We start from the raw sequence: 144179 nt of genomic DNA, 5'->3' as shown, positions 1-144179 counted from the left end.
AGGGAAGTCTTAAAGAAGTAATGTTCAGTGGCATCCTGGTAAATATTTAACAATTGGCCTTCAGGTGGGGCAAGACGTAAGTCCTATGTAGCATTTACTGATTTCTGTAGCATAAATATTCCCAACATTATTCATTTCAGGCTACTGAATATGGAGTTGAAAGAGATGAAAGTAGTGCACCATTATGTAGTATTTCCATGATACAGGTACACAGATGTAAGTAAACACAACAGTAGGAAGAATATTAAAATGCAGTAAAAAAATTAGAACGTTTTGTATATTAGATGAGTTAGAGGAATTTTGTGTATTCACCTTTTATAAGTCTTTAGAAGGAGGGTCAACAATACTAATCATGTCTGAGTGGAATATTTATGAATCACGTTTATTTCATTTTTTAGATTTTTATATGTCATTTCAATATTTTATAGTAATATTATCTTTATAATCAGAAAAATCAAGGTTTTTTTTTCCTTTTTTATTCGCTAGAAACTAGGAAAGAAAAAAAATCAGGAATATTACTTTTAAAAACAAGTCTCACTAGAATAAAACCCTTCCCTGAAAGGAGTATGATTTCATTAGGGTGTAATGAAGGGTACGGAGAGCAATGTTCTAAACAACGAAACCACAATGTTAATCAATAGACCACTTTGTTAAGTCATGGTATAAGGAAATGGGCACTTAGTATTTCTAAGGTATTTCAAAACATAACTATGTATCCACAGAATTCAAAGGAATTTGAGACCCAGACGGTCTGACACTCTCCCACTACAAATGAGGAAACTTAGTTCCAAGCAGAGTTGAGGTTTTCCCAAAGTAAGCACTACAAGGCTGGGTATAAAGTAGCTCAGCTCCTCCCCGTTTATAAATGATCTCTACAGCTTGTGAATAAAAGTATACCGTCCTTACTTATGGTTATTTAATGAGAAGAGATGACCTCACTTTGGGGTTAGTAGTCATTCAATTGGTTAATTTCTGAAGCCCTGACTCTCCTATTTTTGTTTAGATAATAGCAACTTACACTCACCTAGAATTGTGTATTTCTCAAAACACTTCCCCATAGATTATTTCCGCTGACCCTCATAAGAGCCCTGTGAGACAGGTAGAGTAGGAAGGACCACTCCTATTGGACAGATTTGGAAACAGGGTAAAGCAGCAAGTGACTAGCCCAAGGCCAGTGAGAGCCAGGCCTCTGGTCCACCTGCAGCACTGGCTAGGAATCAGTCTGCTCTTTGAGGCTATGAGGCAGTCATCCGGGTAAACCTGCTCTGATGGTTACTTTCTCCCCTTTTCTTCCTTGTCCTTCGAAGAAATTCTTTCTTCTCTTGACTCCTGTCTCGTTTTGCACTTAAGAATATTACTTTCATATCACCTAGAGTTGCTTTTTAGTTCTTCTTTCTTCTATGCTAGAATGGAAGACAGTCCAGGCATCTTTAGGCCTGGGAATATTCCTGTTCTTCATCTGACATAAGGGCTAAACCCTAGAATGTTGTTTTTTCTTGAAATTTGAAGTCATTTCTACCATTGGAGGAGTGTCTTCTGCAAAGATCCAAACAGTGTGTATTATAAAACAAGAAACTACAAACACTTTGATGTGACACATTTCTAGACAATTTTTTTGGCTTTCTAAGAGGGATTAAAATTCAAGTCAGAGGAGACAGACTTATTCAGGAAATACAAGTCTATAAATTATATATACCAAAACAGATCCTGGGGAATCTAAGATCAGATGTTCTCCTAAGCTTTGTTATCTTAAAGGAGGAAGTGTGCTCTGTTAAGAGTACAATGTCCTGGGTAAGAACTGAAAAAGATATCACTGGGCTATGTTTAGGTCCAGAGACAAAAGGGGTGCCCACTTAATTAATGTGGTGCCTCAGCTCCTGGACTTATTGGCTGATGCCACCTTAGACAAGTAAATTCTCAGTGCATCAATTTCTTCATGTTTAATGTGGGAATCATAGCATGTGTCTCACAAAGGGTAGTAAAAACCAAATTAGTGAGTGGCCAGGAAAATACTTGGTCAATTAAAACGCGCTATAAAAATATGCGGCATATCTTAAAGATACCTTGATAGTTTTTGTGAGATCTTCCCATTCACAACACCATGGATGGACCTAGAAGGTATTATGCTAAGTGAAGTCAGACGAAGACAAATACAATATGATTTCACTCATATGTGAAATCTAAAAAATAAAATAAAACAAACGAACAAAAACAGGCTCATAAACACAGAGAACAAACCAGTGGTTGCCAGAGGGGAGGGCACTGAGGGAATGGGCAAAACAGATGAAGAGGACAAAGCAGTGCAACCTTCCAGTTATAAAAGCAAAAAGTTACAAGGATGAAAAGCACAGCATAGGGAATATAGTCACTAATACTGTAATCACGTTGTCTGGTGACAGATGGTAACCACACTTACTGTGGTGAGCATTTCATAAAGTAGAGAATTGTCAAATCACTATACTGTACACCTGAAACTAACATGACATTGTATGTCAATTGTACTCCATCAAAACCAAATAAATTAAAAGAGATCTTCCGAATTTTGGAAGTTTACAGCTCTGGGGAGGGGGGCATGGGGAATGGAGTCGTGAGTTACAAAGGGACAGAGTCAGACACAGCAACAGGCAGGTGGCCAGGTTTCTCCAAGCAGAACAAGATGGAGAGCTCAAGACTGCATACTAATGGCCTCACCTCCTCCGAGACCGCTGGCCAAACGACTCCTGGCCAGAAAACACAGAGCCCCTTTTCCTTACCAAAGGCCCTCTCCGAGCTGGGCTTGCAGCTGCACCCAGCATGGAGTGGACAGCCTGACGCACTGGGCGTTGCGTTGTGAAGACGAACCCAACAAAATCGCCATGCGCTGCAGTGCGTGGGTTAGAGAGGGACTGTCGTTTCCCCAGCACCAGGAATGTCTGCTAGCAAGTGGATGACTCTTCATGACTATTGAGTGGCAAATTGTCAAAGAGCAGAAATGAGTGTATGAGAAAAGAGTGGGTGTGTTTCCATCTGAGGATGTGAGGGAGGAGCCCCTGCTCTCTGGAGAAGAGCATTCCAGATGAGGGTCAAATTTTCAACTTAATATAGAGACTAATAGAACATTGACTCTCCAAAGAAAACACTTTGGAGAAATAAGGACGATAGCCAACATAGCATTAGAAACTCCTTTCTAGTGATGTTTGCGTGGGGCCTAAAGATAATTGCCATTTGGCAGTCCAATCTCAAAGAAGTAAGGAGATGGTTAAGAAGTCCATTTGGGTGCCTTTTATTCCCTTATAATTTTTTGAGCTTTGATAGCAGAAGGGATCTATTCTTGAAGGTCCAAAAAATGTTGTTGCTATAGGAACAGGTAAGCAGATTAAACTTGAAAGACCAGTTCAGGAACAAAGAATTTAATAGTCAGGGCTAAAGCAATTAACCAAGAAAAAATTTAAATAAATATCTTTTGGGTTTGTTATTTCTATATTAATTCCAGGAAGATAAAATGCTATTACAGAACGGGAGTATCGCATTTTAATTACACCATTACCGGCATAAAAGACCATACTTACACAATTAGCAAAAAGGCCTTATTAACCAAAAGTACACATTTCTAACTCTCTCTTGATTACATTGTAATTCAGAAATACAGCTTTAAATTCAGCAAGAACATAAGACTCATCTCTGATTTTCCTGTAGTTCCCCAGAGGAGAGCACATCTGAAACAAAAGAGACAGTGAACTACAGAAAGTTGTCTGTAACCAATCTCCATAACTAGAAACCTACAAGCACAATTTGAGATGTAAACAGAAAAGTGTGTAGGCTGATAATTGTTAATATTTTGTTTTCCCCGTCCAACATTCTTTGTGCACACAGAAATGTGAGAAGAGAAGACAATCAGAGACTCAGCTGCACTCCTACCTCACCGTGGCGATTCGTCTTCTTCCTATCAAGGAATACACTGCTCCCAACATTAGGGGTGAGCTGAAATTATTAAAGTTCTGAACAGAACTTACGAGCCTCGTGAGGCTCAAAAATGCATCCAAAAGTGGCATTGTGCTTCTCTCCCTTCTTGACAAAATGAATACAATGTTTTCATTGTAGAAAATTTCTGCTGTCAGAGATTACATTTATGGGACAGAGAGATTTCTTGGACACTATCTTTTCTCACATAATACCAGAGTCAAATTGCAGAGAAGCATGTGAGTGTATCTGAGAGCGTGCTTGTGCATGCGCGTGTGCCTCACATAATACCAGAGTCAAATTGCAGAGAAGCATGTGAGTGTATCTGAGAGCGTGCTTGTGCATGCGCGTGTGCGTGTGTGTGTGTGTGTGTGTGTGTGTGGCAGGGGGACAGTACTGGAGGCTGGGGAATGGGAATGGGAAGAGGGGAATGTGGCTAGAATCTTACCATCTCATTCTCTTCTCCTTCATTGAGCAGAGTGTGCTGGCCCTTCTCAAAGTGGTCCCCCATGAAAAAGTGATTCCACGCCTCCTCCCTGGCCTTCCTGAGCCGGAGTCTCCGGGACCAACTTGCCGAGCCACCGCAGCTCACCAGCTGACGGAAAGAGTTAATGATCCTCCAGGTTAAGACTCCTTCTGGAGCACACACCTACTCTCAGCAAATGACAATACTTAGCAAACCGAACTCCTCCCACGAGTCACCCTCTGCTCCGAGGAATTTCTGCCTTGCTTACTGCATTGTCTCAGAGCAGCTGTCCCCAAACAGGCTGCTCCCATGCCGGTCTTTTTGTGCCCAACTTCCAGGGAAAGAACTCATCGCCTGCCCAGTGCCTGCCAGCATAAGACATCTGACTGCAAGTCCAACAGGACAATGCAGAGCCGGCAGGGCCTTTCCAAGGAGTGGGGGAGCGGGCTCAAGAACTCCCAGGTCACTGCTTTATTCACAGAGGCTAAGGAATTGGGGGTGGGGAGGGCTAACAGAGCTGCAGATTTTATTTGATTAATGAAAGCCCCAATCCACCAGCTTTTAATAGTATCCTCATTCATTTTGCTTACAAAAGGTACAAGTTACTGACTAATCCTCTTCCAAAGTTATTTGTGACCACATTTCTTTGCGTATGCAAGAAGCATTCTACTTAATGTGTATGTGGAATTAAGTTTACTTTTACAAAAAACAGAGAGAGAGAACAAAGATGTGATCACACTATTTTATGGGGTCTCCTTTCACTAAAGTGTTGGTGGTTAAACTCTTAAGGAGGTCTGGAAACCAAATATTCAAGGGACTTCATGGCAAGACTCATTTTTTAATTTATCCACACATCCATACAATATGCATTATCTGAGCAAAGGGACTACACATGTAAATCAAGTCATATCTCTACCCTCAGACTGATGTAGGCATTCCAACATGCAAATAAATACAATAGAAGGCATTTTGTTATTATGAAAGCTGGAACAGAAGTCTAAGATAACTGTCAGAAGACAATTATCATACGGTTTCACTCGAATGTGGAACATAAGCGTAGAGGACCACAGGGGAAGGAAGGGAAAATTGCATGGGAGGAAATCAGAGAGGGAGACAAACCATGAGAGACTCTAGACTCCAGGAAACGAACTGAGGGTTTCAGGGGGGTGGGGGGGGCGGGAAGATGGGCAGCCAAGTGATGGGTATTAAGGAGGGCACGTGTTGTGATGAGCACTGGGTGTTACACACAGCTAATGAATCACTGAACACTACATCAAAAACTAATGATGTACTATATGCTGGCTAACTGAACATAATAAAAAATAACAATAAATAAATAAAGGTGTTTAGAACCTATATTCTGTTAAAAATAAATATAATATACCTATTCTCTCAATACAGACTTCCATCTTTCTAAATAAAGTCCTAATCAAACCCCCCCCCCAAAAAAAGAAGAAGTCTCCACATGGTGTAGGGGAACACACATCCATGTGGACTCTGGAGAGAACCCGGGATTCCGGCTGCTTGTCCACGTTAGCTGAGCTGTGTGATTATTCCGCCTCCAGGAGCTGTCTCTTCTCCAGCAATCCAGCAGTGCACGAGGACTTGTGCAAGCATACTGCACGGTGCTGGTCAAGAGCTGTTGGTGTAACTACACTAGGTGTCCAGGTAAGAGCAAGCAGGAGAGCACAGTAGTTAAGGGTGTGTGTTGTGCATTTGGAGAGCCTGGGTTTGAATGTGCGCTGTGAACCAAGGTGGGCTAGTTCTGCCATCTTAGGATCGTTACGTTTCGTAAACTTTCTTAGCCTCCATTTGCCCACGGAAGTGAGGAATCGTATGTGGGAAGCAATATGTATTCAACAAAAGAGAGTTATTTTTACCTACATTGTGTCCACTCACTCCTTCAAGCTAGACTCTTGGCACTAATATCCCCAACCTGGCCCTCGTAGCCCTAACAAGACCAAGGTTAAAGTGTGTGTGTGTGTGTGTGTGTGTGTGTGTGTGTGTGTGTGTCTGCACGCGGACGCACATGTAAAACCTTGATCGAATGCTAAAGTATAAGCAAGATAAACATAAAAAATACTAAGCTGTTATACTCTTTTTTTTTTTTAAACTGGTAATAGTTTTTTTTTTAATTTTAATAATGATTTTTTATTATATTATGTTAGTCACCATTAAGCTGTTATACTCTTAATTACATTATGTGTACATATGTTCACTGAATTTCCAAACATTATTAGCACAATTTAATCAAATAAATAAGTGAAATTAGCATTTGATCACAAGATCAAAATACAAGGGATATGGGATTTTTTTTTTTAGGGGGGTAAAAACATTCTGGAAGCAGATAGTGGTTGTGGCTGCACAACTTAGTGACTATACTAAAATTCACTGAATTGTATACATTTAAAGAGTGAATTTTATGAATGTGAGTTATGTCTCAATAAAATATTATACGTCCAAAAGGGTAAGTGAACACGTTAGAACTCCAGCAGGCAGTCATTCCAATATGAAGCAGAGAAAGAAGCAAAACAAGAAGATTTCAAACTTTATCTCAACTGACGGGGGCTGAGGAGTGTTAGTATGTGACCTGGTGAGGCCATACCCGCACTGGTGTGTCGTTAAGAGGGTTCCATTCTAGTGTCCATAATCGGTAACCCCTGCACTGTGGCCTCCCGGCTGGGTTCCTGGATACATCTGGCAACTCAGGCACCGTTGTGGGTGAAGATGAGTGTGTTAACTGATGAAGAGGTAAAGGAAAACCCTCGCACAAACGCACTTCCCTCAAGGAATCTGGTTATGGAAGAACAATATTTAAGCCACCCTCGAACAGCAAAATCAGTCCCTAAGAAAAACTTCGGTGAAAACCAGGAAAATCTGTAAAAAATCATGTCCAACAACACGACCCAGCAAGACTGAGGACTTTGAAATGGTGACATTTTCTTCCCGTTCCTCGGGGAGTTCTGTTAGTAACACATCCCAGTGCCTCTCTGGCAGCACGACCTACGGGCGGTGCTCTTCCAGATTGTATGCATGTTTATTCAGCTTCTCGGAAGTGTTCTGCAAGGGCTGTTGCCTTTATTTGGCTAGGAAAGCCTTTGTGTGGAGGAAGCATCTGAGAAGGGCCTTGAAAACAGACAGGGAAGGCCGAGCTGCTAGAGCCCAGACGGGGAGTGGGACCACGGATAAAAGTATTTGAAGCCGGGAAGCCATCGGAAGGAGAAACAGGTTTGTCCAGAGGGCGCCCATCACCTTTGCTGTAGCCAGGGTGTGCGTGTGACGGAAGCAGAAGGGAGTGAGATTTGGCAGAAAATACAGATCAAGGGCATTCCAGGGAGGTCTGGACTTAGTGCAATGAGTAATGACACCCCAGTGAGGACAAAGTGATGCCATAAATACTCACATTTTTGGTGATCAGCCTGTGTGTAAATATTATAGGAATCATTGCATAAGCAGGTTCTAAAGTGACTCAGTCTTTCTCGATAGTATATGCCTTTGGAGAGTTCCCTTGAACACTGTCAGTTACATCTTCCGTTTCCCTGTTGGAAAGTGTATTCTTTGCCTTAAAAAAAAAATTAGTAGGCTAGTTTTAGAGCAGTCTTAGGCTCACACCAAAACTGAGCAGAAGATTCCCATATACTTCCTGCCTAGACACATCCTCCCCCACTATCAGCAACCCCCACCAGAATGATACATTTGTTACCGCTGATGGACCAACCTCGACTCATCATTTTCACCCGAAGTCCATAGCTGAGGTTAGGGTTTACTCTTGGCGTTGCATATCCTATGCGTTTTGACAGATGTATAATGACATATATACCCACCATCACAGTATCATACAGAGTAGTTCCACTCTCCTCAAAATTCCCTCTGTTCCCTTTACTCATCCCTATGCCTCTCCTAACCCCTGGAAACCACTGATTCTTTTACTATTCCCCCTGCTTGGCTTTTTCTAGAATGTGATACAGCTGGAATCTCACAGTATGTTTCCTTCTCTGAGTGTCATATGCATGTAAGTTACCTCCATGTCTCATTCCCTTTTAGAGGTGAATGATATTTCATTTCCTGGATGGACCACAGTTTATTTATCCATTCACTTCCCAAAGACCCTCTTGGTTGCTTCCAGGTTTTGGCAATTACAGATACAGCTGCGTACATCCGTGTGCAGACTTTTGTGTGGACAGATGTTTTCAACGCATTTGATAATGTTATCAGGGAAATGCAAATTAAAACTACAATGAGATACCACTGCACACCTATTAAAATGGCCAAAATTGAAAACACTGGCACCACCAAATGCTGACAAGGGTGTGGAGCAGCAAGAACTCTCCTTATTCATTGCTGCTGGGAATGCAAAAGGGTACAGTCACGTTGGAAGACAGTTTGGAGGGTTCTTACAAAATTAGACATCTTATCGTATGATCCAGCAGTCGTGTTCCTTGGTATTTACCCAAAGGGGTTAAAAGGTTCAATCAGTCTGTCTCTCCCCAATTTGCCTGTTCCATATCTCTACTCTATGCTACATGTGCCCCCCAGATACGGCGCTGCGTGGTGAGAATAGCAGATATGGATTTGGTGTGGTCTGAATTCGAATGTTGACATTTTGTTGACAGATTCCATTTATTCATTTATTGAATGCTTATTTGACTAACTTCAGTATGCCAGGACCTGTACTAGGTAAAACATAGAGATGACTAGAATATGCCCTTGAAGAGTTAAGTCTACTGGAAAGCAACACCAACATCAAAAAAAAAAACATTCCAAGACATGTGCTAACTATAAAGGAGTGGCAGGGGGAGTTCAGGTAGACAGTGAGGCCAGGAAGGTTCCATGGAGGTAGGGAGCTCTATGCCGGCCTAGGTACATGGAGATGGGTAGGGGAAAGCATTATTGAAAAAGGAGACAGAAGGCAAAGGCCCAGAGGAGGATTTGCCCATGAGCTCATTCAGAGACAGTGAATCAGATGCTGGTGACTTAGAATCGAAAGGAATGTCTGAAGAAAAGTTGTTTCAGCCATTCCCTGATTCTCCCTCTGCGCTCGTTGCCTCTTAAACATTCCATCTCAAATAGGAATGAAAAAGGGGGGGGAAAAAAGAAGAAAATAAATAATTAGCTACCTCTTTGTTGACCTGGTATCTCAGCTTGCTTTCATGTCTCCTAGGAGCAAGCCTGCTGCTCTGAGCAATTCTCAACCTCTTTGGGTGTATGCAATAGATGTTAAGTGCAAATAATGGCAGTACTAGTCTCTGCCAGGACTGTGGGGATGCTGATACTTCACTAGCCTAACCCATTTAGATGGTGTGAAGATAAGTGGTAATAATGTTTCGTCATATATTAATTTCCACCTTTCATCTGAGAACTCCACAGCATATTACAAACACTACTCCTTGCAACATCTCTGTGAAGTACAGAGGTGAGTAATATTATTGCCCCCACTTGAGAGCCGTAGGAACTGAGTCACAAAGGGGTCACAAAGAACTGTTCAAGGTCATGTGTCCTCGGAATGGAGGGGAACCTGAAACGTGTGTAACGTTGCTGCCTTGTCATCATTGGCAATGAGCCGCCTCAAGCTTCCTCTTCCGCCCTCATTACCCAGATCTGCTCTTTGTAGAGTACTTGAGATCTTTAGTTATAGAACGTATCTAAACTCAAGGTTTTACTGTTATTGTTCGTTATCCTAATCTGCACTAATGCATAATGTGTGGATGATTCTGGAACAAGCAGATGTCCCAAAGAGGAATTACCTACCTCAAGGTGGTGAGGTGAAGTTTAATTGAATTAATTAATGTTTGTAAAACATTTAGCAACCCTTAGATTAAAGGGTCTAATACAAAGATACAGGGCTTCCCCATTAATTACAGAAGAAAAGAGCGGGTTAATGGCTGTTTCTGCTTCTCAGAGGCATTGCTCCTGATTCTCCCTGGTCAGCACTGGGGTCTGACCTTCTTTAAGGTGGCTTGTGGTGGCCCATGCAGCCACACTCAGAAAAGCCCATCCCCTTGCATTCTGTTCTTTCCAAAAATAAAATAAAAGACTCCTCTCTAGACGCAAGGCGGTTTCCCTTCTGTGAAGCTTACCTCACTTGGCAACTAATATGGCAATTCCAGGTCCTGAAGGACAGTCTATTAAAAAAATAATAATAATAAAATCCCAAAGAGTAAATCCCCAGGCAGAAACTTCATGCCAGTGTACTTAATTTTGAGAACGTTTAAGGTAGAAATTTGAATATACGAAATAAGACATTAGAGAGCAGCTATTAAGAATCACAGGGGCGCCTAGGTAGTTCAGTCGGTTAAGCGCTTAAGCGCCTGACTCTTGGATCCGCCTCAGGTCGTGAACCCAGGGTCCTGGGATGGAGCCCCGCATAGGGCTCTGTGCTCAGTGCAGAGTCTGCTTGAGGACTCTCTTTCTCCCTCTCCCTCTGCCCCCACCCCTCTCTCTCTCAAATAAATAAGTTAATAAATTAAAGAAGCAGACTGTTACAACTCAGCCTTCGAAATTAATAAATGACCTCATTGTTTCTCAGGTAAAGAAAAAGTTCCAGGAAGACTGTACAATGATTTGCCCAAGGTTACAATCTGGAAGAGATGGGACTCAAATCAGGGACTCAAGTGTTCACAGAGCACCACCATATTGCTGCCTACCTTTTGTAAAAGAATCAGAGTAAGATATTTGAAACATTCCCTCTAGAATATTTAAAAGAGAATTTCGTTTGAAAAGTTTGATTTAAATAAAAAATTCCCAGAACGCACCCATTGTGTAAGACTATGGCCATATCACAGAACTGTAGGGTGTATCCAACTATTTGAGTGGGATAGAGAGGGTTTGGGACTTCGCATTGGACACACCCACCAGGGTAAAAAAATTGGCACTTGGGGAACTGATGAAATTGCAGGGACTGACAGAGAAAATTTAATCTAGCCAGCAACTGAATCTTACGGCAATATTTGCTTATAGCTCAAGAGAGCAGTTGGCCAAGGGGTTTGGGGGAGGGACATAAAACAGAAGTGGAATATTCCCAACAAGCAGTTAGAGGCCAGCCATGGGGTAGGTGATACCTGGAAATCCAGACAGGAAGCTGGCTCCAGGAGTCTGTCCTCTAGTGACCAATCCCAATCACAGCCTTCGGGCCTGCGGCAAGTTTCCAATTCCGGGTCAGAGCCTGGCAAGAGAAAGATCAGTCCTTCGTTCTAGGAAGGATCGGGGCTCAATGTGGGCCTCCAGACAGCAATGTGGGACCAAGACTTGGAAATGAAGCAGGAGCCCAATGAGAAGAATCAGGGCACCACCTCCGGGCAGACTGGCAGGGACTGTGACATCTCTGAGCAACAGAGAGCCAGGCTGGGCTGGCTTCAGGACCTCCACCGTAGGCCCAGAATGACCCAGGCATTGGGCTGAGCCGCCTGGTGGGAATCAAGAACAGATCCCTGCTGGAAATGGAAAGAGAGAGGCACAGTGGGACGGCTACTGGACCTCTCTGTTTACCTCCTTCCTGGTGTCCACTTAATGCTAGTTATTTCTTCCATCACCAAGAAAGCCACACCGAAGGTAGGAGACTTCCAAGGGGATCAACCGATGATATTTTGGGAGAAGACTGAAATGAACAACTAATGAAGTTCAGAGCTTTTATTTGTCCATAGTATACATACCTTTCAAGGCCCTAAGCAAATGGGCAATGGAATATGTTATTTCCTGTTGGAAAAAAGAATGGGAGTGACACTAACGCACTCCTAGTACTCAGACCCTCCCCCAGATCGTGTGGCAGAGGCGGCTCTCTGAGGTTTTTTAGCTCTCCCCCCAAGCCTCCATTAACTCTGCCAAAGCACCTCAAATTAACAAGTAAACACAGTGCTTCCCATGCAAATGCAACTTTAAAGTAATCCTCCAGCCTTCAGCCTAGTTTCTGTTCTTCCAGAGGGCTCTGGGGGCTGTCATGGTCTTGGCACTTCCGTCCTTTACAAGTGCCTATGAAACCCACACCTTTCTTCCTGTGCCTGCCACAGGAGTATTACTGTGCTTCTTCCCCCACTGGGATTTGAGTCTAGTCTTCTCCCCATTCCTGTCTGTCTTTCTCTGGCTCGAAAGCCCTTGTAGTTAGCTAATTATTACTCCGTTTATTTCTCCTTCACTCTGCAGGAGGCGGCACTGAACGGCCGAGTTGTTTACCCGTGGTGACTGTCAGTCACCTGAAGAGCTCTCTACTCCGCAGGCTCTGGTCCGAACCCAGAACTACCACATCAGAGTCCCTGGGAGAGGAAACACAAGATCTACATTTTTTGGCAAGTATACATAACCTTGTTACGCTTGCGTTACTTTAAAAAAAAATGGTAAATAGGGGCGCCAGGGTGGCTCAGTCGGTTAAGCGTCTGCCTTTGGCTCAGGTCATGAGCTCAGGGTCCTGGATCGGGCCCCATATGGGGCTCCCTGCCCAGCGAGGAGTCTGCTTCTCTTTCTCCCTCTGCTCTCCCTGCCCCCAGTTCGTGCTCTCTCTCTCTTTCTCTCTCTCTCAAATAAATACATAAAATCTTTTTTTTTAAAAGGTAAATAAAAGAATTAGGAAGGTCTATGGCCATGGCAAGTTATGATACAGACCTGCAAAGTGAAGTCACAGAACACTGTAGAATATAATCCCATTTTGTAACAGCAGGAAATGTATGTGGGGGGGTGATGTGGTATATTTGAGGGTATTTAATCAGAGGAGTCCTTGAACTTCAGATTTTAGTCACTGATCCCTGTGTTCCTCTGCCGTCCACCTCCCAAACCCTCGATGCGCTCAAACCAGATGCAGCCTCAGAGGAAACACTGTAAACTACGGCTCTACCGTTTAATAGCAGTGGAAAATTTGCCAGGTCGCTTAATTACCGGAAGCTTCAGTTTTTCACCTGTGACAGGGCCTCCTACTACTCTATTCTATGGGATGTAGTGAGGGTATATAAGATAATGTATGCCTGCCCAGCCTAGTGTCAGAAAACATATAAGAATGTTTTTAAAGATATTAAACATAAATACTTTAAATATATATATTTAGTTGCAGAAGTGGAAGATAAGCTGTACATGAAAATTTTGTCTTCCATAAATATATTAAACATGGGGGAACAGACGATTCAAATGTTTTTATTTATATGTGTGTTTATTTTAGAAAGATAAATAACAAATGGATCGCCTACTTGAAGGGTGTCAGTCTGTTTGCATGAGAGTATTCAGAACAGGACCTGCTAACCTGGAGACCCCCCAACCCTGGTCTTCCTGCCTACCTGGGCTTTGCCGTGGGCATCATTGGCTGCCACCTGCAGGCCTGGTCCCAGCCTACGGGCTTCATGGCAAATGCTTAGATGGCTTTTGACACATTGGAGAATCATCCAAATATCCAATTACCTGGGCAAAATCCCTATAGGAAGGTCAACAAGCTGGTAGGAGAAACTCAGCTGTGTAGTCTGAAATGAACTTACAAAAGCTTATGAAGGTGCTTGTCTCGAGGAATGGGAGATCTAGAAAGCACAAGTTGATCATCTTCAAATATCTGACTTCTCATCACGTAGGACGCGGTTGATACTGCAGGTGGAAGCCGCTGCCTACTGGTTAAGAGCAAGGGCGTCAGTCCTCTTGATTGCGGAGATGGCTTCACAGGGGTGCACCTGACATATTTAGCACTTTGTGTATGTCCAGTTTATTGTAATTCAACTATACTTCAATAAAGTAGAAAAGGGTATTAGCCTTAATGTCAGAGAGCTTGGGCTCCAATGATGGCCTTGCCACTTCCGGTCAGTGGGATCGAGAACATGTTCCTTGACCTCTAATCTCCTGGCGTTGGCAAGAAGCTCAGGAGAGAAGAGGCACATGAAGGGCTTAGCGCCGAGTCAGTGTGCGACAACCACTGCTGTTGCTATTGTGTGCTCTGACTTCTGCAAAGCTCTTAATATTGGAAGGGGTGGTTTAATATAAGGCAGGGCAGTTTTGGGGTCCTGAATTTCTGGGGAGGGGGGTCTTGGAAAGGCTATCAGAGAACACAGAAAAGGGCAAGAATCATAGCCGACCTCTGCCAGTCTCACTGTCTAATGAGGGCAACCCCAGCCCTTTAAATGAGAGAAATTCAGAGCCAGATTATCTTGGCATGGGAAGGAGTGTGAGAGGTTGGCTGTCTAAGCCCCACTCCAAAGTTCCACTCTGTCGTGAGGAGTCCTGGCCTTCTTCTTCTCCTCCTGCTGTGTCCCCCCACCAGCACCACACAGGGCACCATCCCCAGCTGGCACTCTGCTGGCATCCGGGCCAGGAGCTTGCACACCAAACACTATGAAATAGTCACTTATTGTAGAATGGGAGGTGGGAAACACATCCACTTCCTGTCTCTTGTTCTTCCGTCATGTGCCCTTAACAAGTCTCTTCATGGCTCTGAGCCTCAGTTTCCTCATCTGTACAGTAGAACTGACACTATTTGCCCCATCCTTGTGACACTGTAAAGAACTTAGTACCACCCAGTACAGACTTAAGGGCTCCATGAGTGGCAGGTCACGAGGCCATCCTCACTGAGCACCTGTGGCGTAAGGGAGGTGAGGGCAACATAGGAGGGAACGCTTGTGTCCTCAAATCACAACCCTGTGCAGCTGCTGACAGGAAGAAGTCAAGTGCTTTCTTCCCCTCCAGGTAATACAGATGCGTTTTAGACCATGGTGCTCTGGAAACTGCCTTTTCTTTCTCTCTTTCTTTCTCTCTCTTTCTTTCTTTTTTCTTTTTTCTTTCTTTCTTTCTTAAGATTTTATTGATTTATTTGAGAGAGAGAAGAGTGAGCACACTAGCAAGGGGGAGGCCCAGAGGGAGGAGGGGGAGCAGACTCTGCACTGAGCAGAGCCCAATGAAGGGCTTGATCCCAGGACGCTGGGATCACGCCCTGAGCCGAAGGCAGAGGCTTAACGACTGAGCCACCCCGGCGCCCCTGTCTTTTGTTTCTTAACCTACTCTTCTTGCCACTGCCTTAAATTCCAGTTTCATTTATTAGAATTTACTACCTCGGCGATTATCTTTAGTTCTGAATCTCCAGGGTTTCTTTCCTTTGATCTTTATAAGTCCTATGATAGAACAGATGGTCTCCAGCTTATGCATTCTCCACAACTGAACATTCCATGTATCTAGACAGCAGCTGGCCTGCCTCCTTCCTCAAAGCACTGGTGACCCCACTTAGCTTGTATTCTGCCTTCAAGAATCTGTGACTGCTCCGGGGTAAACAACCCAAAACTGATGTCACAATGTCACATACACACATACACACACATGCATGCACACACATGTATGTACACACCCAGTATCCCAGCATACACCTTGGTTACACTCCCATTAGAACCATGACAATGGATCTCACCACACTCCTTTCCAGGATTTTTCTCACCCCTTCACTCTTTGGGAGGTCTACTCTTAATTTCTTCAATTCCTTTGGCCAAGACCCCGTCTCTTATCCCAGATGGCATTCACAAAGCCTACTGTAACAGTTCACAATAGTTTCAGTTACTATTAAAGTATCTGGTAACATGCTCATATTAAGAATGAAAAGGAGTTTTCTGGAAGACTATTTGCTAGTATTTATCAAGCGGAATATATGTGCAATAATCAATCCCCACATTCATTGAATGCTTGCCTGTACCAAACACTGATGTGAGCTAACTCATGTCACCTCATTTTTCTAGCCATCAACTCTATGAGGTAGACTCTTTTATTATCATACACTTCATTCCACTTCTAGAAATTGTTCTGCAGGGAATAATTTTGGCTATAATTGAAATGAATATATATAAAAATTTATCACAACATAGTTCAAACTGAATATATTCAATTTGATGGAGTATTATGCATCTATCAGGTACCAAATTTTTAGGAATATTTAGTAATGTGGAAAAGGTAATTAGATATTAAGCAAAGAGCAAGATGTAAAGTTTTGTATGCAACACAAGCCCAATATTATCCATGGATGCATAGACAAGAAAAAAACAAAACAAAAAAGGGAAAAGAAGAAATAGAGCAAAGCCCTAACAGTAAATATCTCTGAGTGGGATAATTCTTCACTTTATTCATTTGTCTGTATCATCTATTATTCCATAATAAATATACTTTAATGTCATAATCAGAAAAAAATGTTATTAAGCATGTTTTTGTTATACCATCCTTTCTTTAAGTTCTTTTCACCTCTACTACAAGCCCAAGTTTCTTGCTTGCCCCCATTGGGAGCTTCAGAAGGTCATTCTCTTCGAAGGCAACCATGAACTAGAAGTTAATAATATTCCCAAGAATGTGGAGTTGGAAATGTAATGCAAGTTCATCCCAATTGCACAGGAAATACCGAAATAAAGAAGTTGTGCACTGTACTTGGTGGCAGGAGATGAATCCTCGTTAAGGATACACCAAACTTCCGGAACTGCCCAAGAAATAGAGATTTAGCTCCCTTGCAAAAGGCCTTCTTTCCCCCCGAGAATGTTTACTTCTTCCAGAAATTTTCATTTCCATAGTGTCCCTTGTTTCTTTTCTCCCCTCCAGTCCCTGCCTCTCCCAAACCCGATTGGCCCTGGTCCTGTTCATAGCTTGCCCAGAGTCCTCTAGACAGACTCCCCTTCCTCTGCTTGCATGAGCCTGGGCAAGGCAGCCTGCCTGAGAGCCGTGCTCCACAGGGGTGCCTTCTGTAAAATGGGAGCACCGGAAGCACCACCACTTGCCTTTGACTACCAGAGAGCTTTGGCAAACAATTGATTCTATGACAAAAGCTGCTTCATTCTCTGAAGGGGGGCGGGGAAGTAAAAGATTAAAGGTAAAATCATTCATCCAGTTGCATAATACATGCAATATGCATCCGCTGCATACAAACGCAGTCAATAATGGACACTCCTCTTCACGTTAGCCATTATTTCTGGGCATACTGAAAGGAACATGGGGTTGGTAGTCACCCCCAGTCCAGAGGTGAGGCCAGACTCTATAACTAAATGGGGGACCCCATGCAAGGCGGCCAAATTGCTCACCTATAAAATAGGACGAATAACTTTACAGTGCTGTCAGGAGAAGAAAAGGGTACCAAATGTGTACATGAGAGAACATATACCTAGCACTCAGATCTTTGTTTCTAATACCATGATCCAATAAAAATTGGAAAAATGGCAGATTCCAGGTCTAGAGCAACAAATATGCAAGATGAGCCTTGGAGCCTCTTATAGCCTCTTATAGTGCCAGAAAGTAAGGACGTGCTTAAAAACAACACAAAACAGTGAGGATCTATCAGGAAGATACCGGAGCAGCTAAGGAGCTCCCAGTGACCAAAGCTAAAACAATCCGAGCAACAAAATTTGAACACTGGAGTTGGATTATAACCCAAAGTATAAAATAGCTATCCATGAGTCCACACTGATGTAAATAAAGGATAGAGTACATAAATAAATCGAGGGAGAAGAGATCAATTTCCTTCGCAGAAGAATCCAAATAATTTATGTAGATCCCACGCCACCCTGGGAGGTTAACATAGCTCTCCACTCAAGTGTGGGCTTCACACAGCGACTTCCTTCCCAAAGAGCACAGTATAGAAAAGGGGGAAAGAAGGGTAACTTTGTGGTGACAAGGTCCACCTCAGCCAAGGGATGGAGCTCAACATGGCCAATGATAAATCATGGTGGTGGTATGTGCCCTTCCCAAAATGAGATGAGAATGGCACTTTGCCTCTGCTCTGTCCCCCTACCCTGAAAATTCACAATTCTGGTCTAATAATGAGAAAAACATTTGATCAACCGCAGTAGAGGGACATTCCACAAAACACCTGCCCAGTCAAGTTTTCTGTTTCAAAAACAAGGAAAGTTTGATAAAGTGTCACAGCCAAGAGGAGCCTAAAGAGCCATGACAACTAAATGTAATGTGGTTTTCTGGAACAAATAAAGAACATTACGTTAAGACTAAGAACATCTGAATAAATTATAGACTTTACTTAATAGCAATATGTTACTCTTGGTCCGTTAATTGTGATAAATGTAAAATACTAAAGCAAGATGTTAACCATAGGGGAAACCAGGTTTGGAGCACATGGGAAGTCTGTACTATTTTCACAATTTTTCTGTAAATCGAAAACTATTCTAATATTAAAAGTTCCGTCTTTTAAAAGCAGAGTGAATGCAATGTGTTTATTACAGTATTTGGGAGCTGCCTGGTTTAAATTTATAGCATCGCTGCCTTTGGTTATCACCTGTTACAATAATTGAAGCCACCTTGATGGCAATGTCAGGAGTTTGATCTGGATTGATGTTACAAACTGGCTTGGGCTTCACAAAAAAAACAAAACAAAACAAAAAAAAAAAAACAAAAAAACAGAGAGAAACCCTTGGTTTCGTGAAATAACCCTGCCCTCTAGTGGCTTAATATTTTACATACATTTAGTGGCAAAGAACAGTCCGTCACTTTTGATGTTTCCAAGTCCAGACAAGAGCCACAATATTCTTGAGGATCTTTCCTCTGCTGGAATGGTACCACTCTGTTCACTTGCACAGAACTTTACCTTCCTGAATGGTGCGGTGTACAAGGCGCAGTTAGGCTGGGGGGCAGTTTGACAGGGTGAATGGAAACCCTTAAAAATGGTTATGCGTCTTCACCCAGTAATTTGACTTTGGAAATTGCTCCCTAGGAAATAATGCAAGTTACAGAAAAAGATTTAAAGTATTAAAAAAAGTTACATATATCAATGAAAAATATGAAACAAAGTAAGTGTTTAACAATCAGGGAATTGGGGAGGAAAGGAAAGAAAGAAGGAAGGAGAAAGAAGGAAAATTGTATCTATATCCTGGACTATTGTGCAGTTGATAAAGGCATTCCTAGGAATATTTAATGACATGGTTAAACTGTTCATGACAATGTTTAGTAAAACTCTATCAACAGTGTGATCAAAACTTTAGGGAATAATATAGATGACCATATATACACATACACCAATAAACAATGACACGTAGTTCTCAGGTCACAGTGTGCAGAAAATGTAACTTTTTTTTTTATAACTCAACTTGATTTTGTTTTAATCCCTCATTTTGCCTGATGGCAGAAAAAAACTTAGTCACCAAGGGGTATTCCTCAGCACTCTGTGTTTAAATAATCATTGAAGGATTTACCCCTTCCCTCCTCCTTCCATTAGATTGGTACCTATGTTCACTGGATTTTGTCACAGAGTGAGGAAAGGCTGGTCCTTCCCCATCCTCAGTCCTCCGTCGGCATAAGTCGAGCCATCACTTGTCTTTATCTGGTCATTTGCCTGTGCTGTGACACTTGTGGCTTCATCATGAGTTTTATCTCTGCCTTCTCTATCCCTTTGGAGTAAAGGAAACTCTAGGGCACTTTCCCAAGCCTCCTGGGCCACAGGCAATGTGGGGTGTGGTCTCCCCATAGACTTGCCTGGTTTTGCGCATTTCTGCTCCACTCCTGCTGCGACATGTGAGCAGGAAGGACTTCTGTGCCATCGTCACTACCCCCTCAGATTTCCCCAGGCATCCGGGTACAGTTCTCTGCTTAGGTCTCAGCCCCATCCCTCTAGGACTTCTATCATTCCACTAAGTATGGGAGTGTCCCTGAGACCAACACTAGCACCTCCCGCATCTCTCCTTCCTCAGCTGTGACATTTCTATCAAATTCATGGCAGGAAAATTGGCTCTTATTCAGTCATGCTTCCACAGCCCATTATTTACAAAACTAAAATTAAGTTTTTGTCCCCCAAGGCAAACTTGGAGATTAGGAAATCCTTTTTCTCTGAGTAATGTCTCTTCCAGGAATTTCAAGTCTATTTAGAAAACGTAAATGCTGATAATTGTCGCCTTCTTTTCTCTTCGCATTCCTGTTGCAACCTTACTCGGAGTGCACACAGGAAAGTTTTGCTGGTGATTGAAAAATCAGAGGAAAGATGGGAGTAAAAAGGCATGAATACATACACACATGCTCATATATACGTGCGTATGTAAGTATACATGTTCATATAGAGAAATCAATTCAATGAATGGCTTCAGTGGTTATCTATGCATTATATTTTCTTTTTTATAATTTTCCATATTTTCTGAATTTCTAGAAGAAACATATTCTACACCGTCAGAAAAAGAAAATTATATATAAGAAGGAAAATAAACAAGGTCTCTGGCTTCCAGCATTTCCACCACAGTGAAGGAGGGGGGAATAGAAGACCTAAGCCTTCCATTGGCCACAGCCAAAGCGCTCCTCTCCTCAGTCTCTGGGTTACTCGATCTTTAACCCCACCGACCACTCTCCTTGAGATCCAGTTGTTCCTTGGTTTTCAGAGCACCAAGCTCTCTTAGCTCTTTTTTCTAGTTCTCTGATGCATCAAAAACCCAGACCTCTGGGCACCTGGGTGGCTCAGTTGGTTAAGCGTCTGCCTTCAGCTCAGGTCATGATCCCAGGGTCCTGGGATCGAGTCCCCATTGGACTCGCTGCTCAGGGGAGAGTGCTTCTCCCTCTGTCCCTCCCCTCCCCACTCCTGCTCTTTCTCTCTCTCTCTCACTCGCAAAAATAAACAAAACTTAAAAAAAAAAACAAACCTAGACCTCAAGTCTGAGTCTGATACTATAATGGAATGAAACTTTTGGGGGTCCTGGAAGGGGAAGAGGGTAATTTGCATGAGGGAGTAATGTCAAAATTTGTGCCCAGAGGGTGTACTCTGGTAAAATAAAGATACCATACATTGACTTGAATCTCACAGGCTTGGGACGACTTTCACCCATACGGCAAAAGTGACATTGAAGGCTCAAGACTTATGAGACTGGTGTGGCTCTCTCTTCCTGTCACATAAAACCTTTCCTCTAGAAGCCCTGAGCCACCATGTAAAAAATGAACTAGTCCAAGAGTATCCTGCTGGAGGAGCCCAAGCTAATCATCTGGAGACGATGTAATGGTTGTTGTTTTAAGCCACAATGTTTTGGTCAGTTGTTATGCTGCAACAGATAATTAGAACATCTTTCTTCCTAGAAAAGGGGGTTAATACTACTGCAGCTACACAAAGGGAGCTACTGTAGTGAGAATTGCAACAAGATTCTATTTTAATTATCTCCATAATGAGTTCCAGAATTACTATGGGAGAAGGGCCTTTTTTCTTTAGAAAAATACGTTGATTTGCCAATTAGGAACGGAAGGTAAGACCCGAAGGGGATGAGCTGACACAGAGAAGTAAAACAATATAGCTAAGCCACTCTGAATTGAAAATAGACAGAAATTTGGAAGCAGGGAAGAACAGAGAATAGAGAAGGTAAAGAGAGATAAGGGAAGAGAAACCAAGGAGGGACAAGCAACATGGCCAGAGGCTAGAGCCCAAGTTGAAAAAATGACCAAGAGAAGTTTTTAAGAACATGAGCATCTAACAAATTTGATTTGGTTGAATATTTATGATGAACATCTCTGAATTTCTCCAGAACTTCCAACAAATTTGCTACAAGTATAGATACCTTTCGTGACTTAAAAAAAAAAAAAAAGGTTAAGAAATTAAGAAAAATGCTTGAGTATCACACCTATGTTGACTTGGTGACAACAGGGATAACAGGTGCCAATTCCTACACTGAACTAATTTAGGATAGTGGTTCCCAACTAGGAGTGATTTTGCTCCCCAGGCAATGTTTAGAAATGTCTGGAGACACTTTGGATTGTCATAACTGAGACAGGGCAGCCACTAGCATCAACTGGGCAGAAGCCAGGAATACTGCCAAAATTCCTCCAAAGTGCAAGACAGCCACCCACAATAAAGAATTGTCCAGCCTAAAATGTCCAGGTTGAGAAATTCTGATTTAGAGGAAGCAAAAGATCTAAGACAGATGTGTCCATGAGAACCTAAATCTCTGGCAGAATTTGTAGAAATCTTGGAGAAGACACTGGACTTTCTACAATCCATTGACAGTAGTTTGAATCAATCTTATCTAAATCATCAGGGCAGGGGGGTTCTAGTTAACATCTGGGTTATGGCATCAAATTTAACGAATGAACCAGTAATGGTTCTTATTTGGAAGTAACAGAAACGGGCTCCGGGAAAACAGAGCAAAAAAGGAGTGTATTAAGTAATAGTGAGCAGCTCAGAGAATTGTTAGAAGGGCTGGAGAAAGGGGCCTGGAGACCACACAGAAAACAAAGACTCATAGAAGCAAACTCCAGAACAGGTCCATGAAGTTGTCAGTGTTCCCACAGCTGGCCAGGACACTGCTAGAATGAAGGAAGGCTATAATAGCCATCAGATAGAATGGATATTTGAAAAGAGGAAAGGAGAGAAGCTTCCAGGGTGGCGAACACGTGGAGATGTGGGGAGAGTGTCGGACTGGAGAAGACATGGAAGCTTGCACCCTTCCTCCACACCTCGCCTTATCCATCTCTTCATCTGGCTGTTGATTCAAATCTTTTATCATATCCTTTGACACACTGGGAAATGTGTGTTAGTCGATCAAGACGCCCTGGTGGGGGCTCTTCAGACCTTAAAGGTGAGTAAGGTGGCAGCACTGAATGTGGTGCAGCCAGGGCTCCTGCCCCGAGATCATTCTTTGTTGAAGACCACCACCCGGACGCCCCACCCTGGAAGTGCTACTCATCAAGCCAGGTGACAGGTGATGGAAAGTTTGGTTGAAAGCATCCTGGCTCCTCCCAATGGCCTTCTCATTCCTAAAGAAGTGCTACTGAAATGATCTTATGCAGGCTGACGATTCAGTGGGATGAAACATGGCAGATTAAATAGGGGAAAAAATCTTTTTAAAAAAATAAGAGGAAAAGAAAAAGAAACATGACATCAAAAAAGTTCATTTTACAAGCATATAAATGTCTTCCAGCCTTAACATAGAAAATCTAAATTCAGCCACTTACGCTTAAAAGTTAATTGCTATTTTTGACCCCTTAACAATAATCCAGATCGGACCACATTGGGATAATTATGATATCCTCCTAACTAGGCTCTTTGCTTGTAGCTTTCCACCTTTAACCAATCCTCCCCCCACTGGTAGATTAACCTCCATGGAATACCATTTAAATCATGGTGCTTCCTTGCAAAGAAGCTGCACATAGGTCCTTTTGCCAAAAGAAAAATATCCAAACATAATTGGACATCTTCAAACCACTTTATGATCTGTTCTCAACCTACTTTCCAGTTTTCTTTGCCATAACTCTTCCAGGGAAATGATTTGCATTTTGAGCCCTAAATATACCAAACACAACCAAATAATGTGTGAACTTGAGGAAATTAATATATTTCTCTGAACTCATAAAAATACAAAATGGAAATCCTATTGTCTGCACTGCTCTTTGGCTTAACTGGTAGCCTTAAACCCTGAGTCCTGATGAAACTGAAGGGTAAGCACTAGAGCACGGTCTTTCTTGTGCCTTTTTGCTGATACAGTTGGACTACCAAGTCCAACCCTTTCTCAATCAGATCTCTAAGGTGCAGCCTAAGATATGGAAGGCTGTAGCTCACAATAGCCTTTTCTTCCAGTGTTCTTAAAGCAGCCAGCCCTTATTAACAGGCCCATGGAATGGTCGTGAAAGTTGAGAATACTTCAATGTCTTTCAATCTCTCTGTGTAGAATGTATATTTTAATGGGGTAGGAATCAGGCTCAGACTGCAAACTCAGGTGTGCAATAAATATTGCATTTCTTTACATCAACTGAATTTTAACTCTGAGCCCTTGTTCAGTTGGATTCTAGGAAATTCAATGGCTGTCAATATAGTGGTTCTCCTGATATGGAGAGTCAAGTAAAATTAGGTTACTCTCCCATTATGGAGAATAAAAGTAGTTATCATGGTGTTTTAGACATTGATGGACATAGGTTACAAAGTAATCTAAAACTCTAAGTTCAGGGACATCTGGGTGGCTGTTGGTTAAGCTTCTGCCTTCGGCTCAGGTCATGATCCTGGGGTCCTGGGATCCGTCTGCCGGTTCTGTCTGCAGCTCCCCCTGCTTGTGCTCTCTCTCTGACAAATAAATCAATAAAACCTTTTTAAAGATAAAAAAAAATTAAAAAAATAAAACTCTAAGGAAAACTCAATGGAAATATAGATGGCAAACATAACCAGAAGACAATATTCCATTCTTGGAGTATAATAGCACTATAATTGGAGAATAATGTGATTATTATTACTGATGGTTGCGGTGGTAAAGCTGATGCTCATAATGGCAGAGCTTGACAGTCTGCACAGGTCTCACGTGCTCCTCTGTAGTTCCCAGCCTTTCCTGTGGTTAAGTTGGCCATATGACTAGGTTCTAACCAATAAAAGGTAGGCAGAAGTGATCTTTGACCTACTGACCATTTGCAGAGTGGTCATTTCCAAGTTATTTCTCTTCTAGTACTTAACAATCAGCCCAGACAACCCTCTGGGCTCTCCAAAGTGACCTTGAAGACAGATGTTTCAGCTGGTGTAAGCTCAAGGAAGCTCAGGAAACAACCAGCAGGTCTGAGCCTCCAGCCTTCAAGAAAACCCCCCGTTGTACATCAGACTGTCACTTGAGAAGGAGGTAGCTCTGTTTGTGTTTAAGTCCTTGAGATTTGAAAGTATATTTTGTAGAGCAACATAACCCATCCTACCTGAATTAATACAACTAGTAAGTGCTTACTATACACCAGGCACAGCTCTACATGCCTCACGTCTATTAGCTTTTTTCTAATGAGACAGACACATTAGCACGTAGTATAATGTCATGGTAACAGAATGATGCAGAAGTACAAACCTAAAATAGTCACTGAAACCCAAATTCACCGCACACATCCTACAGTATTTCTTCCCCGCTTCCTTTCCACTTTTCTAAATCTCACCCATCCCCTAGGAAGAAACAAGACGGCAAACAAAGGAAACAAAGGAAGAAGGAGTTCTAATTTGTGATTGTTTTATGTAAATGTGTGAATCCAATCCTGTCTGTTAAGAACTCCTTGGCTCCTGTGCACTCCTATCATCTCTCCTACTGGAATAAACAGGTAAATGAATCACTTTGCCTTCTCTAAATGCTGGCACCATTGCTGTGTATGTGGGTCTCTAGACCAAGAGATGGTAGATCTCATTTTCTGATGGTGTTCATGAGCTGTATTAGGATTATAGCACTTGTAACAAGCTACTGCCTCAACTGCTCATCTTGGCCCTTCCTACTGCAAAGGAAACTCAAGACCACCAAAGGATGAGAAACTAAGGAGGCTGTCAACAGCTCTCAACAATGAGCAGCAAGGATGTGGGAGTCTGTCCCTTTGCAAGGCACATAGTCCAATCTACTCTCACCGAGGAAGACACTAGCGAGCTGGAAAGGAGTTTGTATAGGTAATCCTAGAATAGACTGCCATGCAGAATTACTTAAGGACTAATACGTAAGTTATTTCTTGCACAGGCCAAGTTTGGGAACATGGTGGAAGTAGAGGATATATTTTTAGTCTAAAAAGGAAGCAAAAATCAAATGTTCCAAAGTGTGAGCAAAAATACCTCCAAGCAGGAGGAAGAAAGCCTCAGAACCTGGAGAGTGGAAGAAAGGAATACTTCTGCCGGCTTTGGTCATGGCATTGACTCATAAAAAATAAGACAGCATATAAGTGGTCAGAAGTATAGGAAAGTTCAAAACAAATTAAGAACTAAATGGCAAAAGGTTTCCATCATGGAAAACTGACAGTCTGCACAGGTATGCTGCTAAATGTTTAGCAACCAGCTCTACAAAACAAATTACGCATATATATATATATATATATATATATATATATATATATATATATTTATTACACATTTTACTAGGAATAAATGCTTAATTATTTTGATTGCTATCTATTCAGCAAAGAAGTTGCTCACATCATTGACTATGAGTTTAAATCTGACATGAATATTGGTTGCTATTTGCCTATACGTTAGCAAATAAGAAGAAAGTGAAACAAAGACATGTGAGAGCTTAAATAATTCATGAAAACGTGCATGACTTCTTTACTGAATCAGATAAAAGGTTTTAAATACTGGAAGAATATTTCCTTAGTTTTCCATGCTCTTCACAATGAAATAGCCACAGACACAACACACTTTAAAATTTAACCCATAGTATTACTGTTTTTCCATGACTTTCTTAAGACTAAACACTCAACAGAATAATAAATTGGGCCCCAATTGGTAGAGTGTGCTTACTTCTATGGTGTAAATACTGCCATAATAACTAATTTCAAGCTACCAACAAGATGTCAGCGGAGTTGGAAAGAGATACACAGTAGCATGCTATTTATATAATTATTTTCACCCCAAAGATTTACGGGATATAGATAACCATGGGCATAGAAAATAGTTCTTTTTATAATTAGTGGTCATAGGTAACCGCTACTGTCCCCCAAATTCCTAGTCCTCACGATCCTTTGGAATCTGATGGATTGAATCTGCTGGATTGAATCCGATCAATGCTTAGGTGGAATCTTTTGGGGGGCTGAGAACCACGAGAGGTCTTGATCTCTTCCAAGCACGGGAATGGTAGTTAGGGGAGAACATTCTTCTCTTTCTGGCCTCTAGGAATCTACCCTCCAACTTTTGCTTCTCCAAGGCCCTCTCTCTACTCCCAGGCTCCTAGCAAAATCTCAGCACAGACTTAAGCTTTCTTAGAGAGCTTTCCCCAAAAGAGCCTTTGAATTCCCCACACTTCCTTCCTGCTAACATTCCTGAGGCAAAGAAATTACCAAAACTGCCTACCATTTCAATGGGGGAAGGAAAAGAGAAGTCTGGAGAAATTACATAAATTCAATTCAAAAGTTTACCTCAACTCAGTAGTGTGTACAGCTGAATCAAGTCTTCAGTGTGAGTACCCACATGGAGCCACGTTTTCCCAGCCCATAAGGTTTTTGACTAGCAGCGCTTGGTGCAGTTCTTTTTCCTAATTAATTACTAAAATACCTGTGAAAACTCAACAAAAATATGAACATTTATAACCATCGCAGAGGAATAACCACGAAGGATAAGACCGATGCAGCAGAATAAAGGATTATAGTCATTGGTCAATATATCTTTTGCTGCATAAAACAAAGTAAACCCTCTGGTCTTACAAGAAAAAGAAAGGGGAAAAAAGATGAAGCCTCTGAAAAAATATTGTAGGAAAGAATGGAAGGAGATATAATACATAAAGTGTAACATAGCGCCTAGCACATTAAATGGGTGTCCACTGGTAGTAGTAATTACAATAGTCATTATAATAAAAATATCCAGAGGAAGATCATATCAGTGAATTTATTATCTATGAGTTTATTCACTAGAGGGACAAGGAAAAATTTTACACAACAATTTTGCATCTTTAATATAACAAAAAAAACCTTGACCTCTAAGATACAGGTTCAGAAAGCAATAAAGATAAGTAAAGGAAATATTCAAGATTTACAATGCAAAAGTAACTTTAAGAAACTGCTTAGAAGGCAAAAGTGCCACTGTAGAAAATAAAATTTGTGACATGGAATGCGGACTTGAGATTTCTTCTTAGATTGCAAGAAAAGAAGACAAAGGTATGAAAGTCATTAAAACTAAGAAAATGATAAATATAAAGGAATAAAGATTAGAAGTACAATTTTAAAACTACAGCTATTTCTGAGTGTGGCTGAGCTGCATAAACTTGCTACTTCAAACACACACACATTCTCTCTCTCTCCTTAGTATCAGAGAGAGGTCATTGAAACGAATTTAAATGGAGCTGTGAGGTAGGCAGAATAATGCCATCCACAAAGAAGTCTGCATCTTAATCCCTGGAACCTGTGAATATGGCAAAAGAGAATTAAGGATGCGGATGGAATTAAGGTTACTAACCAGCTGGCTTTAAAATAGGAAGATTATCCTAGATTATCTGGATGGGTCCAATGAAACCACGAGGGTCCCTAAACGTGGGAGAGGGAAGCAGGAGAGTCAGTGTCAAAGACATATGATGTTCCAAAGATTCAACTAGTCATTGCTAGCTTTGAAGAAGGAAATGAGCAAGAAGCAAGGAATGTGGGCAGCTTCCAAAAGCTGTAAAAGGCAAAAAACCAGCTTCTTCCTGAGAGGCCCCAAAAGGAAGCAGCACTGTACCCATTTTGTTTTTAGCCCAGTGAAACGCATTTCTTACCTCTGACCCCTAGAACAGTAAGATAATAAGTTTGTTTTGTTTTAAGCCATTACAGTTGGGGTAATTTGTTACAGCCCAATAGGAAACAAATACAGCTGGAATAAATTCTACATAGTACACAGGCTGTGCCTTTCATACTCATCCTCTACTCCTCCTTTTTACACTCACAAGATTGTCTTTCCGTCACATTCATTTTCTTTTTCTTTCTGCATCATTTTTACAAGAAGTATGTGATAAATCTTGAAGCCATTATGATGAAAACTTTCCAATACATACAAAGTGAACAGAAAAGTATAAGGAGCCCTCTTGTACCTACCACCCAGCTTCCATAATTATCAACATTTTGTCACTCTTGTTCCATCCAATCTCCACCCACTTCAACCCTCCCCACTCAAGCAATTTATAGATGCATATAGAATGTGCATACACGTATCTGAAACTTGGAATGTACAGTTCTTAGCTGCACATTATGATAAACAGATACATCCAAGTAACTCAGACCCCTAACATTTCTATCTTCCTAGAAAGTTCCCCAATGTTCCTTTCTCACTCCCAACACCCATTTTCCCATAAGTGGAACGTCCCCTTTTGATTTCAGCATGTCTGTTAGACCGATTCACGTTGTTACATGTCCAATAGTTCTTTCCTGCTTGGCATTGAATAGTATTTCCTTGCATAAATTCATTTTTCCATTTTCTTGTTGACGCACATTTGGTTTGGTTCCATTTTTTGGCTACTGTGAATAAAGCTGCTATGAACATTTTTGTACAAGCCTTTTTGTGCACGATATATTTTTATTTCTCTTAGATAAATCTGTATGACTGGAATTGCTAGACCAAAGGGGAGGTGTATGTTTAACTTTATAAGAAACTGCCAAATATTTTTCCAAAGTGGTCATACTATGTACATTTCTATCAGTAGTGCCTGGGAGTTCTGGTTGCCTCACATGATTGCCAAACTTGGTTTTGTCAGTCTTTTTAAGGCTTGCAGTTTTAGTGAAGATACAGTGTTATCTCATTGTGGTTTTAATTTGCATTCCCTTGATGACTAATAACATTGAGCACTGTATGTGTTCTTTGGCTATATATATATATATATATATCTCCTTTGTGTAGTGTTTGTTTGAATTTTTAACTGAATTGTGTCTTAGTCCATTTGGCCTGCTATAACAAACTACCATAAATTGTGTAGCTTATAAAGACAGAAATTTCTCACAGTTCTGGAGGCTGGGAAGTCCAAGATCAAGGTGCCAGCATGGTCTTGTTCTGGTCAGTGCGAGTCTGCTTTCTGGCTCATAAATGGCTGTCTTTTTTTGCTGTAACTTCACAGTGTGGAAAAGTTAGGGAGCTATGTGAGGTCTCCTTTATAAGAGGCTAATCCCATTCATGAGGGCTCCCCCCCATGATTTAGGCCCCCCAAGTCCCTTAATTCCAACAAAATGGCCCTTAGTACATTCAAACGAAACAGGTTGTTTATCTTATTACTGAGTTGTAAGAATTTCTTAGCTATTCTGGACATGTAAACATTGCCAGATAAATATTCTAAAAATATCTTCTCCAAATTTGATGTCTGTATATTAAATTTTCTCAGTGTTATTTCATGAGCAGAAGTATTTTAGTTTGATAAAGTCCAATTTATCAATTTTAATTTTGTGGTATTATGTTCTGCAACCTAAGAAATCTTTGTCTACTCCCAAGTTGCAAAGATATTCTATATTTTCTTCAAGATATTTATAGGTTTTATTGTTACTTTTAGGGCTATGTCCCAGCTTATATAATTTTTGTTTATGTATACTAATTTTTGTATATAAGTTTATATTAAATTTTATGTATAACATGTTTGGGGTATATTTTCCCATATAAATATTCAATTGTTCTCATGTCGTTTATTAAAAAGACTTCTATATTGCTTTGGTGCTTTTGTCAAAAACCAGTTGACTGCACAAATGGAGATCTATTTCTGAACCCTCTAATTTGGTCCCTTGATTTATTTGTTCTTATCCCAATACTATACTGTCTTGATTATATTGTTAAGTCTTCAAGTCAGGTGGTTATAAAAACCCTAGTTTTGTTCTTTGTTTTGGATATTCTAGGCACTTTGCATTTCTATATACATTTTAGAATATTTTGTTAATTTCTACAATATGTACCTGCTGAAATTATGTTGGGAATGGGTTGAATATATAGACCAGCTTGGTTCTAATACCTTGGCAGCCTACTAAGCAAACCAAAATTTAAGCCTATAAATGCATTAAGATTAAGGAAGCAATTATGATGAATTACTGAACTCTACATCTGAAATAAATGATGTACTATATGTTGGCTAATTGTATTTAAATTTAAAAAAACAAAGCAATGCCTAAGGCAGCCAATCACAGTCAACTAGACTTTCCCAAATAAGGCAAGCACGTAAGATACAGCCAATCAAATAATATCCTTTCATTGCTTCCCTGTCTTCTCTATAAAGTCTTGTCCCTGGGTCCTGTTGATAGAGCACTAGTAACCAATTCTGGCTTGGCACTGCTTAATTCAAATCAATTTTTGATCAAATAAATGCTTACAATTTTTATTATGCTTCAGTTTATCTTTTAACGATGTTGATTCCAATCTTTCACTATTTCATACAATGCAAAAATAAATATCATGCATTTGTCTTTGCACATGTAGGAATGGTTCAGTAGGCTAAATGCCTAGAAGTAGAATTAAAAAAAAAAAAAAAAAAAAAAAAAAGGGCTTTGTGAAATGTAAAGGTAACCCATATATGAAAGGAGTTACCATTGTTTGGTTTCCCTTATTTTTTTCTAAAACAACTGGGAAGTAACAGTAACAAAGGAATTTTTGCACAACTCTGCAATCTCGGAAAAAGCTACGGTTTGCACAGGTCAGTATAGCAAGTTCCTATCTGGACCTGCCATTAAAACAGTAACCACAATAAATATAATAAAGAAAATCCCCAGAGTCCTGCATTTGGGGAGTTTACTACCAATGGCTGGGTCTAATACTGGGCTCTGTTGTCAAGCATATGGGTACTGATTTAGGATTCTGATGATTAAGGGAAAAGGAATTGGGGGGGATGCCCTTGCAGTGAAGAGGGGCGTACAGGGCCCTTTGATTTTGGTCCTGATTAAGCCACTAGTCTTCATTACCTTTCACAGGCCACACCCCTTTTATGGGCCCTACACAAGAGTTTTAAGGGAAAACTGTATTTAAAGTCATAGAACTGGTTCATATTAGGTAGGGAGAGAATGAAGACAGAGAAGGAAAGGGGCCCAGGATCTCTGAGATCTGGAACCTTCCTACGCTGAGAATTTCGGGAGAGGAAGAAGCAGCAAAGGAGAATGGGGAGCAGCAGCTTCTGGAAAAAAGGAGAACGTTATGTCCCCAAAACCCAGAGAGGGAAGCCAACTAAAAAGGAGAGTGCTGAGCACCCAACATTCTACGCTGAATGTTGATAATATGGAATTGTTGGAGGCTTTGACACGAGCCATTTCAACAAATTAGTGGGATTACAAGCCAAATGAAAGCCATTTAAAAAGTGAAGAAACAAAAAAAAAAATCATTTTTGATGCCTTTATAAAGCGCACAAACTTATTCCAAACCCACGGCTGATCTAATTGATCTGAGCCCTTCTCGGATGTGACCTTCAGAAGATTCTAAAGCACTTAACCGATCCATGACTCCTCTTGCTTCCCAAGATTGTTCTTAAAGTGCTTTGTAAACAAGGGCACCGAACAAAAGAGTGGGGCAACCATTGGTTTTTATTATTCTATTACACTATTACCATATTCATTTGGTACTACATAGGCTCCTCCATGCTCCCTCAATATCTAAACTTTCTTAAATCGGTAGCCACCCAGTGAGAATTTATCAATCCGCTTTCCTCGCCTTACACTTTGCCAGTCCCTGCTCAACTCTCAACTCCTCACGTCTCCAAATCTCTGACCTGGGAAACTGAAATTTCGCTAATTCCAACCCGGAAACAAAGAGGAAGGGAAAGGGTGAGGGAAAGCGGAAAGTGTTTGTTTCCTCTGGAGGCTCTGAGCACGGGCACCACTCCTCTCCGGACCGTTTGTGCTGCTCTCCTAGGAAGGGTGGAGGGTGCTTGTTTTTCTGACGGACGGAGTACGGGTGCCGGGCGGGATCTCGCGGAAGTCCATGCGCCATTGGGAGGGCCGCAGTGGCTGCTCTGTGCCCTTGTTGCCGAGGGCTTCTTCCTGGGTCATTCCTGGAGCAAGGGCCGGACGGGGGCTGACACCAGGGCTCCCGCGTGGCCCTGTCGGCGCCTGTGTGACCTCCTCGCCGGCGGGATGTGGCGACTACGCCGGGCCGCCGTGGCCTGGTAAGTGTGGGCTCCGAGCTGGCCCCGTTATTTCTGGGGCCTCCGAAAAACCGAGTTATTTCATCACTACCTCCAGAATGTGCACATAAGTTACAGGCCAGGCGGAGGGCGGTTCGAGGATTCCGGGGTATTTTTGAGGAGCCGCAGTTACAGGAGCCCTGACCGGGCTTACCTGAAGTGCCGGCTGCAGTACTGGCCCTTGTTCCTGTTCCTGTGCCACTCGAAGATTCTGGGCCCCTTTCAGTCTTGGCCTGTCTCTGTTGTCCTTTTGTCCCTGCTCCTTTCACCTTTCTGTCCTTGCTGTTATCGCTGTCTCTGGTTGCTTCTTGTTTCTGCCCTCTACCTCCCGGCCTCTGGCTTTATTCATGTGTCACCCTCTCCGCCTCTCTCTTAACTCTTTTTCTTCTACCTCCGCGCCAGGTGTACATTGCTCTTGCGGGTACTCGTTTTTCTCCCAGAATGAAGAGGACTCTGTCTCTTGTTCTAATCCGCTGAGTAGACTTGCTTTGGAGTCAGATCTGGGCAGTGACGCAAATGGTGTCAGAGATGGTGATTAGAGATGCCCTCTTAATAGCAGCTTTTCAGTGTTTAGGGAGGAAGACTTACTTTGGATGCAAAGTGGTGAATATAGCACCAACTTTCTAATCACACCGTTATTGCTGCCCTGACCTGGTTTAATCCCAAGTAAAAAAGCTTAGAATCTTCTCATTTCTGTGGGTTACTATATACATTTTAATAAGATTTAAATTTGACTTTATCTTCACACGTATTTGTGTTCTAATATCCTTAGATGTTTTCAACCTTAACTCATTGTTGCAGGTTTTTGGTAAGAAGTAATATGCATCAAATAAGGTTGGAAAAACTTGGTTTTCCCAAATTAGCCTCTAAACACTCATCTTGAATTTTTTCCAGAACGTTGTTTAAAGTGTGTAGGTAATTTATAGTTTTTATAAGGAATGGAATCCAAATTTTTATGAAAGTTGAGTCTAAATTTAGAACTGGGTGACATTCAATAGTTATAGTCAGTTAGAATAATTGAATAGTTATTTCTAATTTTATGGAATTTGAGTTTCTGAGTAAATCCACAGCCCTTGATACTGCAGTAAATTATTTACTACCTTTTTATTTCTACTCCTGACTGTTCCCTGAAGAAACATATCTACTTTTATTTAAATAAAAAGGAAAAAAAATTGAGCTTAACAACAGACTAATAACTGATACTTCTTTGTTCAGGTGGATGCTGTTGTGCTAAATTGTTTCTTAAGTTACTATGGACTCCATAGAGTCATGGCTTAAAAGTGTTTATGTTGATAGCACAGTTTAGCTCCCCTGCAGAAGAAGAGATTTGGAAGGTCAGAAGCCTCAAGCTGTGGAATTTGTCTTCTGCTGTATTTCTTCTGCATGTTTGTTATGAAGGAGTACATTTAAATTCCCATTCTTAAACAGATAGGAACATAAACATTTTTTGATAGAACATATCTAAATACATACTAACATTTAAGATCAGTGACCAGCATTTATTTAGGTGCAATAAATGGTTGTGTAAATTTGTTGAAAAATAAAATTCGTATTAGGAGATGGTATATAGGTTAAAAGAGATGGTAGTTGAGAGAGAATACATGATTTGGGGAGTCATGATGGGGGGGTTTGTTTTACAACACATTGATTTTTAGTTTGGCCAAATATAGAAATCTACATTCAAAATACTTTTCCTTCAGAACGGTAAAGGCATTGCTACGTTTTTTTCTAGCATCCTTTGTTAATAATACAGACTCTCAAGGCAGTCTGATTTTTGTGTCTTTGTAGGTATCCTGTTCTTCTCTTCACGGAAGCTTTCAGGATCTTGGCCTTATCTTTAATTTCTCAAGGCTTTTCTTTGACAAAGGTGTGGGTCCCCCCACCTCAGCCTCTACCCCAAATCTGGCTTGGTACTAATGGGCCTTTCTGTTAAAAAGATTCTTCAGTTCTGGGAAGTTTTTCTTCTTTCTTTATTTTCTTCCTTTCATTTTTCCTCTTCTTTTTGTTTTTAGACTCCTGTTAGATAACTTGGTCTTCTTCGATTGATTCTGTATGTCCATGATGTGCAAAATATGATCTGTGCTTCTCATGCGTTTGAAAAAAAAAAATATGCCACAATATGTGTATATACACACTTATTTTTAAGTTATATATATATATATCTGTACTAATTAATTATTTACATTATAATTCTGCCCTAACATAATCTTGAAGGATGATATACAAAAAAATAATGTATCTGGAAGCTTTGGTACTTTCTTCCTGAAACCCAGTGAGTCATTTTGTGTATTCTATGGAACGCGTTCCATACACATTCCAACTTTGAATACCACTTCTTTGAGTCACTTAACTTTTTTCTCATGGTTTCCACCTTTTTTCTTTATGTTGTAAGTTCCCAAGAATTTCCTTAATACATTTTCTGGTGTTGCTATTCATTTTTTTTTATTGGCTATTACATCTTTAATTTCCATGAATTCCTTTCAAACATTTATTAAACTCTTAAAGACATGTTTAATTCAATTAACTTTGTAGTAACATTTTAGCAATAGGACTGCTTGGGTCTGGAGTTTATCTGTTTGGATATATATTTGGATTAACTCCTTGCTTGAAAAAAGGAAACAGCTTTTGAGGGATAGAGGACTACTCATTGATACATTAGCAGAGGTTAGTGCAGTTAATGTTGAAATGACATTTATTGAGCATTTACTCTGTGGTCATTGCTAGGTTCTTCCACCTTTTGTTTTGTTTTGGCTATTCTCCCAATAACGTATGTTCACCCAGCAAATTTATCAAGCATCTACTACTTGGAAGCACCGGGCTAGGCTTTAGAAATACGATGATAAGCAAAACAGGACCTCCCTGGCCTTATGAAGATTGCAGTTTACTGGTAGAGACAAATATTAATCCAATAATTCCACTATTGTGTAATACTAATTTTATGTGCACTGAGGAAAAAGTACAGGGAGCTAAGAACTGTCGCAAGGGACTCGAATTAGAATGTAGGTTCCGGGAGAGGAGGGAATGCTGTGGTGAAACCATTTGTGACCAGAGTTAACAGAAGTAATGGGAGGTAAGTAGGTAGAAGAGTTTGTCCAAGCACAGTGGGTATCAGGGCCCTGAGATGGAAGGACTATGGCACAATGGAGGAGCTAGATGAAAACTGGTCTGGGTGGAGCTTGGAGGTGAGAGGGAGAGAGGAAGGATTAGACCATGGAGGGCTTTACAGACCAGGAATTTGGGTTTTATTCTGAATGTAGGAGGAGACATTGGGGAGATTTATGCAGGTGAGTGACAGTTATCAGATTTACATTTCAGAAGAGTGCTCTGGTTGTGCTGTGGAGAATACCTCAGTTGAGACTGTTACAGCAGCCCAGGTAAGGAATGGTGGTAGTGGAGATGGGAGAAATAGAAGATTCAAGATCTATGTCGGAAGTAGAATTAACAGAACTTGAGGATGAGGAAGGTATCAAGAATAAGCCCCAAATTTGTGGCTTATGGGACTGGACAGGTATTTGCCCTTTCCTGAGATAGGAACTACTAGAGTGTGGTCAGGGTTTGGAGGGACGGAGGAAAGATAACACGGATTTGGATATTTGAGGTACTTTTTGATATCTAAGGGGTGATGTGCAGTGGGCAGTTGGACACAAGGGTCGGAAGCTTAACTATTTGTATTAGACATATAAGTTTTGAGAAACATGAGTATGTATATGGTAATTGAGGAAGTGGGTGTGGATAAGATTGCCTAGGAAGAGTAAATAGAATGAGAAGAGAAGTGACTTTATGTCTAAGTCCCATGAACTCCCAACATTTGAAAGGTAGCTGTGGTGGGGTGCATGGGTGGCTCAGTTGGTTGAGTATCTGATTCTTGATTTTGGCTGGGATGGTGATCTCCAGGTCCTGGGATCAAGCCCGTGTTGGGCTGCGATTCTCTCTCCTTCTGCCCCACCCCCCACGCTCACAAGCTCTCTCTGTCTCTCTCTCTCTCTCTAAAATTAAAAAATAAAAAATAAATTAAAAAAGGGTAGTTGGGGAGGAGGTGCCTGAAAAAGAGTGGCCAGTGAGTAGCAGTAAAGCTACTGACTGTCGGTGTAAAGGGAGTTCCAACAAGGAGGGGGTGTTAACACTGTCAGATATTGCTGAGAGAGAGAAAATGAGAATTGATAAAACAAATGCCAATTGGAAGGTGTCAGGACACTCAGTAAGGGCTGTTTTGCTGAAGTGATACCGATGGAAGTCAAGTTGGTTTGGCTTGTAACAAAATAGAGCAGGAAACCGGCTTCTTTTTTTTCTCTCTTCTTTAAATTGAGAGAGACTTGACTAGTGATTCCTGAAAAGGCAGAAAGAATTCAGAGGAAATGGAGGGATTTGCCTTCGAAGGGAAGAGGAGTACTTACTGTAATCTCACAGGGCTTAGGGCTTGTGCAGAGAGGGGCAGCTAGAGGGGGGTGGGTGTAGATGCAGTAGGAAGCAACGGCATGTCTCTTGATGGCTTCCATTTTCTCCAGAAAATTGCAGGAAGTATGGGGAGAATGTGGGAGGGTAGAAGAGGGTGGGGAACATCTGAAATAGTCCTAGGAGAGTGTGGAAGAATGAATTGGTAAAGAAAGTAAGATTCTCAGGCGTTCTTAGAGGCCTACGTGAGATGTCTGTCCAGTGGGTTCAGTTTTCTTCAGTAGTGCTTCATTCCCTTGGTACAGGCTTAAAGTGATAATAAGGTGCATCTAGGGTTTGTATTTTGCCAGACAAGTGTAACCAAAAGCCAGAGGGCAATTGAGTTTAGAGTATTTGCAAAAGAGTCCTTGAAACTATGAACTATGAACTATTTATAAGGTGGGTAAGTAGGTAAATAGATAAGGTGAAGACTAATACGTTAAGAAGAAGAAAGAAGGATCCATGACTTGGTTGTTCCAGTAGGATCAAAGATGGTTGTAGTGAAGGGGATTATGGTCTGGGAAGAAGATACTTGAATTGGTGATTATTGACAATAACTCTGATGTAGCTATTATCCCATTTTAACAAATTTTAAAAAACTGAGTCTTCGGTAAGTTCATAATTTGCCCTTGATTGCACACAAGTAAGCAGTGAAACTGCAGATGGAACCAGAGTTTACCTGGCTCAAAACACTAAGTGGCTCCAAGGATGGAGTTGAAAGAAGTTTGAGCTAAATGTTATGGAATTGTGGGCTCTTCCCCCCAAGTTGGTTTGGCTCTTGATTTTTTTTTTTTATCTGTAATTGGTAGTATTAGTCTCCCAGCGAAAACGTCAGATTACTATTTACTCTTTTCCCTTGTCTCCCATGTCCAGTCTGTCATTCTGGTCTCTACCTATCCCTTTCCTTTGTCAGTGCTGCCACCTCACCTCACTCTAGTGTCTTCTCTTATATCTGCACAACTGATATACAATCACCGTATGACTCCCCAAATTACCAAAAGCTGGGTGGCTTCAACAGTAGACATTCATTTCCCACAGTTCTGGAGGCTGAGAGCTCCAAGATTAAGGTGCCAGCATATTTGGTGTATGGTGAGGACTTGCTTCCTGGTTCATAGATGGGCATCTTTTTTCTGTGTCCTCACGTGACAGAGAGTGAGCGAGAGAGAGAGATGTGTGCTCTTCATCTCCTTATAAGGGCCCCGGTCCCAACACAGGGGCTCCATGTCTGGGACCACATATAAAGCAGATTACTTCCCAAAGGCCTCACCTCCAAATACTTCATGTTGAGAATTAGGCTCCATATATAAATTTGGGGGGGACACAAATATTCAGATTATTGCACATTGCCTTTAGTATCATCTTTTATTACTCTTTAATCTTATTCTTCTCAGAAACTTTCAGTCAGGTGCCTTATATATAGTTAATGATTTTTCCTTAATTTCTGTCCCTGGGCTATCTCAGGATCCTGAGACCTAGAGGAGAAGCCAAAGAATAGCTGTTCTAAGCTGTTGGAATTTTTGTGCTTAAAAGCAGGTTTTTGTTCATTTTGTTTCCAATTTCCCTGACAGCGAACAGCAGTTAATAAAATAAGTGAATGAGAGGGCAGGCTCTGGAGTCCCACTGCCTGGGTTTGAATCCTTCTATCTGTGTGGACTTGGGCAAGTTATTCATGTGTGTGCCACCTTTTCCTCGTTGGTAGAACGGAGGTAATACTGGTATTTTCGCCATAGGATTGTTAGCAGGATTACAGGAGGTAGCACATGCTGCAGCAGTGCCTGGCACGTAGTGAATGGCTAGGAGATACGAGGTACAGTATGACGCAGTGTGAGTGGCCCCGTGCGCGCGTGTGTGTTTTCTCTTGGGTATGTTGCTCTTTTTATATCCTTTCCTTTGCATTGTTACCCAGTCTGATCTTTGTCCCATGCTGATTTTTTTTTAGTGAGGTCTGCCAGTCCTTAGTGAAGCATAGCTCTGGAATCAAAGGAGGCTTGCCGCTACAAAAACTGCATCTGGTTTCACGAAGTACTTATCATTCACATCATCCTACCTTAAAGCTTCAAAGACCCCAATTCAGGACGTCATTTCATCAGTTCTCCTCTTTAACTAACCTTCCCTTACGTAAATTGAAACTTTCTCCAATTAAATATGGCTACCAGCCATGCAGGAATTTTTGGCCAGCGAGATTAGCTGCAAGACTCTTAAAACTTCGATATCTCATACTAGGATCTGCTGTTGGGGGTGGCTATACAGCCAAAAAGGTGAGTCTAATTTCCACTGCTTTTTCACTTATTTTTAGCATGACTATTTGAAGGTTTTATAGCGCAAATCATTTTTCTTTAGTCCAATAGAATATAGATATTTAAAAATCTAAATACAATTAGATCTTTATTGTGTGTCTCTATCATGTGCTAAATTGTTTTAATGGTGCTAATAGAAAAATGCTCTTTGAATCCTATACTTACAAGAGATGAGAATGGCCTAGTGGAAGGAGCACTGGGCTGGGGTGAGGTCACCTAGGTTTGATTTTCAGCTTGCCAATTTAGAACTCAGGAGAGTAGGTGGCATGCTAGCACAACCACTTTTTGGCAGCTTTGGGAGCAGAGGCAAGGTGTCCTGACCCCTCGTTTTGTCTTGTGTTCCACAGTATTGCTTAAAGCCAAATCATGGAACCTGTTTGAAATAAGACTGTCTTTTGAAGTTTTACATTTTCCATATTTTGTAAAGGAACATTTACATATTTTGTATGCTTGCCAGCTAATTTGTTTTTAGAAGAGCTGAGGCTACTTTGTTTCTAAAATATTTAAACATAATACATCATTTGTAGTAGATGAGCATGTTTTAATTAGATAAATTAAGGTAGTTTTTCTTTATTTTTGTATGACATTCAGAGCATTCAGTTGGCATACTTTCTTTTCTTTTAGACTTTCGATCAGTGGAAAGATATGATACCTGACCTTAGTGACTATAAATGGATTGTGCCTGACATCGTGTGGGAGATTGATGAGTATATCGATTTAGGTTTGTATTCAACGTTAAACTGTTTCTTGGTAGTATCTTTGGGAAAGAGAAATAGTGGTATTGAGATAGTTTCTTCACTCATGAGCTTACTGTGTAGCAGTTTTATTTGAATGATAAAAGTAATAGAATATCAAAGAAAAAATTGATAGGAAAAAAATAACGCCTCACCCATCACTCTCACATAGCCACCGCTATCCTTATGGACATTTTCTTTTAATTGTAGGTAGTCTGTGTGTGTGGTTAATATTTTAGATCATACACTTTGGTTTCTTAATCTTTTGCTGCCTAATAAATTTGTCAGCTAAGCAGCCTTCCTAGACTTCACTTTCAGTGTTGTGTATTGTTACCCAGAACAGATGCACCATGACCCACCTAACTAGTTAATTTTGACTGGATCCCTTGGTTATCTCTACTTTTTGTAACCAGGTCCCTAAAAGTGTGCTAGTGTCCATAGTAATTTCTCCCCATACTCAGCCACTGTTCCCCTTTTTCTGTAACAGGTAGATGAGAAAAAAGTATGTTTAATAGTTCTGATTGCCAAAATTAAGTTACAGTAATTAAAAAAAAATTTTTTTTTGAATGAAATTCTTTTCCTCAGCCTCTTTTTTTAGACTTTGTCTAATTTCTTAGCCTAGGTGTGTATGGGGGTGGAATTAATCTCTTTATGTACTTATTCACACGGCATTTTCTTAAAGATAAAACTGTGCTGCACCGACAGAGGAACCTGCAGGAATTTGAAGCATTCTTTCAGTATTTTCCTAATATTCACGTGGAGAGTTTTCTACTTTGATGTATTTGCCAGCACCACAGCGTGGGGCTGAGGGTCTGGATTCTGAAGCTGGCCTGGCTAGGCTTGAAGCCCGACTCCCCACTTCTTTGTTGTGTGGGCAGGTCCAGCTATTGAACCTCAGTGCCTCAGTTCCTCACCTGTAAAGTGGAGTTGATGATAACTATTATGTAGGGTTGCTATGAAGATTAAACAGGTGAATGCTTGTATAGCAATAGAACAATATCTGACATATATTCTTACTTTGAGAATATTTATGTGTTTTGGTCTTCTGCAGAGAAAATTAAGAAAAGCCCGTCCTAATTCAGAAGATACTGTAAAGTTGTACCAAACTTCGACAAAATTGTTGAGTGTTTATAAACAAAAATAAATACTCTGACCATTTTATAAATAAAACTAGCAAAAATAAAACCAAAGCTTGCCTTGGGCTCTTAAACAGTTATTTCCAAATGGTAACAAGTGTGAATTTTCTGAAGGTTTGTGAAAGGACAGAGACAAGTAATGGAATTCTGTTTCTGAATTTGAACTGAGATTTCATTACTTTTTTTGAGTTTGGACCAGGTGTTACAGGAGGCGTTTTTCTCTTTTTTCTTTGATTCTTGGCCTCTTCGCTGTGACTTTCTCCTTAAAAGTACTTCTGATTCCAATACAGTGTTAACATTGTTAATATAGTGCTTCTGTTTCAAGGCATTTAACTTATAGATCAAGGTGTCCCTCTAAGCCAGACATCTGGTGAGTCTTTTTAAACAAATTTCATGGCTTATGAAATTATCCTCAGAATTACACGTTGTTTCAGATACATGTAGCAGCTGTGGTTGTAATAGGGGAAAAAATGGAAAAATATTTAAATTTATGTATGATGATATTTATATATGATGTTATTTAAATATTATCAGTGTTTTAATAGTGAAATTCTGATTTTGAAAATTTTTTTTCGTCTTCTAACAGAGAAAATTAGAAAAGCGCTTCCTAATTCAGAGGACCTTGCAAAATTGGCACCTGACTTTGATAAGATTGTCGAAAGCCTCAGCTTATTAAAGGACTTTTTCACCACAGGTAAGGAAGGACCTGTTTGATCTCACTTAAAATGCCAGAAACCCCAGAGGAAAAATACCAAGATGTATTCATTTGTTGATTCCTGTCTTTTAAATGAAAACATGTAGTACAAATGAAAGACAGATTTTTGAAAAAAAGACTGTACACAAAGTTTTGGTGCTCAGTGGTTTTAAATTTTGGTTAGTGCAACGAAATGAAAATTTTTAAGAGCTTAAACATGCGTGGCTTTAGTCAATGAGGGAAAAAAATATCTCTTGTTCCTGACAAGTAGATGAGACTTCCTATGTGCTTGCTTTTCATAATTGGTTAGAACCAATTTGGTGATTTTAGAACAAATTTAATTATGATGGACCATAATGAGTAGAATTTACTGAGGTTAATCCTGGTATATTTGCCCAATTTATGCCCTATCATGATATAACTCTGAAATCTCAGACATATTTGTTTGCTCATTCCTGTCAAATTTTACATTTCTATTTCCCCTTTTGCTGGTTTTTCACAGGTCACAAATTGGTTAGTGAAGTCATAGGAGCTTCTGACCTACTTCTCTTGTTAGGTGTGTAAACAGACATTTTTGCTGACCTTAACATGCCTTTTAAATGCTTCTAATGAACTAGTTGCAAATAAAATTGCAGACCAAATTTATGCTGCTTATGCTGAATTTTAAAACTCCAGAACTATATTGGGCAAATTCCTTATTTTACAGGTGAAAATAATAAAATAATTATTTTGCAGTAAGACTAAAATTCCTAAATATGTATCTGTAAGATTAAAACTATTAGAAAGTTTGCTTAACCAAAATATTTTCTTGAGAGTGATACAATTGTTTCTGATAATTGAAATGAAAAGTAATTTTAGTTTGTCTCATCTGTCCTGTCACAGTTGACATTTTAAATTTATTTTGTTACTATATGTGGTTTGTAATGGCAGTGGTAAATAGCTGAACTGTAAGTACTCTCATGGAAAATTATCCTTATCAAAGATTGTCTTTTTTTGATTGTAATTTTCAGTGATACTTTAAACATGTCCTATAATACTTAAAAAGCGTTTTTTGTTTTGTTTTGGTTTGGTTTTTTTGCATAGGTTACCAGTATGTTCCTTAAAATAAGAATAGCTTTTAATTTTCGGAAAAGTGATTTTTGCTCTAAAAATGTATTTGCCTTTAAAATAAATTGGAATTTGGGCTACTGACCACAATGGAGAATTTGAAGGACTGCGTATTTATCTTTAAGGTTCACCTGGAGAAACAGCGTTTAGAGCAACAGATCATGGATCTGAAAGTGACAAGCACTATAGAAAGGTAAGTATAAAGGAGAATTCTCCTTTATACTGAAAGCGATAAACTTTCTACCCACCTGGAGGATTTGAAAACAGTAACGTCTGAGGAGCAAATATAAAAGCATCTAAGGAGAGGTGTTTTTAATCTTGGTACAGAGTGCAGGTACTATGTGACAGCTCTGGAAATATTATTGGAGAAGCCCATTTCCTTCAAATATGCTCTGTGTAGTTAGTTACAAGGATCGTTTTTAACAAAGGGCTTTATTGTTAAATATGTATAGGAAAAGCTGATTAAGTAAAACAAGCAGGCTTTTCTTTTCCCTAGGACTTCTCAGACCTTAATATACTTGTGTGCATTGTGAATCGCAAGAGAAGTCGAAGTGTGCAGAGTTGTCCAGATTTATTTAGCAACAGAACCCTTTTTCCATGAAATATATTCTAGGGACTAATGTTTCATGGCATATATACTTAGGGGAAATATTAAGGGAATAGGAAATGGGTTATTAGGGGATAAATTGATTTGTTACCTTAATAGTCAACAATTGTGTATAGAGTTATTTCGGTTATGTTAATTTCAATACTTGTGTTAAAATCCATATGAAAGTTTTGGGAGAATTGCTAATGTAAAATAACATATGCATTGTTCTTTATTTATATTCATATGTTAACCTGACATTCTCTTAGTCTTCATTTTTTTCATCTTTTGAAATTGGTAAGATAACTGATTCCTTGAAAGTTTTTCTCAAAAAATCAATATTTAGATAAATAGATACCTGAAAAAGTATTCATTGAACTTTTTAAAGTTAAATATGGAGTATGTAACTTTTATACTGAAGGTTATTATGGTTTTTATAAATTGAAGGGAAATAATTTTATGTTTATTTGGAAAGAAAATAATTCCTATGTGTAGGTTTCCATCTCTCTCCTTGTCCTTTAACTGAACTTTTTATGTGATATTCCAGGTTTAAATTCTAGTATTTCGAAAGACTTTTCTCTTGCCTTTTAACTAGATCTTTTGGAAGAAACGTTTTAAGATGTGCATGCATATATGTGTGTGTGTATAAGTGTATTTGCCTTTTAACTTGATCTTGTTTGATACCTTTTCCATTGGCATTTTAGCTAAAGGGACATCCTTGACTATTCATGCTACTGGGGAGAAAAATTTGAATAGCAATTAGCCTATCATGCAAAGCTTATTTTGAGCCAGCGCTTGGCCCTTAATGCAGGTAGACTTAATGTGCAAAGAAGAGCTAATGTAATGAGGGAGAAGGAACCTCTCTTATAGGATTAGTGGTGTGGTTTTCGAGTGACGAGGTTTTTTTTGCTTAGATCAGTTAGGGGAGGGCAACATCTTTGCTGTTCTCACGTATGGCCAAGGATTGCTTTGGTGAATGAAAAACCTGTTTCAGGGTCTAACTCAAATAATCTCCTTAAAATCCTGTTCAGATGCTTAATGAATAACTGTTAAGTGATCAGGAGCTTTGCAGTACAGAAGAAGTGAGAGAATGGATCCCTGGGAATATAATTATATTCTCAGATTTTTTTTTTTAAGATTTTATTTATTTATTTGACAGAAAGAGACAGCCAGCGAGAGAGGGAACACAAGCAGGGGGAGTGGGAGAGGAAGAAGCAGGCTCCCAGCAGAGGAGCCTGATGTGGGGCTTGATCCCAGAACTCTGGGATCCCTGAGCCGAAGGCAGACGCCTAACTACTGAGCCACCCAGGCACCCCTCTCAGATGTTATTTTACACAATAGACATAAAAGTAAATTTACTGCTTTATTTTATAACGTACTTTGCTTAAAGGTAAATGTCCTCATTTACTATTTCCTTTTAAATTTTTCATAATTTATGGTGATTATCTTTCCCATTAAAAACTCAGCAATTAATATTATTAAGTCTAGAGTTGTAATTAAGCTGCTTTCATTACAGTTTAAATTAAATTGTAGCAAATACTAGTATAAGAATTTACTATACAAGGAAAGTTTTTCCAGCCTCAACTAGTGGTTTTAAATTTTGTTAATATGCAACATTATGTGTTTCACAGCGTGGCTCTTACCTATCGTACTCTTACCTATGAGAGCCCCAGATTGAAAATGGTATTCAGAGTTTGAAGCAGTCACCTTAGGTTAATGGTTGTCTGGGTTGTACCAAAATTTCTGGCCAGACTTAAACTAGAAGTGTAAAAGTAAATGTGAATCCAATTTTCTTTAAAGTAGTAATAAAAACATTTCTACAGCTAGGACTAGAGAAATTTGTCCTTGCTAATAGAAGAACACAGGGGCACCTGGGTGGCTCAGTCCATTACCGTCTGACTCTTGGTTTCGGCTGGGGTTGGGATTTCCCCATCCAGAGATGGGGCCCAGTGTTGGGCTCCCCACTTAGTGCGGAGTCCACTTCCCCTCTGCCCCTCCCCCTACTCATGCTGTCTCTCTCTCTCCCTCTAAAATAAATAAGTAAATTAAAAAGAAAAAAAAACACATGTGGAGAAGTGCTGGCAGGTAGAGGAACAGTTAGGACCTTTCAGAGTCAACTGAAGTGAAAATGATGGAGCTGAAAGAATACAGATGTCAGATTGTTTGACTTGAGTCAGACAGAATGACTAACACAATGAACTGATTACCTGTAGCTCCCAGTCTGTGTCAGTAGACTTTTAGGTACTCTGGAAAGTTGTAATTGAGTTCTACCAAAAGTCTACAAAAAGTGAAAAGCACATATTTCTGCACGATGCTACACAGGCTAACTAAACATCAAGTTTCTTTGACTTCGCCTGCATTTATATTATATCTGTTGAGTTTACGGACAGTAGTTATTCACATCTTGTTGACCAGAAGTTCTGATACTTATTACCAGATTTAAAAAATGGAAAAATATCAAAACCACTTTTCAGTAAATGCTGTTAATCAGAAATTTTAAAATTTGTATCCACTGAAGAAACATTAGGGCCCTTGACGTCAATTGAATAATATCCTTGAGACCTGGAGACCTTCAGAACCACCTGAGGGCAAATTGAGAGTTGAAGTGGTGAGCCTATTTTAGTAACTAATTTGCAAATCTGCATATTTCTGTGTATCAATCATAACAGATAAGTGACAAGACCACTTAGTGAATCTTCTTTTTTAGATTCAGTAAGATTGTCTGTTCTAGTGAAAACTAACTTGCTAAATGAGACATGTTATTATCTGTGCTTTTGTTTGATCATGTTTCTGATTGATCATAAGCATCTCACAGAAGTAACTAATATGGTCATTCTGAGGGTTACAAGCACATTTATAATTTATAGAAAACATTTGAAGAACCTCTTAAAAGTCTAAATCATGAAGAGTGGTATTACCATTTTAAGTATAATTATTAGATAGTAATTAATGCTCTTCCTTTTCACATGTTACTGTAATTCTTATTTTTGTGGCTTTACTTATCTTGTACTTCCCAGCTGAGATCTCTCTTCCCTTTTCTGCCAGATTTTTTTCTCATCCTTAAAGCCTCCTTAAAGCCTTGCTCTTTTGTCCTCTTCATGAAATCTTCTATAACTATTTTAGTGTCCTTAACTATACTCTTAACACTGAAAACAGTTGCCAGCTGAAACATTATTTACTTTGGCTTGCATTCTTTCTATCATAAGATCTCTGTCCTTAGAACACCTAGGATAATACTGAGCTTCTAGCAAAATTGAGTGATTTATTTAACACAGTAAAAGAGATGCTAATTGAGGTAAATAAATTTCATTAATGCCAACAAGTAGGCCACAAAATTTTATTTAATATGTCTTCACTCTGATCACATGTGAATGTCTTTTGGTCTTTGATCTTTGGCATCTACTGTGGAGCGTAAGAATGTGAAAGTAGTGCCTGTGCCTAGTAACTGTAATGAAGCAGCATTGCTTAAGTAGGATTTATGTTTCTGGGATTCCTCAGTCAACAAATAATGTAGTAACTGTGGCAAAATGAAATTCCCACAACCAACACCATCAAGCAACCACAGATCAGTAAACTAGTTCCTGAGGAGCTAACTGGTTAGAATCGTAGCCAGGAAGCCAACCCACTTGTGCACTGGAGTGTAGTATTTGGGAAGCAGAGGGATCAGAGAAAGAAAAGCAGGGAAGATCTGCATGAAGAAAAGTGGAATGGCAAAACAGGAATCCTGTTTTATTCCTTCATAACCACACTGTCCTTTTATGTCATTTAAGAAACATTAAGTGCATACCGTGTACATAATACTGTTTTTTGGTAACAATTTAGAACAAAGGGGATTTGCTAGAAATTGTAAGATTGATGAAACTATCCTTAATAGACTGATTTGTTCATCTCTTAAGATTATCAGTTGTAGAAATTGTCCAAGTATTAAGATAGGAAATGATATTTCTGAATACAAGCAGGTTAAATAATCCAAATGGAAAGACATATTTCCTTCAGATATCTATTAATAAACATTTTCCCACTGACCATAAATACCTTGAGCAGAGCTATGTATTACTGGGAGGGGAGGAAATAGTTATTTTTAGCAAATCAAATAGAATTATTCAAATTTTGGAAAGTAGTTAATGTCTACCAGTATTTTTTGAATGGAAGGGGAAAGAAGTCTTCACTTTCATAAAGTTCTTTTCTGGACCCAAGTTACTTTTAAAACTAATAAAGCAGGAGTTGGCATACTTTCCCTTAAAGGGCTGGGTATTGAATATTTTAGGTTTGTAGGCCCTAAGGTCTCTGTGAACTACTCACCCAGCCCATCTTCTTAGTAATTCAAATATGCCTTCTGATGTATTGTAGTATTACCATTTTTTTCTTTTAATGTGGAACCAGCTGGAGTCAGGGCCACTTTGTAAATAGACCATCATGCCAATAAGACAGTATCAGGTACAGACTTCGTAGTCACACTGCCTGCATTCAGATCCTACCCGTTCTGCTTTCTGAGCTATGTGATCTGGGTTGGATAAGATCAAATTCTAAGTTGCTGGTTTCCTCTGCTGTAAAAGGGGGAACCCCTGCTTGATAGGGTTGTTTTATGGATAGCCCTTTCGCACAAAATCTTCACATAATAAAACTAAACAAATACTGGCTATCAGGGTGATGATGATGATGATGATGATGATTACTTTACCTTTTTAATTACTGCATGAGTTAATTGCCTGCTAACAGTATTTGATTAATTTCCTTCCCTTTTCTTAATTTCTGTGGTGTGTTCTGGCGTTTATGAAAAATGGGAAAAATAGATTATAAGGCTGATGTATAGCTTATTTACAGAATACACATTTTTTTGAAAACCCAATTTGGATTTTATGCGAAACTTCATGTGCATTATTAGGTAAAAGGAGGTCATAATATGATTCATTGAAGGAATAAACATGTGCCAAGCCTTTCTTTAGGTGTCAGCTATAACATATGTCAAGTGTCAGGTCTTATTCTAGGTGGTAGGTATACAAACAGGATAAGGGCCTAGTTCTGCTATGAATTTTTAAAATGCTGTTATAAATACAGTATTTTAAGTGTCTTCACATATGAATGACTTATAACTTTAAGATTATTTAAAATCTTTCCTGTCTGACTTTCAGGTTTTTGCAGCATTTTTGGCTTGATATTTTGGTTTCTGGAGTTATCACTGATTTTCTTGATCTAATGTTATAATTTTTTAAAAATCTGACAATAGTGTAGAAATAGGAGACTGAGAAAAAAAAAAAGAAATAGGAGACTGAGTTGCAGCGTCAAATTGACAATAACTAGGAGATGTTTAGAGAGTATGTCATCTGTAGTTGTTTACAATAACTATTATTTGCAACAATTATGTTTATATATAACGTATATGATTTTAACATAGTTACGTGCTGTTTCTTGAGGGAAAAATATCTGAGCTTGGGAAAATATTTATTGAACAAAATGTATTTTGTCCATTTAAGGAATGTGTCTTACACAGTAGTCACATTTCTTTTCCTGCCTTATTCCATGTGGTCTTAGCTCAGAAGCCGTATTTAGGGTGAGATTTGATGCCCAGAATTGGATAAAGGTAACCTCCTTTAGTCATGTAGCATAGTGTAAATAGTTTTTTCTGTGTCTAATTCTTGTTTTCTTCCTGCTTTTTTCAGGAGGTAACAATTAATTTCAACTATCTTCACATAACAGTGCTTCAGTAACAGACTTGGAAGGAAAGTGAGGTGTCACTAGAAAGAGGGTGTTTGCTTGTGATGTAGTAGATATTAAGTATTAACCGTAAAATTTGCATATAGATACAAGCAAAGGATGAGGGAGGGGTATTTAAGCTATAAGTAAAAACGAATCATGTGCCCGATAGACTAGCGCAGTTAAGAAACGTGGAGTAGTAGTGGCTCACTGTTTTGACATTATGTGAGTTAGGATACCGGGGGTGTGTTCATGCAAGCACAGGTACACTACTGTGTAAGCCAACACAGGAAACCTTTGAAAGGGTATTGTTTTGAGACATCTAAACATTTGGATGATGAGAAGTGATTATAGTGAATGACAATAAAAATAAGTTGATTACTCTTCTTTCTGCTTTATGAAAAACAATCATACAAAAAATGAAAAAATGACAGATGGGGAATGATGAGGACAGTGAGAGTAGTCAGTTGGCATTGTCTTTCTTTGATAGATATATCCATGACCATAAAAGTATTCATTTGAAAGATTTATCTTTAAAGATAACCACAGGTTTTTATAAATATATTTTGTATTGTTGAATTTAGAAACAGATGTTGACAGTTCAGTTATGTCACCTGCCATTTTGATGTTCTCTCACTTGTCACACAGAAATTTCAACTAGTTTCATCCTTTGATTTATAGCAGGTCAACCAGTTTCATTACTGTTGGCATAGCCTAATGTAGTCAATCTGAGAATCAGACAAAAATCTCCCAAATTATATGCTAATACTTTCCCTTAATTTAAAATGCTTTACTATAATGCTAGCTTTCCTGTTTGTATTTATTTCTTTTCCGGAAAACTTTTATTTATAGTAGAAGTCTTTGGGTTATACAAAGTAAGTTATTAAGCCTCTGGATGACTCTACTAATTAAATTTTGAATGTAATGTTAACCAGCATTTTGGGAAACTTTCTAGTTGTATTATATAAAATATAATATTTTGGACAATTATTTTAAAAAGCTCTGAAGCTATTTGAAACTGCCAAGTTAGATTATTTTAATGAGTTTAGCTTTCCTAGCTCTTTTTATTTTTATAATGTGGTAAAACTTGAGCCCATTGTTCTTCCAGAACACTGTTCTTTTGCAAATTAAATAGTGACCTCATTCATTGAAACTTTACCTTTTTTAGGGTATCTAATTGAAAACTGTTAAGCTTGTGACATTGTCAATACTTAGTTGTCTTTTCTCCCACGTCTCTTGAGGTCTCTTAGCTAATAGGCCAGCAATTAAAAATGCTGTACAGAAAATGACATGTATTGAGTACCAATACACATGTAAATACATTGTGATAAAAATTGCATCAGTTAACATGTCATGATTATTAATTGGAATGAGTTTTAAACATAGGAATTGTGATTGTGTTGTACATAGGTAACTGGGTTTTGTTTCATTTTGAATTTTCATAATAACTATATTATCTCCAAATCTCAGTTATTTTCTTTTACAGTACTTTTGCTTTAGTAATTGATAAATTCTTACTTATGTTCCTAGAGGCTGTTTTTACTCAATGTCAAAGCAGCTCATAAAAAGTGAAAAATCAGTCATACTACTTACTTTATATGTATAAAAATAAAACAGTGCTTCAAACATTACTTTTTAATTTGCAGAAAGAGAATCCTAAATTGTAGTCAGATAAGCTTGTGTGCATAGGCGTGTAGAATATATGAATTAATGTAAAACTGTGGTTAACTTGTTGCTTGGAAACTCAAATTAATAGTTTTGAGGGACTGTAATCTTTAACTGAAGTCCTTAGATATCAAGGAAAAAATACTTAAGAATAATAATGTAATAATTAAATGAACTATTATGTATATTCCATTCAGTCTTGTGAGAATTATGGTTGAGAATTAAAAGATTTTTTTCCCCTTTTGTATCAAGTCAGGAGAATACACTAGTTCATATTGGCAATCCAAAAATAAGGGTTGAAGTAATAAGTTGTTAACTACAATGCCACTTTCCTTCAGCATTCCAGTTAGTTTAGGTTTTACTGTATATTAATATTATATATCTGGCTCATTTTATTCAGCAGACAGTCTCATTGCTTTTCACTTTTTAAACTCTGCTGTTTTGTATTTCTGAGACATCTAATTTACTGAGGGGGAAAATGGAAATGTGGTATAGAGCCCTATTAGATAGTGGCTCTAAAGGTACAGAAATGCATTTCCATTTTTGTTATAAGCTATCCATTCTTCCCTAACTTACACCTGTTCCTTGCTTGTGCCCTTTGGTTTAACATTGTTCTCCTCCCCAATTTTCCTCTTCTCCTCATTGTAAACTCATGGCAGGGTCTGCTTGGTGAGCTCATTCTCTTACAACAGCAAATTCAAGAGCATGAAGAGGAAGCACGCAGAGCCGCTGGCCATTATAGCACGAGCTATGCCCAACAGAAGCGCAAGGTGATGGATGATTTAAGGGGGCTACTGATGTGTTCACACTAATCAGCCATTTCTACCAAGATCATGTCACCTTAATCCATTCATGGACTCCAGTGATGGGAAATTATTTTTAACAAAGTAAAAATATGAAAGATACATAATGCAAATATGTAACTTTCCTGGAGTGGATGAATAAACCCAAAATATTAAACATAGGAATTTGTTTTCTGAAACTGAGATTCTCTGTGAGGGTCCATGGATTTGTATTTAGAGAAGAATTATAAATTGTGATTTGCTTGGTCCAGTTATTATATCGAGTCACCCTCAGTTTGTAGCCAGCTTGTCTATGGTTCTCCCAAGTTTTCATTCTAAAGTATAAAGGATTACTGTGGACAACCACTATTTAAATTATTTAAAGAACGAAATTTACTTGTTTTAGTAAACTGGGTCAGCAGAAAACATGGTTATTTCTTGTAGAAGAAAACTATTTTGGTATAAATTTTGGGTAAAATTATTCGTATACACCCTGATAAGCTCATTGATTAGTTTTTCCACAATCATCAGTGAAGTCAGCACAAATAAATTTTCACCTTGGACTACTGAAAGATTGAACATTGGAAATTTGATATGATTCAGGTCGCTGAAGAACAGATTCTAATAAAAGTCGGCATAAGTCTGTACAAATGTTTGGTTATAGGTATAATAAAAAAATCCTTAAAAGGATGCTTTTGGCTGATAGATGATCCCATTTTGTAGACCCCAAGATTCTGAAGAGTTCTGAAGAGACTTGAGTCAAAATGAAATGAATGTCATGACTTTAAAGTTACATTCTGAGATCTTGACATCAGCGTAATTAAGTTACATATATCAGATGAAGAAAGTTTTAAAAGTCGTATACAAATTTTACTCAGGAAAAGAGATTCAGCCTCTTAGTTAGCTTCCTGTAGGTTCTGAAGTCAACCAATATTATAGATAATGATTTAATGTAGTAATTTTGCTTGCTAACCTTACCTGTTTGGTGATGGGTGATACTTGCGAGTACTCCTCACAATTTCATTTATCTTTTCAGTGTCGCTTCCTGGCTTTTCTCAATTCCATGGCTGTGGAATCAGCTTCTGTATATTTAGCGCTCAGTGAACAAACAACATAGGTGGACGTGAAAATAAGTTATTTTCCTGTTTGGTTAAGTTAAAGTAGGTGTGTTAAACCAAGAAAGGGCTTATTTTAAATGGTGCTTTAGCATTCTCTGCTCTGTATGTCGTTGAAGTGCCATTTAAATATTCTAACAAATTGGATGCTTAAGCTGAGCCATCTGTTCCTTAGGTTTGTTACAGAAAGAAGGGGAAGAAGCTGCTGTGTTCTGGTATGTTAGTTAGAAATATTAATAGCTCTAGTTACAAGTTCTTGTTTTTTCATAACGGTAAAATAATTTGAAATGAGTCCCACAGATCTGCCATTCTAAAATATGGTTCAAGATTATTGATATACTTTTGAATCCGATGATTTAAGGGATATTAGTAGTGAATAATGTTCATTTTCTTCATTGCCCAAGGTTAGTGTTCATTTGAGGCCTACTTTACTGAGCTGTTTTCAGGTTTAGAGACCTCATTTCCGTTTCTGATGTCATCAGATTGTCCACGTAACCTTTCATTCCGCGTTTTCCCCACTTGTGAAATAGCCGCTGACAGGATGGCCCCTCTGTGTGGGTAGTTTACCGAGGCGTGCTTCGCAGCGCACCGGACAGTCCGGCCCACTCTGGAGCTCCCTGGGCGAGGGTAAATGGAACTGCAGAAACAGTTCATGCTCTTCTGTAATGGCATCATTCTCCTGGCCTTCACGGTCATTTCCTTACTGCATCTCCCCCTGTTTCTCTCGGTCGTGGGTACACAGGTGCCTTTCCAACCTTTCACTGTCCTCATGATCCGAATCCTAATTCATGAGATTTGTGTCATTCCTCCAGGCCTTTGAGGTTTTCTTGAGGTGCACAACCACAGCTTTTTGTTACTTCTTAATCATTCTTTTTCCCTTACCTACTTGAAAATGTAAGTAGGCCTTCATTTTTTTATATCTTATTAGTAGCAGCTAATAAACTGTCCCTGTAGCTCATGGAGACAGTAGATTCAAATTGCCTTGGGTAGTTTTTCCTCCTACGAATACATACACATACGTGGAAATGTTTACGAGTCCTCTGCCTCTGTATTTCGGTACTTCAGAATGGCCACAGTGGCTTAGTAGGAAGAAATACCTAAAATACAACACTCAGGCTTGGTTTTGTGAGGGGCTAGTAAAGGTTTTTCTTTTTCAGCTTTAGCTTGTTTCTGCGGAGGATTCCGCTCTATCTCCATCAGTTTCACAGCCCTGGAATTGTAGAAAAGCTCTGGTTTCAAGACCATTGATACCCATTTCTGTCAGGGTGAGTTTTAAATTAATTTCATAATGCAAACTGAATATATTGAACGACGGGACAAGAAGTTAACTCTTGTTGTAAGTAACAGAACTTTACCAGTGAAGTGCATCAACATTAAATATACCGGATTGCTAGTTAAGATACTGAATAAGTGGCAGGTGAAAAATCCTATGTGCTGTTCCCTTAAGAAAATATGGAAATGTGTCTTCTCATTATCTTTAATATTTACTTTGTAAACCTAAAAGTTTTCATCTTATTTCCTAGAAAATATTGGGTCTGATTCTTGACTCCACCATAACGCCTGTCTTTTAATATAATGTTAATTTTGATGTTCCATTAAACTGAGTAGATAGGAAGCATAGTGATAAAACTATGCATGAGTCATGCCTAACCCTTGTTCCAGAAGGGCAAATGATAAATCTAAAACTCCGAAAAATACAAATTTATAAAAACCTTAACACTTAATCATTACTAAATACTAATATTAGCATAAAGATTTGTAATAGTCTAATAACCTTGTATCATTTTAACTTTTTATATACCCTTTTTATTTTACCAAATTACCAAGTTAACCATCTATAGAGCTTGGTTTACAGTAAACATTCTAACTTTTTTGTGTAATTGTATTAGTACTTAATTATTGTCCCAGATGTAGAGTACTAGTTGATTTTCTATGATAATTTAGGATATATTGCATGAAGTCATTAAATAATCACATTCAGAACTAAAACAGTTTATACTAATACTGCTTATACATTTCATACTAATTTAGCTGCAGTCAGATGAGTATTTTAATGGAACACAGTTACCTTTTAAAATGAATTGGGAAATTAATCTACATAGCAAAATTTTTATGACCACATTATTACAGTATGATGGCATGCCATATGAAAACAACATGGGATTCTTTATTTCTTCATCAGTCTTCAAGATTTTGTTCTTCAGGTTGTTGGTGCCTTCCCAACTTGCTTGTTTCCTCACATTTTAGGAGACTATTAATAATTCTTGTCCATTTTACACAGTCAAATGAAAAAGCTGCTCTCCATAAGTCTGCTTGCTATACAAAAATGAGAAAACCATAATAAAAATTTTGTTTTTTGTTATCTTTTCTTCTAATTACTGAATCATATTTGGAGATTTTTAGGCATAGACTTTTAAGGAAAAAATAGTATGTTCATAGCAAGTATTGTCATCTTTATTTAAAAGAAGTTTGGGGAATATTTTGAGAAACTCTTTGGAAAGAGGAATTAAAACCTCAGAATAACTTTTTATTGTATGGATAAGAGTTATTAATATCTACCTCAATAAATAAATCATTTAAAATTTTTTATATGTAGTTACTACCATAATGTCTTGATTGCTTAAAGAGCCATTGAATGAAAGTGAATAAGGATTTACATGAATTTTACCTTAAGTTTTGTCTCCTATGAAATAAATTCATGTTTATGAATTTTGATTATCAGAAATTAGACAATTATATTGAAAGACTGAGTATGACAACTTCTGCACCTCACCCAGGAGTGAAAGCACAGTTATATGGATTTGTCATAAATGACATCATTTTAATAAAATCAATCATTGTGTTTTATATTTTGAATTATACTGTGACTAGAGCCTGTTAATGCAATAAAGTTCTTTGTTGTTTTGGATATTTTGTCTTAGAACTATTAGCATTAGTAACAATTGGAAGTAGTTTCCACAATAGCTATAGATTTTATTCTACTTCTGTTTTATGTTTAAATCAATTTTAGTTCCCTTACTCAACGTTATTGCTCCTGCATTCACTCTGTTATCGGTTAGCAGATCTTGCACTGAAACTGAATTTAAAAACAAGCATCTGGCTCCACTTAAAGCTCTGAAAATACAAGTTGTTCTTTGCATTTAGTAAATACTTCCCTACTTACAGAATAGAAATGGGTAATAGATGCTTAACATATACACTGTGATTAGTGAATTTTTTCAGTAGCTATAAATGATAACATGCATCTAAGTTCCCAAAACACATTTCTGAAGGTGTCAATGCTCTTTTTCTACAAGCTTCCAAATACCTGGGGTTGAGTATAAAACAACCTGTGAAAACCATAGTAACCATGTGTGTTGATCTCTTATTTTTCTAACGAGCCATTCATCAGGAATGACTAGAATAGCATCTAGAAAAGGATTGCTTTTTAAGGCTTTTACGTATTAATACAATTATAAAATTTTGATAAGCAATTTTAGTGTTTACTACAGATGTTTTTTACTTTATTAAATCATTTGATTTAAATTTTGCTTTGAAAAAATATGCATATAAAGTCAATAGTTTTTGTTTTTTAAAAATACTTTTCAAAACATTTAACTTACTGTACATTTTAGGTAAATCTATTTCTACTGAAATAAAATTAATTTATTTTAAATATTTAGGTGACAGACAAAGAGAAAATTGACCAGCTTCAAGAAGAACTTCTGCATACTCAGGTAATTCTGATGAGTAGAAAGAACTAGGGACTTGAGGGGCACCTGGGTGGCTCAGTCAGTTAAGCGTCTGCCTACATCTCAGGTCATGATCCCTGGATCCTGGGATCGAGCTCCATATTGGGCTCCCTGCTCAGTGGAGCCTGCTTCTCCCTCTGCGTGCCACTCCCCCCTGCTTGTGCGCTCATGCGCTCTCTCTCTGTGTCAAATAAATAAATAAAATCTGTTAAAAAAAAAAGAAAGAAAGAAAGAAAAAGAAGAAAAAGAACCAGGGACTTTAATATACTTAAGTTTGATGATGTGGGAATTTTTTTAAGAGAGCAAAATTTGGAGTGATTTGATGATACGACCTTATTATCAATAGATGTTAAAAAAATGCAAAAGTAAATTGAGAAATAAGGAATAAAAAAGACATTTGGTAAGTGTGGCTAACTCCTTTATGTGTAGAAACCTATTTTTGAGTGAATCTTGTACTTCTAATTTTGAAGAAAAACTGCTATGGAAAAAAAAGTGGGGAAAAGTGACTTGTTCTTACCAAGACCTATGCTTGCATTTTTACATTGCTAGGCTAATTAAGTCATATAGTAAGTTGATTTGAGTCTCCTATAGTTCTGGTCAGCCCTCGGTATCTTTTTCCTTTACTTCTCCAAATCCCACAACTAATCAGACAATGGCTTTTCTAAATGTATTTCTGGCACTAATTTGAAAAGCTCTTCTCCTATAGTTGGCTATAAAACTTTCATTATTTTAAAGACATGTTGTTCTGTACAATCTGATGAGTAGGTAAATTATAGTGCAAAATTGCCATATCACCCATTCCATCATTAGTTAATATATTGTTATGATTATTACTATATTCTGATGTAATATAAATACAACTGTAATATATAATCTAGTTATGTTAATTTACATGGTTAACAATGATGTGCAATAATTAAGTTTTTGTCTTTTAAGAAAACTTTTTTTAAGGGGGTCTCTTTTTAGGGGAAAAAAGTACAAGGGACAACCTAGATGAAATTAAACAGTATATTTTTAAAGGCTTCCTGGCCATGCATTTCCAATCTTCAGTTCAGCCAGAGGTTAGGAGTCATTGGTCTCAAAGTGTGATCTCTGGAGCAGATGCATCAGTACCCTTCCAGGAGCTTGATAGAAATGCAAATTATTGACCCCTTCCTAAACCTCCTGAATCAGAAACTCTAGAAGTAAAACCCAGCAATCTTTCTTTTTAAAAGCCCTCAAATTATTGTGATGGATCCTTAAGTTTGAGAACTACTGGTCTCGATCTTTGGAGGACAGCTTAGTAACACATCTCTGCAGAATGGCTAAAGATTGGCACCTATACCAAAGAATGGTTCCGTCCCCAGAAAATGTAGACCCTGTAGTTGATTCCCTATTTACAAAGACATGAGCCAGTGGAAATCCTACCACCCTTGTATATCCATCGATATCAACTCCTTGATTTGTGCAATTTGTAATGTCAGCCAGTGGGCATTGACACAAACACTGTATGAAAAATTCCTGATATAATAAGCCCTGGGGCTATCTGTATCAGTGATTTGCCATAGAAATACAATGCAAGCCACATGTGTAATTTAAAATTTTTACATTCCAAAAAGGTAAAAAGGAATAGGTAGAACAGATTTTAATATATTTTATTTAACCCAGTAAATTCCAAATTAGTATCATTTAAACATGTAATTAGTATAAAAACAGTAATGAGGTATTTTATTTATTCATTTTTTTTAATTGAATTGTTAAAGCGTGGTGTGTATTTTACACTTAACAGTACATCTCAGTTCAGACCAACTGTATTTCAGAGTGCTCAGCAGCTCCAGTGGCTAGTGGCTACCATATTACACAGCAAAGATCTATGTTTTTCAGAATTTTGTTGTATATATTACATATACAACGTATAAATGAACACGTGTTGTTAAAAAATGTTTATAGTAGGATCTAGCTTTTAGTTCTGCCTGTCTCATATTACGGAGTTCTGCAGAATATGCTTTTTTAAAATTTGACTTAAGTTAGACATTCTCTGAGGATAGACGCCTGATTTCCTATTATTTACTTTGTTCTTGAAAGATTACAACAACCTAAAAATTGTCCTAGGAATGATCTTCCATTTTGAAAGGCATGATATTATAAGTTGGACATAAACATTCTGCTGGTAGGAAGTAGTAGTTCTTAAGAGTGTCTGAACATTATTCATGTTTAGAGAAGAAACAATAGTATACAAACTGAGATGACCAAGTAGAAAAGGATCACATTTATTTGAGAAGAAAAGTGTGTAGCTAAGCATCTACTTTGACAAAACAAACCGTCTACATGTATTAGTCTTCTTTAAGTCTGTTTTTATGTCAGTATTTAAAAAATTAATGTGTAATCTCTGGCCTTGGAAACTTAACCAAAATTTGGAGAGTTGGAGCTCTTTGACATATATTTAAAATGCTGTGACCTTGGATAGGCTACCAAGGGTCCCTAACCCCAGGTCCCTAATCTAGGTAACCTTAGCTTCATGTAAAGACTTAAGGAAGCTAATGCCGGCAGAAACACTCAGTATTGGGCCTGTCACATAATATATGCTCAGATGCTATTAGCTGTTGTTATTTTATATCATTTTAATATACAACATAAAGTAATATGAGGAATGGAAAGAATTTGAATTTTTGTCAAATGTCCCTATAGTAAAGACTTAAGTTTTTGAAGTAATAGGAAATACTTTTTCAATAGAGTGTACTTAAGAACTTGCTTCTTTAAATTGTTACATTTTAGTATTTTTAAATAATTCAGCTGCTTCAATATAAAGAGCAAAGAGTTTTCCAAATAAAATGCCAAATTATAATAGAAAAATGAATTCAACTGTTTGTATGAGATAATTTTCATGATTTATTTTATTCTCTCAACATTTTCGAAGAAGCTTTTTAATTGAAATAAATCATTTTAAATATTCAGGAGCTATGACTTCAGGATTTTGGAAGATTTTAATTTAGACTTAATTAAATTATTAACTCATCTTTTTCTTATGTAGTTATGGTGTTATTTTGTTACAGTTAAAGTACCAGAGGATCTTGGAACGGTTAGAAAAAGAGAACAAGGAATTAAGAAAATTAGTATTGCAGAAAGATGACAAAGGAATCCATCACAGAAAACTTAAGGTATTTTCAGTTTACCTTAATTTTACTAGTTCCAGAACTTTGCCATTTCACATTGTGCATTCATCAATACCAGTTTTTAAAGCCGTAATGTGTTCTGTCCTTTTCTTTCTAACCTGATATCCTTGGGAGATAGGGAAGTCTTTTCCTATATTAAGACACTTCATAAATTATAGTCTCCAGACATTTGTTTCATACAAGACCCATAAAATCTTCATCCTTTTAACAGTCATTTCTTGTGAATCAATGTATTTTTCTAAAAAACCCCAGTTGTCTTTAGGCTTATTTAATTTCTACAGCTATAAAATCAGAATTGTGAGTTGAGGGACATTTAGATATGACTTAGCATCATAACTTACTTGTATTTTCAGTAAATGATTAGTCTCCTTTCTTCAGTTTTATAAGACTTAACATATTCTTCTGGAAGGTTTCTTTGGCATTCTAAAGCATATTTGTAAAAAGCATATGCTGATATTTTTATCCTCAGCACATTGGTAATTACCATTCTCAGTAAGTTAAATCTCATTATTGCCCTCTAAACCAAGCTGTATGTGCTGAATTAAGTTGAAGTAATATTTTTAACTTCTATCTCATATAAGTAAACAGAATTTATGTGTAGCATACCTACAATAAATCATGGCATATGTATTCTGAAGCCAAGGTCCAAAGATACGTAGTTGTAGTTTAACCAACATGTATTAGTAGTTCTGATTCTAAGTCATGACTGCATACAACAGATAATATCATGGCTTTATTCATAAGTTACCCATGGCAGTTGAGAAAAGTCATATCCAAGTATTAATGTATTTTGAGAGTTCACCTCAGAAATGGCATTTTCTCTCATAAAATGACATGTTAATGAAAATTTCAAGAATTTCTTGTTTATATTTTGGTGGAAGGGATAGCAGTTGCTTTTCATTTAATTACTTCTGGGTGTTAAGAGATGAAAGAAAACGTAGGCCCTCGTTTTGTTCCTACCTTGCATTGAAACTTGTCTTTAATTATTAAATGCTTGGCATACTAGTCCTTTTTGTCCTCACTTGTTATTTATTTGTTCATTCATTCTTTAGATACTTTCTTGAAGTTTATTATTTACCAGGTACCATGTTCTGTCCTGGTTCTAGAGAGAAAAACAATGCAGGGTGTCTGCCCAAGTGTCACAGTACACTTACTCATTCTTACTGATTTAACAGTCTTCTTGGTGATTTCTTTTCTACTTTTATCCTTTCATCAGTTTCTCTATCTCTCTCCCTCCCTCTGATACACGTACCAAAGTTGATAGGGGATGATTTCCTTGTAGTTGGTCACCTGACTTCTTGTTTGGCCTTTATGGTGTTAATGGTCTTCCTTTGTTGAGCATTTAATATTAGCTCTTCAATATTAAACAGTAACTTCCCTCTTTTAACATTTAGTTGGCAGGTTAAGAAATCCTCAGTTAATGTTCCGTATTAAATCAGAATATTTCTGAATAAAACAAATTGAATGAGAAAAAATGGAATTTTATACTGTTTTACTATGAAAGTGTATTTATGTAAAACATTTTGGATTTATCAGCTTTTTTTTCTCTTGACACATCTGATTTTCTTTAATTTGTTCATTGTTTAATATTAATTTTTAATATTTTACAGAAATCTTTGATTGACATGTATTCTGAAGTTCTTGATGTTCTGTCTGATTATGATGCCAGTTATAATACACAAGATCATCTGCCAAGGGTACGTGAAAAATTAATACCTAGGGAACTTGATCTTTAGCAGAAGAACACTTTAGGTTTTAAAAAAGTTACACACATACACACACACACACATATATATATATATACATACGCACGTATACACACACACACAGTATAGCCATATGCATACAGACACACCACACAGACATAAACAGAGACATGTTTTTTTACCTATATAATATTATTCATGCACTCTAGATGATGTCTTAAGCATTGAATGAATGTTGTTTGACTATTTTGGTCCATTGGCTTACATATATTTATATGTAATGAAGCAAGGTTATCAGGTATTTGGCAGTATGTATTTGTAATATCCATGAAACTAAAATACTGGAACAGTGGATTAAATGAGTCAGTGAGTGAAATTTAACACCATGGAATTGAAAATATCTTTATAAAGAGTAAACTAGCTGTGGAAAAGATTTGTAGAACATGAATGATCTGGTTTTAGACGTAGTGGTTTAAATAGCACAACTTTTTATTAAAAATTTGGTTATAAATAATGGATCCAATTAATATTTTGCTGTTTATATTTTCAATATGCATAGAGATAACAACCATCTTTGTTTTTATGGATGGGATTTTTAAAGTTATTTAACTCTACTTTAAAAGACTCAAAAATCTCCACGGTATTTCAAGTCTATTTAAATATAAGTTTGTATTTAAAAATCCGAATTAATGTTATTTGTTCTATGGTAAGGTTGTTGTGGTTGGAGACCAGAGTGCTGGAAAAACTAGTGTGTTGGAAATGATTGCTCAAGCGCGGATATTCCCTCGAGGATCTGGGGAGATGATGACACGCTCGCCGGTTAAGGTAGGACAGTAGGCCAACTGGCTGAAGCTCCTCAGGAAGGTAGCTGCTTCAGTGAAGGTTGTTCATTACGTCGAAATGAAGAATTGTAACTAAAAAGAATTGATACATAGCACTGGGAATTAGTCCTGTTGTGGAAAGCAGTGGAGGCACAACCTGGAGACCACTGTGACAGGAGCGGAGTGGGTAATGGAAGAGAGGTGAGAGAGGAGGGCAGAGGCGTGGTGGGGCCGGGCTGCACTGAGCCATTGTTAGGACTCTGGATTTTATTTGGAGTGAGGTCAGTGAAAAGCTGAGTCAGAAAATGAGAGTATTGGAAGTGGAGTCAGTAAATGTAGATAATTTTCCAGTTTTACTATAAGAGGCGTAGAGCAATGGGGCAGTAGTAGTTGAAGTATGTTGGATCAAGGGAAAGCTATTTACATACTGATCGTAATGATCTAGTTTGAGAGGTAAAAATGATGATATAAGAGAGAGGGAACAATTGATTGCAATAGTAGAGTCTTTGAGGTAAAAGGCTGGGACTCAGCATGCAATATATAGAAGTTCTAATAGTTCATCTGTAGTCACAAGAAGAAAGTCTATGGCTTCAGTCTTCATTCAACAAATATTTATTGAGTGCTTAATATGTTCTGGCACTATTGTAGGCAGTGTGTTGGTTAAGCAAAACAAAGATCTTTGCCATAATGGAGAATATGTTCTGGTAGGGGAAGCAGGCAATAAATAATAAGCAAAATAAATGACTAAATTACATAGTATGTTAGAAGGTGGTAAGTGTTGTGCCACCAAAAACAAACAAACAAAAAAAAAACGTGGAGCCAGGTAAGGGTAGGGTGCTGGGGAGACTGCATTGAGAAGGTAACATTTGAACCGAGGCATGTGGATATCTAGTTTAAGAGTGTTCCATGCAGAGAAAAAGTTAGTGCAAAGTCCCTGAGATGGCTAGGTGGCTGTTTTGTTCAAGGCCAGTGTGGCTAGAGCAGAGTGAAGAGTAGCAGATGACAAGATCAGAGGAATAATGGGAGGCAGGAGAAAGCAGATCATTAGGGCCTTGTTGGTCATTGCACAGACTTCAGTTTTTATTTTGAATAGAATAGGGAGCCAGTGCAGGGTACTGAACAGAGTAATATTACTTTTTTTTTTTTTTTTTTTTTTGGAGAGAGAGTGCTAATGTGCATATAGTCGGGGTGGCAGGGGTGGTGCAGAGGGGGAGGGAGAGAATCCCAAGCAGACTCCGTGCTAAGTGCAGAGCCTGACACAGGGCTCGATCCCAGGACCCCAAGATCACGACCTGAGCTGAAATCAAGAGTTGGATGCTTAACCAACCGAGTTACCCAGGCACCCTATAATATACTACTTTTTAAAAGGCTCACTGTGGCTGCTGTGTTGAAAATAGGCATAAATAAGGTAGGTAGAACTAATGAGCCCAGATGGGAAGGCATTGGAGTGTTCAAGTGATTCTCGGACAGGGAACTAGCCACAAAGGTGGTAAGAGATGGTTGGATTATGAATTATTCTTAAAGCAAAATCAGTAGAATTTCTTGATATACTTGATATGGAGAGAGAGTAAGCCAGTTGTCAAGATGATGCCAGTGCTTTTGTCCTGAATAAATTACAGCATGTAATTGACTCTGGAGTAGAGTGAATTAGCTCCGGAGAGAAGATTGGGAATTTTGGACTTGCAAGGGATATTAACAAATAAATAAGCAGTTGGAAATACAAGTTTGGAGACCTGGGCTAGAGACATAAATTTAGAAGTCATAATCAAATATCTAAAGGTGGTATTTAAAGCCATGATCTTACTGGATAAGATCACCGAGGGAGTGAGAAAAGGGAAGACACAGGATGAAGGATTGTGCCCTGGGCATGCCCAAGATTAAGAGGTTGAGGGTGGAGCAGACAACAAAGGAGCTTCTCAAGGAGCCACCAGTGCAATAGGGGGAACCAGAGCAGTGCAGTGCACTGGACGTCAGGTCAAGAAAACAGCCAGGAGGAGGCGGTGATCAGCGAGATCAAGGAGGATGAAGACTGATAATTGGCCACTTCACCAGTGGAGGCAATGAAGTAGAATATGTGCAAGTTTCCTTCACTTGCTTCTACTTGCTTAGTGAGAAGAGAGAGTACATTATCAGCTGTGAAGCAGAGAGAGGGGAGAAGGCATTAAAGATTGAGCTAAGAAGTCTTTCTAGGCTAGTGGTGACTCCAGAAGTGAGTTGATGAGAGAAGGCAAGGTATAATAGGATTCCTGAGCCATACTAAGTCTCCATTAAGATCTGTGGATACAGGGATGCCTGGGTGGTTCAGTCAGTCGAGTGTCTGACTCTCTATATTGGCTCAGGTCATAATCTCAGGGTCATGAGATCGAGCCCCGTGTTGGGCTCTGCTGGGTGTGGGGCCTACTTAAGATTCTCTCTCTCCCTCTGCCCCTCCTTCCATCCCCCTCCCCCTACTTGCACATGCACGCTTTCTCTCAAAAAAAAAAAAAAAACAAAAAAAAAACTGTGGAATAAACTTGAGGGAAAGCTGAATGGTTGTGGTTTTTTTTTTTTCTCTTTTACTTTAGCTGGTGGTGTAGAGTAATTGGAGAATTTAAAAATTGACATCACCAAGAATGAAGGCTAGAATAGACAATAAGGCTGATGGCTAAAATCCTCCAGAAATGAAGTCTCTTCGTAACTGCAACAAGCAGTCTAGTGTGATTCATATGCAGTGCACTGTTTTGGGTCTGGGCGTGAATTCAACTATGTTACGTAAAACTAGTTTCTTTTCCATTGCTCTGTGCTTTTGTGTGAATGCACCAAACTTTATAGATCCATTTTACTATTGATGGGCACTTGGGATATTTCCTGTGGGGGGAAAATCTGACTGTACCTTACGTGTCGCTCTATAATCATCTCTAAAAACATTGTAAACCTACCTTCTACATTGCTACCAGCACTCTAATTGTAGCGGCTGTTACATGAATAACATGATGAATGATGTTATAGTAAAATAACGTTATGAATGATGTTATTAGGAAGGAATTAATTTTCTTCTGACAGGCGAGTAAATCATAGACAGATTTCCTTGAAACAGTCAAGGCTGGTTTCTTTCCAGCTCACCATTATACCTCTAGAATTTACCAGGACTTCTCCTCCTTGATGGACTCTAAACTCCAGATTTTTGTCTCTCCTAAACAGATTGCCAGAATCTTGACTTAGCGTTTTAGCCTCTTTAACAGATTTTTTCTGCTCTGTTAACTGATGTGCAAACACCTTATGGGGAAATTGTGCACAAAGGGTAGGGCTTGGTTTTTAGAGATTCATTTCTACTGTCTATTTTTTTCTGGGGCTTTAGCACCTTAACCCAGGGCTGCTTGATACCCTGATCTCTGATCCTATCTCCTCAGCCCAGTAAGACTGCTTAGAGTTTTAACCTTTTCTCTTATGCTGCCCTGTGCTACAAATCTGCAAGCATCCTGAAGGAAAACAGCCATAGGAGTGTGCCCCTAAAATCCTCTGGGGTCTTGGACTGAGTCCAGGCTGCCATGGTTCCTCTCCGATGCCTTCAAACAGCTGAGTTTTGTTGGTTATCTAGCCTGCTTAGCTAGTCTCAATAGAAGGAATTGTATTTTAAGAGTGAAATCGGATCATTATAAAGAACCTTGAAAAGTTACAATTGAAAAGTAAAGGAATGGGAACTTTAGAAGTTCTCATGAAAGCCCTGACTGTTGATATAAAAAGTTGTTAGAAAATTCCTTAATGCAAATGTCACTCACTTCTTGGGTGAAGGCTGCCTTAGCTCCCCTATGGTCACTCTTGTGTGCACCTAGGTTTTGCTACACTGTCCTGTTAGCTCTGTGTATATTTCTCCCAGGAGGTAGTGAGCTCTGAACTGGGGACAGTGGGTTCTTTGTTTCCCCTCCTGCAACACTTGACACAGTTAGCCCTCAATAGATAGAAATTGAATAAATGAATCATCCTTTACCTGTGATGTTAAATCCACGATTTTGTTTTGTTTTTCAGGGTTTAGGTTGATGGTTTTGTACTTAGTAGTCTTATAGCATTGACCGGGAAAGGAGGGGGCATCAGCATTTTATTTTAGGTCATGAAAGATAAAGAGTAGCCAGCAGTCTTGTTGGGAAATTATAGCACATGCAACAGATGTATGAACAATACAGATAAAAAATTCTGTAGTCTCTGCACTGCTATGTTGACAGCCCCCAGGGATGTTCCTGATGTGTACTGTGAGGGGATGCCGGGGTTTATGCAATGCAGTGGGCCTCTCTAGACCAGGTTAGTCCTGTGGGATCAGTCTGATTTGTAAATGCATTACTACATCTCAATTTTCCATTAATTTCAGGTTACTCTGAGTGAAGGTCCTCACCACGTAGCCTTGTTTAAAGATAGTTCTCGGGAGTTTGATCTTACGAAAGAGGAGGATGTAAGTAGAATTTACGTGAGGTTCATGTGTGTAACTTTGTAACTCATATAAGCTTATGAAAGACACTAACTGGAATATTTGTTAGCTGAAGATTTTCATAGGATTTTGTTGTTTTCCATTAATAGCTTGCAGCATTAAGACATGAAATAGAACTCCGAATGAGGAAAAATGTGAAAGAAGGCTGTACTGTTAGTCCTGAGGTAAGTGTTGTAATTCATTTTAACAATGTTCTATGGAAATTCAAAGTCGATGATTTGAGATAAATCATGATACTGGCACTCATGTTTAGATTGAAGCTATTCTAAGATATGTAGATTTTGTTTTAATATTCCAAATAATGTATCATTTTGTGGGTAATTTTCTAGAATAATTAACTAAAAGGATCAGAAAATGAGTAACTTTTTTCTGAATGGATGAGATACAGAATTTTCAGAATATATATCACCAATAAAACTGCCCCCCACAATGAACTTTGTTTTGTTTTGTTTTTTTCCCTGAGTAGACCATATCTTTAAATGTGAAAGGCCCTGGACTGCAGAGGATGGTGCTTGTTGACTTACCAGGTGTGATTAATGTAAGTATATACAAAATGTGTATTTTGTCTTGTTCCTATTGTGGAAAATATGTATAATGACATTTAAAACCTTTTCTTCAAGACCGTGACATCAGGCATGGCTCCTGACACAAAGGAAACTATTTTCAGTATCAGCAAAGCTTATATGCAGAATCCTAATGCCATCATACTATGTATTCAAGGTAAATCTTATCAAAAGGTTTTATTGCACTGATATACTTCCTTTTTTAGCAATCTAAGCTTTGTTCTAAATCTGCACATTACATAAATATACAGATAAATGTCTTGCCCTCCCTAAGTCATTTTATTAATAAATGGAATTGAAATTGGGAATATTTTGATAAATTTCATTGTGGGCATCACATATTTTTATTGGCAAGAATTTCTTTTCATAACTAAGATAAATGTATTGAAATTTTTCTTACTATAATATAGATATAAGGGTATAGCATATAGAAATTTTAAAATCTACTTTGCAGTTGTTATAGTGTTGTTTTTCAAATTTTTTTCAGATGGATCTGTGGATGCTGAACGCAGCATTGTTACAGACTTGGTCAGTCAAATGGATCCTCATGGAAGGAGGACGATATTTGTTTTGACCAAAGTAGACCTGGCAGAAAAAAACGTGGCTAGCCCAAGCAGGGTGAGGGCAAGTTCTTCATTGTGAGAGAACAGATTCTTTGTACAAGCTTCAGCTATGATAGGGACGAGTGATGAAAACGGAAACAAACAAGCAGACAAAAACTCCTTGTGAAATACTTTAGTGGGATTTTTCTTCTCATAAAAAACAAAGCATTAAAAAGTTACAGTAAATTACTTAAGTACAATTTTGAGGTATAAATAAAATTCCATAATTTCAGTTTTTTCGCTTCAGAAATTCTTAGAAAACTGTTAATGTTGCTTACTCTAAATAGTCTTGTATGCTGACAGTCATTAACCACTTGTTAATTAACCACAAATTAATAATGATTATGGTGGCCTAGTGACACTATAGGTTCCTTTTGGACATTGTGTATACTTTTTTTTTTTTTTTTGCAAACAAACATTACCTTTCCTAACTGATCAAAGACTATGAAGCAGATTTTTATAATAGGGAAGGTACTTGGTTGGTGTCAGGCCTCAGCATTTTTTTTTTTTTTTTTAAGATTTTATTTATTTATTTGACAGAGATAGAGACAGCCAGTGAGAGAGGGAACACAAGCAGGGGGAGCGGGAGAGGAAGAAGCAGGCTCATAGCAGAGGAGCCTGATGTGGGGCTTGATCCCATAACGCCGGGATCACGCCCTGAGCCGAAGGCAGACGCTTAACCGCTGTGCCACCCAGGCACCCCACAGGCCTCAGCATTCTTATCCGTGCTCCACCACCAGCTGGCTGTGTTTCCTTGGGCAAATCTTGTTACTTCTCTGCATCTAGTTAGTGCATAATCCATCCTATTAAACTAGTCGATCTCTAGGGTCATTTTCATATCTGAAATTCTGCAACTTTATACATGGGATTCAGTGTCCCTCCTGTCCTTCTCCTGTAACAACGAAAGAGTTTTATTTCAAGATAACATTGTAAGTCTTATTAGGGGGCAAGTCCTGACTTAGGGCATGTTCTTTACTTGTAAAGGCAGAAGGTAGTGGTTGAGAGTACAGAATCTGTAGCCAGATGGCTTGTTTTCAAATGCTGGCTCTGCTCTTTGCTAGCTGTATAATGTTGGGTAAATTTTCATACTTTTGTAGTGCTTTCGGCTTCCTTATCTGTTGGGAATGAAGGTATTAATGGTACTATCTCATAGGTTACAAAGATTTAATGAGTTAAATATTTGTTGTAAACTGGTTAAAATAGTGCTTGGCACTGCTTTTATATATGGTGGCTGTCATCCGTTATTATTATATCTTGATCCTCCGTAGAACGACTTCAGGTATAAGTGTGCATCCCTTGTGCCACTGCTTAGAATTTCTCTCCTTCCCACCTGAAACCTTCTGCGAGTGTGCCTCTTGTGCTGGGTTCCCAAGAGAGACCACACCGAAGTTCACCGATTCTGTGGGAGGACTCACAGGACTCTACACATCGTCATCCTTACACCTAACATCTGTTAGCAGCGATTGGATACAAAGCAGAATCACAAAAGGCAAAAGTACAAGAGCCCTCTCCCAGTAGAGTCCTGTAGGAAACCCTGAATCCCTCCAGCAACAAGTTTCTCATGAGAGAGTCAGCCCCTAAGGTTTTTACTGGAGGCTGTTCATGTAGGCACCCTCAAGTTCCAAAATTCCAGACGCCCAAAGGAAAGCAGATGGTAGCAAAAACCACATTACTCACACAATCAGCCACTGTTATGCAGGGAAAGTTTTGTATCAATGTGGGAATTGTTTACCAGTGAGATCCTCAGATGCCAGCCAAGGACGCGCAGGCCTTTCTAAGGACAGCAGTCTCAGGCCTGCTTTGTTAACTCTTCTCTGCACAGCCTCCATGACCTTTGCTTTGCCGTATTTTGAGGGGGAGGGCCTGCTGTGGTGGCACGGTCCTGGTATGGAGGCAAGGAGAAACAAGGTAGAAGCGAATTCTGTGCCTCCTTCTCATGTCTCTTCATTTCTTTCATTCCTTTCCCCTCTTCTCTAGGATAATGAGTTTGTATTTCTTTTGAAATGCAGTGAAGTTTGTATCAATCCTTTTTTATACCAAAGAGTCAGCATTAGCTCAGGGGCGTAACTTGTCTTAGAGGAGGAATTCTTACTGCAGTATTAATGTGAACCGGCTTCTAGGAGCCGGAACTCTTAAATCGTGTGAATGATAGATCTCTCTGCAAATACGCATTTTTCTGGGGACAGTCTCTAGTTTTTATTACATTTAGAAAAGGGTTTTTGGCCCTAAAAGAGATGAGAGCCAATGGATCCCAATATTTTTAAGAACAGAGTAAGATGAGACAGTCCATCTTGGTTAGAATTTATCTATTTAAAGAAGAGTATGGGGAAATAATCATCACAGCTGCCATTCATCAAGTGCCTCTGTGTACCTGACACCATGGTACGTATCGTAGTGCCTTAGAGAATCTTCTCAGCAGTCATTTTGAAAAAAGTAAGTAGCTTCTTAAGGCCTCATAGCTAGTAAGTGGTGGATCTGAAATTAAACTAAGGCCTGACCCCAAAGCACTACACATCATTCCAAGTTTTAATAATGTATCTTAGATCTTAATAATGTATCTTTTAGTGTAGTGAAATTAAATATATTTGTTTTTTTCTCTCAAATAGCGATTGAAAAACATTTTAATACTTTTGTACAGATTTGTATATTTGACTGAACATACATATATAGCATTATTAAATTTTCTTTCTGAATGGTATGTTGTGCTTTAAAGAAATTATATAAACGTACATCTCACATTTGTTTCCCACTTTTAAAAATAGATTCAGCAGATAATTGAAGGAAAACTCTTCCCAATGAAAGCTCTGGGGTATTTTGCTGTTGTAACAGGCAAAGGTATGCAAAGATGGATTATTATAATATAAGTTTTTCTTGTTTTCAAGTAAGATTAATTTTCTTAAACCTCCATCATCATTGAAGCTATAAGAGAATATGAAGAAGAATTTTTTCAAAATTCAAAACTCCTAAAGTAGGTGTATGGTTTAGATATTTAAAGATTTTGTAGTGAGGGAGTTGCTTAAACTGTTTTCACTTAAAAGTTTGTTTTATAGCTGTTAGTTTAACATTGAATTTCCAGAGTTTTTCCCAGATGGTGATCTGTAGCTAATAGGCAAGTCCTCAAGCTCCTCAGAATTAGGAGCAGCTTATCATCTGGTACAGTATGTGCTGGTGCAATAAACTGCCGCTTGGGCTGTGGGCACTGAAAGACAACACGGACACCTCTTTAGTTGTTTTACTTATGAAATGATATTTAAAAATCACCACTTACATTTTTATTTAATTATCTTTTAAAGAAACCCGTCCTTCTGGTATTTTATGTTAATTTTATTATTTATTTGTTTTTTAAGTAAACTCTACCCCTGACATGGGTATCAGACTCACAACAAGATTTGCGTGCTCTATCAGAGCGCCTGGGTGGTTGAGTCAGTTCAGCATCCACCTCTTGATTGTGGCTCAGGTCATGATCCTCAGAGTTGTGGGATCAAGCCCTGCATTGGGCTCTGCACTTCGGTGGGCGGGGGGGGGTCTGCTCGAGATCCTCTCTCTCCCTCCCTCTGCCCCACCCCCCCCCATGCCCACGCTCTCTCTCTCAAATAAATAAGTAAAATCTTTTTTTGTTTTAAGATTTTATTTATTTACTTATTTGAGAGGGAGTGGCTGAGCAGGAGGAGGAGCAGAGGGAAAGGGACAAGCAGACTCTGTGCTGATGCAGAGCCCAACAGTGGGGCTCGATCTCATGACCCCGAGATCGTGACCTGAGCCAAAATCAAGAGTCAGATGGTTAACCAACTGAGCCACCTAGACACCCCTTAAATAAATACAATCTTTAAAAAAAAAAAAAAAAAAAAGTTGCATATTCTACCAACTGAGCCAGCCAAGTGCCCCCAAGAGTTACATTTTGAGTACATGTATTGGGTTCTCTTCTGGTATTGGGGAAAGCTGGAATGGAGAATGGGGATGTCAAAGGGGTATCCCTAAATAGATATTGACAGAAATAACAGAAAATAAGATCCTGACAGAAAAGCAAAAAAGAATAGCTAAAGGACAACGAATTATATTAAAACTTTATGTACAGCATCTTAAAATGGCAAGGTACGTTTGCATCTGTATTAGTATAGTAAATCAAGATAGCTTTTGCAAACATAGTCTTGTGTATTATCTCTGGGGACCAGAAGTGACAAGCGTCTGGAGCTTAGCTTTCCAGCATGATAGGCACTAGCCTCAGGTGGTTATTTAAATTTGAATTGGTTAACTTTAAAGAAATTTAAACTTCTGTTCCTCAGTCACACTGGCCATACATTCCAATGGCTCAAATACCCATGGGGCTAGTAGCTACCATGTTGGATGTAGCTCAGATGGAGGACGTTTTCTGCATCCTCGAACGTTTTATTGAACAGCGCTGGTATAAAATGTGAGAGGGGCTGTTCTTGTTATATTATAAGCACATTTTCAAACGTGGTGAGAGTGTTGTCCTTTTTGCCATTTTTATGTACTGTTGCCCTTGTTATTTTTTAATAGGACAAGCATGCTAAAGGCACACCAAGTGACTACAAGAAATTTAAGCCTTGCCGTTTCAGACTGCTTTTGGAAAATGGTACGAGAGTCAGTTGAGCAACAGGCTGATAGTTTCAAAGGTAAGTTGGCTTTTTAAAATAGGCTAACAACTTCAGACATTTTACTAATTGGCAGTCTTAGGTGTCCAGCAGATTCTTTATTCCCTGAACAGTTGCTTTTTAGTTCATTTTCTATTAGCTGGCCTGTGGAAAATGGAAAAAAATATAAATTGTCCGTTGTTGTTCAGGAACGCTTTGTGCTTCAGAGGAAACATTGCAAGGAGCACTTTGCAGAGTCAGAGTAGAAAGTTTGCAGTAGTGTTTGGGAAAAAGCTTAGTAAACTACAGAGGGCTCAGATTCCCCCTTTTCAGGGGGAAGAGAGGAATGGTTTTGGGAGGCCTGGCAGCCTGTGCTTCAGCTATGTTGTCCTAGTTCCTGAATCCCACACTTTCCTGCTCTGTGGCTTTGCTTTCGTAGTTCCATTTGCTGAGAGTATACTTTTCTTCCCTTTTCCCACTTGAGAATTCTACCTGCTTAGTCCCTCAGCAACCCTATGAGTATTGTTATTGTTCCCATTCTACAGAAGAGGAAAGTGGGGCACCAGAGTAACTTACCTAAGTGATGCACCCAGCGTCACACGCAATAGATCATAGACCCAGGATTTGAATCGTGGTGATGTGATCCAGAGTCCATGCCTTTAGCAGCTGTACTAAGCTGTTTCAGCTCTGTGTTCTGTGGATTGAAGATGGAGAAACTGAAGTCAAGAAAATTGGTTTGGAAAACTGTTGCAGTAGTGAGATTCTGAGATGTTGAGAGCCAGAGTACTCAGGAACCATAGATGCACACTCAGAAATTCAGTTAGTACAGAGATATGTGAGATCACCTTTAACCACTGCAGCTGGAAAGAAAGAGAATCCTGAAACTGGAACATCTTTCCTTCTTCCTCAGCAACACGTTTTAACCTTGAAACCGAGTGGAAGAATAACTATCCTCGCCTGCGAGAACTTGACCGGGTAATGTTTGCATGCCTCATGTATTTCGTATAGGTCTTTTTTAATATTGTGCTCTAACAGAATTTATGTTGATGAGCAAAATCCGGCAAGCCAAAATCTGTTAAGCTTTGGTTTTGACCATAGGATTACTAACTTAGAGCTGCAAGAATACAGTTCTCTGTATAACTGCAAGGGTGTAGTTATCGCTTCTACAATAATTTATTATTTAGTACATAATATTAAAAATAATTATAGATCATAAGATGCTAAAGCAAGTGTTTAAAAATGTTTTCTGAAAAAGCAAGGAACATTTCTTTAAAGGTCTTATAGAATTAATATATTTATATAATGTAAACTTTTTAAAATTATACATCAACTTTTTTTTAACCTTTTCAACATTTACTGTGGAGAAATAGACTCTAATTTAGTGGGACTTAAGTATTGGTTTTCTTTGATTTTAAAATGCCATCTGTTATAAAACAAAGCATCAGTTTACGAATGCTAGTAGACTAAATTACTATGTATCGATATTTTCACGTAACAAATGTTACATGAAAAACTACAGTCAGAATTGAATGAATAAGGTAGACATCTGTGTCCATGTCTTTGTCCTTATCTGGCTACTTGTATTCCTGAAAGAGAGAATGGGAGAGAAGAATATTATTTGCTGATCATGCATGCTTTCGATGTAAGCTCAGCCTACTAGCCTGTCAGAGGCCTTTTTAGTGATCTCTGAAACTCATGGCAGGGCAGATTGATCATATGAAAATCTTACTTACTTGTATCTATATTACCTAGAACGAACTATTTGAAAAAGCTAAGAATGAAATCCTTGATGAAGTTATCAGTCTGAGCCAGGTTACACCAAAACATTGGTGAGTATTTGACCTTTCCTCAAAAGATTTTACTATATGGATTATAATGAAATACTAAAATTTAGATTGATAAAGCAGTGATTTATTGTAGCCTTGGCTCATCCCCCAAAACAGTAAATAGGCAATAGCGTAAAAAGTATTTCTTGCAAAATCTAGCCACTGTTGTAGTCTAATTAAGTATTTAAATACAATAAATTATGTATTTATTAAGTATCTTTCAGAAGAGAGATTCTGAAAATTGCTTTCTCCATGGTCTTTTTAAATCTTAATTTGTCTTAGGCTTTCTTTACCTTGTATATAATTTTGATTTCTGTCGAGTCATTTAGGCAAAAGTTTCATCAAGTTGTGTTTTAGATAAAGATCAGTCTATCAAAACTGGTTGCTCTTACAGGGGAAGGGAGGGAAAAATAAAACAAGATGAAATCAGAGAGGGAGACAAACCATAAGAGACTCTTCATAGGAAACAAACTGAGGGTTGCTGGAGAGAAGGGGAGAGGGGGTATGGGGTAACTGGGTGATGGGCATTAAGGAGGGCCTGTGATGTAATGAGCAGTGGTTATTATTTAAGACTAATGATCACTGACTTCTACCTCTGAAACTCAAAATACACTGTATGTTCATTAATTGAATTTAAATAAAAAAATTAATTAAAAAACCTGGTTGCTCTTGTTAGATTAATCACAGAGAACAAAACTAGAGAGAAAATTAATTTATAAAAGGAAAAGAGTATATATTTTCAAGTTCTCAATTCTGAGTAAGAACTGTTGGTGCTTTTCATGATTTGTGCCTCATATATTTTGTACAAATAGTATTTCAAGTTGAATTTTATTGGACATTTTTTAAAAATAGGTGTATGCATCCTTTTGAAAAACAGTCATGCAAATCTCTTTTGGGGTAAACTGTCACCTTCTAGTTATGTTTACATGAATTTTGGCACTCTTAAATTTGTTGGAATAGGGCACTGAAACCAAAATAGGTTCCGTGTACCTATAAATAGCCTTGATGTTTTTTTTGCAATCCTATTTTAATTAAATTCCTTGTGCATAAATTATCTTTCTAACGAAGTCTATAGTGTTTTTAAGAATTTAGCATTCTTGGACTAGAACTATCCTTATCGCCAGTCATTATAAATATTTTTTGTACTTTTTCTTTTTGCTCAGTTGAAGATGATCCAAATTGAGCCTAGAGAGTAGTGTCCAGTCCTTAAATTTGAATTCATTATTGTTTCCCCACCTCAGTGTCCTTTCTTCCTTGATAGTGAACCCTTTTCTCTCTTCAGGGAGCCAAAATTTACCTATTTTCAATCTCCTCTCCTAATCCCAAAAAGGATTCTGATCTTATCTATACTTGTTGATTGATTAATCAGGTATATATACAACCCAGCTTATCTTTGTGATTATTTGCATTTTAAGCCAGTTCTGTGGCTTTCTGTAAGCCATTTAGCTTTTGAAATTGCAAGAGATAATGTAGAGATAGTGTGTACACACACACACACACACACACACACACACACACACACGTGTGCACACAAAGAATGAATACTCCTTGTCATACTAGGTTGTATGAGGATAATATCCATAAAAAGTGATTTGTAAACTATTATTACTAATAATACTCTTTATGGGAGAAAAATATGGTGCCTCTGGAAATTCCTGGCATCATCAAATGAAATGGTTAGTTTCGTTTGGGTAGAGCAGTCGGAAATCAAAGTATACCTGCACTAAAGTGAGCAATGAAGATAGGGGTCATTTACTTAACACGCAGGTGGCTGAAGGGAATTGTGAAAGGATGAGAAGCCTGTATGTCCGGGTTGCCTATTGAGAAGGCAAGGGAGAGAGGTAGCACATCTGGCTGCTGGAGATTTATTCTGTGAACTGCTGGATCAGATGATTCTGTATCTTTTCATCAGCTTTTTTTTTTTTCAGGCTCTATAGCTTGACACAAACATAGATCAAAATAGCAAGTCCTAATTGTAACTGTTCATACCACACTGAATTCAACTGCATCGTACCCAAAGCATTTTATTTTTGTGTTGTAGTAGTTATTGTCTTAAGTAGTAGTTTTGTTTTTGCATATGCCTTATGTGATATTTTAGGGTGCGTGACTAAGATATTAATTATTTAATTGCCAGGACTATTTGATCTATATTTTGATCTGGAAGCAGTATTACAAGTATATCACTAAACGTGATAGTTTATAATTTACTTATAGGCGTTCTACTCTATTGTAACTATATTTGAAAGTTGTTGGGGGTTTATATTTGACATATGACGCATGAGGCAGAAATAGGCTCTCATCATTTCACACAATATACCTGATCATCAGAAATTGATAGCTGACGTTAAGCAGGAGAGATTGGTATACCATTAACATTATGTGACCATTATTATAGATTTATCTCTTTTTCATATGTCATTTAGGATAGCTGGCTGTATTGATAGAAATACACTTTTTAAAAAATGGTATGAATGGTCCGCATATAACTTTTGGTTAAAAGTATTAAGTTTATTTTGTTAAAAGAGTGGAAGGAAAATGGGAATGCGCAGTGGAGTCCCCTAACTCAGAGTTGAGGAATTAAGAAAGATTTCTGATATCATAATCCTAGATTTTAAAGGGTTAAAGGTGTTAGGTAAAGGCAGTGACAGGAAAATTGCAGAGCCCAGGAGGTGAGAGCAAGCAGGGTGACACAGGTAGCTGAAGGCTGTTACCTCTGGCTTTAGCACAGAAGGAGGCAAGTGACAGGATATAAAACAGTAGATACAAACAAGATCAGATTATCAAGGGCCATACGTGCCGTGTTCAGAAGCTTGGAATTTATCCCATGAGCACCGAGGGCCGCTGAATAACTTTGGGGCAGATTTGCATTTTAGAAAGATCTTTGTAGTAGGGANNNTGGAATGCTATGAAGAAGGGGGCAGTGAACAAAGAGGCAGTTGCTGTTGAAATTATGTAGATAAGAGGTGATGGTGGCTCAAATTTGAATAGTGGTTGTGCAGATGGAGAAGAGGGAGACAGTTTTGATATATCTGAGAAGTTACCTAGAAGATAGAATTGACAGGATTTAGTGATGGGATGTAATGGAGAAGCCAGTTAAACAGTGAGTACATTTCTATCCAATAATTACATTGCTGCGAATTTGTAGGAATGAAGATATATTTGACAAAGATGAACATATAAGAATCTTCACTGTTGTTTTATGTATAAGTGTAAAAAAATTGAAAACATATGTATTCTATTTGAAATGAACATGTTTGATTTATTCATAGAGTGGATTACTGTGGTGCCATTGAAAAATACAGGATGTTGACATGGAAAACTGTAACGTGCTTTTAATTTTTAAAAGTATTTATAAAGCAGTCTGTGTAGTATGATCCACTTACATAAACACACAAATATTTATGCAAGCATTAAATGTTTTTATTGATAAATTAAGCTGTGAATAGTGATTGTACTACTGAAAGAGGAATTATGGAGGACTTCTTACATTTTCTGTATTGGTTGAAATTATTATATAGATTGAGTCCTCTGCTTTGAAACAAGGAATTTCCATTTTGAAAAGTGTTTTCATTAAAATGGAGTAAAATGGAGGTAAAGTTCCTGGAGAAGATGAAGGGAATACGTAGAACTATAACGTTAATTGTATTTTGTGTATATGTGGAATTTTCCCTAAATGATGGCAAAATTTAGGTTGGAAAAGTCTACAGTCACGTAACATATGCTAGGAAATGTGAGTAGGGGTGCACGTCAGGGTGGGGGACAGCGTAAGCACATGCACTGGCCGCAGCACAGGGATTTTTGCGTGAGAGTCGAGAACTAATGGTCCGAAGGAGAGATTATGAGGTGAGGAGAAGATGGCTTCCACTATAACTCTGAGCACCTTCTGGTCAGCAGAATGTAAGGACAACCACTGCTGGAAGGGAGAGCCAGGAAAGGTTTGAGGATGTAAGGAACACNGAAAGAGTGAGAATGTAAAGTGGTTTTTTGTTATGGAAAAGAGTATTGGGGGCACAATAAACATGATTATGATGAAGTGGAGCAGGGGGAGTGTAGACAGAGGATAGCAGCTTGATGGTGAAAGGGCAGGATGGGGGGTGAGGGTAGGTGACAGCAGCTAACCTGTGGTGGATTAGAAAGCAGCCTCCTGTGAGAAAGTTACCTTAGGCTTGTCGGGATTTGATGGTCTGGGATTTTGTTATTACCTCCTTGAAAGGGTGTCTGGGATGTCACTTCCTGCCCAGACTCCAAGGAAGAGATAATAGACCAAGTCTGTTCTGAGGCAGGAGCAGCAAAAAGTCTGGTGGTCAGAGGCTGGATCCTGGCCTTTTGTTCATCTTTCAGAAATCTTGAATTTGTGTTTAACATTATATGTGAATATGAGACCCTGAGAAGCGTTTTTTTCTTCCAGCTTGCTCCTAAAATTTTCCCCCATCATTATCTGTCATTAACACCATGACTAAATTGACTTTGTCCTTTTGGTCCCCGGTGGTGTATCCTTTCTTCACACTCTTTGGTGTTCTGGTTGTCACTGAGAAAAGACCCAAAAGTTAGCAAGGGGAAACCAGCAGCTATAAACTCATTGACTCAGTAGACTTGATTTATACAAGATGTTGAGTGATTATGAAGAGTTTTAGATAGAAGGGATTGTTGACACTCCTCAGCCAAGAAAATTGCAGCTTGGCCTTTGGACAGCAGGGATGTTTCTGTTACCCTGAGCTTTATGGCTGCGTAGTAGAGGGTTGAGGTTACTCTTGACAACGAACACTTTTGGTAAGCAGAATGTTTTTGTGTGGTGTAATGTTATCTTACAGTGGAAATTAGTTTGGGAGAAGCCAAATAAATATTTTCTTGAGAGTTCAGGTTTTTTTTTTCTTGACTGAAATAGTTGTCTTTTTCTTGTTTAGAGATCTGTGTTCTTCTAAGATGTCTTTTAAGGCAGGAAAGATTCTCAACTTGATTATCCATCTTTTGTATTGTTACCTTTATTTATCATGATGTGTTGGATAGTTTTACTTTTTTACTTACAGTTTTACTTAGCAATATCCCGTAACATCTCTTTGTGCTGTGGTCTGATAACTTGTTAAAATTATACCAAGAAGTTCTCAGACTTGGACTCCACTTCACAGTCAATACATATAAAGTATGTATTAATATTAGGCAAATAAGCACCCCAAAAGATGTTCAGAAGTATCAGTCATTAGTGAAATGCAAATGAAAACCACAGTGAGGTACCACTGTAAACCTGGCAGAATGACTAACCGTATCAACTGTTGGTAAGATGTAGAGCGTCTCATCCTGTGCTGGTGGGAATGTAAAATAGTCAACCATTTTGAAAAACTGTTTGGCAGTACCATAAATATTTATATGACTGCCGTATGATAAGCTATTCCAATCCTAGATATTTTACCCAAGAGGAGCAACAGTGTATGTCCGTACAGTGAATGCTCATAGCAGCTTTATTTGGAATAGCCAATAATGGGAAGCAACCCAGATGTCCATTAGCAGGTAAATAGATAAATAGATTCATATAGTGGAATACTACTCAGCAATAAAAAGAAGTGAAACGTTAATATACAACAATATGGCTGAATCTTAGAATATGCTGAATGAAAGAAGACAGACGAAATAAGAGTATACTGTATGGTTGCATTTATATACAGTTCTAGAAAATATAAGCCAATCTCTAGTAATAAAACAGATCGAATGGCTAAAACTTTTGGAGATGACGGATAAGTTTATAGTCTTGATTGTGGTGATGCACACAGGTGTGTCATATGGCAAAGCTTTAAATATGTGCAATTTATTGTAAGTGAATGATACTTCAATAAAGCTGCTTTTAAAAACAATATTTAAATTTGGTGTTTTTGAAACTTTTTTTTTTTTAAATTTCAGGGAAGAAATCCTTCAGCAGTCTTTGTGGGAAAGAGTATCAACTCACGTGATTGAAAATATCTATCTTCCAGCTGCACAGACCATGAATTCAGGGACTTTTAATACAACAGTGGATATCAAGCTTAAACAGTGGACTGATAAACAGCTTCCTAATAAAGCAGTAGAGGTTAGGATATAATTTAATTAAATGGGTAAGAAGCATTATCTGAAGGGAGTAGGAGCAGTGAGTTTTAGGTTTTATTCCCATTGCAGCCACTGTCTCTCCTTTGGGTCATTATGCTCCATTTATTCTTTACTCCTCATCTCTGTATTGGGATTAATCTTAATGCTACTACCAGTGACTACCTACCATTATAAAAATTTACTAATTGGTATAGTGCTGGTCTGAGGGTATTGGTTCTGTTCCAAAGATAGCATGTAACAAAACCAACGAAATTTGCTTGAATGTGAAATGCTTTTAACTTTTTCTGTGGTTAAGGGTTCCATAAGGAAAATGTTTAATGGATGAAACATTTCGTTTATTGATTTTCTGCAGAGCTCAATTATACTTAAATAATCATTTCCTTAGTTAGGATCCTGCCAGAAGGTTAGACTAGGAATTATAGGGAAGTACTTGAAGAATGCTTTTCTGTTACACGTGGTCTCTACCACTTAGTAGCTGTGTGATCCTTGGACTAGGTGCTTAAGCTCCCTGTTTATTTGTACGTTAGGGATGATAATGTTGCCTACCTCACAGATTGTTATAAGGAGTAAATGAATATGTATGTATGTAGTATGTAGACGTGCCTGGCTCACAGTAACTGCACAGTGCCTGCTGTTACTGTGATGGTCGTCATCTAAGTTGATCTGCCGTGCGCATTGCCTAAAGAATGATTATTCTCGCAAAGACTCAGCGTGTCCTGTGCTTCCGTGTGAGGTTGCTCGCAAAATGGGGATCAGTGTTAAAGATAATTTTATTTTTCATTACTTTGAAAATGTCAACTGTTTAATTACTTGGGTGTATTTCCCCGCTCTCCCATCCTGTTCCACTCCTGGCTTCTTCACCTCTTTTCTCAGCTGCTTCAAGCTTCTCTTTAGAAGAACTGAGAGCTGTTCTACCAAAGCTGCGTATAGCTGACCCCTGTCCGTTCTCGACACATTTACCCCTAAAATAACTAGAGGACTGCTGCCACCACTCCACTAGCTCTTCTCACACCTGGCCCTGACATCCGGGCCCTGTCCCGTGGTAGGATGTGGTCACATCCTAAGGCTCAGCAGAGAAGTGGTCATTCTGTCTCCTGCTGCTTTCTCCCTTCATGCTTGGGGGTGGCAGAAAGATGTGGATCTGCTAAAGGGTCAGGAAACATAGATTCTCATACCTCACTGGGTATTCTTGGACAGTCACGTTGTTTATGCCGTGATTTCTTAATGTTTAAAATGAGGAGGGCTAAATAAAAAATACAGCATTAACTAGCTCGCTTAGTCACAAGAAGATCTAGTTCTTAGTTACTTTTGACACTATGCTCTTCCTTTCACTGGCCAGGTGGTTCCAAGTTAGCTATAATATAGGTTGACTATTACTTACATTGAATATAAGTAATACTCAGTTTAATTGAAGATGTTGATGCGTTGCTTCATATATTTGCATAAAGGCAAAGATGTGAAGAAGACTAAACCATTATGACATTTTAAACTTTCTACAGCAGGCAAACTCAAATGTTGTACAGAATGAAATAAATGAACTAACCGCGGTGGCTGATTGGAGTGCAGACCTGTCTCAAGGGGGCGGCCCCTGTTCAACTCCAGTTAGTTATTTAGGAATGCGGGTACAATGGTGCCAGATAGTTCAAGAGAGGCTGGAAGCATTTTATATGAAGTCTGTTTTTAGTGTTGGCTACTAATTTTTTAAAATTTAAAACACCGTATGTCTAGCAAAACATGTCAGGATTCCAGATCTATCCCACCAGCTACCAGTGTGAGATCTCTAGGCCAGAGTTTATATTTGCTGCCTTAAAAAAAAAAGAAACCATTGTAGTTTCATATGTATTTTGTGATAAGTTGACTTTTACATCTATTTGTCTTAAATTCACGTGTTTGTCATGTTACATATTAAACTACGTAGTAAAATACAGCTTTTTTCCTTTTAAATCTAGGTTGCTTGGGAGACCCTACAAGAAGAATTTTCCCGCTTCATGACAGAACCAAAAGGGAAAGAGCATGATGACATATTTGATAAACTTAAAGAGGCTGTTAAAGAAGAAAGTATTAAACGCCACAAGTGGAATGATTTTGCGGAGGACAGCTTGGTACGTCATTTATGTATTACGGTGTCAGCCTCACAGTTTTATATAATTTCTCAAATTGATACCCTTTTTATAAGAAGTTACTTTTATACGACCATTTCAATAAGGTTCTGAATTTCAAATAATGAGGGAAAGAAGTAGTTTAACTCTCTGTAATCAGCCCTTTAACAGTTCTCTGCTTTTTCTTTCATGGCTGTCGTTTCAGAGAAAAGTCAAACTTCGTAGTAAACAGGCTTCTATAAACTGCCACAGATTGTTGTCCACTAGCCATTACATGGGCCTGAACCACAGATGGCTCAGATAGCTGCTTCTCATTTTACCCTTGGTGGTAGTGAAAGGAATTAGATGCATTGCTTTTCAGTGGATTTGAGTCATAAAATATTAGACTCCTAAAACAATGCTAACTACCACATGTTGAATGCTTGAAAGGTGCCAGAAACTCTACAATGTATTTTGTAAGCACTATTTTATTTAGTTCTTAAGCAGTCGTCTTATTGTCCTTGGCAAAGCTCAGACTCAAGCCCTGCTCTAATTACAAAGCCTGGCTCTTGACCTTCACAAAATCCTCCACCTCCAACAGATCTTTTGTTATGTAGAACACGTGCATCACCATAAACCTTTTAAGCACCTGCTCTGCTCGGACAGCTAGGAGGAGGCCCCGCTGAAAGAGAAGATGGAACGGTTTTCTAGGAAAATGCGTATCTCACTGGGGGCTGGTTGTAATTACAATTTATTTTTAAACAAGTGTTTGTCTTCATGTTTAAAAACTATATTCATTCTTGTTAAATGCCTTAGGATTAGCTTTCTGCGAGAAGTGTCCTTTTTCATTCATTCATTCAAGACTTATAAAATTTAGAAATTGGTGTTCTTATAATAAATACCTCACATTTGCTTATGGTTGTCCAGACTTTTTAAGCTTCTCTCTTTTATACTTTTCATTGATGTTAACAGTGAGACAGTGGTTGTTTTTCTCCTCTTTTTTGAAAATGCGGACACACAGATCATATGGCAAAAAGAAGAGGTAGCGGTGATCTGAATCATTAACTCCTGAGAACTAGGGTTCTAGGTGCAGGTTTTATGTAGTTACATGTATAATATGCCTCTATCTTATACGTAGCTCATTTAATTTGGTATAGGAAAAAATCTTCACTTTTCATTCTTTTGGAAGAAAGCTGACAAATAGGCAGGTAATAGGACCTCCTGCATTTGCATGGAAGCAACATACTTTTATGTTTTAGGTACATCTATTATATTGTGTATTTGATAAGCTGTCTATTTGAATAAAATTGCTATGATGATAAGGCATAAATCAAATTAGCTGTTTTTCTTTACTTGTTGCTTCAGAGGGTTATTCAGCACAATGCTTTAGAAGACCGTTCCATATCTGATAAACAGCAGTGGGATGCAGCTATTTATTTTATGGAAGAAGCTCTTCAAGCTCGTCTCAAGGATAGTAAGTAGGGACACAGGTTATTGAGTTTTGAGTATTCCCAGTGGTGAAGGAATTATCCAACTTGATGAACATTTGTTTAAAACAAAAAAAGTTTTAAAAAATAAGTGAAACCAGCATTTTATAGTCTTTGTCATTAATATTATAGTTAAATATTTTTTGTGAGATTTTTCAGTCAAGTGCTTAGTACAAACCAGACACGTTTATATGTGCTCATATTCTAAAAAACTGTAATTGAAGACTGTTTTAGTGTTTGTCTCTATACTTACAGGAACTTTACAAATTAAATTATTTCTTATATATGTACCGCATCAATCCTGTAATCTTTTTATTTCAGCTGACTTTATATTGATACAGCAGTTTGAAATAGTTAAGTAAGCAAGACTGTTTATTATTAGTTATAATTTATGTACTTGGTAAGTGATAAAATTCTTGATGAATTAAAAAAAAATTTGTTTTAATTTTTCTAGCTGAAAATGCAATTGAAAACATGATAGGTCCAGATTGGAAAAAGAGGTGGTTATACTGGAAGAACCGGACCCAAGAACAGGTAAAAAACAAACCTCTGTGTTGTGATATAATTTCATTTATTTTATCAGGCATTAAAATACAGGTTTTGCGTGCCTCCAGACCAAGCTTAATAATTTCAAATGTTTTGTATCAGCCTTTCTAAACTATAATGAATCTTTAGATAAAATAGAAAACTACAAAAGAAAGTTGGGTTTGTTTTGTTTTGTTTTATTTTAAGTGAAGTAGCTGTGTTATTAAGAGGAAGGGGAGATGAACCATGCCCCTCTTGTGGTAGATTACTTTATTTCAATTCCCTCTTTGAGGTAAAGCGAAAATTAAAGTTATGAACAGAAATAAAAAATGACAAGGATTTCGGAGGATGTAGAGTGGATGTGATTAGAATAAAAGCTATAGTGACTTTTGCCTCATCTGTTGTTACCTCTGGATTTTTCTGTTAGCTTGCTGCTGTGTTCCCAAAATAGGTATAAAAATTCAGATAGGAAGTAGAACTGTAGAATTTATTCATTCAGTAAATGTTTAATGAGCACTTCAGAAGAACAAAATGGTAAAGGCAAGTGTAAATAACTTGACAAATGAATAGAGGGAAGATGTACAGATCATTCAAGTCCCCATCCCGTACCATCTTTTTATTCCTTATTGTTACAGCTTCTCTTCCTAGCTAGCATTCAGTTTTACACCACATCTCATGCTTACGTTCATTCCTTAAACAAAAGAGAGAAAACAGACTATAGGACCAAAATACCTAAGTGAAGGAAGTAATGAATAAGAAAAAGAGGTGGAATCCAATCCCCTTTCTTTCCTTCAGTCTTTGAATACATGTAATTAAAGAAAGGAGACCGAGGTACAGAAATATCAAGAGAAAAAATTTTAAAAATGGAAAATTACCAAATGCCATGTCATTCCTGTTTTTTAATTTTTTTGTTTCCATCTTAAATACAGAAATAAGTTATATAATCAACACTATATATGTGTATATATATATATTTGTGTGTGTGTATATATATATCTTATATATATACAGATTAGTTTCATGCTTTTTTTTTCATAAGCTGTCTATCAGATGTGAGTTCCAGCTTGTCTTAAAAAAAGTAAAGGGTCAGTCTTCCTCTTCTCTTTTTTCTGATAGGATTCTTGTGGAAAAATGAGTCATTAAGAGACTGGAGAGAAGCCGAGGAAGTGGACAGAGTTAGTGGTTGGATCATGCGTGTTTTCAGGGAGCATCAGTTATCTCTCTCGACACATGGGCTGAGAGGACGAAGTCTGTCAGAAAAGAATTTCTAGGAGATCCATCAGAGGTTTCTGATCTTAAGACTAGAAGAAGAATTGATTGAAAAGAACTGACGCGAGGCAGATAAACTTGGAACAAAAATGGTGTCTGACCATCATGGCTTAAGGGAAATTAGGCCTAAAGTCTCCAGAGTAATCAATGATGGCAACTTGCCTCAGCAACTAGTGGCAAATGTGCTTTGGTTAAACACTCTCAGAAATAATTCATAGTTGTAAGTGATTTTCTCAGGAATTTGAACCCATACAGGATCCCTGCAAGAGAAGTAGAGGAATTAGTTTGAAGATTAATGCAGGGATCTGTGGCCTAGGAGAGGAATATGGAAACCCTTCAAGCCTTCTCAGGGCTTCAGGGCAGCATGTATAAGACCCAGACTGACTCTAGAACAGAGGCCATAATTGGGGGTGTAGGGGGAGGGACATCAGGACTGCCTGGGGAGGTGTTTGTATGTGTTATGTTTCATTTGCTGTTTCAAAAGAAAGCCCCTCCTGTCAGACTCACTGAATCAAGTTCTCATTCTCTAACCTTTTTATCCCTCCTGTTCCCTGTGGAAAACCACTGTTCTAGACCTAATTCCCAGAGGTTACTGTGAGAAACAGATTCTAGAAGAGGTTGAGACTATCCCCGTCTCACGCTGCAAGTTTAGGTTGCTGTGTAACAATTCCTTCTGTCTTTTTGAATAACTGATTTAGCAGGAAAAGAAATTGAAAATTGTCCTGTGTTAAAGATAAGAAGTCTATGCTCTGTAAACTATTCTGTACTTTTTTTTACATTTTACTTAGTTTTCTAGGGAAAAATCCATCCCTTTGAAACATTCTCACCGTGTCTGAGCTGAACTGTGGAGATCTTGTTCAGGATGGATGGGAGAGTAGTGTCCTCCTGAAGACCCAGTGTGGTCAGGGGTATAGGTGGACAGACAGAAGTGAAAACAAGACAAGAGTTGGGGAATATCATCTAACTTAGAGATTTCCTTCTTACTTCAGACCAAGGGCAGATGTTTAAGAAAACTGTAAAATTTCTCTTCATTAAGTAATAGCTCTTCTAAAGTGTCATACTTTCAGAGAATATTAATTAGTAGTTTCATTTATAAGCCAGTTATTTACATTTACATTGTATTCTTCTGTAAGTACTCAAAAATACTGTAGCAGAGTGTTGTGGTAGTAGCTTGTTCAGAGTAATTAGTGAATTTGAAGCTAGTTTCTTTTACCATGGAATTTTGAAAGGATTGAAAAAAGAAAAGATAAACGTAATTTGACACTGTATAAGAGTCTTATTTTCAATTTTATCACTAGTATGTATATGTTTTCTTCTTTGGGTCATCAGACTGCAAACAATTAGTAGAAAAGAGATTGGAAGTACATTTAAGAATGATAGGCACCTTGGGGGGCACCTGGCTGGCTCAGTTGGTGGAGGGTGCTACCCTCGATCTCAGGGTTATAAGCTCAAGCCCCCTATTGGGTGTAGAGATTACTTAAAAAAATCTTAGGGGTACCTGGGTAGCTCAGTCAGTTAAGCGTCTGCCTATCAGGTCAGGTCATGATCCCAGGGTCCTGGGTTGGAGCCCCACTTTGCGCTCCCTGCTCAGCATGGAGTCTGCTTCTCCCTCTCTCTGCCCCTTCCCCTGCTTGTGCTCTCTCTGTCTCCTGCTTTCTGTCTCGTCCTTGCTTGCTCTCTCAAATAAATAAAAATCTTTAAAATAAATAAATAAAAAATAAAATCTTAAAAAGGGAGGGTGATAGGCACCTTGGAAAAGCAGTCTAAAGCACAATTTTTAATGAAAAGACTTTTTTTTTTTAAATCCCAACTCTGAATTTCATATTTAATTTATCAGAAAAGAAACATGTCAGCAGGTGCAAGTCCTTACAGTCATCCAGTTCTTAGATACGAATCATTTATAGAACATTATCTGTTCCCATGTATTCAGGGTCCTTTTTCCTAGACTGATACCCTACCCTAAGGTCAAGAAGCTATATAGTAAGGTACCTGGTACTATGATGATAAAACACTTCAGCAAAAGTAAAATACATAACAAGGCTAATTTGTTTGTCTTTTGTTTTGTTTATTTGTTTGTTTGGGGTTTTTTTCCCTTGCCTAAGTCCAGCTTATTCTGCCTTTGTAAGTCGGTTGTCCTGTATTCATAAGCCAAGATACTATGTTCTTTCTTGTTTCTTATGTGGAGCTCGGGTACCCTATTGTGCAATAGCAATCTATTTATTAAAATTTTTCATAAGTGTCATGAACCGTCTAAAACACAGCTCTCTTTTAAACAATTTAAAGTTTGTCCACAACGAAACCAAGAACGAATTGGAGAAGATGTTGAAGTGTAATGAGGAGCACCCAGCCTATCTGGCGAGCGATGAGATAACCACAGTCCGAAAGAACCTCGAATCCCGAGGAGTAGAAGTGGACCCAAGCTTGGTAATACATATTGCTGATAAGCATGAACTTGCTTCCTTAATCTTTGTTTCTCGTGGTGAAATGTGACTACTTCTCACATGTTACTTGGATATTTAAGTGCTTGATTTGACTCTGGTCGTGTATACTTTTGCTGACAGTGAAAACAGTCATTTTGATTGTGCACGGAGTAGAGATTTATTTTCAGTATTCCTTTATTAAGTGTAATGCTTTAATTTCTAAGTGAGGAGATTGAGACTTAGAAAAGTGACGTACCTGGGCAAGTTCAGCAGGGAGCTCTGGCAGGAGGGGGTTCTTCAGCCACATCTCTGCACCCCACTACACTGCTTCAGATTGCAGATACACGTTCTGCTTCAATATGATTCATTTATCTGTGTGCTTTCTCGGTCAGTTGTACCTTAATCAGGTATGAGTAGGTTTAGAAAAAAGACGAATGTTAAGTTTTTATTAAATTGGATAGTGCCTTAGGGTTCTGTCTCATTTTCCTCATTCATAATAAACATAAGAATAAAAATAATTACAGTTTAGACTATGTTTTACTTACCTTCATGATGCTTATTTGGAAAAATTTTTTAAAAATAACTTTCTGGGCCTGTGTGCCCCAGTCAGGGTGTGAGGGATCGAAATTTCATTATAATATTAGCTTAAATTAAGTGAAATCCAATTAGAAAAATAGTTCTAAGGGGGAAAATAATCATATAATAAATTTCAGAGCCACACATAAATTCTTTTTGAGATTATCTACTATTTATGTGTCTGCACCAGAGAAATGAGTATACTTAATATAAATTCCACCAGAGGTCAGAACAAGAAAAGAAAGCAGGTCAAACTCAAAGCAGTTCAAGCTGTTACATCTAGCATTATTTATAAATTGAAAATGAAATTAAAACTAATGATTACATGAAACTATTAGTTGAATATAAATTTAATTTATCCACATTTGTACTTTGCCCACATATTAGGATATGCCTTGGCTATATATCTTAATTACTTTTTCTGAGCAAGAAAATCTCAGGTTTTTTCCAAGAGACATTTTGTTCAGGGTACTTTATGAAGCTATGAAATAATTAGCAAAGTATTATAACAAGAATAGCAGGTGGGCTAGATGTCAGAGATGTGAATTCTAGCACAGTTTCATCCCATTTATTAGTAATAGTACCATTAGTAACTAATCTCTTTGAACTTCTACTTTCCTCATCTGTCATATAGTGTTGATGATATTTGTTATACCTACTTAACATTATTACTGTCATGCTCAGAAAAGATAATGGTGTGAAAGAACCTTGAACACTCTAACAAACTACATAGTAATGACATTAGGGGGGTCGTTTTGCTGTGGTAACAATGAAGTGTAGTAATCAAAAAGGAAATACTGTTGCATTGATGGACATGGTCTGAGACCAGCTTCCTAGGCCTAACTCTGTCCTTAGATTAAGCTCAACACCCCTTTTTCCTTGGGGCTCCTTACGTCTGACTAGGGCAGTGAATAATCTCAACCCTATCTACTCTACAGGATGCTTATAGGAATATAATAACAATGCTTGTTTAAAAACATTGCACATTTGGAATTACATAAACTGGTAAGGGGTCAGAGTAGTGGTAAATCTAATCTTTGTCTTAAAAATTTTTTTTTAATGGATAAAAAAGATTGGTAGAATAATAACATTACCATTAGTTTTAACTATTTTTTTTACAAGTAAACTCTTTGGATGACTTTTCAGAATGTGGTCAACCTACAGAGTGTATGGTAACTCTTTGTTTTTTGTGTTCTTTTTTCATTTTAGATTAAAGATACGTGGCACCAAGTGTATAGAAGACACTTCTTAAAAACAGCTCTAAACCATTGTAACCTTTGTCGAAGAGGCTTTTACTACTACCAAAGGCATTTTGTAGATTCTGAGGTAAGGTGTCCAAAAACAAGGGGAAATGCTTTTAGTGATCGTTGCTTAGATGCTTAAAAGCGAACTACAACTTTAGCATTAGTTTTAAATCCTTTGATCTGCTGGGGAAAGTATGTGTGATTTATGAAGAATAACCTAATTCCTGTCTTTTCTAAGGTATTACTAGTTTATATTTTACACACTATAAGATTTTATATGCAGATAATGGACACTAACCCACTTTTTAATTTTTTTTTTAAGAATTAACTTTTGGGGGGCACCTGGGTGGCTCAGCTGGTTAAGCATCTGCCTTCAGCTCAGATCATGATGTCAGGGTTCTGTGATCGACCCCCACATCGGGCTCCCTGCTCAGCGGGGAATCTGCCTCTCCCTCTGCCACTCCCCCTGCTTGTGCTCTCACTTTCTGATAAAAAAATCAATAAACAAAATCTTTAAAAAAAAAATTAAGTTTTGTGGTTTTTTAAAGATTTTATTTATTTATTTGACAGCGAAAGAGGTAGTGAGAGAGGGAACACGAGCAGGAGGAGTGGGAGAGGGAGAAGCAGGCTTCCCGCTGAGCAGGGAGCCTGATGCAGGGCTCCATCCCAGAACGCTGGCAACATGACCTGAGCCGAAGGCAGACCCTTAACGACTGAGCCACCCAGGCACCCAAGAATTAACTTTTTTATGTTAGAAAATGTACATTCTTGTTGTGGAAATGCAATAAACAAATGTAAAAAAAATGCAAAAGGAAATAGTCACTTATTTAAAAATTCCTTAATATTCCATATAAGTCACTTATAATCCCCCGAACTAGAAGTAATTTTAGTTAACATTTTTATATATATCTGTTCAACTCTTTCTATATGTAGTTGTGTGTGCATGTGTATGACATAACAGTCCATTTGCATAGTGGAAATCATACTGCAAAAACAATTTTTATGGTGCTTTTTCTTATAGTGTAATTCTTTATATCATTAAAATCTCTAAATAATTATTTAAAAGAACTGTATCAAGTTGTACGTTGTTTAATGCCACGTTTCACAGAGTAACCCCTAGGTGGCAGCAGACCGATGTATTTTGAGCATTTTTTTACAAGCAGAATGCTTTTTAAAATATCCTTCTGAAAGAGCTCTCTATTAATCAGTGGTCTTATTTGAGACCCCTAAAGTAAGAGATTTTGAGTTTTCTACAGCTTAAAGTAAATTTGTATTTAAATATACCTATGTTAAAAGTGGCAAGTTTCTTGCATAATTGTTGAGAAGACCTCTCTACAGAATAAGCTTCTTTTAAAACATATCATTAATTTATATTTATATACAGCTGCATTTCAAAACTGGCTTGAGTGCACAGTCAAAGAAAAGAGGTTAACCTAAGGGTATATTTAAGCTAACATGGTTATTAGCTGAAACTAAAAATTAAGGGTATATGCTATGAATTTCTGCTTCTATATAATGTCATGAAATTCTGTACTTTCCAAATTTATTTGCTTTGTCATTGGAATCAAAACAAACCTCAGGGGGTGGGGGCAGATTGAAGCCAAATTACGCAGATGTTCATGGACCTGCGCGGAGAAGATTCAGTGGCTTGTATCTACAATAGGAAAATATGTATTAGGCAAATATAAGGTTTTTTATTGAAGTTTGGGGTATACGTACTAACTTCAGTAATCGTATGTGTTTATGATCATGGTTTTCATTTTTAAATTTGCATCTGGTAATCTTAATTACCTAAATTTCAGTTGGAATGCAATGATGTCGTCCTGTTTTGGCGAATACAGCGCATGCTCGCTATCACTGCAAATACTTTAAGACAGCAACTTACAAACACTGAAGGTAAGCCACAGAGGGACCACTTTCTAATTCTAACATCAAAAAAATAGTAGTAACTCATTTTTAAGGGAAGGATATCAAAATTCTTCTTTAAAAATAGATTCATTAGGGGCACCTGAATGGCTCAGTCAGTTAAGCTTCTGACTGTTGGTTTCGGCTCAGGTCATGATCTCAAGGTCATAAAATTGAATCTGCTTGAGATTCTCTTTCTCCCTCTCTCTCTTCCTCTCCCCCTCCCCACCCCATAGGCACACTTTCTGTCTCTCAAATAAATTAAAAATACATTTAAAAATAAAAATAGATTTGTTAGAAAAATTGTAAACTGTAATCTTCCCTTAATATATTAATAAAAATAAATTATAATTGGAAAAGATGGGCGATAAAACATACGAGGAGTCTCCCTTCATTACATAAAAACTGTTAGAAAAGGACTCCTAAACATCACTTAAGTTTTTTGGGGAAATCCTCACTTCTTTAAAGCATTAGGACTTGCGAATAGACTTTTCTCTGAGAATATGTGTTAGATTCATGTTGGATAAAAGTACTGTATAACAGGTACAGATTCTCCCTATAACTTTGAGAAGTCTGAACTCAGTAGATCTAACATCATGAGAAAAATCGGAACCTACTCTCCAAATATTGCTAATTTATCATCCTCGTGCATTCATAAAAATGATGCTCCTCAAGTTTTTTGTTTACTTTGAACAGTTAGGCGATTAGAGAAAAATGTGAAAGAGGTATTGGAAGATTTTGCTGAAGATAGCGAGAAGAAGGTAAAACTGCTCACTGGCAAACGAGTTCAGCTGGCTGAAGACCTCAGTGAGTAGTTCTTCCTGCCCTCCACCTTACTGCCTTTTCTCCTCCATTTCCATTATCCATTCATCCATTTAATCGCAGACTATAGAAAATACATACAAGGAACTTTTTTTAAAACGAGAACTATTTGAGATAAAGTTGCTGATCTGTAGCCCCATCACTTTCAAGTACTTTAATGTGCGTTTCTTAGAAACAAGGATTTTCTCCTAGCAACCATAATGCAACCATCAAAATCAGGATGTTGGCACTGATACATTACTGCATCTAATTTTCAGACCCCATTCAAGTGTCATGTGTCGTCCTAGTGTTGTCCTTCCATGTAACAAGATGTTCCACACTCACACTGTATTTTCCCTGATCCAGCTTCTTTTTTTTTGGAGAATGGTATTTAGAAATCAAGAGTGGGGAACTAGATACACTGATTGTTATTGGACTATCACTGTTCCCAGACCCTCTCAGGGAAAGAGCTGGGGAACAGATTTTGCATTCATTTGTGTGTGTGTGTGTGTGTGTGTGTGTGTGTGTGTGTTTGTGTGTGTGTGTGTCTGTGCGTGCGTTCGTGCATGTATACATGTGTAGATACGTGTACACACATTTACGTTGTATTCCTAATTATAGGTATATGTCTGTATTGAAAATAATAAGTTGGCACTGATACTTTCCATTTCAGTTGAGTAATAGAGTTCATCCTACTTTTCTCCTTTTCCTGACAATGAGAAATCTGGCTCCAAGTCTCCTTAATATATTTACTTCCTTTGATCAGTCTTCCTGTATGTAACCAAACTTGTCACTGTCCCCTTCATTGCACAAGCATCCTTTTCACCCAGCTCAGGCTCTAACCACCCCACTCCAGGCCACACAACAGTGACTCGCCCTGTGTTGACACCCTTTACACTGAGCTCATGCTCTGGCATTGTGTACCAGGCATATCCCCCTTTATCCTTCCCACCTCTCCCCCTGCACCTCCTCACCTGCAGCCCGGCCGTGCTTTTATGGAGTACATCCTCTTCATCCTACATGTGCTCCAATGGTGTGCACCAGACTGGACTGCCCTCCTACAGGGACACTCTTCTCACTACTGGGCCAAGCCACCAGCACCCGTGTGAACACCCTCTTCATTCAGGTTGGGCTTTACCAGCTACACTAGACCCACTAGGCTTTCCCTGCCGTCACCCCTCCCCCACCTCCAGCCTAGCTTGGCTTTACTGATCACCTTGTCATTTTGTTTGTGGGGGATATTTGGTTCTTTTCCTGAATGCTGGTCAGTTCCTAGCTTTAAGGTATTTGGATTGCATATTAAGATTTACTTAGATCCTTGAGAACCCAAGGAAATCCGTGAAAGAGTAGTAGTAAATAAAAATAAAAATACTGAGGCTGGTGCTTCCGTTTGAGCTTACCTTGGTACAAGTTGCCCCTCATTTAATTTCATGAAACAAAGTATTTTTCCTTTCAGTGTATACTTAACTGTAGTGTCCTAGAAGTTTTCTGATAACTAAGAGAAAGCAGATACTAAGTAGGAAGAAGTTCATCACATTTGAAAACCATTTCTAATCTGAACTTAGGTCACTACACTTCCTAAAACATGCAAGAGAAACCAGCGGTCTTCCTGTTTAACACCCCACGCCTCTGCGGCGCACGCCTCCACCACCGTTGCCTCCCTCTCTCTGTTACCTCAGCTCGTCATTTGTTCTCGTTTCTGTCCTTTCTTCCCTTAAATAATCTTTTTTTTAAACGTATCTCATTTTAGCTTTTATTTCCATTTCCCTGTTGCTTTTCTTTTAATTTCTTTTACGTCACTTTATCAGAATAATTAAGTTTGTGCTAACTTGTAGATCTGTGTTTGAATGTGAACTGCCATTCACTAGCTGTGTTATCTTAGGGTATCTCTCAGAGCCTTAGCCTCCTGTTTGTAAAAATGACTCCAATAGTTATTATATTGCTTGGAGGGGCTTTGGGAGAATTACTTCAAAAACCACTTGCAAGTCCCTGCTTCACAGTTTTATGCTACGTTAGTGCTGTTACAAGAAGAGGTGTGTCCGTGTCACGAGGTGTACAACTATATTTCTTTTGTATCCCTCAGGAAATGGTTATCAGACAATAAAATACTTCACTGTATTTTACCAGCATATATAATTTTCAGTAATTAAAAATAAAGTGTCTTTTCTCATGTTTTGTAAGAGAGGCTTATATAGCCCCATTACTTTCTAGTCCCAATTTGATTACTTCAGGAAAGTGAATTGCTAACACAGATTTGTGCACTGTCATGCCAAGTCTTATGTTATCCTGCTGTTTTCCTGAGAAAGTACTCCTGTGACTCCCTTGAAATGATTCACTCTTTTTGTACATATAAAATTATAGTGTGTTAATGTACCAAATAACGTCCTTGGAAGCAAGTGTTTCACCAGTGACTCCGCTTCATCATTCACACTAAAGGAGATGAGCCATGACATTGTGTATTAGTTGGAAAAGACTCTTGCGAGTACCTTTTCCATACTGTTTATCATTAGTGTAACACCTGGGAATATAGTCATGGATCCTTTTAGCCAGAAAACTTTCAAAGTTTTAACGGTAACTACTGTATTACTTAGATCAAAGCTTTTAATACATAGCATGTTGAGTTAGAATATAGTGTGTTGATGGAATTTAGAAAAAGGGAAACAGTCAAAAGAGCTTTTACTACAATTTCAAAATAGTACAGGGGTAGAGTATTGTGGAGTTTGGAAAAGTTTAGTGCATCATATTTTTTGCCAGTTTTTATTAAACTTGCTTGATTTTAAATCCTTTCACCACTTAATTTGGAGTTCATCAACTGATTGTCCTGAGTTAGGAGTCAAAGAAATGAAACAAGAGCCTACCCCTTCTAGTCTCAAGAAGAGAAGTCATACGTAGGAAACAGGACTCTTTGGAGAGGTGGTGCATTCCATAGCTGGAACAAGAAAAGGTTATGATGAACCTGGAGCATCCTAAGATGACAAAGTAAGGAAGTATTTGAAGGATGATGGGGACATGTCAGCAAGGTGCAAAAGCCAGCTTGAAAGGCTCCACCTGGCCAAACTAGGACAATTGGGGTATCAAAATGAATAATGACAAGTACAAATTATAACCCGCTGAATAAAATAGGATTCCATAAATTGATTATTATATAAATGAATAAAATGGATTATATAAATGAACAAAATCAGTGATGAGGAATGGGATGTTTCTATAATCACACGAAGTATCTTCACACAAACTAATTAGAAAAGGAAAAAAGAGTAACTTTACAATGGAGAAGCTGGCAATAACCACCTTAATCAAGCTGTCAGAGTTTATTATCACCATTATGGTCAAATTAGAACTGTGCGCTGCCTTGTAGAATGCAGTGATAAAATGCCCAACATCACCTCTTGGATATTTTTACCAAAGGATGTGTACCTTAAAGCCAAGTGTGAAGATACATCAGACAAACCCAAATTGAGGCATAGTCTATAGAATAACTGTCCTGTAATCTTCAAATGTATCAAGATCATGAGAAATAAGAAAATAGTAGGGAAGTATTTTAGGTCAAAGGAGACTAAAGAACATGAAAACAAAATGTAATGTGTGATCCTGAACCTAATTTTGTTGCTCTTCGGGACATTAATGGGACAGTTGGTAAAACTTGAATGGGATGTTTCATGGTAATAGTGATACATCACTGTTGATTTTTAAATTTTGATTGCAAAATTGGGATTATTTAGAAAGAGATCTGTATTTGTAGTTAGTACACAATACAATATTAGGGATTTATGGGATGTAATGACAGTAAATTATTCAGGAAAAATATGTTCTTTGTAGTGTTCTTACAACTTTTCTCCATATCTAAAATAATTTTTACATAAAAAAGGGTAAAAATGGTTTAATTTTGTTTTTATAACTGGATTTGTTTATATAAATGGATTATGGTCATATGAAAATAATTTAAAGAAAATGAGAATTTTAAAAATATGATCTCAATATGTTGAAAGGCTCAGTTACCTCCTGGACATTTTTTTTTTTTTTTTTTGAAGTAGGCTCCACGTCCAATGTGGGGCTCGAACTCAAGATCTTGAGATCAAGAGTTGCATCCTCTACACCGACTGAGCCAGCCAGGTACCCCACCTTCTGCATAGCTCATCTTTCCACCTTAATTCCTTATTTGCAGCATCTAGTTACACTTAGAACTATCTAGTGTTGAAATATGCCCACTATGACCTTGATGAAATTCTTTTGACTTTGTAGCAAATTTTATTTCAAAGGATTTTTTATAGATATTTAAATACAATGTCAAGGTAGATAAAATCTATTTGGATTCCCAGTATAATTTATAATAATGTTTTCAATGTATTTATTGAAACAAACTACATTTTTAAATGCTTTCTTTGAAGAGGGGAAGATTGATATCGTATATAGCTCAATTCAAAGTTTTTCCATAATGCACTGTTCTATGATTTATAAAATCTATTTTATGATTGTCATCATATAAAACAAGTGATAATGCTAACATGTCACAGACATTTTGGAATTTGTTCTGTCCCACCCTGGAAATGGAGTATTTGGGCACTGGTAGCAATTGCTGTAATGTTGCTAAACTGAGTTTCAGCAAAACAGCATGGAATTCTTTTATTTGTTATATGAATGTTGTATCAATTGTTAACTTGGGTTATCGTGAGTTTTGAACCTTTATATCAGTTGCTTAGGATTTAGAGCTTAGGTTTCTTTCTAAATTCTTGTTCAGTAAAGCCCGAATTACATTTCATTGTCTGTGTATATAATCAAAGAATCGTTTATATCCAGGAATTAAAGGGGCATTACAAATCATTTAGATCTAAGATCTACAGTCTTTCCCTTCTTATTTTACAATACATTTCTTTTCATTTTTATATCAGAACTTGAAACTGTTTGCAAATATGAATTAATATTTGGATACTTTTCCTGTGCCAGATATTAGTTTGTGTGCCTTATATGCATTCTCATTCTTCTTATTGTATAGATGAAGAAATGGAAGCCTAGAAACACATAGGGTAGTAAGTGGTAAAGCCAAGATTTAAGTCCATGTCTTTTAACTACTGTGCCGAACTAATTTGAGAACAAAACTCAAGCTTTTGAAAAATATAATTACACAAAATATGGTCCTTTATATTTGGAAGCTTATAGTTAACAGTGTCTTTTACAGAGTGGGTCAGAAAAGCATACATAATAGTGATTTAATATTTAAACTTTCAAATGTATGAAAACTTTGATAGAATTAGAACATCTGGATAAGGGAGCACTAAAGTGTAAACCAAGCCATTGACCAGATTGAAGAAGTTAATTTATGGCTTGTAAGCGTGTCTCAAATTATACTCTATCAAATTCCACCATAGTTAATTAAGTAGTATGTAAGTTGCCCAAAATTCAGACACAGCTTTCAGTGTAATGTGCTCATGCTTAAAGTCTTAAGATCCAGTTGTAACAGATAGAGAATCTTTACTTGAGCATAAAGACTGTTACTCTAAATTGAGAGGGGGGCTTTTGCACTGGGAGTGTTGAAATGTGTGATAATAGGCTTCAGTGTATTGCTTCCTCCTTCTTGTACTTTGTATGAATTGAAGATGTGCTTCAGTAAAAATTGAGTAACTTCATATTTCCATCTCATTTACTGGTGAAATGTGAAACAGTGATATAAACTCCTTTACTTGGGCTGCCATTGCACAGGCTTATTTTATTCTAATGATACAGTTTGATGTCCTTAATGTTAATAGTATAGCTTACAGAGCCTAGCAAATTAGAATTTTCCAATATCCGCAGCTTTTTTCTCCTGCAGTTAATTTGCTCTGCTGACTCCCTGCGCGAGGTGGCAACAGCTGGCCTTTCAGGGGAGCCTGGGGATTAGGGAGCAGGAGTCACAGCAGCGCACTCGCCTCTTGCCTCTGTTGACTGTTCTTTATTGTTTGATGCCTGGGCATCTCCCAGACAGCCAGCAGTTGTTTCTTAAAACTTAAAGTTTGTTTCTCTTGGGAGTATACAATGCTGGTGGGGCTTGTCTTTGTGTCTCTTCACTTTCCCAGTCTCCTCTTATAATCCATCCTGTGCTTTCTCTTGATAATTAGAAAGGAGCAGAGTTACCAGCTTTGTATCTTAGTGTGTGTGAGATTCAGTTTTGACTCTAAAAACGGAGATGGAAATTTTATTTTTCTCTGAGCTACCAGATACTCACTAACAGAAATCATTTTTAGAATGAAAACGTTGTTCATTGTCAGTATACTAGTGTATTTTTGAAATTATGGTGATAAAAAGGGCATGACAACAGAATGAACCAGTACTGCCATTTTAAAAGCTAAAATTGGAAGAGAAATGCACCATAGCTGCTTAAATCTAAAAAGATCCCTTATTGGTACAGCATAGGGAATAGAGTCAGTGGTATTATAATAGCATTGTATGGTGACAGATGGTACCTGCATTTAGAACAACAAACTTGTCGAATCACTGTGTTGTACACCTGAAACTAATACAACATTGTGTGTCAACTATACTTCAATTAAAATTTTTTTTAAGATTTCTAATTAGATCTAAAACATAATTCTAAGGGTGCCTGGGTGGCTCAGTCAGTTAAGCAGCTGACTTGATTCAGCTCAGGTCATGATCTCACGATCTTGGGATCAAGCCCTGCATTGGGCTCTGCACTCAGCAGGGAGTCGGCTCAAGGAAGCTTCTCTCTCCCTCTTCCTCTGCCCCTCCCCGCATGTGTGTGTGCCCACTCTCTCTCTCTCTAAAATAAATAAATCTTAAGACCACTGACTTTAAATAAATAAATAAAGCATAATTCTAATTTATAGGATAGTTACAAAATATATCTTCGTGCCATGGTAAAACTTGAGTAAAAGTAGTCAGAACTACTTGGATGGAACCCCCAGCCAGAATGATTTTGTTGCTCAGGATACTCTCAAATTTAATTTCCACATTCCTAAATTCCTTCCATACCTGCCATATCCTTGAAGGCCATTGTGGATGAAAATAGTGGCCATGAAGTAGTGTGACTGAAAATTATCCTAAAAAATGATTATTATACTCAGAATTTAGAACTTAAAATTACAGAAGAGGAAACTCATATTTAAAACTCTTTTTCAGGGGCGCCTGGGTGGCACAGCGGTTAGGCGTCTGCCTTTGGCTCAGGGCGTGATCCTGGCGTTCCGGGATCGAGCCCCACATCAGGCTCCTCCGTTATGAGCCTGCTTCTTCCTCTCCCATTCCCCCTGCTTGTGTTCCCTCTCTCGCTGGCTGTCTCTATCTCTGTCAAATAAATAAATAAAATCTTTAAAAAAAAAAAAAAAAAGAACAACATAATTTGCTTTAAAAAATAAAAATAAAAAAAATAAAACTCTTTTTCAAGGGGTAAGGCTCTGGCATGCAAATTTTAACAAGTCTCCATAGGGGATTTTTGCTGGGCATCACCACTACCCACCCTCCTGCCCCCAAGTCCATACTCTAGAGAATTCTTCTTATTCATAGCAATAAAAATTGTCATTTTATTAATTGAGATAAAATTGACATCTGTCTTCTTTTAGCGGAGTCTTAGAAACCGTGTGACTTGAAAATTTGGTAAATTATTTGAACTCGATCTGTAGTAGCATATTCATTTTGTCTGTTGATGTAACCAAAGAAGATGAATTTTAAAGGATTTGAAAAAGGAATGGGTGGCATTGAATTGTAGAATTCTAGGTATGTAGGCGCAGAGAGGATATTTTTAAGGGACAATCACAGAGAATAGAGTAAGGTGCCCTGCAGAGAAAACATAAGTATAAGGACCGTAACCCCTGTAGTTTCACTTATATCTGACTACCCTTACTGCATTTCTTTGGCCAATAATTCTAAGACCTCGGTACTGTATTCTCATCTCTCCTGGAGTCTAGCACATTTCTAAGCAGTCTTTCCCCTTTGTCTGTTTTTCCATGTCTCTCACTGTGCCTTCTTCCAGACTATTACTGCTTGCTCAACCAGGATTTTTCCTCCTCCCTACTTATTTACCTTACTGAGGTACTGCCAGTGTTGTTTAATTGAGCAGAAGGCAGACTTCCCACTGTAGGCAACTGTAGATCAACTAAAATAACCAGTTTAAGAAAGAAAAAGGTTGGGGGGGGGAGGCGCCTGCATGGTTCCGTCAGTTAAGCGCCTGCTTTTGGCTCAGGTTATGATCCCAGGGTCCTGGGATGCAGCCCCCCTCCCATCAGGCTCCCTGCTCATCGGGGAGTCTGTTTCTCTCTCTGCCCCTCCCCCTACTTGTGCACGTGCACTCTCTCTCAAATAAATAAATAAATCTTTAAAAAAAATTCATGTCTATTTTGATTGGTCTGTTCTGCTAAAGTGATTGGTTCTTTCATATCTTGTATGTTATATATTGTATGTGTTCAGTGACTATTTAATCATGACCTTTTAATACAGACTATTAGCCTCCTCCTCCCTCCTGGCTTAAAAAAGAGGAAGAAGGAAGCTAACTCTTATCCTAAGGAACCTTTCTAACACTGTCATGCCAGAAAGCTACCATATCATTGCTCTTTAGAACAGCTTGCATTTGCTGTGTTCACCCCTGTCTCCACCCACCCACTCCCTTGCTGACGTCTTGTGATACAGCTTTCATTCCTAATGAAACCACTTCCTTCTAGGTCACCGGTGATTTCCTAATTGCCAATCCATCCAATTTACCAAAACACTTTAATAATTTTTTATGTTTGCTAGGCACTTTTAAGTTGATTGGAATCATTTTCACTCTCTAACATTCATGTACCTTTTGTGTACTTTTTGGAATGGTTATTAGTAGAAATTAGTGTGCTTTAAAAATGCAAAGATTGAAATGCTTCTCTTGTTGTTACAGAATAAAATAACTTCTGTTTTGTGTTACTGGTGTTTGAGGTCATTAAGGCATCTGTTTAGGGTAAAAGCAGTTGAATTTTACATTTTGCCTTTGTGAAATATTTTTCATAGGTGAAATTGACAAAGAAACTAAGGAAGATAGTGAAGTATTATTTTTACCTTCAGTCTTCATAGGTAAAGTAGACTCTGCTTTGTGTTGTAGCGAGAGAGAGAGAGAGAGAGAGAGAGAGAGAGACAGCACAAAGAATAAAGTAATCCTCAGGGAGAGTCCTCTGTGTTAGAGAAGTAGTTATTTACACACAGAATTCCACATGAGGAGCCTGAGTGGTGTGCTTTCCAGGTTATTGGTGAGAAGATCCAGACTCAAAATGGGGCATTTAGAATAAAGCACATTTTTTTTTCATGGCCTAAGTCTATCTTCTAAAGGCAACATTGAGTATATTGATAAATTGGTACAAGATTAAAATGGAATTTACTTCTCTGTAATCTTACTATAGGCTACTGGTATTCAGTGTTTTTTTTAGCAAGTATCTCCTTTTTGCCTTAAACTCACATTTTAACTTATTAAAAGTAATAATAAAGACAAGAAAGGTCTTTATCATTTTGAAGGTTTTATTTACATGTTGTGATTATGTATATATTGTTGTGTATAAAAAGGCCAGTGTGCATATTTTCAGCTAGACATTCAACTTTTTTCCCTAGCTAATAATGCTTACCACTTCCTTACTGAGAGTCTAGAATAAAGTAACGTCTTTAAAGTTGGGATCAAATTTTGATGTGTTTTGTTTTTTAGTTGTTTTATGTATTCTCTCCATTGCTAAAATGGAAAAAAGTGAAATCTAATCATTGAAAACCAAATCTAATCATAAAACTGTCTACTGGTCAGTGAAACACTATGTTAACAAAATAAAATGAAGCAAGATATGAGTAAATTTGTTTAGAAGGAACGGTCTTGGAGGATGAGTTGGTGCACACTGAACTGGTAACCTCTGGGAAGTAGGGCTCTCGGGGTAGTTGGAGAGGGGCGTTAAAGGCAAAAGAAATTTTAACTGTTTACTATTTTATACGTTTCTAAACTTTCTTTTCCCAAATAAGGTTAATTCAAAATTACCTTAGAAATTTCATATTCTTAATTATTGTATTCATAGTAATGACAAAGCTAATTCATGATACAGTCAATCTTAAAGGTGACCGAATATTTTCCCAAATAATTTCTTGGTGATTGGGATGACAGCAGACATTTCATGGGACTAGATGGTAATTGCTCATCATGGGGTCTTCCTTGGTGGTTGGGGTTCATTTTGAATTCTTCTGATGTCTGGTAAATACCCACTGTGGATCTGTCATCTGTAAATGAATTGAAATCTTTCTTGAACTGGTGAAGTTTTCAAGTTCGCTCAACCTGTGCAAGATAATAGATTTTCCCTGCTTCATTGTTACCTACTACGAATGAAAATGGTCCATTTTAATTTGTCTTAGAACAGCTGTTTCATCTCTTCCTTAGTGTCATGCATCGTAGAAACGAGTTTGCTGTTTTTTATTCCCTTCAGTTAGATCTGTTTCCTGGGTGAAGGAATTCAAGTCTTTCCAACCTCGCCTGTGTAGTCTCCTTGAGGCACCACTTCATTCTCTGAATCATAGGTACAGACTACGTGTCTCCACCAAGTACACTACCAGGATTTCAGGTGTTTGTTTTAATCCCTCTCATTATCACAGAACTAGTACATATGGATGCATTGTGGAAAATTAGAAAACATTGGGCGCGTGGTGGCTCAGTCTGTTAAGCATCTGCCTTTTGACCCCACATCGCGTAGCATCATCAGGCTCCCTGCTCAGTGGGGATCTTGCTTCTCCCTTTCCCTCTGCCACTCCCCCTGCTTGTGCTTTCCTGCTCGCTCTCTCTCCCCCTCTCTCTGTCAAATAAATAAAATCTTTGAAAAGAAAATTAGAAAATACAGATAGCAAAGTTTTTAAAACAACTGCCACTACCCAGAGATAACCACTGTAACACTGTATTCTAACAAAAATTTTAATGTGGTCTTAGGGACATAATTTCTGCACATTTCTGGAACACATTTTTCATGAGATCTTAGCTCGGCCTTCTCTTACACTACCAATCTTCACTTCGTTGCCATTGCTCCTATTTCTGGTCTCTCATTTATCAGAGTAAGCTAAATTTCTCCTCTTTTTCTTCTAGTTACTTTAAATAGGTCAGGTATTCCAAAGGCTATGTTGTAGTAAAACACACAGAAAATCACTCTGCTTTGAAAGTTAAACCCAGGACCCTGGCACTTCCTGTGTGTGCTTATGCCTCATGTCTGTCCTTTCTCCAAAGATGTTCACGTCATCCCCATCTTAAAACCACTGGATTAATTCTTCCACGTACTCTGCCTTGATCTTGACTTTCTTACCTAGAAAAACCCTCGAATGTTTGCCTGCTACCGCCACTTTGAACCATCCACTCTCTTAACTTAGTAATCTTTTATTCTCACTTCTGTCAAATTTGTTTTTTCAAGATTGCTGACAATCGAGAGAAAGCAGTGAGCCAGGCGAGCATTAAGGAATAGAAAGTCTATATTCCCATGTAACTGCAGCATTTGGTACTTTGGGATCCAAATCCTGCTTGGAGCTCTACAACTGTCTCTGACATTTGTATAGAGCTTTGCACTTTACAGAAAGTGTTACGTTTGTCCATGTTTGCCTTGTAAAGGCATATGAGGCCTGTAAGGTATTATCCCCCGTTGTTCAGATGGGGAAGTTAATGTTCATTGAGGGAAATGGTTTAGCTAGTTACATAAATATTTATGGCAAAGCTGGGGCTAACAACGTGTTAGAGATAGTATCTTCTTAGATTTGTTTTGGGATCTGCTCATTTTTAATCTTTGGGTTTGTACTTGTGGGTGACCAAATTCATATAATTTGACTTCCATTTTTGTATCATTTTCAATGTCCTAGTTTTTGAGCCTACTCTCCTAAACTAATTATTAAGAATCTAGAACAATGAATGTGTCTCCTAAAGACATGTAATGGTTTCATTCTTCAAAAAAGATAAATATACAGGATTATAAATCTGTGTAATTCTGTATTGGTATTTCAATTTTGTGATTTTTCCTTTTCTGTAGGAAATAAGAAATTGTGACAAAATGTAAAGGTGATTTTCTGAATTAATGAATATGTAAAACTGATTCTGAAGTTGTTTTTTTTTCTTTGATCCTTATTCTGACTTCTGGAACCAACATCAACAATGATACCTCTTTACAAGATCGTAGTGAGAAATAACTGAGAACTTACGGAATCAGCCTAACAAAATATGAATTCCTGTTAGCCCTTCCTGTGATAAGTTTAATAATAATCCTTTGTCCTAGTGCAGCATCTTAGTTAAGAAGTATCATTGTATTTCATTTTTGTTTTTCATCTCGCTTAATTCATAACTTTATTAAAACCTGCAATTTTTAGTTCCATATTTTTTTCATAAACTTTTGGTTAGGTTCATAAATCAGAATTATAGTCTCTATTCTCATATTATTTTCCTTTACTTTTAAAAATTACATTAATGAGCTGACTGTTTAAGAATCATTCTCAGGATTCATTCATCTGTTACGCCTCCTTTTTAAAGCTTCAGCACTAAAGGTCTTTTGACAAACCAATATTTATAACAGTTTGACAGCAGGATGAGGAACAGCGTTTGTCTTTGTAACAGCTTGAAGAAAGACCCTTTCCAGGACCCAGTCATGCAGTTACAATCTTGACCTCTTTCTTATGCTGGGAACATACATACAGCACCACCTCCCATGTGTTTTCTTGTCCCATTGACTGTCCATTCACTTCCCATCTGTTTTGCAGTCTTAAAGGAACAGAAGGGGCCCTCTTCTTAAATCTGTCTTCGCAGGTGATAAATGATGTCCTGTCTCTTTAAGGGCTGCCTGGGTGGTTTTCCTTTTCTGAAAATGTTTCAACTTTCCTTCTAAAAAAATTCAGAATAAAATATACTTTTAAGAAGAGGAAAATAGAAAAGAAAAAAAATGATGGATTATTTTTAAACTTTCTTAATTGATTGGGACCGAATATTTTGTTGGTCATTGTGCTAAAGATTATTTAGCCTTCTCAATGAATTACCTAAATCATATTTTTGAAATTGTTTTGATGTTTAGGTTATTCTGTGGAAGCAAAAGGAATGTATTCATTTTGAAATAGTGTATTTATTTAAACTTTTGGGGGTGGGGCAAATAAAGCAATGTATCATTAACGACTTAGTATATAAAATAACTTTTAAAGATTTTTTTCACCATAATTTGAGTTAATTGATGTAATTAATACGGAACATTTTATGTACTGGATACAGAATAAAATAATTCACAGGTGATGATTAATCTTATGCTAGAATCTAACTTTTACATTTAAAAGACCATCATGAATCCCATAAAAATTTACTATTTTTTCTTCGATTGCTAAAAAGAAATGCTTTAAGTATACATATTTATATCATTGGATTTTCCAAAATCTTTTTCTCCCATGCAGAAATTACTTATAGAAAGTTAATAGGACAAATATTGTACCCCCCAAAATGTTTTTAAATTACCGATTTTAAAAAAGACCACTTTTCGAGTTGTATGATGTATTATGTGAATCAGCCACCTAGTGGTACATCTTCTATGAACTCGTTTTTAAGCTTGTTTATTAATTCCCTGCCCTATTTCAAAAAGGATTTGAGGCAGCTTGCAACCATCTATCCTGTATAAAATATAAGAATGCTTAAGTGGAAAATTGGGTGAAAGGAAAGAGAAAGTTAAGACAGGTGAAATAATGTGAAACTTGGGATAAGATTGGTACCCCTCAAAATACTTGCTCAGAGGTTCTTCTGTTTTGCAAGTAACCTGCAAATTTAGTTCTGAGTTTCCTAGACGGCTGATGCAAAATGGAAGGCAAAGTTGATTTTGTGGTGTTGCTGGTGGCTGTCAGACACAGCGGTTGCTTAGTGGAAGCATGGGTGTTCCTGGTACCCAGTGCCTGAGGGAAATTTCATCCATACTCACAGACAGACACTGAATTATATGATAGAGTAAATCAGATGACTATATATAATCATGAACTTCATGGGGCTCTTTACTTGGTTTCGGCTCAGTGTAGACTAAAAACATAAGCAGTTCTAGGTGAAATCAAAATGCTGCAGTCCAGATACATAGCTGTTTGGCTTATCTAAAGATGAACTCACATAGTATCTAATATCTAGGATCCCCCATACAGTCTTCCATACATATGATTTCTTTTTTTTTTTTTAAAGATTTTATTTATTTATTTGACAGAGATAGAGACAGCCAGCGAGAGAGGGAACATAAGCAGGGGGAGTGGGAGAGGAAGAAGCAGGCTCCCAGCGGAGGAGCCTGATGTGGGGCTCGATCCCATAACGCCGGGATCACGCCCTGAGCCGAAGGCAGATGCTTAACCGCTGTGCCACCCAGGCACCCCTATATATATGATTTCTTTTTGCAGCTGAGCCTTGTAATAATCAGGTAGCAGAAAGTTCAAGGTTTTATACTCACTGACAATGACAAACACCTGGAATGGAGCTGGTCTATTAATTAAGGGGCAGATCCATAGCATTAATAGTTAGCTGAGATGAAATTACAATTTCCATCTACTTATGAAAGTGAAAGACCTGAGTGTAAGGCTACTCTGTGTTCATTCATACTGAAGTCTTTTGGAGAATTAGCTTTAATATATCACGAAAGTGTTTTAAGAGGTTTTGATTATATTGGGCAAAAGAGCCTGGTAGAAACACTTGCAGTTAAAAGTTTTAAAAAAGAAAGAAAAAAAGAGAGGGGGAAAGAAAGCAAGCCGAATTTACCGACAAGTCACTTTGAGCTATTTATATATTCATCAGACCTAAGTTGTAATTTATTTCATAGACTTTCTTAAGGCAGCTTTCTTTCTAAATCATGTTGTTTCGGGGGTCTGATTACACCAAATTTTTAAAATAGTCATCTTTAATGTTTGATTTATGTTTTGGTAAAGTAGATTACTCAAAAGTGAATGAATATTCATAGACGTCTATTGCGTAGCAAGTTCTGTGCTAAGCCAAGTGATAGTAAATGACACTTTTTTGTATGTAGATAATTCATGCAAGCAGTTCCACATTGATTCCAGGGGGGTGGGGAACAGTATAAAACTGATGTTTCTAAAATTATGTAGCCCTGTGACAATAATATTGTCATTTGTGATTGAATTTTTACTCAGCTTAATGTCAAATAAATTTTTAAAAAATACTAAGGAGCAAACAAAACAATTAAGTTTGAAAAGATGCAGTTAAAACATAGGACCAGTTAGAATAGTACATTTCAGTCCTAAGTTTTAAAGCAATACAGGCTTTGAATTCTTCTGGACATATTCCCTAACTAAAGAATATGTCCCTTCTGGACATACTCCCTAAAGAAACTGGGGCTGTGACCTGACTGTGATCATGAAGTTAAAGGCAAAGCTGAGACTGGAAGCCTTGCTGCTGACCACGTCATAGAGCTTTTAATCCATTATGTTCTCATTTTTATAAAAACCATATAAAATTACTACTCCATTGATTATTAGGGGTGTTAGTCCAGGGATTTCTAGCGTTTGTTGTCATCAAACACTGCTTTCATTGTGTACTCCTGGAAAGTCTATGTTTCGGAAGATCTGTCTACAGTAATATATTCTTTTTCATTAGAAACATCAAGTTATAACTTCTGTCAGCCTAAATAATAATTGTTCTGAGAGTAGATGTAATTCCAGCCAAAGATTTCCATATGAACTTTTGAGACAATGGAAATAACGCAGACAACTCTATTACCACCTTCAGCAGACCCCTAGAAGTCAGGGACCCCACCTTTGAAATTACTATATCAGTCTCAAACAACTTTCCAGAGCATAGGAAATGATGCCTCCTTTTTCTGTAACAAGCAGAAGTATTCTGTTTGTCTTCATTAATGAGTCTGTTTAAAAATAGTCATGCCTGTTTGTAGTCATGCCTTGTTGTAGGAAAACTACAGTGCCAAGATTCAGAAGAGAAGTATTAGATTTAGCTATACTCCTTTGACTGTCTCTTTGGTTTTTCCTCTCATCGACTGTAAAAGGTGCATATTTTTTCTTGTGCTTAATCTGTTTTGACTATACCTTTGAGAATCTTAAATCTGGTCTCTTGTTTGGTTGGTTGGTTTTTTTCCATGTTTCCCTGTACTCTAGATAATTCCTCTAAATACTGAACTTCTAAAGAACACTTACAGTATAATTGTCTAATAAAAGGCAAACCTTTTTAGGAGCAACATATATTACATGTTAAGAACTGTTCCTTTAGTGAACAGCTTTTTTACAGCAAAATCTCACCCACAAGGTGTCCTCAGGCTTGGTACGACGTATGTATGCAGCGTGTTCTAAAACAGTTCTGTCAAGGTACATTTTGATCTTTGGATGTGTGGTTTGCTTAAAGTACACTGCATTAGTAAGTTTGCAGTTTGTTTCTTTGTGCTTTCTTTAAAAACCTCAGAAGTTGTAAAAGATTTATTTCAGCACATGTGGTAGTGTTTTGTGTGTGATTCTTTGTTCCTATTCTAAACTGTTATTAACCACTGAAGTGAACCTTCTCCCAGGTTTGGCCTTTCGGTATTCACAGTGCATTCAAAACCTAATTACAGATTAGTCTATATTTGAGACTTTTAGAGTAAGTATCAGAAGATTCAAAGAGAAATTGAGAGTAGCAGTATCATTTCATGGGGAGATAAAGAGACCCAAAACATGAATGGGTGTCAAGTCATCTGAAGAAAAGAAAAAAGAGAAGGAACTTCATTCACTGAGAGGGACGGTTTATGAGGTGGGGATTATGGGAATATTCATGACTCAATCAAGAAGCACAATGAATTGATGTTTGAAATAGTTCATCTTTTAAGTAAACATTGGATAAATGGAAAGTAGACTCCGTATTCACTCCATGTAGAATTGCCTATTTCAGAGCCGAAATAGCAGTTCAAACAGAAATAGCGGTTTGTTAATCCCTTCCTGAGTTGGTTTAATTTATCAAGTTAATCTGAAGTTTTATAAGAATTCTCTAGCTATAAATATTTAGTGCAAATATTTAATGGAAAAAGGAGTTTGTTTTGTAATTAGCCATGCTAATCTATACACACATTTTCGTGGGAAAGTAATTTCTAAATCGTAAGATAGTTAAATACAGTAAGATCTTAGAATCTGAAAACACTAATACTGGGACATTAATTTGGAAGGATCAGAAAATAGAAAGTTTTAGTTGCTAACACTTAATTTTTATGGACGACTCTTTCCTGTGTGCAGTTAGATGGCATAGTTTGTATATAAGAAGTGCTGAAGACTTAGAATTTAAAATGAATTCAAATATAGGAAATAATGCTGTTTATTATTTGCAATATAGCTTCTTTGCAAAGAATGAAATCAGTCTACTTCTAAAGCTCTGTGTTTGTGTTTGTGTGTGTGTGTGTATGTGTGTGCGCGTGCGTGCAGTCAGCATAGTCTTCTTAATAAGGTGAAATAATTAAACTGAAGTTTTTCTTTCCACTGGTATTATATCGTTAGATCTGAGTATTCTCTGTTCCATGTTGCTTATGTGGTTCGGGTGACCCACCAGCTCTCCTAGATCTTCATTGTCAGTGCGTATGTGTCCTGCTTCCTATTCCCACGCTGGCTCTAGTTCTTGTGCTCCTGGCTTCTGCCCTCTTGGTCATTGGCATAACACCCAGAAAGCCTGTCAAGTGATATTTTCCTTCTTAATAACCTACAGCCTTTATTGTCTGTGCTGTATTTTTGGAAACTTCACTTACCACCTGTCAAGTATTTATTGAGCGTGTATATTGAGTTTGACATTCTTGTAAACACTGAAGATGCTGAACTTTTTTTGTCCAGTTTCATACTTTTTTATTATTTTCCAAGGATTTCTTCAAATGTATGTAGATCTAAGTCTCCTCAAGAGGTAATAATATTTATTATATGTCTTTAGTCATTCCTAGGCACAGAACTACTTGGGAGTGTGCATGATAACTAGTCCATTCCCTAACTTTTATCACAGTGTGTCTTATTTCACATAAAAGGTAAAACAACAAATATACTTGACATAATAACATTTGTTTTGTTATCAGAGTCTATATATGGTAGCAGCTCTAGTATGTTTCTGAATCAGAGGGATGTCACAAAGCTAACTCTCCAGGCTTAATGTCCTCATCCTTGGGAGTGACACCTTTGGTCGTATGAGGACTTGTGGGATTTAAAATCATCCCAAATATAGTAGACTCTTCATAGACTTAGAATGAGGTAAGTGGGGTGGTCAAGGAGTTCTTCTCAAAGGCAGGATAGCAGCCGTGTGTCCATGTCACTCCATTAAGTGCACTGTATAAAATGAAGGAACAAACACAGGAATGAATTTTTAAATTTAGTGTATAAAGGATACATTTATCACAATTATTCTTTTTTCTTTTAACGTTTACCTCCACCCTCTCCTCTGCTCATCTCCCCCCATTACTTCCCAGTTACTTATTGAAATACCCTTTGTGTCATCCTTGAGGTTTCAGAGTAAAGTGGCACGGTGTCCTGGTACTCTATTTGTAAAATTCGTAAAAACAGCTTTTTGAAAGGGAAATTTGGCAATTTTATTCTGTGGTTTTCTTATTAAAGTTAGTTAAATAAGTCTTTTACTTTCATTTGGGAAAAAACATTGCGTATCTCTAATTTTAGAAGAATTTGAGCTTGATTCAGACTCCACAGTTAGACACCTGCGCCAGAGTGGCCCTTGGTCTCTTTCAACACAAACAGATCTTGCTCTGAACAGTCTCTTGTGAGTGATGCTGCTGTACCAGCCGCTCCCAGATCGTCTATCGAGCTAAGGATGGAGGTCATGGGCAGGGCACAAGGATGGGTAGAGCTGGCCCTGCAGCTGCCCGATCATACGCAGATCGTGGAGCAAATAGAATCAGATTTCCTCTCTTTATACAGTCCGGCTTTCCCAAGTAGAAGTAGTTCTCAGTGAAATGGTTAGAGGAGCTGCCAAGGCTTTGAACACCTGTTTTAGATTTCCATGTGTTGTGCTCTTTAAGGCAGATGATTTTTTAAATACCCTGTTCATTTCCAAAATTCTGTGAGACAACTTAGAAAACTTTTCACCTACTCTCCCCTTTTTAAAAAAAACTCTTCAGCCAATGAACTGCACTATGTGGAACTCTCTAAATACTCCCTGAAAAAACTAGGTGAAGCTGTTTCTAAGCAAAAATGAATTAATTTTAAAAAGAAGAGTAGGGCCTTATTTTGAGAAAGGATGTATATTTTTGGTTTGACTGTTCTTTTACAGATAGTACAGACTACCAAAAAGTATAGATAAACACAGAGTCTGCTGGAGGTTCTTTCCCTCTCCCTTTGCCCCACCTCCCGCTCAGAAGCACTCTTCCTCTCTCTAAGATAAGTAAATAAATAAATAAATAAATAAATATTTTTTAAAAAATACAAATGTTGAATATAATAATGATTTTTCTATAGATATAATACAGAATGCTTTATAGTTTTGCCTCTAGAGCAATAGTTTTGAACCAATCACTTCACTTTAATTGATAATTCCCACTAATATGTAGAATTGTGTTAAAAGGATAAAAATATTTGTTACTGTGCTTAGCACAAACTGTATTTTAAAGGGGAGTTGCATAATTAAGTTAGCAATGAAGTAGAATAAATCACAACTTCCATTTTTTTAACATTTGGAGATTGACACGTACTGTGACTAGTTTATATCTGTGAAGGAAGTCTTTATATTTCAAAGAGAAGTTATAGATTTTATTTGGAAGTCTATAAACATGAAAATCGAAAATCAAATAAGATAATGTAAGTCTGTCTTTAGTGCCTGTAGTGTTTTTAAACTTTATTCATTTTTGTATGTATTTTTGAAGTGCTTTACCCTTTTCATGTTTGTTGCAAATATCTCCTACAATTTCTTTTATCTATTTTGACATATGAAGTATACATTTTAATGTGGTCATACTGGTAATCTTATCCTTTGTAACTTTTCCCATTTATCCTAGAAAGTCATTTTCCAGTTTAAGGCCTGTTAAATGCTCACCTGTAGTCTTTAGTTTTTAAAAATGGTTTCATTATTTTATTTTATATTTTGGTCTGTTCCAGATATTGCTGAGTCCTTGGTTGGACTCCAGAGAATCTGAGAACTCCTTAAAATTCTGTACGCAATTACATATGTATCTATACATACATTTTTCTGTGTAAGATTCCTTAACTCTTACTGCATTCTGAAAGGGGTCTGTCACAAACCCCACACACATTCCCTTTCCAAAAGGTTGTTAAGAGCTACTACTACAATCCGTTTTAACCTTTTTTGGATATAAGGTGGTGTGGGGTGCTAAAGTAATTTTTTTCCCTTTTCCCAAATAGAGTATCCCAGATAATTATCCAATACTTATTGGATAATTATCTTCTAAGATTTGTGTTGCCTTTGAAAAATAAATTCACTTTTAACTAATTTATTATCTTTTTTCTCTCTGCAGAGAAAGTTAGAGAAATTCAAGAAAAACTTGATGCTTTTATTGAAGCTCTTCATCAGGAGAAATAAATGGTAATAAGTTAAATAAAAGTCCTCTCACTGCATTGGTACTGACTAGATGCAAAATTTATATTTTTTGGCTTATTATTATAGTTTATCATTGTACTTGACTATATCCTGCTTGTTCCTTAATAACAATTTTAATGGCAGGAATCTCTGAAACTAATTCTACATTTCACATGTATAATGTTCCTTTTGAATACTTGATTGTCTTCTGGCTGAACTGAAAATATCCTCTAGAACTCATTTTGAACAGAACAAAGGTAAACAAAGCTAAGCTGTTTCATAATATGCATGTGGCTCGTAAGTTTTCTGCACGTAAAGAAGTGAACTGTAGCTCTCATTATTTTCCTCATTGTTCACATTCCATGGATAATTATGTGTATGTTAAGTTGCAAAGCATTTACTGGCTTGACTGGTAATCCTAACAATTGTTCTTAATCTTATTCTCTTATGTTTAAAAATATTTCTCCTGTGTAAAATAACTCAGAGAGCCTTAGAATGGAGTATTCTTCTGAATGTGTGGACTCTTGTCTAATTCTATATAGTCTGGCTTTGGAAGCATGTTCCAAATAAAGTATTACATATTTAAAGACTTGCCTTAGTAGCTTAGTAACCTGCTAATTATTGCTAAAGAATTATAATTAGTGAGTCTTCTGCTTTTATTGAAGAAGTTGAGAAAGGGAAAATGCTATAATTAAGACATTATCATCTATTTAAAATATTTAATTAATCACTTTATCTGTGAGCCCTGCCCTGTAGGCAGCCTGGAACACAATCAGAACTGGAAGGAATAGAAAAGTAAAAGATTCCCTCCCTAGCTGCATTCATTTCAGAAAAGGCCCTTTAACCAAACTACCTGTTTGCCTCTACTGGAGGGGCAGTATATTGGAGAAAGCAAGCTAGAAAAGGAAGCACAGCTCAGAGGATTATCACTCAGAGCAGCATCCCAGCAACGAGTAAGGGAGGAATTAGAAAGCTTTCCAGTAATGCTGTGTTACTTAGTTCTGTCTCTCTCCCTGAAGTTAAGACGAATGTATATATGGATGTGTACAAAATGCATCTAGAAACTAAATATCAGTCATCTTGAACACAATCCAAAAATAATTCATTGTTTTTAAGTGTTTATGTTCATAAATGTTTTATAAAACTTCAATGTATAAAAATTTTCTTTTAAAGCCAAAAGGTTGTTGTATCTTCCTCGTTGTTATAATTACTATCAATAATTAATGTTAGAAATAAACATTTTGAGAGCCTTTTTGATATGGAGATTCTCCTCTTCAGCACCAAAGTTCTCTTGAAATTTTTGTTTGTAAATGTGGTTCAGGGTGGTGGTGGGGGTGGGGGGAGAAAATTCATGAAAATCACAGAAACCCAGTAAAAATATAAGCTGCATTTCTGTCTTTAATGAAATGAGGAAGCCTAAAGCCAGCCAGTGTTTTACATAGTGGTCGGTGTCACTTCCGTAAGCTGGTCGGTGTGACATCTTAGTGTTACCATTGCTACTGGGAACATGCCTTTTCCTGCCAGAGTGTCTGTCTCAAGTGGAGGCCAGGGCAGTCCCGAGAGCTAAGTTGTCTGTGAGGAAACCATCCCAGTTCTTTGTTCCTTACTTGGCTTTGGTCTCTCCGGCCCTTTCCAACCCTTGGGGTTTATAACCCTGTGAACTGTTAGTAATTCTGTTTTGTACCGTGCATATCCAATGAAAAGAATAAATGTGGCAAAATGAGAGGGAGTAGCCTTGCTTCATTCTGACCATTCTATAAGAGTTACCAGGAACTTCAAGGAATAGTTTCTTAACGGTAGTTTTAACATGTGTGGAGTTCCTTAGCCTGATAGTTTTAAGTACTTCATTCTGATAATTGCTGAAGATGTTCGTATGCAACACAGTCATACACAGATGACTTTGTTGATTGATTTTAATATGTTTTTAAATGTTTTCCATAAAAAATAAATTACATTATTTTTTGATTCACACATCATGTTAATAAAATTGTTCTATTGTTAAAGTAGGTGATATTTTGCATTTAATAAAACCAGCAGACTGTTAAGTTTCAGTATTTTTATGATCATGCAGCAGTAAAGTTTAGAAATTTTGCATTTGTCTCCTCATACCTTAATTTATCAAATGTGTTTATTTTTGCAGAATCCTACTCATAATATAATCACCTCTGCATACATGTGAAGAAAGAAAACTCCAAAAGTCTCTTGTCCTGCCTTTTTTCCTTCTGCTATTCCACCTTTCTAAACATAAAATAAAGTCATGGGATAAAAATAATTTATGCGTGTTCGAGGCACTTTAACCATCAGTTGCCTTTCGAATGCAGGAACAGTGGACATGGCATTAAAGTCCTATTTTAATTGTATTGAAGTGACAAATTGAGATAATACAAGAGGTGTGGCCGTTAGATTCAGTCCTTGAAGATAAGAAGCTTGCTCTCCTGCTCGTCTCATTTGTGGTAGCACGTTCAACTAATTCATTAGCTGGTGTTACCCAATGTGAGTTTTTTTCTGGGGAAAAAATGCCAGGTGTTGTGAAAAGCTATCAATTGTATATAAAATGATGGTAACCCACTAAGTTGTTGTCTGTATCTGTAATGTTCTATGTGCAGTAGCTATCTGATTATGGAAATTCAGTTTACATTTATCATGTGAAAGAGGACTAGCTAACAGAAGAGTGCCTCAAATAGGTGAATTCGGATTACAAGTCTGGGTACGTTCAGTGAAAGAGGTCTCACCCTTCATAGCCAGCCCAGAGGGCTGCCTTAGAAGCGGAGTTGGCAGTGGCTTCCCTGTTTGCTTCAGTTGACCGTTTTGTCCTTTCTGTACCCATTTGAAATTCATTCAGTTTGGATGTCGTATAGGTAAGCTAGGTTCTCTGTTAGCTGTGGGTTTTTTGAACCTGTTGACAGAGCTACTGGGTTGTGACACAGGGTAAGGAAGATAAAGAATAATGAGTTGACTAATTTCATTTAGACTGTTGTCAAGCACTTCAGGTGGGCTTCAGGAAAAGGCTTTAGACATAAGACTATTTGAAATAGAAATTGTTTCAACAGAATAATGTTGACCATCTCCCTCTTAGCTGAAAGTGTAAAGAAAAACGTAAAATTTGATTCATTGCAGTTCAGTTATAGTACCTTCACAGCATTTTCATGTGCTTCATACAAATACTTTTTTATTGGCTAATGGATGTTAAAGCAAAGAAATACGCCATTTTTGACTTAAAATATCTTTCTTATTTATTTCTGCTCTTTGTTGCCATTTCATTAAGCCTTTAATATTCTAATAAAAATGCCCATTGTGTGACAGTTTTTATTTTATAGTTCATTTTACAGCTTTTTTAGAATTATGTTTTGGTAACAGTTCCCTTGCCACCCCACTTTTTTTTTTTAATTTAGCATCAATATATTCTTCATTGTGATTTCACTCGGGATCTGAGGACACTCACTATACAAAGTTGGAAGGATATCACAAAATATTTCAGAAATTGAGAAGTGAGTAAATATTTGTTTTACATTGTTTGATAAGGAAGGTAGATCCAGTTTTACACAGCTGGTGGTGGTGTTCATTGTTACTTGGTAGATGAGGGTCAAGAACATTTCATGTGTCTTTCAGCTCTAGGGCTGGTGGGTGAACAGAAAGGGAGTAGAGCCGCCCCCCACCCCCTCCATGTTCTGTGCTGAGTTTGGAGATGACCTCACTGGTTAATTTCCTCTGACCAGTGCTGCTTGGTGGTAACTTCTCACTGAAGCAGGCACCATGCAGTTATTAATATTTTTGTAGTTGCAGGGGCACCTGGGTGGCACAGCGGTTAAGCGTCTGCCTTCGGCTCAGGGTGTGATTCCCGGCGTTCTGGGATCGAGCCCCACATCAGGCTCCTCCGCTGTGAGCCTGCTTCTTCCTCTCTCACTCCCCTTGCTTGTGCTCCCTCTCTCGCTGGCTGTCTCTATCTCTGTCGAATAAATAAATAAAATCTTTAAAAAAAAAAAAATAATATTTTTGTAGTTGTAAAACAGAGCCACTTTACAACTATAAATCTATTTCTAAAGAAATAGGACCATGTTTGTTTGTATGTGCTATGGATAGGAAAAAATACCCTTAGCTGTTATTTCTGTAGATTTTTCCCAAGCAAAAGGCTGGCGTTAAGTCAGTACTTTTTTCACATCTCTTTGTATAAATTTAAGAAATGGGGATGGGGTGTCTTAATTTTGAGATCACTATTTGTAGATTAAACATGCAAATAGATGATAAAAATTGTGATTAAAAATCCCATGTAAGAGTCCAGATACCCCCTCGCCCCCCACAGTAATATGACTTCTTTCTTTCATGGGCTACATATTTTTTTTTTCCTTTTTAGCTGATCTCATTCTAAGCGTGCTTTTTTTTTTTTTCTTGGAAGTTAGGTTGATGCAGATGTTAAAAGAAAAAATAAAATTCGGATTCTCAACAGTAAACCCTGTGTGTTGTGTCTGTAGTTCAAAAATTACAAATGATTCAAATTTAAACAAATCACTTCAGAAATTCAATGTACAAGAGTTAAGTTCTAACTCAACCAGGAATCATTTGTTTTTCATGGCAGAATTTGCAAAGAATAGAGTGAACAAAGCCCTGTATGGAAGACTGAACACCTGTAGATAGATTGTATCTAACATTTACTCGGTCAGGATATCAATTTTAAAACTCCGTATTGGTAGGCAATGCACAATAGGAAACAAGCCGTTCTTGCTGCTTCCCAGTTGAATCAGCTGAGCTATGGCTATAGGTGGAGCAAGCAGCCTTTCTTAGTAGCTTAATTATGTTCTCTCCTCTTTGTATTCCGTATTCCCCCCCCTTTTTCAGCTTTACTCCAGTGGACTCCTTCCCACAAATAATTTGGCCTCCAAATGCAAATGAATAGAGTAAAAATGAGTAGGGAACATTGCAGAGTGGTGCTTCCTAACCGTATAATTTGGGAAATTTACATATGATGATAAGATTCAGAGTGTAGGCTTAAAAGGTAAATCCCTTAACTAGTTGATAATTTTGTATTTATTTATTTCAGATGTATTTATCTGCAAAAAAGAAATACGGTATTTTAGTTTTCCCGTAAGAGGGATCAAAATAATGCATTTTATCTCCGTTCTCTAAGCTGGTGTTTGCTGTAGTCTCAGGTGCTTTAGCAGTATAGACATGTGCTTACAAATACACTTACTTTTGAATGATCATGGCTATGTGTTTAAATATTTAAAGCTTAACCTTGTTTTCACTTGTGCACTGTGAATGACCTTTGTATTATTTTTTAAAACCGTGCTCCATGTCGGTGTTATTGCGATGATATTTCGCCTGTGCTTAATTAAGGTCGTTTGTGTAGATTAGTAATTAAAGATATTTAAATCATGTTATAATTTGATATTGGAGAGCATCTTTTAACTTTGTATTAATGAGGGGGTGAGAGAGAAAGAGGAGAGAAAGAGATCTGTCCACCTAGGGTCGTAATTTGACTTCACGGTGTAACCAAATTCATGGGCTCACAAGCCATTCAATGTGGCTCTTCTCTGAATACTTCTATTTCACATGCTTCACATTTCACACTTGTAATCCATGGTCAGACAATGCCTTTTTTCTTGTCTTGATACTTGTCAAAGCATTTTGGTATTTTCTTTGATAAAATATATTAAAAATGTCTTTTAATTGGATTTTGCTGCCACGGCCATCGTTTTCATTAATGATGCTAGCATGTGCATTTGTACAGGGGGCTTATTAAAAAGTCATACCTAAGTCTTGGGGCGCCTGGGTAGCGCAGTCGTTAAAAGCGTCTGCCTTCGGCTCAGGGCGTGATCCTGGCGTACCGGGATCGAGTCCCACATCGGGCTCCTCCTCTAGGAGCCTGCTTCTTCCTCTCCCACTCCCCTGTTGTGTTCCCTCTCTCGCTGGCTGTCTCTCTCTGTCAAATAAATAAAATCTTTAAAAAAAAAAAAAAATGTCATACCTAAGTCTTAGAATGGGAAAGAACCTTAAGGATCCCTTACTTCCACCTGCCACCTTATTATGAACTCCCGTTTCTTTTTTTTTTCTTCCCAGAACTTTGCTCCTAACTGATGCTTATTAAATGTTTGTTGATCATTTGATGTGTAAAATAAGGCAGAGTATAGGTGTGTCTTCTCCAGGATTCTTATGGTTGGCCGAAGTCAAAATGAGGGGAAGACTCGAAGGCATGATTGCTTCAGTAAGTAGTACATACTAGCTGCAATATGGTTTATTTCTGGTGAGTTAATGTCAAGAGACAGTCTTTGAATTCCTTTGGAAGATTTGTAGAAAAGAACATGTTTCCGTCACGTTAGCCTGTAGGTCACTTGTCACTGTTAACGGACCAGTCTCAATGTGAGGCTTAAAAAGTAGTTGTACTTTAATTTTTTATCCCTTGTACACTTCAAGTCCAAAGTCTGCATGTATCAAAAAAGTTTGAAGAATTTACGTCCTGTAGATTTAACAGAGTGATTTGTTTCCTTCTCACGCTTCCAACTGAAGAATTAATACCTTTTAAAAATTACCCATTTTTTAATTGAAATATAGTTGACATGTAACATTAAATTAGTTTCAGGTGTATAAAGAATTCTCTATGAAAGTGAAGTAGCTATCATGTGCTTGCAAATAATACAGATGGATTGTTTAATTGTATTGCAAAATGTGTTTTAAAATAAACACACCCAATTTGTGACAACTAAAACAGTCATATTCTCCACATATTAAACTAATAGATGTAGAAAACTTAAGAGTTAGGTTGAGTGCTACAAAAATTGTCAAAGATTAAGAAGCAGAATAGTATCAGGAAAGTTTATTTTTGTTTATTTTGTATTTTTTTATTTAAATTCAGTTAGCCGATATATAGTACATCATTTGTTTCTGACGTAGTGTTCAGTGATTCATCAGTTGCATATAACACCCAGTGCTCATCACATCAAATGCCTTCCTTAATGCCCAGCACCCGGTTACCCCATCCCCCCACCCATCTCTCCTCCAGCAACCCTCAGTTTGTTTCCCAGAGTCAAGAGTCTCTCATGGTTTGTCTTCCTCTCTGATTTCTTCCCATTCAGTTTTCCTCCCTTCCCTTATGGTCCTCCGCACTGTCTTATAGTCCACATGTAAGTGAAACCATGTGATAATTGTCTTTCTCTGATTGACTTAGTTCACTTAGCATAATATCCTCCGGTTCCATTCTCGTCAATGTAAATGGTGGGTATTCATCCTTCTGATGGCTGAGTAGTAGTCCATTGTATATATGGACCACATCTTCTTTATCCATTCATCTGTTGAAGGACATCTCAGCTCCTTCCACAGTTTGGCTTTTGTGGACGTTGCTGCTATGAACATTGGGATGCAGGTGCCCCTTCTTTTCACTGTGTGTGTATCTTTGGGGTAAATACCTAGTAGTGCAATTGATGGGTCGTAGGGTAGCTGTGTTTTAACTTTCTGAGGAACCTCCATTCTGTTTAAATGTGAGTAACCTTTACCTCGAAGAAGACAGTTTTGTAAGGGTAAGAAAAATGTTCGTCATAAGGTTTAATAAGTATCTTGAAACAGTAAGAGTTGAGTTACTAGCTTGAAAATTGAGAGCGTGTATCTGATCACTCTCAGAAAGACTGGAGTTACGTTCACATTCTCTGGATCAGTGTTGAGGCTCATCTGGGGTCAAGTCACTGAGTAGGAAGTAACTTTTAAGGGTTTTTAAATCCCTGTTACTTCATTCTTTGCAGTAGAGAATTCTTACGTGTTTTGTTTTTAACTAATTAATCCAAGTGTTAGCTGGTTCCTATCCAGGTATTTGAGAAAATTTAAAAACCCATAGGCCCAAGGCCCAGTGAAGACCCAGTCACCATGCCACGACACTGCCAGCTGCCTCCCACAGAGGAATGTCGTACAGCTGTGTTACCAGAACACAGCTTCACATTTGAGGCAGAATGTCCGTTCTGCTGCTTATCCTCGGAGTGACTACATCACATAGAACAACATGGAAATTAGAATTTTATCCACTTGTCAGAAAATAGAGTCATGGTTTTCATGATCTAGCACTTGCCAGGAACTTGTGAGACCTCTAACATGTGTGAGAAAGTATGCAGAGAATAGACTGGCTCCATCTTGCTTTGCTAAAGTTTTTCTGAGAATTAGGCCAAAACTTCAGGAAGCAATACTGCCTGGACTGACACTGACCTACCTCTCGATTCATCTAACATGCCTGGGCTTTCCCAAATGCTATATGATGTACCTATTTGAAGAAAATATTTTTCTGCATGGTATCCTTTGCAGAAGTAAAACCTAAGAACATGTCTGTTATTTGAGTTCATTAAAAGAAGGATTACTAGATTATTCAGTGCCAGCAAAGCTTCCCCCTCCAGACAAATGTATGTGCCACTCTTCTGTCAAAGAGAATTCAAGACCTTAACCTGTTTCTTCACTTCAGCTGCAGGAAATGCTGAAATTAATTTACCTCTTAACTTAAGGAATTAACCTATCCATTTTTCTGCGTTCCATTTTTGTTTTTAATCTCTCTTTTCCATATGTCTTAACGTGGAAGTAGTCACACATCATTAACAAGTTGCAATGCTCACTTTTTCTCCATCAAGAAATGTATCTGTCTGGAGAGCTTGAGTCAGAAGTACCCCCACACTTGCAGCACGTGAGCTATGCATTAAGAACCCAGCACGTACCGAGTTACAATAGCAAACCTGCATCCCTGCCTCCATGAGCAGTACTAGCAGGAGGAAGAGGTGCCTGGTGTGTGTTGGGAGAAAGGTACAGAAGGCAGCACACCCTTACTAAGGGCCCATTATAAAGGTCCCTGCAGGACCGAGCGCACAGCAAAGACGTGTACTGTCACTGGCCATTAGCATTTTGGGGTCTGTCTAGAAACCCCGAAGCCTTTTTAGTATCCTATCTTGCCAAAGATTGGTCCCGTGAAGTTTTTTTGGTTTTTCTTTTAAGTTTTGATGTTAAGAAAAGAACTTGAACCAGTATGTCTTGTGTTCTGCGTTCATTACCACAGGTAGTATTATTTCCATTTTGTAGATGAGGAAATTGGCTCAGAAAAGTTGTTCAGTAACTTGCCCAAGGTCATTCTAGTGAGTAGCAAAGTCTAAATTTGAAAACAAGCCTGGTTAGACACTTGTGTGCACTTTGCTGGCTCTCAAAAATACTTTTAGGATAGTGAACTTATTTATGAAGTGGACTTACTGAGGAGTACCCAGGGCACTGACACCCCCAGAAAGTGCATAAGGAGTTAACCCTAACTGAGGCTGTGGCTGCACCACCAGAATGGGGATCTCAGCAGAGATGGGGGTCCCTGCGGGGTCCTGGGGGACAAGGTGATCCTGAGATTCAGGGGGCTCTCATCTCCTGTCTGCCCCAGACCTCAAATCTCAGTAGTAGAAATTAGTACTTTGTGATTTTTCCTCAACATGTTAATCATGTTAATTTCCCATCTTACCTGTGTTGATCCTCTAAATTTTTTTGAGTTAGCCCAACTATTCAGATCCAGAATTACTTTTACCCCAGTTTTTAAAACCTTGATTGAATATTTCCCCAAATTTTGACTGCCTTTTTGTTCCTAATAAACTTAACACTTGAGAGAAAGGCTATTAGCAGAAGCCTCTACAATTTAGACAATTTATTTTTAAGAGTATCCTATACGTTCTTTATTTAATTTTCTTGCCTTGAGTTTCTAGTTTCCCAGGACTATTAGCTTGAAAGTAGATACTTTTCTTGCCGACATTCTCGTGAGTTTATCTTTCCGTGTATCAGATGGCCCCATATTGAACATCCCCACCCTTCGCTGCCTCTACCATATTGGAGCCTCTCAGCGCGAGCAAAACCACTCCCGTTTTCATACATTCAGACTTCTCTTCTTAAACATCTGAGACATTTATGTTCTTGCTAATTATACTTGCCAACTGCCGTGGTCATAGCTGAACGAGGATCGTGAGATCGTAGTTTCATTCATGTCAAAAGTACTGTGTGTGTCGCCGTATGGGTGGGTGAGGCGTTTGGATCTTGTTCTGCGGCGGGCACCCCCATCGGTGCAGTTCGCCAGCTGTGTACCCCGTGATTGGCTGGGCTTTTGATGTGCAGATACTACAAGTTGGTCACAAACTTGTGTACAATGGGCCTGTTCTGGTTCATGTGAAAATCAACATCCTTTTTTGTGTTCCCGGGTGACAAGATGCTACAATACTATTAGCATTTGCAAAGAGTGTGCTCTGTCCAAGGGTGTAACCACAGATCGTGTGCTGCTCAGTTTGTGTTTCTCTATTATGTGAGAGACACAAAGAAGCTGAAGGCTGGCAAAGGCCTGTCAAATCTTGTAATGTAGCGCTCGACCCCCAAACTCCACTTGGCCTCCGAGCATCTCTTGTTCCCTGTTCCACCCCTTTCCCTGAATGGGCTCTGAGGTAGGTAAATGAATTCAGAGGCCTGGTAGGCGGGGGATTCCTTTCTGACCTCATTCCTGTACCATTTGTTTGCAGGCTTGTAGGGGGAGAGGAGGACATTTTGGAATCCTTTGTGTTAAATAATTTTCTTGCAGGTTGGGGAGTTAATGGTAACTTTGTCTGAAGCCAACCGAGCAGAAAGCCTCCACAGACCAGGCGTGGCACGCTCAACCAACCTCCTCAAAACTACAAGATGAGAATGTGGAAATAGGGAAGTTTCCAGAGCAGATGCATACAGAGCACATCTGCATGTTTCCCATCTGGTAGTGGGAAGCCGAGATCTTCCTGTGTATATAAAATAGAGTGATTCTTCCTTTAAAAAATTGTTTCCTCTTTCTGAACTACCATAGCTTTTATCAGTAATGCCTATAGTTTGGATACGTATATTCGGAGACATTTTTAAAGCCTCCCACCACCTGGCTGGCTGTATAGAGTATGGTGTGGTTTGTAGAGGATTTCTATCATTTTTTTTACCCTCAGCTTCACTTTGTTTATCTAGCCAGTGAATTACAGTTTTAAAACAATGATAGCTCACGTTTTGCAAAAGAAGAAAAGAGGTCCAGAGAGAAGGAACAATTTGTTCCCTTAGTGGCAGAACTAGAACCCTTCTCTGCTGACTCCTAAGCATGTACAGTGGTCCTCCCTTATCCACAACTCCAGTGACCCAGGGGCAGCCTCCGTCCGGAAGCAGGTGACCGTCCTCTTGAGGCATCATCGGGCCAGTTGTGTCCTAACACCACACCACAGTGCCTACGCCATTCCCCTCATTTCGTCTCATCTCAAGAAGGAGGGTGAGTACAGTCCAATAAGGTATTTTAAGAAAGAGACCATATTCACATAACTTTTATTACAGTATATTGTTATAATTGTTGTATTTTATTATTGGTTATTGTTAATCTCTTACTATGTTTAATTTTTAAACTAAACTTTATCATAGGTATGTGTGTACAGGGAGAAGCATGGCATCTGTAGGGCTCAGAACTATCTGCAGCTTCAGGCATCCACAAGGGGTCTTGAAATGTCCCCCCCTTGCTGATCATGGGGGACTACTATACTGTGTCTGTTCCAAGAAGATTGAAGTCAGGCCACAAACTCAGTGCCCCCCAAAGTCAGGCATTTTGTAAAAGAAGCTGGAGATTTGGATATTTATTTGAAACCTCCCTACTTTTGAACGGTAGCAGCTAATTTAAAAATCTTGGGGCATCAGGGTGGCTCAGTCGGTTGAGCGTCCGACTCTTGATTTCGGCGCAGGTCATGATCTCAGGGTCCTGGGATCCAGCCCCACGTCAGGCTTCTAACTCAGCGGGGAGTCGGCTTGAGATTCTTTGTATCTCCCACTCCCCCTGCCCCTACCCCTGCATGCTCACTCGCTCTCTCTTTCTCTCTCTCTCTCTCTCAAATAAATAAATCTTTTGAAGAAGATCTTCAGCGGTGTGTGAGTCAGACAGAAACATCCACAACCAGCATGCTGCCCAGCCACAGGTCACCATGTGCGTCTTGAACTGCAGCGCTCTGTCCGCCGCTGGCCTCAGTGCATCTGCGTGACAATCCTAAGGGCTTCTGACGAGAACATGATTCCTGGTCATGCTTCGGGATGCGTAGATGTTGAGCTTCATGTAGACGCGTGGAGCTTTAACCTTAAATGAAGCTAAATGATGAGGGTGGACTGAAGGGAAAATGTCATGTATTAAATGCCAACTATATTAAATATATATTAAATATGTTAGTTTACTTATTCTTACTCCCTAACGTAGGCGCCGTCACCATTTTTCAGCACGTCAACGCCTGCTCGGAGAGGTTCCCTGAGTTCCCAGGCTGGCAAGTTGGCTGCGTCTGTCTGGGATCCCATGTGAGTTTGCCTGCAGAGCCTGGAAAACAGAGCAGGTATTGAATGGGCTGGCGACGTGCCAGGAGCCCCCTTCCCTTACCCACTCACCTGTCCCGACCCGACAGTTCCTTTTCGTGGTGTGAGCTGCAGGAAAGGGTATGCATTCCGAGAGAGACACTTAATATATACTACATCGAACGCAAGGGATAAGTTGGTGCTGAGAGGAAACCCTGATCGAGTAAGGTGTATGTATTTATATAGAAGTCTCTTGTTCCACACATCTAACTTTTTCAAGTTCGGAAAGTCACGCTGGTGAACTTCAGCGGGGAAAGTGTCCCTGAGGCCTGTTTTACACATTTTAAGTGAATCCTGAGTATTCAGAGCATATTCTATTTTTAGGGTTTACTGAGGAAGAGGTAGCCCAGAATTCTGGTAATTATTTTGTATTTGTTGCTCAGCTTGAATAAAATCATCTCACTAACTAAAGGGTACGGTACCGTACGGGAGAGCCGGTTGTCTACTGTGTGTGTGTGTGTGTGTGTGTGTGTGTGTGTGTTTATCCTGCATTTGTAAAAAGGGTTTGTCTCTGGTTCCAGAAAAGCAATCCGTGTGTGTGTGTGTGTGTGTGTGTGTGTGTGTGTGTGTGTGTCTATTTATCCTGGATTTGTAACAAAGGGTTTGTCTCTGGTTCCAGAAAAGCAATCCTATTTGGAGAAATTCTGTCAGGAAAGAAGGCAATGACATGCGCACACGCAGAGTTCAAACCCGTGCGTTTGGATCTTCAGAAGGGCGCAGCAGGGCACACGGCCATGAAGCACAGGAGTCCTATTCTGATGAATCATGCTCCGCTCCCCGCATGACCTTATTAGCGCCACTTCCTTCTCCAGGCCCGACGTGGGAAAGCACAGTGAGCTGGAGAGTCCCACAGGTTTCCCCCAGCCCAGGTCACCTCTGAGTTTCTGCGCCTGATTAAACTTGGCATCCAGAGAAACCAAGGGACCATGCATCCTGGTCCAACGAAGTCAGGCAAGATATTTCCCAGGGGACATTCTGTTTTAAGTGAAAGGCATTCTAATACTTGCCTCCAAACCAGATACAAGGTGTTTCTCTCTCAAATCCTTCTAAATAATGAGAGTTACCATGTACTGTTTGTCAGGCACTGTTGGAAGCACTTAAATTGTCTGAATGTTGTTCATTTCCACAACCCTGAGAGATAGGTACTATTATTTTTCCCATTTTATAGGCAAAAACCCCAAAACAGAACCTCTAAATCATTCAAGTTGTCAGAGTTTGCTTAGCTTATAAGTGGCAAAGCTGGGATTTCCACCTGAAAGTCTGGTTCCTGGTCTGTGCCCCTCACCGCCCTGTACTGTAAATTGTTTCTCGACCAGAAGTGGCCTGCATTGCCCAGTAGGAGGCATGAGGAAGAAGTTACTGTTGGCAAAGACGTCAGAGAAGTTTGAGAGGTGGTGAGTTCAGAAGGGAGGCATTTGGGAGCTGTAGGTAAGAGAGGTGCTGCTTTCTCAGGAATGTTTGCACAGAGAAATAGCTTTGCTGGCTCACGGGTGCCTTGGTTCCACACCCAAGTCCTGAGATACCCCTGGCTGCCAACAAGACTGCTCACATCCAGCAGCAACTCCCTGCCAAGGGCAAAGGTTAATCTGCGTTGGAACAGGGATGAGCAAAGAGACCTAAATCCAAAGTAGGTTTCCAAAGAGACTGACTATTGGCTGCCTGATAGAGGGTACAGTGCGACTTGTGTGAACTTAGGTTCACGGCCAGGCCGAAAAGGGATTGCCTTGTCTACTAAGAGCCCCACTCCCAGGCCATGCTTTCACCACCATGTGGGCATAAGGAACCTAGATGGGGAGCATTTTAGATTACAATAGGGTGGTTTGCATTTGCTGGTTTTGCATTTTTCTAATCTCAATGGGTTTTCCTTTATTCTCGTTTTATACCACCACTTTGACGTACTGTGTTCGGGGTACTCTGGATAGAGTTATCTGGAAATAAGACAAATGGACTTTTTAAAAAAATTTTTAAGAGATTTATTTATTTATTTTAGAGAGAGAGAGAGAATGTGCCCCTGCAAGTGGGGGGAGGGGCGGAGGGAAAGACTCTCAAGCAGACTCTGTGCTGAGCACAGAGCCTGATGTGGGTCTCGATCCCAGGACCCTGAGATCATAACCTGAGTCAAAATCAAGAGTCAGGGGCTCAACCTACTGAGCCACTCAAATGCTCCAAATGAGCTTTTAAAATATCCGTGAATCCCAGGATCTAGAAACAAATTGGTATCTTCTGTGAAGTCTATATATCTATTAAGTACACACTGGCTTTCCTTTCATTCACAGCCAAGCTCCTTAAAGAGAAATCATCCACATTCCTTGTTCAGCTCACTCCAAGCTCGCATTTTCTTTCACCAGCTGGGCACCTCTGCCTCCTGCCTCTCACTGAGGCCACCACTGTCGCCCAAACACTCTTTTACTTACTTGGCTATTTAAGACTGTGACATCCGTTCCCTCTTCCACTCCTTCCCTCTCTCTCTGTAAACCCTTATTTCTTTGGCTTCTGTCCTTTGATGACACCATTTTCTCCTGGTTTCCCTTCTAGTAACAAAGCAGCTGCTGATTGTCAGTGCTGTTTGCAGACCTTCCTAGATGGTGGCCTTTCCCGGAGCTCTTCCTCAGTCGCACGTTCTCCCTGGCTGGTCAACTCCCTTCCGTGTTTGCAGTGACTGTCACTCTCTGGCTCCGTCCCAGTCCTCTCCCCATACCCCAAAGCCCCATCCCCAGCTGTCCACTCACATGTCCCACAGACACCTGTCCATAGTGAGACCACTGTTTTCTCCATTAAAACTGTCCCTTCTCCAGACCTCACTATTTTGGCGACAGACACTGTTAGGTACACAAGGCAGACATCTAGGAATCTCCTCTGATACAGGAACAAACCCAATTGCCAGTCTCTCTAGTTTCATCCTTCTATCTTGTGTCCCCATCCTATGACCTCTGCGCACATCAGACAGCCCTCGTGTCTCACTGCATTGCCACTGCAGACCTTCATTGCCCCCTTCCCCCCATCCATCCTCCACACTCTTGCCAGAATGATGTGTCCAAAGTGCAAATGTGACTTCTTAACTAAAACTGTCTCCAGATTTTCAAAGTTCAAACTCTTCAGCTCCTAGCTCTGCCCGATGAGGGATCTGCTCACCTCTCGAACAGCAATTCCAGCCCCGCTCTTCATCCCGCATCCCTGTTAGAGCCCCAGAGCCCCCTGCTCCGTCACACTGCTTCCTGCACACGCGCTGCTCAGACTGGACCGGGCTCCTTGGTCTGATGACCCTCCTGCCTCCCTGGGAACCCTGATCCAGCACCACCTGCTCTGGGGAACTTCTGTGACTCCTTCCTTACTCCGTTGTCTCCCACCTGAGTGAACTGCCCTACATTAGCGCCTTAAGCACGCGCCTGTCCTAACGCAGCAGTGCGTCCTGCAGTTACCGATCGCTCCTGCGTTTCCTCACAAGACCGAAGGGTCTCTGAGGGCAGGGGCTGTGTGGTCTCTCTTTTCATATACCTAACACTTAGCCTGTCACAAATACAGAAAAACTATTTAAAGGAGTCAGTTGTTCATGTTTATAAAGCATACGGTATGTAGATTCTGAGTTACATACAAATTACTGTTTACTGCTATCTGTACGTTTACTGTGTGTGTATGTGTGTGAAAGAGAGAGAGAGAGAGAGCTTCTTTCATTTGCTAACTGGTATACAACAATTAACTCTTCAACTGGCAAAAAATTGGACCCATAATCAGGATTTGCTATAATCTGGAAAGTCCTTTTCATCTTTCGTCTTAATTTCCTCATTGATAAAACAGGGTTTGATTGGATATTCACTAAAGGTCCTTCTAATGCCGATATTTGTGAAAACTTCTATTTTTATATAAAACTGCCTCTTATAAATAAAACTACCCTCAAAAATAAAATATAACACTACCCTTAATTAGCTTAGAGCTTTCAGAGCTATTATCTCATTTGATCTTCACAATATATCAATATGGTGGAGAAGATCGTCATTGTGATGGGATGAGGAGAATTCAGTTATTAGCCTACTGTAAGCATTTATCTAACCTTAATCAAACAGTTTGACTCTAGCACTAAATTTCTGAAATATTTATTTGTTCAGCACAGGGTGCATCTCTAATTTTTTTAGCTGTCAGAGCTGTAGTCAAGATAGAAAACATTTTCAGAAGGAAGTGCTTGCCTTTTCTTGCTTGGCATGTGGAGAGCCTCTCCTCAAGGAATTGCCCTCTTACCAGCCGGGTCTTCCTCTGCACCCACAGTTAGTAGAGGGCGGCCTGTGGACCCTGGGGGTCCTCAAGACCCTTCCGGAGCTCACAAGGTCAACATGATTTTGTAATAATACGAATATGTTATTTGCTCTTTGCAGTACGCTGCTATCCACTGATATGCCAGAGTCGTGGTGGGTAACCCCGCTCGGCATGAACCGGGCAGTGGGGCCGCCGTGCGCTCGCGGGCGTAGTGCCGGCCGCACCCTGACGCACTCACAGCTTAGGGAAAAGAAAAAGGCAACTTAACGAATGGCTTGGTGAAGTAGCAAAAATTAGTCATTTATTTTATTAATTTGTATTACTCTTATTTTATTGATTTTTGCTTTTATTAGATCTCCACCCTTAAGTGCTTTTCATGTCTTTTTCATGGTGTATGTGACAAATTAGGAGGTTCGCATAAAACACTTTGCAACCCAAAATATGATGGTCATCTTGAGGAAAAATACTTGTGCAGTTATGTGATTTGTGACCTAAAGTCTCACTTTTTTTGAGGAATGCCATTTTGCTGAGGATGACTGAGGAACTATGGGAGTTCAAACTTAGTCATGTGGCAGACATTTGCTTGAAAATAAGCAGAGTGGACCTGCCACTTCCCGGAAAACAACTCTGTTGTATTCGTTGCCAATGATAAAACTTATACATTAGGCAAAAAGCAGAATCTGGAAAAACAATGAGCTTGACAACTTCTCAGTATTTATCTGGCGAAGTGGATGATGACTTTGATGAATGTATCTTTTTTTTCATTTTTAAAAGCATTTTTTAAAAAACTTTTTTATTTGAGAATAATTGACACACCGTGTTACATCGTTTCAGGTGTACAACATAGTGATTCAACTTCTCTGTAGCGTGCTCACCACAAGTGCAGCTCCCATCTGTCACCGTGCAACACTATTACAGTGTCATTGAATATATTTCCTATGCTGGGCCTTTTATTCCCATGACTTAGATGAATGTTTCTTTTTGATATTGTAGAAAGAAATGTGTTAGTTAGAAGATCTGCATAACCAAGGAAACCAGTATTTTCCAAATGGCTAAGGCATGATGGGGCCAAGTCAAGCATGGGGAAAGCTCCTTTCCAAGGGGAAGGTGGACCGATGGATTTTACATCACAGAGTATGAGAAGTTGACTGATACGGTTTCAGGGTCTACACTGCAACTAACCTTTGTCAAGTGTTGATGGAGTACCGAAGGAGATTCACGATTAACTGGAAAGCTATTAAATTCTCCTTCTCTTTTCTAATTACATTACGGTGTGAGAGGAAGTTTTCTTCATATACTTCAACCAAAACAATATGTTGCAATAGGTTGAATGTAGAAGTGCTTGGAAGAATCCAGTTATCTTCTATCAAGCCAGACATCAAAGAGAATTGCAAAAATAAGCTACTCTTATTGCTACAGTTTTTGTCATAAGAAATGTAATTTTATGTTAACATAAAGTTGTTTTATGTTTTAAAATAGTTAATGAGTATGTATCTTAAATAATTCTCCATTTCAATTGTGAATATACCAATATCAAATATTATATTAAATATTAAATATCAATACACATAACCCACCTAAAGAAAAATTTCTCTGGGATACTCAATAATTTTTAAGAGATTAAAACTTTGAAAATCACTGCTTTGTACTCTGAGGCTTAGCTATATAGGACCAGACCTTTTCTTTGTTTAAAATATCCGAAGCAATGCACTCCCCATTAGAATTACCTCTTAGTTTCTTAGCCTGAATTCAAGATGGATTTTAAATCCATGGCAAGTGTTAAAAGCAGTCTAGCAAAGTCAGTGATTGTTGGTATGTGAGTTGCACATTAAACCACTTGAAAGACAGCTTAAGGAAACGGTTCTAAGATTAGAGATGACATGTTTAATGCAGCACACGAGAATTTTTGTTTGTTTTGAGGACCCACTGTTGATAGAGGGTCTCAGCCCTCAGTGTCAGGGAGAACTGTGCTTCCCCTGAGCAACTGGTATGCTCTGACCATCCATGGACCATTTTTCTCCCTTTTCTTGGGCTGCTAGGAAGTCCGAAGTTACATTGTTAGCTCAGCCTTGCTCCCATATGGAAACTGACATTTACTTGTAACTTGTTAACATTTAATTGTGGTATTAAGCTTTCCTCTGCCTTGGTTCTATTTTGCTCTAATTGTCTTTGATTTCTTCATCTGAATTTTTATGGGTATTTCCAAAAGCTACCTCCAATCCTTTGCCAAATAAAGGTAAAGTATATAAACGTAAGTGCACTCAACTACCAGTGACACCGTCACTTTGCTCTCCTCGGTGTACCGACACCAGCTCCTTTCTAAGCAGCAGGATGCATGTCTGGGGTTTCTTTGTTATGTCCTTTGATTCGTCCGTAGAATAGGGACAGGGAGTAGTGAGGGAAGCAGCATAGCAATGCCTTATGAAAATCTGGCTCTCCATCCAACCTGCGCCAAGAGCGGAGGAGCTAGCCAGACCCAGAGGCGGTGGAGCAGGAAAGCAGCCAGCAGGCAAGCCGGTGGGTGGGAGGGGGAGGCAAGCCCCCAGGCCGCCAGGACGAATCTGGTCCTCTAATGAAAGAGCCCTTCTATCCAGGGGATTATAAGAATATTCATGACCCTTGAGATCAGCAGGTGAGGCTCAGCCCTCCCTACTCATCCTTTGGGCAAATAGTCCAGAAAGCCGAGGTTGCCAGGATGAGAAAGGAACAGTGGGAGTTGGGAGCTTTTCCTGCTTCCCTAGGCCCCCAACCCCCTTTATTTTCAGAGGAGGGCAGGGTGGGGGGCACTTGTCCTGAGGTGAAGCAAGGACTGTGTCTTTCATTTCTAAAGAGCAGGCAGCGAGGCCGAGGCAGAAGTCCCGTGACATGACTTGAGACACAAAATGGTATCTTAGCATCGAAGACCCCCTTTGACAACAAGAAGAAAAGCCCTTTTCTTCCCAGCCCGGATTAGGCTAGGAGGGAATTCTCCCGAACATGTGTGCATTGTTTCGTGGAGGGCAGCCAGGCTGGCCTGGGGCTTGCCTCCCAAAGTCAGCCCAAGGAAGCTTGTCCCCGTGTAATTAAAAGGGAAGGCAAACAGCAGGGAGTCTTGTTCCGCTGCTGCCCACCAAAGTGGGGTCCCCGGGGGACGGTGTGGCCCAGGAAATTGGCTAAATTAATGGTTATTGGACGCCTCGCTGAATGCGTGGGCCCTGGAGGCAGAGAGAGGGCAGGGCAGGCAGTCTCTTCAGAGCTCTTCTGATCAAATGGGAAAAAGAGTCATTCTCAGAGAACGGAGATGTCTAAGCAACTTGCCACCTGACGGCGCAGCAAGTCTGCCCTGGGGACAGGGCACCTGCAGCGAGGGGTCAGCCCCTTGTGGAAAGCAGAGCCTCTAGGCAGCGTTTCCAGGCCCTCGTTTGTCCAGCTGACGCAGGCGGGGCCCCTGTCTTTCTCCAGCTGACAGCAAGGCTGGGAGCCAGGAGGTCACAGGTCATGGCCGCCGCTGCTGGGGCCTGGAGCTCACAAAGGGGACAGACTTTCTGGAAAGTAGTCTCTTGTGTTTGTCAATGGGAAAGTGTCTCACTCAGAAGTTACTGGGGGGGATGTAAGATCCTGAACCGGAGGCTACATGTTTGGCATCGGTAGGGTTTAGCTCCGTTATGAAAAAGAAAACTTCTTCAGGAAAAAAAAAAAGTCTAATTACCATTTCCTGAAAACTTCAGTTCAAGACTGGGAACTCCATGCCTCATGTTCCCAGCTGCCTCCTGTGCGGGTCTCCGGGTTGCATTTACCCAGGGCTGCAGGCGATCTGGAAACTCCGGAGTCCCCGCCACAGCCGGACGCCCAGGCTACAGGGTGCAGGTATCAGGGCCAACATCCGGGAAACCAAGCAGGGCTGATTTTCCTACTCTGCGGGCCCCCAGCGCTCTGCCTGAGGCCACGCACGCCCTGAAGGCGCTGGCAGGTGAGCAGGCGGGGCTGGGTCCTCCACTCTCTCTGGTAAGTGCTGGCTCTAAGTCAATATTGCAGAGTAGACATGGCTCCTCTGACTCTGCAAATATTGGACCAAAAACCTGAGTACGGCGATGCTGTTGACAGTTACGAGATGTGGCATTGTTGTCTTTGTCACCATGAAGTGCAGCTCGGGGGAGCCCGGCCTAACACCCTGTGTACACAGAGGGCCAGTGTGCTGGGGGCCCGTGTGTTTGCTCTGCCAATATGAGCGGGCGGCCGGCCTTCCAGCCTCCCGCTCCAGGGGGACAGCCAGGGGCGCTAGCCGCGCCCCGCCCTCTCCTGCGTGCCCCCGGGGGAGGGGTGCTGACCGCAGCGCCCAAGGCTCGTGCTTCCTTTCCTCCCTTTTCAGTTCGTTTTTTTTTTCTTAAATAGTTTGAAGTGGAAGGTACGCATGTCATCTGTGCGGCCTCATGCGTTTTCACAACCCGCCACGCCCTTACACCCAGCAGGTCAAGAACCTCAACGTGCTCAGCCTCCCACAAGCCCACCTGTGACCCTCCAGCCATCACCCCCGGCAAGGCTGACCACTCTCCTGATGTCTAACATAGAGCAGTTCACCTGCTTTAAGCCACATGATTTTGGAAACTTCCCTTGGCATTTGAAGCCAGCCTATTATGTGTCTATCGAGCAGGGCTTGGTTCCAGCACAGGCTGGCACCGACTGACCTCAGCTCTGCCCTGACCCCAGCAAGCCCCTTCCCTGCTCTGGCACCGGGGTGGATTCTGTTAGAGGGCAGAGTTCGTCTCATGTCTCTTAGGGCCCTTCTGGTACCAGTGCGGTCCCTGGCTCCACTCTGCTGTCTTGAGCATGAGGACGCTGACGGGCTGACCGCAGGAGGGCTGTCTAAGCCGGTGGCAACGCACGGGCTCAGGTGTCCCGTCCCAAGAAGGTGGCAGGTGCCCTGCCCACCATACCTCACTGTACCTCCTCCTTCCATGCCACCATCCAGAAACATCAGAAGACGGGTCGTTTACGGATTCCCTCCACATCACCAAATACACCTGAGTTATTCCAGTCCTGAATCCGCTCCATCCTTCTGCCTGAAAACCCTCCCAGGCCGATTGAGAGGCAGAAGGGGGGAACCTCCCTCCAACTGTGTTCTGCTATGTGATACCCCACTCCTTTTGCATTCCTAAAGCAAATCGGTGGTTGGGGGATGAAAGGGAGCTTAAAATGGATGATAAAAAAGCATGCCAGAGCTAGGGGTTCAACTTTCTCCCTCAACAGGTGGGGAACCTGAGGCCCAGAACGGGAGGGGACTTGTTTGAGACTACGTGGAGTGTGTCTGGACAGGCTCCCTCCAGTTTGCCATATCCAGCCCTAGAATGCTGTTAAAGAACTTCATTGCTAATGTCAAGGGACACACACACACAATCACCACTGCCAGGCCCCTCTCCACATACCCAAACACACAACAAAAGTGACTGTTCCCATCAGGAGAATTCTGCATGTCACCTACTTCTCCTGGCATTCATATCGACCCCATTCCCACCCCACCCAGGGCTCTTAGGGGATCTGTGCTTCCCATGGTCACAACGACCCCGTGTCCTACTACTGGGAGTTCTGCGTTTTGGCTTGTGTTACCCCATGTTACACATGTGGCCAAGAAACTGGGCTGGAAATGCCATGTTCCGGAGAGACTTCTGTCGCCGCTGCCCAGCTGAATCAGCAGTAGAGCCTCCCAATCTCCTTCTTGCCTGAGTCCAGAGTCTGGCTCCCTCTCTCCTGAGTACTCACGGTGGATTCCCGCTTGCCAGACTGTCAAGACACACCACCCACCAGAGGCCAAAGGGCACGGCAGAGACCAGCAGCGCAGGGGCCTGTGGGGGGGGGGGGCAGATGCCCTACAGCCCCTGCAACCTTGGGAACCTTTCCCTTGTCTTGAGGCCTTTGCTCACTTCCCTCCAAGATACACACCAGCAACGCCCCAGACCTCAACACTGGACTCCCTAAAAACTGGAAGCTGGGGGCGAGGGGGAGGTGCTGTGTCGGCACAGGTGCACAAGAATTCTTGGGAAGCTCTGGGGGCTCTGTGGCCTTGGGAGGAGCCCACTCCAGGAAGGAGGGTTCCGTTCCATTCAGTTCTTCCTCCTGGCGGGGAGAGACAGGGGTGAACAAAACATGCACCTTCAGCTCAAGAAGCTCACCACGTTTGGTAGGGGTTGAACTTGAAGAAGAGAGTCATAATCCTGGATCTCAGGCAACAAAATAACTTTAGACCACCAGCACTCTGAAAAGGAGCAAGACGAGAGTGGATTCAGCCTAGGTGGGCTTTGTGGAGGAGGTGGCATGTGAGCTGAGCTGAACAACATCCTTCAAAAAGTGAACCATCCTATTTTCCCTTTGGCATAGTAAGCTCTTTCTTCATCACCGTGAAGGCTGGAAAATTTACAGTGAAAATGCACCTAGAGGGTTTCTGGCGCATGACAGGTGTTCACTAAACGTCACACATGGAGTTAGGGAGCAGCAGCTGGCCTGGTGTGATTAGAGCCGAGTCTGTGTCTTTGTCAAGGGAAGAAGGCTGGGTGGTGAGACGGAAGTCAGGTTTGGGTTACATTGTGACCAGCTATGGAGTTTAGATTTTTATCCTGAAGGTGATGGGGAGCCATTGAAGAATTTTGAGAAAGAAGAGACATAATCAGAATTGCTTTATCAAAAGATCCTTTTGACCACAGTACAGAGTGGAGAGTGGTTTCGGAGGTGAGGAGGTGGAAGTCAGACTAAAAGTGGAGGCTGGGTGACCTTTATGAGTCTTTACCATGGTCCAGGTGTGAAGTGACAAGGTCACAGCCTGACCATGGCAGCAAGGATGAAGCTGATGGGACCAACATGGGGGTTCACTCTTTGTCTGTGGCTGGGCATACCCTCCCTCAGTGTTTGTGTGGGGGAGGGGAGGAGCAGGGGTGTGGTCTGCATTTGAATGGTTCTCAGAGAAAGCCACCAGGAAAGATGCCCCAGAAGTGGGCAAGGGCAGCAGATGGGCCAGGAGGTAAGCAATAGCTGCTCTTGGCCGTGTCCTGGTTCTGGCCTGGACTTGGCCTTGGTTCCAGAAACAAGGTTCTTCTTAGCTGCAGCTTGCAGAGCTGGGATGGGCTCAGACTCCTGAACCCTGGTTTTAGGCTCTTTACTGGGCAGCATGCCTGTCCCTGAGCACCCATATCTCAGCAGCATATTTCTTACAATTATCCTGTGAGGAAAGCTTTATTTCGTATAGTCTAGGCCTGCTGAGAATGAGCCCTTTCAGCTTTTATATGTCTCAGGAAGTCTTTACTTCACCTTCCTTTTTGAAAGATATTTTCTTTGGGTATAGAATTCTAAGTTGGTTTTCTTTTTTCAGAACTTCATTGATGTTTCTCCACCATCTTCTGACTTGCATTGTTTTCTTTGTGAAGTATGCTGGCATTCTTGTTCCTTTTTGACATACTGTGCCTTTTTTTCTAATTGTTTTTATGTTATTTTATTTTTCTTTTTATTACTGGTTTTAAGCTGTTTGGTTAGGGTATGCCTTGTACTTTTCTTCATATTTCTTGTGCTTGGGGGTTTATTGACTTTCTTGGATCTGTAGGTATTTTTTTAAATTAAATGTACAAAAACTTTAGCTATTATTTCTTCAGTATTTTCTTGAGCACTCTCTCCTCTTCTTCTGTGACACAATTACATATATTAGGCCACTTGGAGCTATCTTGCAACTCATTGATTGTCTATTTTTTCCTGTTCTCTTTTTATCTCTGGGTTTTATTTTGGCTCTCATTTGGTGTTCTGTTGCTATGTCATTGAATTCACTAATCTTCTCCTCTATCATCACCAATCTGCTCTTAATTTCATCTAGGGTATTTTTCATATCAAACCCAGGATGATGGAAACTTGGGGTGGTGGACGGAAAACCTAATGCCAGCATCTGGAGGAATCATAGACGGTTTTCTGGAAGAAGTAGCATTTGAGATCAGCCTCAAGTGATAGGGAGTAAGGGTATTTCGGGAAGAAATGGATGCAAAGAGAAAAAGGAGCACTCATCACTGGCAGACAGACCAGCAGAAAGCAAGGCACAGAGGTCAGGAAGGGTCTTGCTGGTGTGGACACCAGCTGCCTGGAGTATGGTGGAAGGACAGGAAATGGGCTGGCATGTGAGTGAGGAGAGCCTTGAATGGCAGAGTGACTCTTTTACAGTTTTAGAGGAAAGAGCATTAGGCTGCGATTGCAATAAAAATCCTGCCATAAAGCTCAAAACCAAATAAAACAAAACCAGAATTCCTGAGACAGAGTTACAGACTCCTTGCATCAAAGTCATTTCCTCTCCTTGGTAATTAGCTCTCACATCAGAAACAGGAGGGTTGAACATTACTTCTTTACAGTTTTGTACACTTGATCTCTAAGGTCTTTTTCTGCTCTAAACGTGCACAGTTCCATGAGTCAACATAATTTTAGTAGCATTGGGAGTCATTTATTGTGTTTGGGCAGGAGAGTGACATGCTTTTAAGAAGATGATTACTTGAGCAGTTATGAACAGGCCTGGTGAGTAAGTTCTCATTATAGTCATGCATAGTGAGACTTAGAGGGAAGGTACTATTTGCACAGATGACAGTATGTGTTTTTCCCACTCGTGAGGATGAAGAGAGGGTCGGTCAGAGAGAGGTAGCAGGAAGGATGTGTTTTTGAAGGTCTATTTTGCAATCAAATAAACATCAAATGATGGCTTCATGGGTTGAATGCAACCCAAAAGTGTTTCAGTGGGAAATCCCAGCTGAAGGCTGGGACACCATTTATTCTCACTCCAAGCTCTTTTACTGTAGCAAGAATTAAAGCAGTCATGGGTTCTAGTTTTTATTCTGTCACAAATGAGATTCTGTTACCTATATGAGTCTTGGTTTCTTCATCTATAAAATAGTAAGAATTATGCCATACTCAAAGATTTTTGGTAAAATGTAAGTATGATTAGCATGTAATTAAAGTTAGGAGCTTCATCAATATCCCAGCAGATATCTTAAAAAAAATTTTTAAGTAATCTCTGTGCCCAATTTGGGGCTTGAAGTCACCACCCCAAGATCAAGAGTTGCGTGTTCTACTGACTGAGCCAGTCAGGTGCTCCCAGCAGAATTTTTAAGTAGAAATTGACAAACTGATTCTAAAATTCACATGGCTATGCAAAGGACTTAAAAACCAAAACAAATTTGCAAAGAAGAATAAACTGAAACAAGATGAGCAATAGTTGATTTCAAGACTTATTGTAACGTGGGTGGGGACAGCTTAAGACAATTCAGTGGAACAGAATAGAATACAGAAATAAACCCATGCATATATTGACACCTGATTTTTGATAGATGTGTAAAGACAATTTAGTGAAGAAAGAATAGTTTTTTCAGCAAATGCTGCTAAAACCATTGAATATGCAAAAAAAAAAAGCTTTAACTCACCATACACATAAATTAACATGAAATGGATCATAAGCATAAATGTAAAAGCTATAACTATGAAACTTCTAGAAGAAAACATAGGGAAAAAAATCTTCGTGACCTTGAATCAGATACTACAACTAAAGTACTATTCATAAAAGAACAAATTGATAAACGGGACATCATCAAAATGTAAAACTTCTGCTCTTCAAAAGGCAAACCACAGACTGGGAGAAAATATTTACAAATCTTACATCTGATAAAGGTCCTGTATGTAAAATATATAAAGAACTCTCAGAACTCAATTGTAAGAACTCAAACAACCCAATAAAAATATGGGCAACAGATTTTAACAGACATTTCAGCAAAGAAGATGTATGATGGCAAATAAACACATGGAAAGATGAGGTTCCGCTACAAACTACACCTATTAGAAACGCTAAAATTAGAGACTGACCACACCAAGCGTTGATAAAGGTGTGGAGCAATTGGAATCTTCATACGCTATTGGTGGAAATGTAAAATACGAAACCACTTTGGAAAACAGTTGGCCAATTCTTAAGTGTTTAAATATATAACCTACCATATGATCTAGTCATTCCGTTCCTAGGTTTCTATCCAAGAAGAACGAAAGCATGTATTACAAGATTTGTAGACAGAAATTCATAACGGCTTCATTTCTAACAGCCAGAAACTGGACATAACCCCAATGTCCACCAACAGAGAAATGTATAAACACATACGGGTACATCTATGCAATGGAAAACTACTTGGCAACCAAAAGGAACAGGTTGGTGATAAATGCAACCACACAGGTGAATCTGAAAATGGTTATGCCAAGTGAAAGAAGTCACATTTAAAAAAAGTACATATTATATGGTTCTAGGAATCATACATTCTAGGAATTGTAAACTAATATATAATAAGAATAGATCCGCCATTGCTTCCGGATAGGATGAAGGTACTACAACGAGGCACGAAGGAACTTTGGGGAAATGAATATGTCGGCCACGTCGAGTGGTGATGGTCTCACATGCTGAAAACAATCAACTGTAGACTTGAACTCTGTGAAGTACACTGTGTGTCAGTTATACACAAATAAAAACAATATAGACTTCTCTGTTGCACAGACATGGATTCAAATCCCACGTTTAAATCCTAGCTCACCATTTACAGACTGTGGGACCATAGGCAAGTCACTTAAACTCTTCGAAGCTCAGCACTTTTATCTGTAAAATGAGGATGATACTATTCCTACCTTCTTTGTTGGACTGTTGGGGACCTGGAATGAAATGATAAATATTAATTGTTTAACAGAATGCCAGGGACATAGTAGGTGCCTAATACATATCAACTTGTTAAAGTGCTTCCCACACCACCTGGCATTCGGTAAGCGCTCCATAACTTTTCCCCACTGACCCCTCTATGTTTAGTCATGACATAGTCTTGGCCCTCTAGACAAAGAGGGGTCACTGCTGCACCAGGCAGAGAAAGGCAACCCCTGAGTGAGACACTCGTGCTGAGTTTAGATCTCCCATCTTGTCCCGCAGGGGATGTGGTTGATGTCGGCACCCCAGGCAGGCGAGGGCTGGCAGCAGCTTTCCCTTAGGTTGTGACTTGGCCTAAGAGGGGCCTGGCACAGCAGAGGCCTGAGCTCTCCATACCTCCTGGGCTTCCCGGAACTTTCCATGTCCACGAAGTGCTGGGCAGTCAGTAGTTTGAGAGCCTCGGCCCTCCCTCCAGGGTGGAGCAGTCACTTTGAAGGAGGGTGGCCCTATTGTCCAGGAGGTTTCTTTGGCCACAAAGGCCCCACTGAAGCCTCCGCATCCCTGGAATGAAACTGGGGCTAGAAGTTTCAGGAGTGAACAAGGCCGGCTCTGTGTGGCCCATAGCAGCCGAAACTTGAGCAGGGTTGGCCGAGACACAGCCCCACTGCTGACTTATTCTGGCCACAAAGATGTCCCCCTTCAGTTCACCTTTCCCTTCTGAGTTCCTTGACAAAGGGCTGCTGAGTGTGGGTGGGGGTGGAGCTGGGAGGCGTGGTCCGGGGGCGGTGGTGGAACGCAGTGAGCAGGTTTCAGACACTCCTGAAATAAAGGGAGTTTGTTCAGCCTCTCGTGGAAGGTTTGCTGTGTGCCTGCTGGCAGGCGACGTTGCCCGTTTTAAGTATCAGATCAGACCCACGAATGAGGACCAGGGGGAGGCGAGCTGAGCTCTGAAGGCCAAACATCTTCAAAAGGATATCCGCAAGCGTTATCTGCAGCGTGGCATTGGGGGAATTCTGGAGAGAAGGTGGCTTACATACCCCTCTGCTTACCAGACGTATTGCTAGGACCCGTTTTCAGCCTCACACCAAGCCCATGGGGTTCATATGATTTCCGGAGGAGGCAATGGAGGCACAGGATGTATTCGAGCTTTGGAGTCAAGAGAATCTTGTTTTATTCGTTCATTCATTCATTCAGCAAATACTCAAAAGTGCATGGTGTGGGCAGCGTGTGCGGGATACAGCAGTGAACATGATGCGGTCGTACCCTCAGGGTCTTCACAGCATAGTGGTTTGGGTCCACTCTGTCTCCTCGTGTAGCCTCGAGCAAGCTATTGACTCCTTCTGGACCCCAGTTCCTCCCTCTGATACATGAGATTATAACTCTTTTAAAGGATCCCCGTAAAGGTGAAGTGGAACTAAATGAGATGGTGTATGTCATAGCTGCAGGGTCTAGCAGAGACCAGATACCTCACAAATCTGGTCTTGATGGCTATCATGATGAGGGTTGGGTCCAGGCTGGTCTCATCTTGTCATGGGACCCGCATCAGATGGGAAGATCCGAAGCAAAGCATGAAGAGAGGCAGCTGGAAACTTCCTGGGATGGGGGAGGACCCAAGGGGCCACACTATCCAAAATGTAGCTCCGTCACAAACCCGTTGCCCTAGCTTTCACAAACAGGCTCTCCTGGAGGCACTGTGTACATTTGAGTCACTCTCATTCGTCCCACACATCTTTACTAGCACCTTCCGTGGGCCAGATGCTGGGCGTACGATATTGCTATGATACCTTTTCAAGGAAGGTACAGTGCAGTCTGGGAGACCGACAAGCCACAGGTAGCTACAATGTCGTGTATGGATGGGGGTGCCCCGGGGGGACAGAGGACCCCCTCAGGGTGCCGTGGCTGCTGCTTCTTGTCCTTCCTTCCTCCCCCCACCAGAAGGTCATCGGCAGAGGCCCCTTCCTCTGGGGCCTCCTCACTGTTGCCACTACCCTGTCCACACCCGCCTGGCTACTATGGCCGCCTGCTCATGGTGGCCCTCTCCGTTGTCTCCTTCCTCCAACACAACCTGTCATACTCACTGCACTCGGACAGAGCTCACAACACATCACCTCTTGGCTCAAAAATCCTCAAGGGCTTTCCTAATACCCATATGAAGCCTCTGCAAATACAGCTCAGCCTTCTTGTCCGGACTCACCTTGTGCGTCCTCTTGTCTCCAATAAAACTGGTCACCATTTTACATTCACACCTGTATGGTTCCCTTCCCTGATGCCCTGCTCCCCTTCCAGCACCAGGGAGACTATAATTTTATATATAGATTCTTCCATGCTCTTAATTTTATTATCATATAAATCTGAAGTTTAGGATTTTTAAAAATAAAAAATACTAAACGATTTTGAATGCACATGATCCCTGATAGATCCTTAGATCCTTAATAGAAAAAACGAACCAACCCTGAGCAAAGCATTTCCTTGTTTCTGCTATAAACCAGCATTAATGTGGGATGATCTCTCTTCGCAGCCACACAAATGGCAAGTGACGCCAGTGGCCAGCTTCCGCTTTCTTCATGGGCCAGCAGCTTTGGGCAGGTTTTCCCAGCTGGAGGCTGGGCTGCCTCGGACAGGCATGGGCTCCCCTGTTAGTGGGAACACGACCTCAGGAGCAGTCAGTCCCGCTAGGAGCAGGCTGGAAGTAGAGACCTGCAGGCATGTGGAAAGGAAGGTTCCTCTGAACGCCAGAGTGACTGTCCTCCTGGGGCAGTGAGGGCCCCACAAAGCCCTGGAAGGAGCTATTGAGATTTAATTGTGCAGACCCACGTGGCTGATGGGAAGGACAGGAGAGCGGCTCTAGGGGGCTTCTTTTTCCTTTCGTCCCTTTCTTTTCTCTCTCTCACTTTTTTCCTCCTGACTGATGGAATAAAAAGAAACGATGCGTCTGTCTATCGAAGTCTGGGGACTTTCTTAGGGTTCTCTGTGTGGTGTTATTTGAAAAAAGACAAAACTCCCAAACAAAACACAGTTGTATTAACACAAAAGTCCAACTCCACGGTTGAAATCTCCCATTCCATTCCCAGGGACGAATTTCCCAAATGAACCTCAGCTCATCCATGCAGACAATGGGGTCCCCAGGGAGCTGCACGTGATGGGAGCTGGGAGTGAGGGGCCGGTCAGTGGGAGGGAAGACTCTCCCGGGCTGCCCACTGGGTCCCTGTGACCTCCCCCACAGCCCTGTGCACAGGACAATGTGAGTTTTCTATTTTTAGCTTCCATCTCCTGTGTTCAAGCCTGATCCCAAATGCCTGAAGGATCAAGGCACAGGGCATGTCCATGTTGGCTTCTGATGTCATTTTCTGCTTGCTTATCTTGTCTGCATCCCCCATGAGACTGTCAGCCCCGCACCCAGCACAGGGGCTGGGCCAAGGGCACATTTTGCTGAACGAACCCGTATGGGCGTGTGCACATGTGTGTCTTCTTACTTATTCTTAAAAGTTCATGAAGATTCCTAACCAAAGGATATCCCTCAGCGGCTGGAAGCAGGGGAACTGGTGGAAACCTGCAGCAGGACCTAAAAAAGGCACTTTCAGACCTGGAGG

The 144179-nt window shown here is 39.2% G+C and overlaps 2 protein-coding genes and 1 long non-coding RNA gene across 5 annotated transcripts in view; 2 read left to right on the top strand and 1 right to left on the bottom strand.

Moving 5' to 3' along the window:
- ATP13A4 (ATPase 13A4) overlaps positions 1 to 19863 on the bottom strand; it is a 138848-nt gene extending 118985 nt beyond the window's left edge. The window contains exons 1-6 of the mRNA XM_008705149.2: positions 19799 to 19863; positions 13855 to 13977; positions 13660 to 13741; positions 12055 to 12097; positions 7011 to 7198; positions 4388 to 4534 (exon numbers count right to left, since the gene is read on the bottom strand). Coding sequence (XP_008703371.2) covers positions 4388 to 4534; positions 7011 to 7198; positions 12055 to 12097; positions 13660 to 13741; positions 13855 to 13977; positions 19799 to 19863 — 648 coding nt within the window. The remainder of the gene's footprint in view (positions 1 to 4387; positions 4535 to 7010; positions 7199 to 12054; positions 12098 to 13659; positions 13742 to 13854; positions 13978 to 19798) is intronic.
- Positions 19864 to 32575: 12712 nt separating this feature from the next.
- On the top strand, positions 32576 to 116624 carry OPA1 (OPA1 mitochondrial dynamin like GTPase). Its single transcript, XM_040621446.1, is given in 30 exon segments — positions 32576 to 32793; positions 39182 to 39500; positions 40164 to 40260; positions 41996 to 42103; positions 42606 to 42659; positions 43336 to 43403; positions 51815 to 51925; positions 56715 to 56768; positions 59816 to 59920; positions 61546 to 61632; positions 62353 to 62466; positions 66805 to 66885; positions 67011 to 67085; positions 67388 to 67459; positions 67542 to 67641; positions 67972 to 68102; positions 70849 to 71054; positions 72605 to 72720; positions 73589 to 73653; positions 74431 to 74507; positions 80397 to 80562; positions 82529 to 82681; positions 84023 to 84131; positions 84599 to 84678; positions 88222 to 88362; positions 90144 to 90260; positions 91981 to 92074; positions 92780 to 92890; positions 113266 to 113333; positions 115468 to 116624. Coding segments are annotated over 29 exon segments (3108 nt in total). The 5' UTR covers positions 32576 to 32761; the 3' UTR covers positions 113331 to 113333; positions 115468 to 116624.
- A 4043-nt stretch (positions 116625 to 120667) lies between these two features.
- On the top strand, positions 120668 to 132197 carry LOC103676004. Of its 3 annotated transcripts, none has more exons than XR_571975.2 (3): positions 120668 to 124572; positions 125200 to 125665; positions 130926 to 132197. It is a non-coding gene; the product is annotated as an uncharacterized LOC103676004 (long non-coding RNA). The 3 variants fall into 3 exon arrangements; XR_571974.2 differs by lacking the exon at positions 130926 to 132197 and adding an exon at positions 126304 to 130729 and having other exon boundaries at positions 125200 to 125630; XR_005832215.1 differs by lacking the exon at positions 130926 to 132197 and adding an exon at positions 126304 to 130729.
- Positions 132198 to 144179: the final 11982 nt, after the last annotated feature.

This window comes from Ursus maritimus, unplaced genomic scaffold (genome assembly GCF_017311325.1).
Source record: "Ursus maritimus isolate PB19 unplaced genomic scaffold, ASM1731132v1 scaffold_4, whole genome shotgun sequence".
NCBI classification, from domain to species: domain Eukaryota; kingdom Metazoa; phylum Chordata; class Mammalia; order Carnivora; family Ursidae; genus Ursus; species Ursus maritimus.
Note: the sequence above shows the minus strand (reverse complement) of the source record. Positions and strands in the feature narration are given on the sequence as shown.